Here is a 144179-nt window from a genome sequence, read left to right as displayed (position 1 = left end):
CTGCATCTGGGGACCAGGGGCTTGAACCTGGGACCCTGTGTATTATAACTAACATTTAGTTTTTTTAGTTGTCTGTTTTGAGGTTTTGTTTTGATATTTGTGTTAGAAGCATTTCTGAAATGTCTAGGGATTCTTACTACCCATTCATATGTAATGGTGAGGCCTGAGAAATTTTATCAGGGGGAGTTGGGTGGTAGCGCAGCAGGTTAAACGCACATGTGGTGCAAAGCACAAGGACCAGAGTAAGGATCCTGGTTTGAGCCCCCAGCTCCCCATCTGCAGGGGAGTCACTTCACAAGCGGTGAAGCGGGTCTGCAGGTGTCTATCTTTCTCTACCCCTCTGTCTTCCCCTCCTCTCTCCATCCTATCCAACAACGACATCAATAACAGAACAATAATAACTACAACAATAAAAAAACAAGGGTAACAAAAGGGAATAAATAAATAAAATTTTTTTTTTTAAAGAAATTTTATCAGGAACAGGTCCTGGAAAAGGATGACAGAGGACCTAGTGGGGGTTGTATTGTTATGTGGAAAACTGAGAGATGTTATGCATGTACAAAAATTATCAGGAGCTCTGTGTAGATAGAATGCTTGTAATTAGGACCCCGAAGTATTTTTCAAACCTACTAGTAAAATCTGTTAAATCAATATAATCAGTTGCAAACCTTCCCTCACACACACAGGCAAAAAAAAAAAAAAAAAGGCTATATCAAGATATATCAAATATGCAACAGTAGTTCCTGAAACTTTAGTTTCACAAATATACCCATAAAAATGTGGATTTCTTTTTTTAAAATATTTATTTATTTTTCCTTTTGTTGCCCTTGTTTTTTATTGTTATTGATGTCGTCGTTGTTAGATAGGACAGAGAGAGATGGAGAGAGGAGGGGAAGACGGGGAGAGAAAGGCAGACACCTACAGACCTGCTTCACCACTTGTGAAGCAACTCCTCTGCAAGTGGGGAGCCGGGGGCTCAAATCAGGATCCTTATGCCTATCCTGCACTTCACGCTTAACCTGCTGTGCTACCGCCCGACTCCCTAAATTGTGAATTTCTTATAGTGAACTTTTTCTTCTAAGGAAATTTGATCTAACACTTAAAGTGTTCAAGATCTCAAGCTGCCAAGAAAGGTAGGTCTTTCCTCTTTAATGGACAGATAAATTTCTCAGTAAAGTTCTTTAAATTCCAGATAAATTTCTCAATAAAGTTCTTTAAATTCCTGCCTGTTATTCTGATAGTGTTTATTCATGTAAGCATTTGTACTTACATACTAAGCATTTCTAATGTACTGAGTATATACCAGTATATAAAACAAAACTCTGCTGTCCAGGTACTAAGATTCTAGAGTGGTAGACAGACAATAAACAAAGTTTTACTTATCTAAGTAAGGAAAACTGTGCATAGAGATCTGTTAAGAGGGTAGAGGAAGTAGTGGCAAGTGTTCTGATTATTTTACAAATGAAATCAGGAGTGAGAACAGGGAGAAGCATTAGAGACTTCAGAAGACAATAGAAGGCATGCAATAACTTGAGAGACAGCTCAGCAAACTACAACCTGTGGCTAAAACCTGTTTTTGCACAGCCTTCAAGCAGATTTTTTTTTTTCCTATTAGGGTTATCCCTGTGGCTCTGTGCCTGCACAACAAATCTACTGCTCCTGGCAGCCATTTTTCTTCCTTTTTATTTTCTATTTATCTCTTGATAGGACAGACAGAAATTGAGGGGGGAGAGAGAGTGTGTGTGGGAATAGGGGCTTGAACCCAGATCTTCATGCATGGTAATGTGTGCACTTATTAACCAGGGATACCCCTCACATTCCCCTCTCCCCCCCCCCAAGCATTGCTCAGCCTTGGCTATTGGTGATGACAGGAACTGAACCTGAGACCCCACTATATCACAGCTATTTATCTAATTAGAGAAACAGCATCACTTGGAATATACAGTGCTGCTACCAAGGGTTATATTAACAACGAAGGTTTATTCATGAGGAAGAGAGGGAGAATCAGCATTAATCTGGCACACACAATCCTGGGGAATCATAACCAGGACTTTATGCTTGCAAGGCAGGCACTTTACCCACTGTGCTACCTCCTGTGTTACCAGGGATTATACTTCTAAAGGGTGGGGGGGTGAGCTTAAAGATGAACACTCTACCTGAACATGTAAAAATTATATATAAAATCCAAATTTCATTCATCTACATATTGCCAATGGCAAAGTGCAGTAGATTGAATGACCTGCTAAGATACTGTCTGATATTTTACAGAAAAAGGGTGCTGAGCCCTGACCTTAAAGAGTGGGAAGCTGACTCAAATCTGACTGTTAGAAGCATCAAGAACATGAATGTTATGAACATAAAGTTAAAGTGAGACCAGTCAGGTATAGGTACAGAAGAGTCAGAGTTAATTTAGTTAAAGCTGTGATTTCATAAAGGGAACATGACAAAAAGGATAAACTGAGTTAAAAATACATGCAAGAAAATGGCTGCAATGCTTGAGTTGATTGTGAAGGGAGGAAACTACCCAGGAATAATGCAAGGTGATAGTTACAGGAATGTTGGAACCAAGCTGCTGGAAGATAGAAGATGGTGATCAGACATGCATGTGCCTAAGGTTAGGTAAGGGCTACAGTTCTTGGCGATAAGATCTAAAGTATAATGGAGTGGTTGGTAAGGAATGGTAGAGAGCAAAATCAGTAGATTTATTCAAATCACCAGTATGTCAGGTTATTGAAAAGATTATCCATATTTGTAATTAAACTATCAATGATATAATCTGATAGTTTAAGACTCAAAGCTGGGAAGTTACAAGGGAAGGCAGAGTCATGATTGAAAGCAGTCATGAAGAGCAAGAAGTATATCATCTACAGGACCAGTAATATGAAAGTGGGGTTACAGAACTACCTTGAGAGGGCTACAATGAAAATAAAAGGTTATTACCAGGTTTATTATTGCCGGGTTGCAGGGTTCTAGAATTCAAATCAGGGAAAGAGATATCTGACTTCAGAAAACAGAACTCTAAATCCCCATTTGTAGCAGGATCTACCTCTTAGTCCTGGTCATTCTTGGTGACATTTCTTTAAGAGGTTAATAATTGAGTATAATAATGGGACTGGTGTGCCCTGACGATGGCACACCTGGTTAACAGCACATAGTACCATGAAGGTGGGGATGCTTCACCAGTGGTGAAGCAGGGGTCTTTCTCCCTATTTGCCCCTCTTCTCTCAATTTCTCTGTTATCAAAATAGGGGCAAAAAAGGGGGGGGATGGCCACCATGATCTGTGGATTTGCAGTGTAGCCACCGAGCCCCAGTGATAACCCTATAGGCAAATAAATAAATAAATGGACTAGGAAGAAAGAGTAAGACTTGACCTTATCATACTTTGGGCAATTAACTCCCTAAAAGTAGGTAAAGTTCCAGATGTTTCTCCATTCTAATCAGGCATCTGGAAACCCTAGTCTTCCACATTATACCACAAGCCTAGTACACAAAGGTTGTTGAGAAAAGTGTTATAACAGTGCCCATGAGCTTAACACCATCTGAAAAACAGCTGGATATTACTCTAAGTAAAACAGACAATATATAAGACAGGAGCGTATTACAGCTAAGGACACGCTGGTAATGGAAGGAAGAAGCATCAGTTGAAAGGAATCCAGTCTCAGACTGCTTTGTATCTGCTCTGATTTCTTGAAAATAGTAGCCTTTATAGAGAATGGGAAAGCTATCGGGGGAGGGGGTGGGATATGGAGATTGGGCGGTGGGAATTGTGTGGAGTTGTACCCCTCCTACCCTATGGTTTTGTTAATTAATCCTTTCTTTAATAAAAAAAAATTAAAAAAAAAAAAAAAAGAAAATAGTAGCCTTTAAGTCTTCAAAGTTGGGTCCAAATTAATGAACCTATGCTTGTAGTGACAGCCATGAATCAGCAGGAATCGATATATGATTCACAATAATATTTAATAAAGGTGTGCTAGAATCTTAGAATCAGAAATGACGTGAGGCGTTTCCTAGCTCCTACACCAATGGACAGGGGTGGGGTGGGGGAGGAGGAAGGAGCAACACATTACACCGTACCTTCATGAGGCTTCCCTCAGGTACATGGGACTTAAATGCAGTACCCACATATAGTAAAATATGCTCCTCTACTTGGTGAGTTATCTTTTGGTTCTAGAACCATAATTTTAGATTGTGATAATCACGTTCATAGTTAAAGAATGTTTCTTATTGACTATTTGACATTACTGTCTAAATACCAAAAACATGGGGTGGGGGAGATAGCATAATGATTATGCACTGACTCTCATGTCTAAGGCTCCAAGATCTCAGGTTCAATTCCCCACACCATCACAAGCCAGAGCTGAGAAGTGGTCTGGTAATAATAACAGTAATAATAATTTAAATATATCATTAACATGAAAAGTTTTATGTTAGGGCTATAGTGTTTAGTGGGTAAGGCCTGTGCCTTGTAGTATCTGTTGCTCAGGTTGGAACCCTGGCACCACATAGGAATATCACATCACCAGGGGAAGCTCCAGTCCTATGGTGTCTCTTCCTCTACCTCTATTTGAGTGAGTCAGTCAGTCCAGGAACTATGAAATCACACATACATGCAGCCCCAACTCCACCAAAAAACAAAGGTAAATTTTTATCATCTCTGAAATGTGGTGATTTGGAATGTTATTTAGACAGACTTTAACTGTATATTAAGTTCATTCAATTTTTCCCAAATCTTCCCCACTGTTTGAGCTAAATATTTCCTTTTATAAGATTATCCTTATATAGTAGTTAAGCTGCATGTTTTCATACATAAAGCTTATATGCTGTCATTTTATGTAGATTATCTCATTTGATACTATGAAGTACTATTATTACTAGATTATAAAACCAAGCTCAACAAGGTTCACTGATTTGACCAATGGCAAATAGTAAGAGAGAGCAAGAGGTTTAATAATAAAGAAGGAAATAAGGTCCAGAAAGACTTATGTTGAGAAGACCCTATGCAGTAATACAACTAGGTTCCCTCCCCCCACCACCACCACCGACCCCATCATCCACAGGATCTGACGCACAGATTCTATCAGACGAGCATACACAGGAAGATTTTACTTTATTGTTACATCAATCTCACAAACAGACCCTATACAATCAGAAACACTGAGCAGATAAAGTAAAATGCAGAGGTTTGGCAATAGAAGGAGGGGAAAATCCAGTTCTTCTCCTCCTTGTCCCCAGCATAGAAAGATAATTCTATTACACAAGAGTCATAATAGCTGACTTACCAAGAAATCCATTCTATAGATACTTTGAGCTAAGGGATAGAAAATCTTAACAGTCGTGTAAGGCAGGGAAATAGAAAAGTCAGAAAGCATTTGTTCCTCAAGCAAGTCAGGCACAGAAATACCAAATAACAAAAACGGTATTTTTTCATGTTCCTTGCATTTCAGATGGACATCTAATGAGTAAGAGAGTTATCAACTCTATAGTGCTATTCCTTGTTACAGCCTGTCTTCAGAACTGTGCCTATACCCTTCAGCAGGGAATCCAAATAAATATACACCAGGTCAAAGAACTCCCAGTGTGCCTTAATGGAGATCTCTCCATTTGGGGTGGGATTGGGTGGGAGGTGATATATTTCACTAAGCCGTAGGATAAAAAGTAGGCTAGTTGCAGGGGAACAGTTTTCACGAGAGGTGAAGCAGTGCTGTGGGTGTCTCTCCCTGGCTTACCTTCCCTCTTAAAATAAAAATAATAAAGGGGGCCAGGTGGTGGTGCACCTGGTTGAGTGAACATGTTACAGTGCACAAGGACCCAGGTTCAAGCCCCTAGTCCCCACCTGCAGGGGGAATGCTTTGCAAGTGGTGAAGCAGTGTTGCAGGTGTCTCTCTGTCTGTCCCTCTTTATTACCCCTTTCTTTCTCCATTTCTGGCTGTCTATGCAGTAAATAAAAATAAAGATAATACAAAAATTAAAATAATAATAATAATAAGACCAGAAGCCAGGGCATTAATTCAGCAGTACAGTACAGGACTTGCATTTATGAAGGTCTGGCTTCAATCCTCATCACCATTTATATAGGGGCAGTGCTCTGGCCTTACCATCTTTCATGAAAACTTAAAAAAAAAAAAATTCAGTGGTACCCTAAGTAGGTGAAGCAGATTGAACTCAGTGGAATGGCTCAGATTCCCCTAGGTAAGAAAAGGAGTTAAGAGAGAGAGGTGGGTACTGAAAGCTGGTTATCTTGGGATCAAATTGCTCAAATTTAGCTCTCCCTTCTGTAGCTATGCTGAGTTTCCACCTTGCTTCCTCTACAGTGGCTGACAAGAAAGGGACCTGGTGATAACTCAGGACAACTGCCTAACTATTAACATGAGTCACCAATGTACCTTAGTCTTGAGATTCTGTGAGGCTAAAATCATTAAACGTTTCTAAACACAGATGGGATCTAGCAAAATTCAAAGTGAGATTTACAAACTTTTTTTTTAATTAAATATTATGGGAACTATAGCTATGAACCAAGGGTAAACTTGGGAATCTCTAAAGGAATAATCACAGATTACATTAAAAAAAAAAAATTTCAACACTTTGACAAAAGGGGAGATTCCATTACAATCCATTACAATTATTAACTTAGATCCTAATAAAAAGATCCAGGAAACTCCTATGATCTAGCCCTCTCAGGTCAAGATATATTGAGAAGTGAGAAAATGCTGCCTTTACCAATGCCAGTTCCTGTCCTGATTCCTTCCTTGTCCAGGGAAAGAGCTGAAGTTTCCAAATTCTCAGGTTCCAGCCTGATAAGTTTAATCTCAACTTCTACCTTGGAATTTTTCCCCTAAGTAGGCCTTCCTATTGTTCCTATCCAGAATTCCCTTCTATTTGTAGTCTGGATCTGCTTGGGATTATAAATATCTTTTCCATGGTCCTGCTCCCAGATACTTATATCTGTAGTGGACAAAAAAAAACCAGCCTAGGCAGAAGTACTGATTGGATCTTAGGGTATCAGTGCCTAACAGTGATGCTCAGATAATTTACTAAAGCTTTTAATTCCATCTGAGAGAGTAAATAATATTCCTCTCTAAGTGGCCCCTTTATACACACCCTACCCCCCGAGAAGCTTAAGGTAGTCAAGAAAACATCTCATTTATCTTTGTACTGTCAAGTTTAAAGTAGCCAGGTAAGACCTAAATGTGCTAACTTAGGGTAGGGTTATTAGCACATAGTAGGGCAGCTACTCAAATCCTATCTGTTCTCAAAACATATTCTGAGTTCTATATATATATTTTTTTTATTTTAATGAGACAGAGACATCAGAACACTGATCAGCTCTGTCCTGTGGAGTTCATGGATTTAAGTTTGAAACTTTGGAGACTCAGACATGGAAGTCTTTTTGCACAACCATTATGCTATTTTGCTAAGCCTCAAAACTTATTCTTCCCCTACCCAGCCTTTAAAAAAATAGTTATTTACTATGAGAAAGACTTCGAGAATGAGAGAACCAGAGCTCTGAAGTGCTAGAGATTGAACCTGTGGCCCATGCTGCCTTTTTATAAATCCTCACTCTCTGTTCTCCTCTCAGGGTTCTAAGACAAATGAAACAGCATGGGAGAAAGAAAATATTATCTCTGAGTTCCAGGTCCCATCTACCACTGACTCAGCATATGAGAGAAACGAATGAATCAGAAGAAATTCTAACTCTAAGACATTGGTATCTGTACCTCTTTGAAAATGCTAAAAGGAGGTAAAGGTCAGGTTCCAGTTTATTATACATTTTAACTATAGGAAAAGAAGCAAGTGCATCTAGGGAGAAATAGAACCTGGCAGCCCCTTGACTAAATAAAAGCAAATTCTTGGAAGAAGCAGAGAAATAGGCCACACGTGAGACCTGGCAGTGTTAAAAAGGTCTATGAGTGATCAAATAAGTAAAAGAAAAAAATGGCTATAACCAGACAAGATTTCTAAGGACAGACTAAAGTCTAGAGAGGTCTGGATGGGAAGAAGCCCCTAGGTCATCTACTAGAGAAAGGACTTGGTCCACAGAAAGTTGCTACTACATTTGGTTCAAACTCAGTTTCTCAATCTGTCAATCTGGTGTGTGTGTGTGCATACGTGCAGACATGCTGCAGGCTGTAGTTATGCTTCTGAAGTGCTGAAATGAGAAAGAGATAGAAGTAATGATACCAGGTTCAAAGAAATGAGGCCAAAGACAATTACAGCTCTAGTTTCAAAATGATTAATTTCCCCCATCACTTTATATATATCAGTGCTGCTTATTCTGAAATATAAGCTGAAGAGCTTTGTAGGATGCTGAACTCTGGGGATAGGGGAGGGGGTACAATCTGAGGCCAAAGGCAGAATACAACCCTATATCCTGTGTGAGAAGCCTCTAGGTCACAACAAATGGATTTGACTAAACCCAATCTATATGGGTACTCACTTGTCTTCATTCAAGGAAACTGTCTCCACAAAAGGGATTTCTTCCTTCTCTGTCTTCCCCATAATCAGCCGGTGCTTGTCTAAGTTTATGATGCACTAAAAATAAAGGAGAATCACTGGTTCTGGTTAATAATGTCACCATGAAGTTCCTATATAAAAGGACTCCTACTTCAGAAAATATCAAAGGGATAGTAAAATAAATCCTACCTTCAGTGATCGGAGAGTCTGAAGACCAAGTGACAAACTTTTCTCATTGTCCTCTTATTTAAAAAAGGAGAAAAAGATGCAGTCATTTCCATGCTGGGCTAGAAAAAAGCTTTACTACCATTAGACTCCATCTAAATTCATCTATCCACCCAATAACATTTGTTGAGCATCTATTCAATTAAGCACTTTCTGTAATATATTATAATTAAACAGTTTAACAATGCCCACAGCCCTTGGACTATCTAACCTGTAACATTATACTTAAATGATAGATCTAAGTTTCAACTGATGGTCTTGTTAGTTCTAAGAGACAAAGGCCTGTAGACAAAAACCCAGAAACTTAAGAGTATTCCAGAGGAGAATATATGAGGGAAGGAAGATGGTGGGAAACTATCAAATATTTATGAAAAAGGTCTTGTTCTGTACCTCCAAGTGAGCTCATGAAAAATTCTCAGGAGTCATTTTTACCTTTACACACACAAAAAAAAAATGGGGGATTTTGCCCCACAAATTTTAAATCATGAGTTATATACTCCTTTTTCTGCTTGATTCTCAACACATCTTAAGTGTAGCTCAAGGGCACATCTTTCACTTTAGAGAGGATTTTTTTTTTTTTCCAGAGCACTGCTTTGTTCTGTCTTATGGTTCTAGGGATTGAACCTGGGATCTTCAATGCCTCAGGATTGAGAGTCAGTTTGCATTCGCAAAACCATTATGCTGTCTCCCCAGCCTAAGAGAAGAAAATTTGAGACAAGGTCTATACTACCGAAAAAAGTAGAAACCTGGAATTTTGAGGGAGTCAACTATAGGCATGAGATCCCATAAATGTTTGGTGGGAGTAGGGAGGTTTTAGACTAAGGGCCCAAAGTTCTAAGTCCTAATTTGACTCACCAACCACAGCTGCTGGACAGTCCAGCCGGAAGGAGCCCAGTGTGATTACTAGGTGTTCAATTTGGCCCACTACTTTCAGATGCCGGGGCAGAGACAGTTTCTCGCCTTCATGCTTGTGAGACTTGACTTGGTCCTTGAGTCTGCATCAGAGAAAAAGATACCAACATCTTCTTGGTAGAAGTTTCTTGGTGGAATCTACTTTCTGAGCACCCTTGGAATTTTCCAGGATTAATTAATACAAAGGTGCTAGTCAACCTATTATCTCTTATTTTTACTAATTAGAGAAGGTAGTCCTAAACATGTAAAAAAAAAAAAAAAAAAAACTCCAGTCACTGTTCTCAAGAAGCTGCACAATAGCCCACACTGGTATAAGACAGTTGACATCTACCCCTTCTTGTTAATAATTATTTTAATCTATTGGGGAAAAGGACGTTGGCACCCTTAAGAGAATCCTAAGTATTCTAGCACGCCCACCTACATGTGAGGTTGTTTAGCCTCTTGCCTATCTGTGGTTAACCACTCAGGGTAGGCTAATCCTAATTTTAGGAGATTCTCTGTCCAACTTTCTATTTGTTTTTTTCTTTTTAATATTATTTATTTACTTATTTATTAGGTAGAGACAGAGAAAAATTTAGAGGAGAGAGGGAGACAAAGAGGGAGAGAGACAGAGTGATACCTGCAGTCCTGCTTCACCACTCCTGAAGCTTCCCACCCTTCAGATGGGGACCAGGGGACTGAACCTGGATTCCTGTGCACTGTAATGTGTGTGCTTAACCAGGTGAACCACTGTCTGGCCCCTCTATTTTTTTCAATTCAGTCCATCTCCATCAATTTGTCTTAGGCTATAAGGTCAGTATAGGCAAGTACTTATTTGGTAAGTGCACTGATACTAGTTCAGCAAGAAATATCAGGGAGGAAGTCCTAATTAATTTAATTTGTCTGTGTAGGGAAGGTAGGAAAAGAGTGAGTTCACAAAGGTTTCACACAGTTATGTAAGCTGAATGGAACAGTTAGCACTTGAACTATTATGGATTGTTAGATAGATAATTATGCATTTTCTGTGCCAATACTTCTGTCCTTCTATATTTCCTCTTTTGGTATTATATCCCATCCAAAATAAAAATAATTGCACATTAAAGACAGTTATTAATTCCTCTGAGATCATGGCAGTTATGCACCAGAACATTAATCTTTTCGGAACCTTTATATTACCGTCTATCTTATTTCTTCACAACATTAAAAACAAATAATAAGATTCCAAGATTCCCACAAGAGCACTTACATCCAGGACTAATCTTAATTTTTTTTTTTTTCTACCTCCAGGGTTATCACTGGGGCTCAGTGCCAGCACTCCTCCTCCTGGAAGATATTTTTTTCTCTTCCATTTTATGTTGGACAGGACAGAGAGAAATTGATAGTAGGGGGAGATAGAGAGGGAGAGAGAAAGATACCTGCAGACCTGCTTCATTGCTTTTGAAGTGACTCTCCCCTAATCCCTACAAGGAGGAAGCTAGAACCAGGATCCTTATATGGGTCCTTGTGCTGCGTACTATTTGCGCTTAACCCGGTGTGCCATCGCCCAACCCCCACTCCCAACCACAATCCTAAATAGCAATATACAACATCCTTAGAGCCAGATTCTACTCATCTAGGATATACCAACTAGATAGATAGGTCCTTCTAATTTGTTGCCTAGGCTGAACACAGGACCAGGAGGGGGCACACAATGAGCTATGGGGTTCATACTTTCTTCATCTAGACTTCAATTGTTTGCTCAAAACTTACCAGGTGGGACTTAGGGGATAGGAGATAATTTGCCTGGGGGGGGCAGAGAAAGGGGGAGAGAGAGTGTGTGTGTGTGTGTGTGTGTGTGTGTCTCACTATGTGTGAGACCCTGGATTTAAGCCCTAACACCACATGGTAGCACTGGGAGTGGCACCAGGAAGAAATTCATGGATGATGTAGTACTGTGGTCTCTCCTGTTTCTCTCCCTCTCCTTTCTCCAGTAAGAAATTAAAGGGGGAGGAGCCAGGTGGTGATACACCTGGCTAAGCGCACACATTACAGTGTGCAAGGATGCAGGTTCAAGCTCCTACAGGGGGAAAGCTTCATGAGTGGTAAAGTAGTTCTGTGTTGGTATGCTTTTAAAAACCCCTTCTGTCTCATTTGGTTTAAATCCCCCCTGTTTAACACTATTCTATTTACATAACACTTCATTCTATTTACATAACCGCTGTTAACAAGCACCACCCTCCCTCCAGGGCATTGGTGGTTCAGTGATGGAATTCTCGCCTGCTCCGCCCCCTCTCCTTGTCATACCCTGATTTTCACCAGTCACTTTTCTCTCCACCCTCTCTGTGTCGCATCCTGTTCCCACCCTACTGGGCTAGTATATTTATAAGGACAAGATTGTTTGTAGTTTTAGTTGAGTTTAGCTTAGCTTGGTATAGATTGCGCTGCATCCTGCATGAATAAAGAGATATTGCCTACAGCTCAACCATGAGTCCCGGGTCGTCTGTTACCCGCCCGTGAAGCCAGCCCTGCGAAAACAACAGTTCTGCAGGTGTCTCTCTCTCTCCCTCTCTATTTATCCCTCTCCCTCTCTATTTCTCCCTCTCCTATTAATTTCTGTCTTTATCAAATAATAAACAAATAAAAAATAAAAGTCAAAAATAAAGAAATTAAAGAGGGGAGGCTGATTGGCAGTAAACTCAGTAGAGTGGATACATTATCACGTTCAACAACCCAGGTTAAAACCCCTGGTCCGTTACTTGGCTTTGTATGTTAACTCTCTCTCTTCAGCCACCAGGTTCCAGATGCCAGCATAATTCCAACCAGACTTCCCTGGACAGACAACACCACCAATGTGTCCTGGAGCTCCGCTTCCCCAGAGCCCCACCCCACTACGGAAAGAGAGAGGCAGGCTGGGAGTATGGATCGACCTGCTAATACCCATGTTCAGCGGGGAAGCAATTACAGAAGCCAGACCTTCCACCTTCTGCATCCCACAATGACCCTGGGTCCATACTCCCAGAGGGATAAAGAATAGGAAAGCTAACGGGAGGGGATGGGATACGGAGTCCTGGCGGTGGGAATTGTGTGGAGTTGTACCCCTCTTATCCTATGGTTTTGTCAGTCTCCTTTTTATAAAAAACAAACAAACAAACAAAAAACCTAGCCCCCACTTGCAGGGGATAGCTTCATGAGCTATAAAGCAGTGCTACAAATGTCTCTCCTTTCTGTCTCCCTCTCTATGAAAAGAAAATGAAAAAAAAAAAAAATGACCACTGGGAGTAGTGGAACAATGTTTAAGTCCCAGTGACAACTCTGGTGACTAAAAAAAAAACGAAAGAAAAGAAAAAAATAAGTCTGAGGTTGCTTGGTGGTGTCACACATGTGTAAGACTAAATTAATTACCACATTAAAAAAATTAGGTGGGAGTTAACAGAAAGCCCATAAAGTCCACTAAGATATATGATGATACTTGTGCACACTTCCCTTGGAGCCTGTGTGTAGATCCTCACAAAAGTATTTTCAGGCAAACGGTGCAAGAGTATCTGATTTCCACTCAGTACAAGTTGTTACTTACCCCAGCCTGTCCACACAAGCTGATGAGATGAGATTATGTTGACACCCTGTATCAATCAAGACCTTCACATCCTTTCCAGCACACTGTGGAGAGAAAACATACTGTTCAACAGGAGCCAAGGAAGCAGAACGGAAGGGAAAACTGGAGAGCAACCAGCAGATGCCATATAAAAGGCGGAGTTGGAGAGAATTCTCATAATTATGGGTTGATAGTGTCTCACTTTCACTGACTGCTAAATCTCCTTTGATGGACACTTTTTCCTACTACATCTAAAGTTGACAGAAGATTCCAAAGCACTTTCAGTGTTTGGCTTCATATGCCAAGTGCTCTTGATGTGTTTTTAAATCACGTACCCCTCCCCTTTCCAAATCTGATATGTTTTGGTTCTTTTGTTTATAAAGATACACAGGCATACAAAATATTGCGTATGTTTTAAGCATTGCATGGAATGCCTCCACTAAAATTCATTTATTAATTCTATAGTAAGAGTCACATTATGTAGTTTTGCAGAGAGGGCCACACTATATTGGGATAGGGCCTTGTTTCATAATCTCCAGAAAAGCTATTTTCAGAATATTACCTGGCAAGAAACCAAAATCATGTCATCATCCTCAGATTTCTTCAGCCCCTCTGTCTTAGACTGATTGAGTTTGTTGGTCTTGGAGGACCAAGGGACACGGCTGCTTCTGAGCTTAGACAGATTGGTTTCCATAAGACGTCTCTGAAGAATGTTATGAGGTTGCTTGAAGAATAAAAAATAGAGGTGTCTTAAACATGGATCATTTCCCTCTTCTTCCATTATCCCCTAAATACCATATAACTAAGGTCTATCTTTACGACTTCATTCTTCCTTCAAATAGGAATTTCATTAATATTTTCTGAGCAGGTACTAAAAACCAATTTGCAGCAGGCCATCTTGTATGAATGACAGAGCAAGGTGTGAAACTAGAAAATGTGGCTAGGTCCGGGGGTCGGGCGGTGGCGCAGTGGGTTAAGTGCATGTGGCACAAAGCGCCGGGACGGGCGTAAGGATCCCGGTTCGAGCCCCCGGCTCCCCACCTGCAGGGGAGTCGCTTCACAGGCGGTGAAGCAGGTCTGCAGGTGTCTGTCTTTCTCTCCCCCTCTCTGTCTTCCCCTCCTCTCTCCATTTCTCTCTGTCCTATCCAACAACGAATTGCATCAACAAGGGCAATAATAATAACCACAACGAAGCTACAACAAGGGCAACAAAAGGGGGGAAAAATGGCCTCCAGGAGCGGTGGATTCATGGTGCAGGCACCGAGCCCAGCAATAACCCTGGAGGAGGAAAAAAAAAAAATGTGGCTAGGTCCAATGGGTATTGCAGGCTAAAGAGAACTCAGGGATCTCTTTGGGACTATCTGGGTTTGCTACCTCCCCTCCTCTTAATAATACATTTCAGGGAGCCGGGCGGTAGCGCAGCGGGTTAAGCGCAGGTGGTGCTAAGCGCAAGGACCGGCATGAGGCTCCCGGTTTGAGCCCCCGGCTCCCCACCTGCAGGGGAGTCGCTTTACAGGCGGTGAAGCAGATCTGCAGGTGTCTGTCTTTCTCTCCTCCTCTCTGTCTTCCCCTCCTCTCTCCATTTCTCTCTGTCCTATCCAACAACGACGACATCAACTACAACAACAATAAAAAGACAACAAGGGCAACAAAAGGGAAGATAAATAAATAACAATTACCAAAAAAAAATAATAATACATTTCAGGAGGAAAAAAAAAAGGGGTCTTAGTCCGTGATATACATCTGTCTTCCCACATGATTTATAATAGAGCAGTTTAATCTCATAGGCTGAAGAAACCTACTTCATACTGACTACCAGAAGCTTTGTCAAACACTATTTCAAGTTTTGCTCTCTTACAGTAATATATTTTGAACCAAGTCTACTAAGGTGGTGACAGTCTGGACCTCCTCTGGACTGTTACCCATGGGATGGATGAGGTATAAAAAGACAGAAATTTAAACCTATTGAGCAACCCCTCCTGATACACTCTGAAACCTGGCAGAACCAATAGGAATCATTCTTGCCATTCATTTCTTCTCTCTTCAACGGGCTAAAAAGTGGGAGAGTAGATGGGCTGCCTGACCAAGAATCAGGGACTTATCTGTGCCAGTAAAACTAACACTAAGATGAAAATTGAGAAATGTGAATTCAAGTCTGGTCTTTGATAGAGTTTAAGGTACATAAATCAACAAATATTTGGTTTCTATTAAAATGACCTCCAAAAAAGTATAAGCTACTTTTGATTCAGAGACTAGAGCCCTCACAGAAATTGGGTAGAACTGAAGAAGGTCTTCATTAGCTATCATTTTACAGATTCCTGTGGAAGAACAGAATCAGAAACATGACTCACGTAACCCTGGTGAGGCAAAGAAATGGATTCCTAAAATATACTGACTCTTGGCAAAGCAGATTTTTAAATTAGTATCCTAGGGTAAGGGGAAGAGAAGCACTTACAAGAAAATGAGAGCCTCTTAACTTGATAAGGAGCTAGAGGAAGTGCTAATTCAGTCAGATTTCCTGATGTGACACTGAAAGAGTGCTTTGTTTCTCAAAAGAAACAGAAAATCACTCATCTTAATATCTCTCACTTATAATCCTGGACTCCTAGCCTGTTACACTAAAGCAAGATAACCAAATAGGTTGGGTTTGTAGAAATGAAGATTAGAAGGGGCTTCAATGGCTATAAAATCAAAGTCCTCCCAACCTAAATGTTGGGGTTTTCCATCTAGACCACATTTTTACCTACAGCACTGTTCTGCCACTCATGAACTGACCGGGGGGCTTGAACTCAGGTCCTTGTTCACTGTGGCATATGTGCTATACCAAGTGCAACACTACCCAGTCCCCTAATAATGTTTGAATTTTCAAATCCAATAGAAATGTTTCTTTCTTAGTTGAGTCTGATTTTTTTTCTGGGGCATCTGAAACTGTTGATTACTCTTTTATTTGTTATTTTCTTAAGTAACCAATAAAGGTTTAGACACAAGCAAGTTCAGTGCAAAATATTTAAATATCACTAAAGTAAATGGAAAACTTTTAAAAATATATATTATTTGATTTTATTTGAACTGATTTTATACAGATACAGAGAGAATGACACAAAGAGAAAGACCAGAACAACACTCAGATCTGGCTTATGGTGTTGCTGGGGATTGAATCTGAGACCTGGAGCCTTAGGCATGAAAGGCACAAATAAGTAAATGTGAGAGAAAAAATATGAAACAAACATTGCACGGCTGCAGTGAGTTTTGAAATAAAGTTTGGTGAAATATGAAAAAATAAAGACTGAATTTTTAAAAAATAAAATAAATTTTAAAAAAGAAAGTATTTTTGTAAAACAACAAGGGCAACAAAAGGGAATAAATAAATAAATAAATATTAAAAGAAAAAAGTCTTTTTGTATAACCATTATGCTGTCTCTCTAGCCCTTAAAAGGGAAAACTTCTACAATATTTCAATATCTTTACAGTCTCAATCCCTATTTCTTCTTCTAGCGTTTGCCCTTCTTCCGTAGCCCTATTAATAACAATCTTTAAATTTAGTCATTTGCCCTGGACTGAGGTTTAGCATATTATCACAGGACTTACATACCTGAGGACCCAGGTCAACACCCAGCACTGCTATCAGTCAGACCAAAGCAGTACTCTGGGTGTGTGTATGTGTGTGTACACGTGTTTGCGTGTATGTACATGTGTGTGTTAATTAACCTAGACTTGAGTGCTTCACACCATTCCATTCTGTCCAGTGCTGAAGTAGCACAGACTGCCAGTTCATCAAAGTCCCATGTTCAACTCTTTTTCCTGAACAGACACCAGATTAATTTCCTTTCCTTGCACTTAAGACTAGTTAATGACTGAGTTCTAGCAAATGGAATTTGAGTAGTAATGACATCCTTTTTCTAGGTCTAGTCCATAAAAATCTCTTCCATATTCTATTGCTTTTGTTTTTTTTTTTAACTTTTTTTTTTTTAGATTTTATTTATTTATTAATGAGAAAGACAGGAGGAGAGAAAAAGGACCAGACATCACTCTGGCACATGTGCTGCCGGGGGATGGAACTCAGGACCCCATGCTTGAAAGTCCAAAGCTTTATCACCACCTCCCAGACCACATTTTCTATTGCTTTTCTAACTTGCTGGAGTAGAAATAACCCATAGAGTAACCTTTTTTTTGCCTCCAGGGTTATTGCTGGGGCTTAGTGCCTACACCATGAGTCTGCTACTCCTGGAGGCCATTTTTCCCCCTTTTATTGTAGCCTTGTTGTGGTTATTATTATTATTATTATTGATGTCGTTTGTTGTTGGATAGGACAGAGAGAAATGGAGAGAGGAGGAGGGGAAGACAAAGGGGAAGAGAAAGGCAGACAGAAAGGGGAAGAGAAAGGCAGACACCTGTAGACCTGCTTTACTGCCTGTGAAGCAACTCCCTGCAGGTGGGGAGCCGGGGGCTTGAACCGGGATCCTTATGCCGGTCGTTGCACTTTGTGCCACGTGCGCTTAACCCGCTGCGCTACCGCCCAACCCCCCATAGAGTAACCTTTGATGCTGTATGTTGAATGACTATCATTAAATGACTACATGGAAAGATGTTGAGTTTTCCGTTAGTACTGCAACTTAATTAAAAAAAAAAAAAAAACACGCTTAAGCTATTATATATTTTAAAGCTGCAAGAGAAGTTTTCCTGCTCAAACTAAGCCCCTGCTCAAACTAAGCCCCTCAAACTAACAGCTGTGGAATTAGAGGTTTTAGAACCTCTATAGTGGAGGGTTGAAAAACATAGTTAAGCATCGGTTAACATCGGTTAAGGCCAGGTGAGCAAAGTACAAGGACCAGCGTAAGGATTCCAATTCAAGGCCCCGGCTCCCCACCTGCAGGGGAGTCGCTTCACTACCGGTGAAGCAGGTCTGCAGGTGTCTGTCTCTCTCTCCCCCTCTGTCTTCCCCTCCTCTCTCCATTTCTCTCTGTCCTATCCAACAATGACAGTATCAATAACAACAACAATAATAATTACAACAATAAAAACAAGGGCAACAAAAAGGGAAAATGAATAAATATTTTTTTTAAAAAGAAAACATAATTCAGGTTAAAATCACATTAGTGTAAAACCAGGGTAAGACTCCCAGTTGACTAAGACAACTGAGAAGAATGTCAGATATTTACTTTTTAAAAAATATTTTATTCATTCATCGACTAGAGATAGAGAAATCAAGAGGGAAGGGAGAAATAGGGAAGGAGAGAGGCATCTGTTATCACTACTATACAGTGCTGTCTCTTGAGACCTTGAGAGCAACTTGGAGGTACTTAGAGATTTAAATTTATATAGAAAATTAATTTTTAAAATGATTTGTTTATTTTGAGAAAAACAAATGTGTAGGAGAAAACATAATTATATTATTTGACTCATGCATAACTATAAAAATTATTATAATGCAAGTAGTAAATGCTACTTGATCTAAAAGTCATTTGACTAAATAATGTAAGTGTAGCAGAAAAGGGCTGTTAAAAGGGGAGATGCAAAATAATTAAACCCTTCTGTCACAGTAGGATATAAACAGAAAAATCACTATGTCAAGGAACGGTTTAATATTTTAAGTTGAAAATTACATACATGTAGAAATTGGGAGAGAGCTCATCTAGTAGAGCACACACTTTGCCATGCATGAGACCCTGGTATGACATGGAAACACTATGCACAGCATCAGGGGAAGTTCTGTGAGTGGAGGAGCAGTGCTGTGGTTTCCCATCTCCTCTCCCTATCTCTTTCTACCTAAAATTTTAAAAAATAAAGTAAAAAATGTCCACCAGGATAATGGAATCATGAAGGCATAAAACTCTAGCAGGCAATAAATACATATATATTTTAAATTAAAATATATACCCCACTTAAAAGGGAGTGTTTGGATACAAGAAAAGTCAACTTGTAGAGGTTAAAATGAAAACATTATTTTCCCCCTCAAATAACAAAAAGTCTAGACGTAGATGTCTGTTGGTATTAATTCAGCAGCTTGATAATTTCAGGGGTGAGGGCTGGGTAATGGCACAAATGTAAGGCACATAGTTGCCAAGTTCACAGACTTGGGTCCAAACTCCCGGTCCCCCACCTGCATGGGGGAAGCTTCCTGAGCAGTGCTGCAGCTGCCACTCTGTCTCTTCTTCCTTATCAGTAGCTCTCTCCCTATTTCCTTCTGTCTCTATCATAATTATAAGTAAATATATAAATTAAATTAAAAAACAATTTCAGGGCTACTTCTCTTGTAATTTTTTCATATATTGCTTCATGGTTATATGATAGGTATCCAGCTATAGGCATTACATCCATATTCAAGGAAGAAGGGACTACATGCCATATATATATATATATATATATATATATATATATATTATTACTATTATTATTTTAAACTGGAGCATTGCTCAGTACTGAGTACAGGGGATTGAACCTGGGACTTTGGGGCCTCAGACATGGAAGTCTCTTTGCATAACCATGGTGTTATTTCCCCTACCTACCTATCCTTTTTATTAGGGAAAGCAAAAGCTTTCCTAGCAGTTACCTCAATACCACTGAGTAGCCTCCCTAGATGATACTGTTTTCATTCCTATTTTATAGACAGAAAGGGAGAGTGGGCTGAGGGGAGAAGGAAGGGTAGAAGGAAACTGGAAAAGACAGCACTCTACAGCTCCACTATCAAAAGAGCTCTTCCTGGTGTTAGAGTGTTAGGGACTGAACCTAGGGCCTCATGCTTGGTAAGGTGGAGTGCTCTAATGGGTGAACTATGTCTCAACTGTATTTTAAAAAGCACACCCTCTGCAGACAGGCACAAACATATCTTAATTTAACTACTAATGGACATATAATTTCCAAATGTTTGCTGTTGAGACAATACAATAAATTCAGCATTCCGGGGAGTCGGGCAGTAGTGCAGCACGATAAGTGCACATGTTGCAAAGCTCAAAGACCGGCGTAAGGAATCCCGGTTCGAGCCCCCCATTTCTCTCTGTCCTATCCAACAACGAACAACAATAACCACAACAAGGCTACAACAAGGGCAACAAAAGGGGGAAAAATTCTGCATTCCAATTTTCTTCTCTGCGCATTCCTTAAATTTCATTCCTTAAATTTTAATATTCCTCATAATTCTATCTTTGGTCATTTCCTTATTCTGCATATCCTTTCAGGGAAACTTAATCTACTTTAGTTGCATAAATAACTATAATGATGTAAACCTTATATAAAATTTATGGCTCATGTCCAGGCCTCACTTTTGAATTTTTAAAAAATATTTATTCCCTTTTGTTGCCCTTGTTTTATTGTTGTAGTTATTATTGTTGTATTGATGTCGTTGTTGTTGAATAGGACAGAGAGAAATGGAGAGAGGAGGGGAAGACAGAGAGGCAGAGAGAAAGACACCTGCAGACCCGCTTCACCGCCTGTGAAGGGACTCCCCTGCAGGTGGAGCCGGGGGCTGGAACCAGGATCCTTATGCCGGCCACCTGCGCTTAACCCGCGGCGCTACGGCCCGACTCCCACTTTTGAATTTTATACCCACAGATTCAACTGTTTTTGAACTTCTCAACTTAGAAATTCTTTTCCCCCAATATTTATTTATTTTGGATAGAGACAGAAGCTGAGAGAGAAGGGGGAGGTACAGAAGAAAGAAAGATACCTTCACTGCTCCTGAAGATTCTCTCCAAGTGGACATCAGGGCTTGAACCCAGGTCCTCGGGAATTATAATGTTTGCGCTCAAACAGGTGCACCACGACCCAGCCCCCTCAACTTAGCAATTCTACACTTTCAAACCTGTCCCTCACACACAAAAAATTTGCACTTCCTCCCTTATTACTTATCCTAGTGAGTAAAATTCTGCTTCCTTAAAACCTTGTTATCCCCTTTTGTTCTCTTACTCCTTTAAGTCAAGAAAAGGACTCCTTCTCCTATAATAGTTCTCTTGCTAGCTATATCAAGACAAAACCCTCAATTCAGCATCTAAGTTCTTCTATTACCACCCATCCTCTTTCTCAATGTTATTTTATAAATTTTCTGCTCTCAATAAAATGACTACTTGTTACGTACTAGCTTGGGCAAACCATCAATCTAAGTATTATTTTATTTAGCCCCCCCTTTCTTTTTTCTTTTTATTTTGATAGGACAGAGAGAAATTGAGAGAGGAGGGGAAAATAGACAGCTGCAGGGCAGGGTTAGACAGCATAAAGGTTATGCAGAGACTCTCATGCCTGAGGCTACAAAGTTCCAAGTTCAGTCCCCCACACCACCATAAACCAGAGATGATCAGTGCTCTGGGGGCGGGGGAATTGTGTAGATGTTTCACTGCTTGTAAAGCAACCCCCCACACACAGGTGGGGAGTAGGGGCTTGAACCTGGGTGCTCATGCATGATAATGTGTGCATTCAACTAGGTGCACCACTGCCCAGACACCCCTTTCTTCATAAATGAAGTTTTGAGCTCTGAAGTCCTGTTCCATACTAACATTCTGGGTTACTTCCTTTCCACCAGCTTAATACCATGATAACATGGTACCACCAGATATCCTTTTGTTCTTTTCCTAACCTTACATTCCAAGTACTGACTCTGTTTCCTTCAAAATATATATAGAAACAACCTAGTACTTCTTATTTATTTATTTTTATTTATAAAAAGGAAACACTGACAAAACCATAGGATAAGAGGGGTATAACTCCACACAACTAGTACTTCTATCCTCTCTACTACCTATAATCAAGTCCAAGCCACCATCACTGATCTGTTCTGTAACAGCCTTTGTTTTCTGTCTTTTCTTTTCACTCTTCTCTAATTCATTACTTAAAGGGCAACAAAAAAGTGAGCTTTTACAAATGTCAGAAAATATATTCCCTTAATCTTAATAAGGTAACCATGAACCCAACCAAGCAGCTCCTGTTTCTCTGTTGTCTCTGAAATGTGACTGCTAAACCCTAACTCAAGTTTAGGCATCTAAGCCCATACCAGGTTAATTCAAATGTACAGCTTCCATCATCACCAGAAGTTTCAGAAGGAAATGGGTACTTTGGGCAGCACTGTATTGTGGAGGAAGTAGCTTAGGCTCTTCAATCTGGCACCCAGACTGCTTAAACATCTCTCCTAGCCAGACTGTAGAGTGGGCAGAAAAGTGAAGTGAGAGGACACAGACTATATACTGCAAAATGTCACAGAATTATGACTTGAGCAAGAATTTCTAGGGCTATTTCTCAATTCCTTTGCTCATGTGGCACTGAACTCCAACAGCATTCAACTAACAGATTTCTGTGGTCCAGGAGGGTCAGACTGGAAAATCAGGAATTATGATAGAATTCTAACTTTACTGCTCCAGGTCAGCTTTTTCAGATAGAAAAGCAGACATGGAGGATGAGAGGGAAAGAAACCACAGCACTAAAGTTTTCTTCAGTGTGGTGGGGGCCAGGCTTAAACCTAGGTGGCAAGCATGATAAAGAGGGTACGCTATTTGAATGAGCTCACTTGTTGACCCCAATATTATGTGCTTAGAACTGAAAATCATAACATTTTTTTCTTCTTCTTCTTCCCAAAAGGACACAGAATCATTCTACTCCATTTTAGTTTTTCATACAGTCTGTAGATAAACATCAATTCCAGATTACTCTTCAAATGAAATATGTATTTTCTATCTCAGGCCTGTGACTCCCGAAGGCATTAACATCTGAGCCGCCTTTGCTGAATATAAAAGACATGACCCAGTCTATCTCAGAGACAGGCCCTGGGTTTGCAGTTGCTCAGTAACATATGGAAATCTACCTAAGACAGATATTACCCCAGGGCTTCTGCTTCTGTTTCTCTCTCTCTCTCCCTTCCTCCCCCTCTCTCTCTCTGTGTTTACCAAAGCACTGCAAAGCTCTGGTTTATGTATTCTGTCCTACTGACACAGCAATGGTGGTGGTAGTGGGGGTGAAGCATGGTTCAAAGTCAGTTCTTGTGTGTCACATCCATGACAAGCTGTTACTCCTTACAGCCTGCTGCCCATACTTGGTGTTATTAGCTCCTTTGGGGCTCAGCTGAGACAGTCAGAATCAGAAAGCATGTAATTCTACCTATACAGAATGAAGTAGTGATGGGATGCTGGGCAGAATAGTCCTAGAGAGTACCTCAGAGCTATGCTACACCCAGATAGCAATCACATTCTAAATCTAGCACCATGGAAGAAAAACATCCCACATTTTACTTCTCCTATTATTTTCCTTTTTTAAAGCAGTTCTCAAGGCTCCCAGGAACTAGGATTATTTTGACTTGAACATAAGGAGACTTGGACCTGATTTGCTAAATGAATCTAGACTATTTCAAAGTGAAAACAAAGAAACATTTCTTTTTCCAGGAATACAACTCATTCACTACTCTGAACCAACTAGCATGAGTCAGACTATTTAATGACTTGTGCAAGAAAAATATCTTTTAAAAAATTTTATTAGTAATTTAATTATGATTAACAAGATTTATTTTTCATCTTTAACCAGACCACTGCTCAACTCTGACTTATGGTGGTGCCAGATATTGAAGCCGTGACCCTGGAAAAAAAATACCTTTTTTAAAAACAGGGCAGGAAACTGGGTAGACATCTCCTGCACATAAGTAACTAAAAATTATTAACTATTACAATGGGGGTAGGCAAACTAGATATTAGTGTCTATGTATTATTGATTTACCCCCCCCCCCTTGGAACAGAAGTCAGAAGCTCTAGCCTCAATAGTCAGAGTGGGAGTGGAAATGGCAATGACAACGGGCCTGGCTGACACTCCCCTCCTTGCCAAATGAAACATCCAAAAGCTCAAAAATCCTGGGGAAAGTCCTTAGGGCACCTACTTCACGTAAACAATTAATGCTTCATTCACTGGCCAGATGAATACACCGATGGTGAAATTTGAAGCAAAACAAGGGAACTGAAAAGAAAAAGCAAAACAAATAACAACAACAACCCTCCAGTTAAACCTGAAAAGCTAAGCAAATTTTGCTCGGCTCCAGTGACTGAAGAATGAGGGTCAGATTCAATTCATTAAACTAGTCGCCCCGATCCATTCGCCCCTCACCCCCATCCTGCCAACAGAGGGCAGCTTGGTCTCTGAGCTCGGACCTCCAGCCCCAGCGCTTCTCAACGTGAAGAACCACCCTCCTAGGAAGACCATAAATACATAAATAACGCAACTGCGCAAGACCCAGCGACCCCATTAGCTAGTCAGGGTCGGTGAGGCGCCGCAGCCAGCTTCCTCTCCCGCCCCATCACTCTGGTCAGGCGGGGGGGGGGGGGGGTACTAGTTTGGGGTCCAGGAAACCTCAGGTAGACTCTGCCCTCCCCCCACCCGAAGATGAAAGGCAGTTCAGACCAAAACCAAAGGCGACGCAGACTCTGACCTGAGGAGGGGAAGGACAAGTCACCCGACCCCACACCTCTCCCGCATCCCTTTTCACTTCTCCCTCCCCTCAGACTCTTTGGGAGTCACCTGTCGGGGTCGCTACGACGCTCACGCCCCAAACACGCGGATGGGGGGGAGGAGGCGACCTGAGGGCGGGAGGCCCCGACCGCATCCTGAGGGAAGCGGGGTGAGGAGAGGCGAGCTGAGGGCGGAGGCCCCGACAACGTCCTGAGGGAAGCGGGGTGAGGAGAGGCGAGCTGAGGGCGGAGGCCCCGACAACGTCCTGAGGGAAGCGGGGTGAGGAGAGGCGACCTCAGGGAAGCGGGGTGAAGAGAAGCGACCTGAGGGCGGGAGGCCCCGACCGCATCCTGAGGGAAGCGGGGTGAGGAGAGGCGACCCGAGGGCGGGAGGCCCAGACCGCATCCCTCTGAGGGAACCGGGGCTGCTGGAGGGTCCGAGGCGGAGCGCACGCCGGCCGGGCCTCTGACTCAGGAAAGCGGCCGTGCGGTGCGGAGGCGCCGGGTCCCCGGGAGGGCGCGGGCGCGGGCGCGGCTCACCGTGTCCTTGGACGACCCCAGCTTCTTGAGGCCGTCCAGCGGCAGCAGGTCGGCGGAGTCCTTGTGGATGAACTGCACGGCCTGCTTCATCCTGCGCTGCTGCCGCAGCGACGCCGCCTCCCGCAGGTCGGTCTCCTTGCGGCCGCTCTCGGTGAGGAGCCCTGAATAAAACATCGCTGTGGCGGCGACCGGCTGCTTCGCTCGGCTCCCCACTGCCGGGTCACCCTCAGCCTCGAGCGCCGCGAAAGCCGCGCGAAAGCCGCGCCTTTTATAGCCGCGCGTGACGTCACGGGGAGCAGCCAGTGCGCAAATGGGGCGGGGCCTGATTTGGGGCGGGGCCGGGACAGGGGGCGGGGCCAAATCGGGGGCGTGACCATCCCTGCGCTAGGGTGTGCCCAGGACGTGGCCTTCTCGGGGGCGGGGCTTTCCAGGGGCGGGGCTTTATCGGGGGCGGGCCCGGAGCGGGGGCGGGGCCTTACAGAGGCGGGGCTTTCCTGGGGCGGGGGCTTACAGGGACGGGGCCTTACAGGGGCGGGGCTTTCCGGGGCAGGGGCGGGGCCTTACAGGGGCGGGGCTTTCCCGGGGCAGGGGCGGGGCGGGGCCTTACAGGGGCGGGGCTTTCCAGGGCGGGGCGGGGCCTTAAAGGGGAGGGGCGGGGCCTTAAAGGGGAGGGGAGGGGCCTTCCCGGGGGCGGGGCCGGCGCCGGAGTCCCCGCGTCTCTGCGGCACCTCGGGGCGCCCGGGCGAGGCCGGGGTGCGGGCGGCGCCCTCCTGAGCGTCTAGGCTCCCCGCGGCCGCCCCTCCCAACGGCCCCCCGCCGTCACGGTGCCCCGCAGCCCGGGCGGGAAGGGGGTGGGTGACAGGCCGGCGCTCACCTGTGCGCTCCGCGGCGGACCCGGGGACCACCCACACCTGGGCCATGGCTCCGCAGACCCACCTCCGCCGAGGACCGCGGCGCTGCCCGAAGCGGGTCTCCACCTCCGGGCACGTGACGGGAGGGGGCCGCGCTGCCCGACCCTGGGCGCCCCGCGCCGTGCGGCCGAGTGGTTGGCGCTGCCCCCTCGGCTCCTCCCCGGGCGGGCGTGCGGGGTGCCGCACCGCACCAGGGGCCTCCGTGTGGCGGCTGCCTTGCAGGGCCAACAGCAAATGCGAAAGCGGCAGTAACGGCATCTGCGGAACCAGCACGAGGAGCCGGCGCCGGAACACGGACTTTCAATTCAGCATGTCCTTGAGGCCGCACGAGCCAGTGGCAGGAAGTGAAGACCTTAGCAGGTGATAAAGCTGGATCGTTTGCCCCCAGAACATGATGGGAATTCGCAGGCCCACATCTGTGTTTGACCTCACAAACTTACTTCTTCAACATTTGCCCCAGATTGAAAGTGCACAGACTACTTGTGAGGAAATAACTGCAGAGGCCAGAGGACTTCTCACTTGGCCTCAAGGAAGGCCCAGACAGGACGCCCACCCCCAAGCCCCTGGCCCACCCGCGCGAAGGGCAGCAGCGTCCCCTGGAGTAAAGGAAAGGACGGGGCTGCAGCTCCCCTTCCAGTCCCCGCACACTTCCAGCAATGAACCACAGTGGCCGCCCTGGCGCCCTGGCTCCTAGTCTCTCCTCCGGGTCCCAGTTGCCCAGGAAACGGTCAAAGACAGCCATGCCTTGTCTCTCTCTCTAGCACAGGTGCCTCTGAACTCAGCAAAGGATCGGAACAGGCCCCACAGTGAGGGCCCCTATGGACCATGCCAGCTGATTTCCTCTGGGAGGCAGGCAGATTCCAGTTGTCCGCCTTTTGGCTGATGATGGCTGGTTGGAAGAAAGGAGTTCCTTTCATGACTGGACCACCCCCACCCACTGGGAGGACTGGGAAGCTGATTCTTTCTGGTGAATGGAAATTTGTCCGTATCAAGTATTGCTGAAAAATAAATAGGCCCTAACCAGAGCTGGGGATCTTTGTGTCAGTGCAGAGCTCTGTGCTGTAGTAGGATTTGACTATGCAACTGAATCTGTGACCACAACACAATTAGTCTCCTTATAGCTTTATTTTTATTTCTTTATTGGGGAATTAATGTTTTACATTCAACAGTAAATACAATAGTTTGTGCATGCATAACATTCACCAGTTTCCCATATAACAATTCAACCCCCACTAGGTCCTCTGTCATCCTTCTTGGACCTGTATTCTCCCCACAACCCACCAGAGTCTTTTACTTTGGTGCAATACACCAACTCCAGTTCAGGTTCTGCTTGTGTTTTCTCTTCTGATCTTGTTTTTCAACTTCAGCCAGTTTGACACCATCACTATCCTTCAGCTTGGTTCCACGTGGTAAGGCCAACCTCCAGCTCTGCACACATGTCTTGAGTTTCTGGCTGCTCAATTTGAGAAGCATCATCTCGGGCATCTTACTTAGTTTGCCCAAGTCATTTGACAAATCATTGCCTAGCTTTGAACCTCAGCTTTCGTATCTTTAAAATGAACACAGTAAGACTGCATATAAAATACAGCTTGTTAAACTCTTGAGAGCTATGCCAATAGAAAATATCTTTATATCGGTCCAGGAGGCGGTACAGTGGATAAAGCATCAGACTCTCAAGCATAAGGTCCCGAGTTAAACCCTGGCAGCACATGTACCAGGGTGATATCTGTTTCTTTCTCTCTCCTCCTATGTTTCTCATTAATAAATAAATGAAATATTTTTAAAATATCCTTATAAATATACATAATATGGACTTTTATTAGGATATAAACAACTTTCTATGCTCCTCTCACCCAACTTGGGAAAGTTACAAGATCGTTGTTAAAAGCATGGACTTGAGATACCCACTATCCTAGATTTGAATCCCTGTCCTTCCACTCACTACATGAGGAATAATTCCTCTACCAGGAGATTTAGCTCTTCATACAGAAGAGATGCCAGCAACATAGCAGCTGCTCAGGACTGTTGGGGGCTCACGTGAAACAACCCACACAGCACATTGTGGCGCGTCCTGAGGGCTCAGCAGTAGGCAGCTACCGTCACTGCCCGGGTCAGCCTCAGGAAAATAAGTATGTGGCTTGAAAATGAAGATTCATGGGTTCTTGTTTATAAGTGACATAAGCCCGTTTGAGGGTGGGGGTAGATAACATGATGGTTATGCAAAAAGACTGTCATGCCTGAGGCTCCAAAGCTACATAGGTTGAATCCCTGCACCACAAGCCAGAGCTGAGCAGTGCTCTAGGAGAGGAGCAAAAAAACCAAAGAACAAAAAACAGCCATTTGAGAATTTCTTAAGCAAAAACATGGGCCTCTTTAATAAAAAAGTGCAGTGTTTCAGCCACAGACAGACCTAAGGTCCCAAATGACGTGATCACTGTGTTTTCGTTCTGAGCTGATGCTGCTGTAGGCTAGCTCCAACTTGCAGTCTCGTCTCCCAGCAGCCACTCTGGGTCTTCAGTGAACAGGCAAATCTTTGAAGATGGGATATGGGGTGGAGAACAGGGACTGAGGGCCAGAAGAGTAGGTGAGACGTGCGGGGCTAGCATGAGGGTGTTTCTTCCCGGGCACGTGCTCTCTGGGTTGGAGAGAACTTGACCAGAACCAACCTGGGCTGCTGCTTACTCAGAACGTGGGAGAGAGACCAGGAACTCGTGGTGGAGCGGAAACGCAATGCGTCTTTATTGATCAGAGACAACGCTTTGATATATTTAGAACCGGAAGTGGCAAGTCGGAAAAGGAAATGGCTAGGAAAGGGGGTGGAGAAAAGGAAAGAGCAGGAAGGTAGAAAGCTTCTGTAGCAACAGTTGCTAGGGTTTTAACTGGCGGGATTAATGTGCCCTGCAGGCAGGGCAGGTCTCGAGGTAGAAAGAAGATAGAGCAAGCAAAACAATGATCATGTAAATAGGCCATAGTGTCAGCAATGCAGCATGGAACAGGGGGGCTGCCCGACCGACAAGATGAGCAGAGGAGAAAGAGGTTGACTAAGAAATCTTCCCACATCCGCCTTTCTACCTGAGTGTGCGTGCTCTGGCTGTGCCCTTGTCTGTGCCCTGAGACTCTCCTTTGTTCACCACCCACATCTTTGCAGCTACAGAGTCCCCTTCCTCCTCGCCCCCCCATTCCAGTTCCCCCTGGCAGGGAAGTCTCGCTGTTGCTGCAGGTGCCGTGTGTGGCAGGATGTCTGGCTACACAGCACCCACAACTTGGCGCCTGTCCCTGAAGTTTGTGTCTGCTTCTGGCAGGTGACAGCAAAGACAAGATATTTCTGTCCTCTTCCTTCAGAGTGACTCCCAGCAGCAGTGTAGCTTCACAAAACAGTGCTGCTGGCAGCCCTGCTGGTGTTTTCCAAAGTAGGCTGGGATTTTGGATTAATTTCTGTCAGCAGTGATTTCATTTCATTTTCTGTGGTGAGGACTGACTGTACCCTCAGATTAGAGGGCAGAGATTGGTGGGGTGGATCTCTGAAACCAGGTGGAAAGAGAGGCGACTAACTTGGCTCTGACTTTCAGCTCTCACCCTAGTGTGACACGTGTGGTGCCAAGTTACTGCACATCACTGAGCCTCAGCTGAACCAGCTGCGGGACTTATGGTTTAAATCAGGTGCCACGCACAGCACAGGGCCGCACGAGGTAAGCACTTGATGTGATGCTTCTCCTCCAGAGTAAGAGAACCTGGAAGAAGGGTGACTCACCTGAGAGGATGGGAAGCTCTTCAGTCTAAAAACAGACCTCCACAGACAAGCTTCCCAGAATGGGGCACGGCCCTCCTGGATCGGCCTGCTCCTTCCCTCGAGTCAGGATAGACTGGAAAGCAGTTGGCATGGTTGCCTCTCTCTACCACAGGGGTGTGGGGGGCTCCCTGGCCTTCCCCCAGAGGAACCAAGCTTGCTGTTCGGGTGAGATGGGTGACTAGGACTAGGGGCAAGGTGCCACACTCTACGGAATGGGTGTGGATGCTTGCAGCAAACATTCACCATGCCCTAATTTCACACGGCTCTGCACTGCCCTGAGAAAAGCCATTTGTATTCATTTTTAAACTTTTGCAAACAATTTCAAATATGCAAAAATAAAAAACAATTCAAAAGAATCATATCCCCTAACCAGTTTTTTTTTTTTCTGTTGTTATCACTAGGGCTTCACTGGTCTGGGTTAACTTTTTCAAATATAAAGAGAGAGAAGGAGAAGGGAAAGACCATAGTACCAAAGTTTTCCCCAGTAAGATGAGGGCCAGAGTGAACCTGGGTTACACATGACAAAGCAGACACTTTGCCAATTAAGTTGTCTTGCCAGCCCTGGCCAAATTATTAAACTTTCACTCCACTTACTGTATTATTCACTGTCTTCCAACATAAGTATATATGTTCTTTTTTTTCCTGAGCTGTTTGAGAGTAGGTTATATACAGTATCACTTTTTTTCTTGCCAAAGCACTGCTTAGCTCAGGTGGTCCTAGGGATTGAACCTGGGACCTTTGTTGCCTCAGGCATGAAAGTCATTTTGCATAAGCATTATGCTACCTCCCCAACCCACATTATGACCTTTTATTATTTATACTTTATTTTGTATTTCCTAAGAATAGGAATTTTTCTCTTACATGCACACAGTACTTAATATAAACATTGCACATTTGCACTGATGCAATATTTTTATTTAAACTACTGTTCAAGTTTCAGTTTTTTGATTTTTTAAAATTATTTTTATTTATTGGATAGAGACAGCCAGAAATTGAGAAGGAAGTGGGTGGTAGAAAGGGAGAGAGAGAGATACCTGCAACCCTGCAACCACTTGCAAAGCTTTCCCTCTGCAGGTGGGGACCAGGGGCTCAAACCTGGTTCCTTGTGCACTGTAACGTGTGTTCAACCAGGTGCGCCACCACTCAGCCCCAAGTTTCAGTTTTTTTCAGTTGGCACGATATTTTTTAACACAGCACTGCAGAATAAACTGAGGGTCTTACACATGTGTCAAGCCACCAGCCAGCAGTATTCATGGACCTTTTTAAAAAAAATTAGAGGAGGGAGGAAGATGTGAGGGGAAGGAGAAAGAGAGCGACAGAGAGCGAGAGCGAGAGAGAGACCAAGACTAAAGCACTATTCCATACTCCACCACACACAGAATTCCCTTTGGTGCTAATCCCTTTGGAGCCCCAGATCCCTACCTGCAGAGAGAAAGCTTTGCAAGTGGTGAAGCAGGGCTACAGGTGTCTCTCTCTCTCCCTTTCTACCACCCCCTTCCTTCCTGATTTCTGGCTGTCTCTACCCAATAAAGATAATTCAAAAATTGGTGCTATCCATGATGCCCCTAGGTGTTGGAAGGATGGAACCCAAGCCCCATGCATGGTGAGGTATACTGTGTTCCTCTGGTCTGTCTCTGGTCCTGTGTCTTTATGGCATAGTCTTCAGGTCTGGGATCCTGCCAGGGCCAGGACTGTGTCTGGTTGTAATGCCTCCTGGGCTTCCTTTAATTTGGAACATTCCCACCATTTTCTTTGTCTTATATGACATTCACATGGGATCCTTACTCCGGTCCTTGCGCTTTGTGCCACGTGCGCTCAATCCGCTACGCTATTGCCCAACCCCGATTTAATTTTTCAAGTCTGAAGAAGTAGAAGACAATGATGATGATGGTTAACATCTATTGAATCCTTATTGCATTCTGTACAGTGTCCTGAGAGTTTACTGTGTGAACTCACTGCATTTTCACAACAGCCCTATCTAGTAAGTTATCTTTCTTTATATACACTGAGTATTTAGTGTTATCTTTCTTGACTCTATGAAGAAACAGAGACAGAGTGAAGTGACCTATGCAAGGCCACACAGCTAATAGTTAGCAGAACTGAGATACTCAGATAGTGCAGAGTACTGGGGAAAAGGAGCATTGTGAAACAAATCTTAGTGATATTTTAAGTGCCAAGGTCTTCAGATGACAGAAACACACGATTCCACTTTACAACCACGAGGTGGCGCCTGTTCTGAGAATTGCAAAATGCTTTGGCCAGTCTGACCCTTAGATGAGCCCGTGCTGGGTGGCAGGAGCCTGTCAGGACCAGGACTTCCAGGCTTGGTTTGAGAAGACAACGAGAGGGATTCTATTCCTGACTTCAGCGATGAGCTCACCCCGTCGGAAATAGCAGCTTCCCACCACCCCCTCACTCTTTATCCTTCACCCACTCCTTATTTCTGTATAGCTGTTATCACACTTGACTTTACAACGTGCTTACTTTCTGTCTCCCCGGGCTAGGACCTAAACTCCATAGGAACAAAGACATTACTACACACACACACACACACACACACACACACACACACACACACACACACACACACACACACTGTATCAAGATCTCCTATGACACCTAGAGCTTAGGAAGCCTTCAATAAACAGATCACACAAATGAATGAGCAAACACTAAAAATTTACCAGTCACTGAGTTCTGTAGTCACCTCCTGGTAAGGTGTTCTGAAAACAATCAATACTGATTTACTGGCATTGTTCAAAGTAAGCAGGTCTAATTTGCTTCCTAATCCTCAGTGAGGATTAGGAAGCAAATCCATTGTTAAGGGTGGTTTCATCAGGCTGGGAATATGGATCAACCCATCAACGCCCATGTTCAGCGGGGAAGCAATTACAGAAGCCAGACCTTCCACCTTCTGCATCCCACAGTGACCCTGGGTCCATACTCTCAGAGGGATAAAGAATAGGAAAGCTATCAGGGGAGGGGATGGGATACGGAGTTCTGGTGGTGGGAATTGTGTGGCGTTGTACCCTCTTATCCAATGGATTTGTCAATCGTTATTGAATCAGTTAAAGAAAAGATGGTTTCATTTTCTGAATCTGCAGAGACCCCCTAGTCTCCCTTCCCACAGTTCCTGTTTCTTGCAGTCAGTGCTGCTCGGAAGCATTGGCTACACAGTGATGTCTTTTAAGAGAACAGAAGATCCTATGGTTATAGGATTTTATACATATTGTCTGCTTTGTTATTTTGTTATTATTCTGTGCCTAATTATAATTTTTTAAGTTTATAGGTTGTGGCACTGTCGATGGCTCAGGCACCTACAGGTGGTCTTGAAATGTTTCTCCTGCTGATAAAGGAGGAAGGACTACTATATTTTAATCCTACTGTGTTCTTTGCAAAGGGATCCTGCTGACGTTCTGATTATAGGAACAAACTTGCTAGGTCGCCGGACCCCTGAGGATGGTCTCCTGCAGGCTAATCAAGGTGTCTGAAGGAAGAAGGAAACAGCACCACAAAACTTAGGACACCCCTGACCTGGGTTTATGAGCCTCGGGAATAGAAGATGTCACATACAGGAAGTCTTGCTGAAGCTTCTAATTCCCTGTGAACGGGGCCCTGCTGACCATACCCAGGACCTGGATTCCAAAGCAACTGATGTCTTTTGTGTTCCCCACTTTCATCGCCTTTGTAGCCTTGTTGTGATTATTATTATTGTTGTTGATGTCGTTCGTTGTTGGATAGGACAGAGAGAAATGGAGAGAGGAGGGGAAGACAGAGAGGGGGAGAGAAAGACAGACACCTATAGACCTGCTTCACCGCCTGTGAAGCGACTCCCCTGCAGGTGGGGAGCCGGGGACTCGAACCGGGATCCTTACGCCAGTCCTTGCACTTGGCACCATGTGCGCTTAACCTGCTGCGCTACCGCCCGACTCCAGCAATTGATGTCTTACCTAGCAAGATAACCATAGGTCACTTTTTTTTTTCTTGACTTAGAAACTGGTTTACTTCAAGACTCACCCAGTCCATATATCAGTCCATATATCAGTCCATACCAGCCCAGTGCTGGTTAAGAGTGATATAGAGCCGGGTATAGCTGTCAGCAGCCACCCTTGAGTTTCTGTGTAAAAGGAAGCAGATGCTGATAGTAAGATTATTTCTGGGTTGAGGAGATGGAGGCCAGGCCTGCTGTGGGCCCAGAGTTTCCCAGTGCCCAGGCCCGCTGGCTCTGTATGTATATGCTGGGGGCAGCTAGGTGGAGGGGTGTCCACAGCCCCAGCAATGCTGGAGTAGCAAGATCTGCCCAAGAGCAAGTGATTCCGTGCATGTGCAGTGCAGACACAGCCCTTCCCACATCTCCACAATCTGAATTCACCTGCCAACCTAAAACCAGTGAGAGGCTACTGACAACACAGCTCAGAAAATGATCTAGAGAAAGCAGTTTTCCAAAGTGAAACATCATTTGTTAGTGTGAAAAGAAGGGTAGACCCACTTTTGACACTGGAAACTCAAGGGAGCAGGCTAACTCTGTCAATGCAGCGCTTCAGAAAGTGGCTCGAGGACAACATCCACAGCTGGAAGGAAGGGCTTCTACTGATTTCATACTCACTCAAGTTTGCCCAGAACTAGTTTTCTTGGAGGGAAGCTAGAGGTCTGCTCTGCCTCTTCCTATTACTTCGTGAGTAGTCCCCAGTCTCTTAGCCACACGCGTTCCCCCCACATGACTGTAACTAGTCTTGTTTTTAGTTTATATTAATATATATTTTTAAATTTCCTTTTTGTTGCCCTTGCTGTTTTTATTGTTGTAGTTATTATTGATGTCATCGTTGTTGGATAGGACAGAGAGCAATGGAGAGAGGAGGGGAAGACAGAGAGGGGGAGAGAAAGACAGACACCTGCAGACCTGCTTCACCGCCTGTGAAGTGACTCCTCTGCAGGTGGGGAGCCGGAGGCTCGAACGGGGATACATATGCTGGTCCTTGCGCTTTGTGCCACCTGCACTTAACCTGCTGCGCTACCGCCTGACTCCCTATATTAATATTCTTATTCCAGTCCTGACCTTTCCTGAGGCCTCCCTGCCTGATGTGTATTTGGATATCTAGTAGGTCTCTCTCATACCTAGGACGACCAAAATCGAACTCTCTCATTCTTCTCTTCTTGGGATGAAGAGGGAGTTCATCTGGGAGAGCCCTATCATGCACAAGTCCCCAGGTTGGAGCCCCGAACCATGGGGGAGCAACACCATGTGTGGCAGCAGGGAAAACCCAAACTAACTTAGAACACAGCCGTCCCTGATTTTGCTCAGTCTGTACACTGGTTCTGGTTCTGCTCCGTGCTGGTTCTGCCACCTGAAACATCAGCTGGGAAATCCCAGCTTGGTCTGGAGATCCAGTCTCAAGATGGCTAGCCCACAGAACTGCCAGGGTTTGCCATCTGCCCCTGGGAGCTTAGCCAGACCACTGGTCGGGCTTTGGTTCCTCTCTGCAAACTGCCTCGGCTCCTTCAGGACATGAGAACCAAAGTGAGTTTCTCAAGAAGGGAAGTGGAAACCGCTGTGTTGAAGAGCTGGGCCCCAGTACTAGTGAAATGTCACTCAGCAACGCAAATATTCAGTAGCCGCAGGATCCAGATACAAGAAGGACAGTGCCAAGATTTACACAGAAAGAACGTCAGAGAATTTGCAGACGGGCTTTTTTTTTTTAACAACTCTTTTTAAAAAAAAATATTATTTACTTATTTATTTGACAGGACAGAGCGAAATTGATATGGGATGGGGAAGTAGAGAAGGAGAGATAAAGAGAGACACCTGCAGCCCTACCCCACGGCTTATGCAGGACCGCCCAGCCCCACCCTTGCAGGCACGTGCTGACATGAGCACACAACCAAGTGTGCCCGCCCCAACCCACAGGTCTTTACATTGCCAGATGTCTCGAACCCACTCCCTGGAGACTCCTCCAGTTGTGTGGCAATCAGATACTATCATCAGTTGCTGTCTTTTCCTTACACTGCTAGATCCTTACCAGCAAGCTTGCTTTATCCCCCACCCCCAAAATGGTCCTTTTTCTTTTCCTTTTATTTTTTTTTTTGCCTCCAGGGTTATTGCTGGGCTCAGTGCCTGCACCATGGATCCACTGCTCCTGGAGGCCACTTTTTCCCCTTTTTGTTGCCCTTATTGTTGTAGCCTCGTTGTGGTTATTATAGTTGTTGTTGATGTCATTCATTGTTGGATAGGACAGAGAGAAATGGAGAGAGGAGGGGAAGACAGAGAGGGGGAGAGAAAGACAGACACCTGCAGACCTGCTTCACCGCCTGTGAAGTGACTCCCCTGCAGGTGGGGAGCCGGGGGCTCGAACCAGGATCCTTATGCCGGTCCTTGTGCTTTGCGCCATGTGCACTTAACCCGCTGCGCTACCGCCCGACTCCCCCAAAATGGTCCTTTTATCTCCTCTGCCACTGCCTGAACCCAAACACCCTCACCTCTCCCTGAACACAGCCTGGTTGCAATGGTTTGCTGACAACTGTCTGTCTCCATGGCTGCTCCCTCCCTCCCTCCTTCCCTCTCTTCCCTGAACTCTGGTGGTGGGAACTGTATGGAATTATACCCCTATTATCTTACAAGTTTGTAAATCAATATTAAAATCACGGATAAAAATTAAAAAGAAGGGGCGGGTGGTGGCACACCTGGTTAAGCGCACGTGCTATAGTGTGCAAGCATCCGGGTTCAAGCCCCTGGTCCCCACCTGCAGGGGAGAAGCTTCACGAGTGGTGAAGCAGTGTTGCAGGTGTCTCTCTGTCTCTCTCCCTGTCTATCACCCCCTTCCCTCTCAATTTCTGGCTGTCTCTAATACATAAATAAAGATAAAAAAATATTTTTTTAATTAAAAAGAGACCAGGTGGTGGCGTACTTGGTTAAGCGGGCACATTACAGTGCACAAGGATCCAGGTTCAAGCCCCTGGTCCCTATCTGCAGGGGGAAAGCTTCACGAGTGGTGAAGCAGGACCGCAGGTGTCTCTCTGTCTCTCTCCTTCTATATATTCCCCTCTCAATTTTTCTGTCTTTATACAATAATAAGTAAATAAAACATTAAAAAATTAAAAAGGAAACCCAAGTTCCCACAGGAGAATATGATTATAAGGTTATTCTGTGCTGACAAGGAGTGAGACGGTGGGTCTCTGGCCCTCTGAGGCCAAAGTCAGTGTTGTCATTCTATGGTGGTATGATTGTTAGGAATGAGACCGCCCTTCACTGCAAGCTCACAGCCTTGCATCCAGGCCCGTCCCTGACCTTAAAGAGTGGGGAGAGAAGTGGGGAGAGCACCTCAGCGGCCTGTATCCCCCTCCCTCCTGAACCTCCTCTACCACCAAGCAGGAAGTTCACTGTGGAAACAGGGCCCTTGGCAGGACTCATTCAGGACCTGCAGAATCTCCTTTTCCTAATGGGAGATGACTCATCCCATGTGGTCATGCCTCACCTGGACTCTCAGGTCTCAGCACTTGCTGAAGGTGTACAGCTCAGCTCTGCTCACACTGCAGTGTGGAAGCCTCAGTGGCACCCGAGCGGCTGACTCAGCTAGCCCGGCCCTTGACGTGGTCAGGTGAAGAGCAGGTGTGACACAAGACCACGCTCAGTCCACATCTACAATGCTGGGAAAGAAAACCAAGTTCAGTTTACCAGACGTCTGTATTATCTGTAAGAACTAACCTCTCTTTCTGTCTCCCTTTTTATCTCCTTTTCCCTTCAATTTCTCTCTGTCCTATCAAAAATATCAAAATAGAGAAAGAAATAAAGGGAAAAAAAACAGTATTTGCTGCTGGCTTGTATTTATAATATTCAAGCTCCCTGTTGGTCCTCCACACATTTTCCTTTCTTCCTTTCTTCCTTCCTTCCTTCCTTTCTTTCTTCCTTCCTTTCTTTTTTTTTTATTTTTTTTCTTTTTAAATTTACCAGAGCACTGCTCAGCTGTGGTTTATGGTGGTGGTGGGGGTTGATTGAACCTGGGACTTTGGAGCCTCAGGCATGAGAGTCTCTTTGCATAACCATTATGCTATCTACCTATCTACCTTTCCCCTCCACACCTTTTCAAATTAAAAAAAAAAAGAGAAACAAGACTTGAGGCCACTGAAGATGGCTACCTGAAGTTTCCCCCCAGTGAAATCCGGTGCATACATCAAGCTGAGGTCTGGGCACGCCAACGGACCCCTGCAAGTGGCAGAAGGAAAGCTTCCCCAGCACTGCTTGGGGCTGTGTGCACTCACCTTAAGTGTTTCCCTGTGGTGCTCAGAGGCATAGAGCCTGCCGTCCCCCACTACATCCTCAATGAGCTCCTGGTAGTCCTCTGTTGGGATGAAGGACATATTTTGCTTTGGAGTGGGGTAGTTATTTCCAAACTCACTGCTTTCGTTTTCACTTAGAGTCTGAGAAGTGCCCCTTCTGCAGCCACATCAGACCATGCCCATGCCACTAGACGGTGAATTGGCAGAGAGCATCCAGCCTCCACCATGGCACCTCTCACCACTAGTGTCTGACCCGTCTCTCCTGTCCCCTCCTTCTGCAGACGGATCTTTTGTACACCCAGTCAAGGCCCACCCTCCACTTACTCCCCACATCCGGAGCAGGGCCTAGTAAATCTGTCTTTCCTACCCTACTGATAAAGTCCCCGCACCACGCACCACGATAAGCCAGAGTTGAGCAGTGAGTGCTCTGGTCAAAAAAAATCTCTCTCTACTCACCTTTGCCACCAACATCCACTGTTTACAATCCCACTCTTGATCACACTGCTCCCTGCAGCTCCAATTTCACATATTTATTCTTCTTTGTGGTAAAACCCCTTGAAAGAAAGACCTGGCGGCACTCACTGACTGGTGCTTCTTTCTTTCCTACTAAATCCAATCCAGCCAGCCCCCTCCCCCCCCACCCACACACACACACACACAACCCCTCCAAAACTGCTTGTCAAGGGTCACCGGTGACATTGATGTGTTAAGTCCCCAAGGGCAGCTTTCAGTTCCCATCTTTTCTGGTGCATCAACAGTTCTGGATGGTTGATGCAGGTGTGATTACAGGTCCTGTCCAAGGAGCATTCATCCACATCTATGGTTTTCAAAGGGAGAACAGGGCTGAGACCACTCGTGAGGAATGAGTGGCAAGAACACATTTATAATAACACCAGCTTCTGACCAACAAAAGCAACACAGAATGAAATCACTACAGTGGTCTGGAGGTGGTGCCATGGATAAGGCTTTGGACTCTCAAGCATGAGGTCCCGAGTTCAAATCCCCCGCAGCACATGTACCAGAGTGATGTCTGGTTCTTTCTCTCTCCTCCTACCTCTTTCATTAGTTAATAAATAAAATAAAATTCCACAATAACTATCCTCACCAGTAGAACTTTTATTTCTAAATTCTGTTGCAAATTTCATTTGTCTAAAAGCTCAGTTGTCCTCTCTCACCCATGCATTTGCAGGACTGAGTGATTTAAAATATTTAAGTAAAGTTAAATGAGATGACCAACCTAGAAAGGGTTTGTAAAGTGTAAAGCACTACATATGCATTGTTTCCATTATAGTATTATTGGTAAAATAGCAAGAGTAATTTTAAAACTACAGAAACTTAAAAAGAGAAAACACGGGGAACCGGGCGGTGGCGCAGCGGGTTAAGCGCATGTGGCGCAAAGCGCAAGGACCGGCATAAGGATCCCGGTTCGAGCCCCCGGCTCCCCACCTGCAGGGGGAGTCGCTTCACAGGTGGTGAAGCAGGTCTGCAGGTGTCTGTCTTTCTCTCCCCCTCTCTGTCTTCCCCTCCTCTCTCCATTTCTCTCTGTCCGATCCAACAATGACAACATCAATAATAACTACAACAATAAAACAAGGGCTACAAACTATTATATTTACTGTTGAATGTAAAACATTAATTCCTCAATAAAGAAATAGAATAAAAAATAAAAATAAATAAATAAAACAAGGGCAACAAAAGGGAATATATATATATATAGATATATATATATATGAGAAAAAAAAACACTTTAGTTGATAATTAACTTGGGACATATCTCTTTCTGACCTTCCCAAAGTTACAGGTCATTTGAAACTATATTTTAATGCTCACTGCACCAAAAGAAAGGACACTAACTGGTGGGGGTAGATAGCATAATGGTTATGCAAAGAGGCTCTCATGCCTGAGGCTCCGCAGTCCCAGGTTCAATCCCCCGCACCACCATAAGCCAGAGCTGAGCAGTGCTCTGGTGTTTCTCTGTGTCTTTCTCTCTCTGCATCTCTCTCAAAAATAAAATAAATAAAAGACTTTAAAAAAAAAAAAAAGAAAAGAAAAGAAAGGACACTAACATCCTCAAACTTTTTCTATTGTAGATACTGAAATGTGGTACTGAAGCTCCAAACAGAGCCTCCTGGCCAGTGCTTGGCTTTGTTCTTCCTCCATGGTTCAATTTCAAGGATCCTTTCCTTCCTGGTTCAATGTGGAGGTATCCTTGGCTTTAACTGAGATCCGGTTATCTTGTCCATCTCCAAAAATCTCTCCCTTTACACTGTCTGAACTGGAAGACGCTTTGAAGAGGGTTAAACCGGGAACAGCTGCTGGCTATAATAACATCACCCCAGAACTCATTCTTAACCTGGGTCCCGCGGCAAAAGAAGTGGCTCGCTTCATTCCTGTCCCACATCTTGGAATCTGAGTCTATGCCCAAAGTTTGGCATCGTGCAAAGATTATAGTGGTTTTGAAACCAAAGAAAGACCCAACACTGGCCACCAGCTATAGACCAATTTCTCTCCTCTCCGTGTGTTACAAACTCCTTGAGAGGCTGCTTCTGTCACGTATTTCTCATCTTACAGAGAAATTCCTATCACCCGCCCAAGCTGGTTTCCGCCCAGGAAGATCTACCTGCGAACAAGCCCTGGCCCTCTCAACTTACATTGAAAATGGATTCCAGAAGAATTTAAAGACGGGTGCTGTCTTTGTTGATCTCACAGCAGCCTATGACACGGTCTGGCACCGTGGTCTCCTGGTCAAGATCTCAAGATGCCTGCCTCCATGGGTGGCCAACACTATTTCGTTTCTTATCCAAAACAGAAGATTCCGGGTACATCTGGGTGACAAGTCTAGCAGATGGAGACTTGTCTCAAGTGGCCTCCCCCAGGGCTCTGTTCTGGCTCCTACGCTATTTAATATTTACATCAATGACCTCCCAGAAACTTCTTCAAGGAAGTTCATCTACGCAGATGACATCTGCTGTGCAACTCAGGCATCCAAGTTCGACATCCTCGAGGAAACACTCATGAAAGACATGTCTCTGATATCTGATTACTGTAAAAAATGGCGACTAAGATTCGACTTCCGGAGGCGGAGCTACGAGCAGCAGATCGCTTTCTCTCCTCTCCTCTCCTCTCCCGGATCAACTAGGAATACCAAAGGAGACCACCCGGACCGAAACAAGACAGGACTAGAATGACCACAGAAACCCAGTAAATCACCCGTGAGTACAAACACGCGTGGCTGGTGACAGAGAGGAGAGAGGGGCCTAAGGAGAGATTAAGTGACTGCTAACAGTTCGACAGTCTGTCAGTGGAGACACCACCTCCAGTCTGCTCCACCAACAAGGGGACAGCTGAAGGGAGGAAAGGACTCCCCAGAGACTCACCAAGTACAACTCTGAGTCTCCATTGCTACTACCCTCAGAATCTGGAGCAGCAACAGGGAGGGACACCAGGGCACAGAGATCTAACCGGGAAACTCAGGAGAAGACCTATACCTCGGTGGCATAGCTGAAGGGCTGTGAAAGTCTCTTTGCATAACCACTGGATTATCTCTGCCACACCCTGCTTTATCTCTTGGTCAGGAGTCATTGATTAAGCCAAGAAGCCTATTGATAGTTTAAAAGCCCTCAGGCTACCATAGCCTACAGGGGAAAAAAAAAAAAGGCTTTTACACCACTGAACTCCAACTCAGGGATTGAAAAAACTGTTAACTTATATAAAATGGTTAAAACAACAAGAAAAAATAATGGAGACTCGAACCAGGACAAGAGTCCAGCTAAAAGTCCTCCAGAGGGCGAAGCACAAAACAACGAGTTCAACATCCAAACATTAGCTAAGGAAATAATAACAGGAGTGAGTAAAGAATTTGAAAAAATTGTAATCAGAAATGCAGGAACAACAAATGAGAATATGGAAGAAAATTCTAATAATCTCATGGTTATTAGAGAGCTGAAAGCTGAAATTGCTGAGCTAAGAAGGCAACTAGCTGAACAAGCTAAAACAGTATCAGAGCAGGGCAACAAAATAGATGAACTCCAGAAAGCAGTAGAGGGCAGAGAGAATAGAATCAATGAGGCTGAAGACAGAATTAGCAAGATTGAGGATGAATTAGAGACAACTAAAGAAGAAGTAAGAGATCTCAAAAAGAGATTAAGAGATGCTGAAAACAACAACAGAGTCCTATGGGATGACTTCAAAAGAAACAATATACGCATTATTGGCTTACCAGAGGAAGAAAGAGAAGGGGAGGAAGAAAGCGTTCTCTAGGCCATAATAGCTGAAAATTTCTCTAGTCTAGACAACATCAAAGACATAAAGATTCAAGAAGCCCAGAGGGTCCCAAACAGAATTAACCCAGACCTAAAGACACCAAGACATGTCATACTTAGAATGGAAAGGAATAAGGATAAAGAAAGGATCCTCAAGGCTGCAAGAGAAAAACAAAGAGTCACCTACAAAGGAAAACCCATAAGATTAGCAGCAGACTTCTCCATACAAACACTACAGGCCAGAAGAGAATGGCAAGATATCTATCGAGTGCTCAATGAGAAAGGCTTTCAGCCAAGAATACTATATCCTGCTAGACTGTCATTCAGACTAGATGGAAGCATCAAAACCTTCTCAGACAAGCAACAGTTGAAGGAAGCAACCATCACCAAGCCTGCCTTGAAAGAAGTTCTGAAAGGTTTCCTATAAACAACCAGACCACCACAAATAGAACACATATCAAAACACTCTAAAACTCTACAAGAATGGTGTTAAAATATCTTCAATCTTTGATATCAATAAATGTCAATGGCCTGAATTCACCTATTAAAAGACACAGAGTAGGAAGATGGATCAGAAAACACAACCCAACAATATGTTGTCTACAGGAAACTCACCTAACGCAACAAGACAAACACAGACTTAAAGTGAAAGGATGGAAAACTATCATTCAAGCCAATGGCCCACAAAAAAGGGCAGGAACAGCTATTCTCATATCTGACATGATAGACTACCCTATGATCCTGCAATTCCTCTCCTGGGGATATATCCTAAGGAACACAACATATCTATCCAAAAAAAATCTGTGTACACATATGTTCTTGGCAGCACAATTTGTAATAGTCAAAACCTGGAAGCAACCCAGGTGTCCAACAACAGATGAGTGGCTGAGCAAGTTGTGGTATATATATACAATGGAATACTACTCAGCTGTAAAAAATGGTGACTTCACCGTTTTCAGCCAATCTTGGATGGACCTTGAAAAAATCATGTTGAGTGAAATAAGTCAGAAACAGAAGGATGAATATGGGATGTTCTCACTCTCAGGCCGAAGTTGAAAAACAAGATTAGAAAAGAAAACACAAGTCGAACCTGAAATGGAATTGGAGTATTACACCAAAGTAAAAGACTCTGGGGTGGGTGGGTGGGTGGGTGGGGAGAATACAGGTCCATGAAAAATGATGAATGAAATAGTAGGGGTTGTATTGTTGAATGGGAATCTGGGGAATGTTATGCATGTAAAAAAAAAAAAAAAGAAGTAGAAACGCAAAGCAGAAATTGACCGAGTTTGGAGTATGGCACCAAAGTAAGAAAGCAGAAGTACACTAGAGTTTGCAGTGAGTACCTCCCTAATACTTCCTCTCCACTTTTCCAAGCTTTGGGACCAGGATTGCTCAACAATTTGTTTGGCTTTGTATGTTAACTCTCTTTTCAGTCACCAGGTTCCAGGTGTCATCAGGATGCCGGCCAGACTTCCCTGGATTGAAGACACCACCAATGTGTCCTGGAGCTCAGCTTCCCCAGAGACCCATCCTACTAGGGAAAGAGAGAGGCAGACTCGGAGTATGGACCGACCAGTCAACACCCATGTTCAGCGAGGAAGCAATTACAGAAGCCAGACCTTCTACCTTCTGCAACCCTCAATGACCCTGGGTCCATGCTCCCAGAGGGATAGAGAATGGGAAAGCTATCGGGGGAGGGGGTGGGATATGGAGATTGGGCGGTGGGAATTGTGTGGAGTTGTACCCCTCCTACCCTATGGTTTTGTTAATTAATCCTTTCTTTAATAAAAAATTAAAAAAAAAATGAGAGAGAAAAAAAAAAAATCAGTCAAAAAAAAAAAAGAGTAATCTAAAAAAAAAAAAAAAAAAAAATGGCGACTAATCCCTAGCACTGCAAAAACGGTATCATCTGTTTTCCATCTACACCATGCCTCGGCCTCGCGTGAGCTTAATGTGCAGCTTGGCGATACGAGAATCCGGCATGAAGCCCAGCCAGTCTATCTTGGCGTTACTCTCAATCGCACCCTGTCATTTCACAAACATCTCATAAAAACTGCAGCAAAGGTGGGCGCGAGGAATAACATCATTGCAAGACTGGCCAGCTCCTCATGGGGCGCGAGCGCTTCCACACTACGATCATCATCTCTGGCATTATGCTATTCCACTGCAGAATACTGTGCCCCAGGATGGTTCCGTAGCCCCCATGTCCACTTGGTCAATTCCAAATTATATTCCTCCATGAGGATCATTTCTGGAACCATCCGTTCCACCCCGGTTCCATGGCTGCCAGTTCTTAGCAACATCGCCCCGCCAGATATTCGTCGGGATGCGGCATCATCTAAGTTCATTTCCCACGTCTACGCTCAACCGGACCTGCCAATATACGCGGATATCTTTGCCCACCCTGTCCAACGCTTGACGTCTCGTCACCCAATCTGGTCCCCTACGCCTACACTGAACTTCTCTGTTCCAGACTCTTGGAAACAGAGCTGGCAGTCAGCTGAGGTCAAGAACAAACACCTCACCACAGACCCCTGCAAGCGTCCACCCGGCTTTGACCTAGCACGTTATGATTGGGCCCTCCTCAATCGCTATCGAACAGGCCATGGCCGGTGCGCCGCTGTGTTCCATCGCTGGGGAGCCAGAGATGACCCGAACTGCCCCTGCGGCTCCAGACAGACTATGACCCACATAGTCAACGACTGCCACCTCTCCAGATTCAAAGGAGGTCTCGAAACTTTACATCAGGCTCAACCTGACGCTGTTGACTGGCTACGGAAGAAGGGCAAACGCTAGAAGAAGAAGAACTAAGATCACAGAAGGAGGCTAAATTTGTTTCTCTAATCATCATCTCCTCCCTGGTCTGCTTCTCACATTTTTTTTTTTCATCAGACCAGAATTTCAGTGCTTTCCTTCCTCATCTCTTGGAAGGTTTTAGCAATTATGATTTATATCTTCAAATGGATAGGCCGGGGATAGTACAAAACCAAGTACAGGCCAACTAGATCTCTTTTTCAACACAGAATGTGCCATGAGAAACTACACTAATAAAAAAACAAACATTTGGAATTAACTGAAGGGATAAGAAAAAAAAGGTTGAGGGAAAATTCTTATGAAATCTCTTCACTCCTAGCTTTTCCCAGAAGCCCTGGCAATTTCCTTAGCCTTTTTTTTTTTTTTTTTCCTGTGCAAATATTTGTTCTACTAAGAGTGATCAGTGAAAAATGAGAAAAGGTCTGTTTCTTCCACAGTAATTGATATCACTTTATGAATTCTGTTATTAATACTGACCAGTTGTTAAGAAAGTGAACTCATTCAGTAGCTGAATTTGGCTGCTCATGATGGGCCTTTCTTTTGCCAAAAATAATGAGCTCACTATTCTAACTCTTTTTTAATGTGTTTATACAGCTCAAATGGTATTTCATGCTCTATACATTATAAAACATTATGTGGAACAGAAAATTTGCTTTCCAAGTCATATGGAAGAAAACCACAAAATAATCATTGAGACCAAACCCACTGAATTTAAAGGAGTCTATAAATGAATTGTGTGGCAAACTATATATTAAAAAGATAAAGCCAAGAAAGAAATGTAATATATGCTGTAAGTTTTTTTTAAAAAAAGTAATGCTACATCTCTATTATCTAAAATGAAATCAGATATTTCCTGATTTTGATTTAATTCTGGTATTTCTAATAAAATATGTTAAGCTGTTCTTATTCTCATAAATGGAATGAAAATAAATGACAGCATATCTTTTCTGAAAGCTCCTTCTCATATACCAATAGGACATAAAATATGCTCATCTGAACTACAACAATGATAAAAACAAGGGCAACAACAAAAAAAGGAAAATAAATAAATAAAATATTTTTTTAAATGTTCATTTGAAAATTATGGTGTCTCCCACCTCAAAAAACTTAAAATAAGTATTAATTTTAATAACACTAATTTTAAAAACACAAAGTAAGTATTAAGACCCACAATGAATGCTATCCAAGAGGTCTCCTTGATTTTTTCCTTGTATAGGAAGTATGCATCTAAGAAGGGATCTGAAATCCAGAGCCTTCCAGCCTCTCCCGTGTTTGATTTCCTTCTTCCTTTTCCAACAGCCCTCTCCCCAGGTAGCAACCGAGGGTTCTTTTTTTTTCCCTCTTAATATATATATTTTTTTATTTAAGAAAGGAGACATTGACAAAACTGTAGGATAGGAGGGGTACAACTCCACACAATTCCCACCACCCAGTCTCCATATCCCATCCCCTCCCCTGATAGCCTTCCCATTCTCTATCCCTCTGGGAGTATGGACCCAGGGAGGGTTGTTGTGGGGTGCAGAAGGTGGAAGGTCTGGCTTCTGTAATTGCTTCCCTGCTGAACATGGGCATTGACTGGTCAATCCATACTCCCAGTCTGCCTCTCTCTTTCCCTAAGGAAAGACACTAACAGATACATAATCTTGATTATAGTTTGACCCCGACTTTTTCCTAGAAAGAGACATGTTACTATGTGCACTTAACCAGGTGTGCCACCGCCTGGCCCCCTGTAAAGAGGTATGTTAACTAACCCTACATATTTTTGCTACAAACTTTAGTTCTACAGTCTAAAACAGTAAGGGAGCTCTTAGAAAAGAAAAGAAGAATTGTGCATAATCTCAATCTCTTAATGTGACTGTTTGCATTCTGTGATCTATTTCCTTTCTAGCAACAAGCAATGCTGTAATGACACCAGATGGGCTCTGTGAGGTGTTCTCTAATCACTAACAGCTTAATTTCCAAAATATACCTGTGAGCTACATCAGTGTTTTTATTGTGCCTAACAGATGAAACAGATGACTGGAGGCTGAGTTAATGGCCCTGTCTGGACAACCAGCCAGCTTGTCTCTGCCAGCTGGGGGACACGCGTCTGCCCCAGCTGGGCACTGCACAGTACAGCTACATTTCAGCACATACCTTGGCAAGAATGCTCATCTGTTAGTAATTTAAATCCCTTTTTGCAGTTGCAGTCAAAGCTGCCCACGGAATGGGCACAGCCTCCATTGCGGGTCTGGCACTCATCAATATCTGTAACAGGCGAGCATCTGCAAGTCAGGCAGTGCCTCTGAAGTGATTCTGTGTGCGGCTCATCAGCCTCTGAAACAAAGACAGACCCATAAACACATGGAAGCATGCTTGCTGGTGCTCTTGATCTTACATGGTCTCTTCCTTGACTTAACCAAGTTTGAAAGATGAGTGTCTCATCTCCTTGAGAACTCTGACTTACATGGACTAGCAAGCATTAGGGGCAGACCTTGGGCTGACTGATGATGTTTGGTTAGAGCCTTGACCTTGCACTGCCCTCTCAAGGGAAGATGACTCCTTTGGCACGCTTTCATTTCCAGTTTAATGATTAAAGTTGTAAGGAGCTAGGACATTGGTTTTGGCATACTGCACAATGATCGAGTAGTCTCAATGCTTTAAAGTGATTTCTGATAATGCAAATTAATCTTCTCTTTTCTCAGTTTTATATGGTAACGAGTTATCTACTTCTTCTCATGTTAGAGAATTAAACCTTTGTACTCTTGCCCATGGAATACTAGCAAATCAATGGGGTCACTATTCATCAGTAAAAGTTAATGGTACAGTTATTCACTAAGTTCTCTGGATAATCATCTTGGCTGTTACTCATGTAATAATTTCTAGGCTGTTGTTTATGATATGATGATACTATCTCCTGTAAATGAATGTTTCCTTGAACTTCTGCCTTTTTCTAGTAAGGCCATTGCCTGGGATGGATTGTTTGATGTTTGTAGAAGCTGACCTTCTCAAAAGCTAGTGTAATTAAGTTGGTTCTAAATTAAATTTACTCAATTACAATGTTCAACTAGCCCACGGAAGAAAAGGTCCCATCAGTATGAATCATAAGTCAATCTGGAGACACACCGGAGATGCGGAGGGCAAGGACGCCATCCTGACACACTGGAGCAGCATGGAGGGGCACGGGCTACCTTTACAGGTCTTCCCATCCAGCTGAAGAGTGAATCCGACGGGACAGCTACAATGGACACCCGTGGAAGTATCCTTGCAGGTGTGATCACAGCCTCCGTTGTTGACAGCACATGTTTCTGGCAAGGAGGTTAGAAAAAGGCAATCAGGTCTCAGATACAGCTGAGAAAAAAATACTGCAGTGCGCTGTGTCAGTGCTTGACAAATGTGTGAAAACTAAGACGCACGGCGTGGAACTCATGGCTATACCCCAAGTCTCTGCCACCTGCAGCTGAACTAGAGGGCCAGTGCGCGCAGCTCCCACACCTCTAGGAAGTGACCCTCTGACAAGACAGCCCGAGGGGTAAAGATAAATTCCTGAACCTGCTGAGCCTTTTCCTCCACAGACAGGTCTGAAGTCACTAAAAAGTTCCTGTCGATTCACAGCTAGTGACCAGTGGTCACAGAGTTCTGACCACATCTGGCGGACTAGATGTGAGTGCAGAACAGGGCAAAGTGGGGGCGGGTATTCCTTCTTTAACCCTGCTTCTCTCCTTTCAATATGAGAACTAGGCAAAACAAAAGAGGGTAAGCATTGCCTAGCCCAACTAGTCACTTGTTGCAAACCAATGACTTCATCTTTGTAACTAACTGCCAATTAACTCAGATTAGAAGTTTACCTTTCCCTGAAAGAAAAAAGACCCGTCAGAACCACATAAAAATCACGCACAGTTGTTAAATCATAGTCATAGATACAAGGAATAAGAAGCAGATTCTAGTTCTACATACCATAGCTATCTCAAGCGATGGACAAACGCTTCTTAATACTGGATGAACTGCTGAATTCTAGGTACTCATAAACCTAATTTTACTTTTTTTTTTTTTTTTTTTGCCTCCAAGGTTATCACTGGGCATCGAATGATGCCTGAACTACAAACCCACTGTTCCTTGATGGCCATTTTTCTCATTTTTGTTGCCCTTGTTGTTATTATTGTTGGATAGGACAGAGAGAAATCGAGAGAAGAGGGGAAGACAAAGATGGGGAGAGAAAGACAGACACCTGCAGACCTGCTTCACTGCCTGTGAAGTGACTCCCCTGCAGGTGGGGAGCCAGGGGCTCAAACTGGGATCCTTACTCGGTCCTTGCGCTTCGAACCATGTGTGCTTAACCCGCTGTGCTACTGCCCAGCCGCCCTGATTTTACTTCTGTAAGAATTTCATGAGCAGTGAAGCAGGTCTATAGGTGTCTCTCTCTCTCCCCCTATCATTCACCCCTCAATTTCTCTCTGTTCTATAAAATAAAATAAAATAAAATAAAATAAGGGGAGGAAAAAATGGCCAGCAGGAGTGGTGGATTTGAAGTGCTGGCCCTGAGCCCCAGTGAAAACCCTGCTAGAAGAAAGAAAAAAAAAAAAGCCTACTAATTATTCAATATTATAGGTAAGAGAGAACATAGGAGAGAACATTACAGTGAAATCTCAGGTTAGCAGAGATAAGAAGATCCTGGGGGTTGGGGGGGAGCTTTCATATACAAAGGATCTTCACCAAAAAATCAAGAACATACTTAGTGGGATATTCTCTATTCTATAAACAGGGTCAAGATTTGATTGAGGGAGTCGGGTGGTAGCACAGCATGTTAAACACGCATGGTGCAAAGTGCAAGGACCAGCATAAGGATCCAGGTTGGAGCCTGGGGCTCCCCACCTGCAGGGAATTCGCTTCACAGACGGTGAAGCAGGTCTGCAGGTGTCTGTCTTTCTCTCCCCCTCTCTGTCTTCCCTCCTCTCTCCATTTCTCTCTGTCCTATCTAACGACGACATCAACAATAATAGCTACAAAAACAATGAAAAACAACAAGGGCAACAAAAGGGAAAATAAATAAATAAGTAAAAAAAAAAAGATTTGATAGAGCAGCTGGGGAAATAGTGTTAGGACTCAGGAATTACATACTGAGGATCCCAGTGTAGCCTCTGAGCCACGTGGAATGGGAGCAGTGCTCAACTTCTCTTCCTCTTTGCCTCATATGAAACTATCTCTAGCTCATAGAAACAAGTAAAAGAGGGAGTCGGGCTGTAGCGCAGCGTGTTAAGCGCAGGTGGCGCTAAGCTCAAGGACCAGCGTCAGGATCCCGGTTCGAACCCCCGGCTCCCCACCTGCAGGCATGTCCCTTCACAGGCGGTGAAGCAGGTCTGCGGGTGTCTGTCTTTCTCTCCCCCTCTGTCTTCCCCTCCTCTCTCCATTTCTCTGTCCTATCCAACAACAACGACATCAATAATAACTACAACAATAAAACAACAAGGGCAACAAAAGGGAATAAATAAATAAAAATTAAAAAAATTAAAAAAAAGAAACAAGTAAAAAAATCTCTTCTAAAAATTCTTTAAATTAAAAAAAAAGAATTAAAATGATGTGCGACTTCTAGAGATATTGCACTGAATCTTTGAAGGAATAGAGAAATAATCACAACTCCGATGGAAAATTCTTCCCAACTACAACTACCATACTGGGTCAAATTCTCAATAAAGAGCTCCCACACTGAATATGGGCCCCAGATCAAATCGATGGGGTTTACAGTTAATGGTATTTATATACTTTTCCCATATTTGGGAGCTACTCTCTTCCCTGATCCAGATTTCTAGTCCTATTCCCAACTCTGACACCATCTCCCCAGAAAATACCTTTAGTCCACCTGCATGTTAGCTGTCAGGCTCAGACAAAAACTAGTAAAGTCACGGGCCCCTGGAATATGCCTAAAATAGACCTACTAGCTTTTTCCAAAGTGGAGACCCCAAATCTTATCTGCTATATTCTTGCCTTTAGGTTCCAGATTATTAAACAATTTATTCTTCTTTATATCTTAATGCTTTTTCAGACACCAAGTTCCAGATGTTACCATGATGCCAACCTAACTTCCCTGGGCAGACGACCCCACCAATGTGTCCTGGAACCTCCCCTCCCCAGAGCTCTACCCCACTAGGGAAAGAGAGAGACAGGCTGGGAGTATGGATCGACCTGTCAATGCCGATGTTCAGTGGGGAAGCAGTTACAGAAGCCAGACCTTCCACCCTCTGCATCCCACAATGATGCTATATCCATGCTTCCAGAGGCATAAAGAATGCAGAGGTCACATAGGCTCCTAAGCTGAATATGGGCCCCAGACCAAATCAAATCAATGGGGTTTACAGTCAACAATTTTTTTAATAATATTTATTTTATTTATTTATTTATTCCCTTTTGTTGCCCTTGTTGTTTTATTGTTGTAGTTATTATTGTTGTTGTTGTTGTTGGGTAGGACAGAGAGAAATGGAGAGAGATGGGGAAGACAGAGAGGAGGAGAGAAAGATAGACACCTGCAGACCTGCTTCACCGCCTGTGAAGCGACTCCCCTGCAGGTGGGGAGCCGGGTTCGAACCGGGATCCTTATGCCAGTCCTTGTGCTTTGCGCCACCTGCGCTTAACCCGCTGCACTACAGCCCGACTCCCTACAGTCAACAATATTTATACCCCTTCCCCATATTAGGGAGCTACTCTCTTCCCTGATCCAGCTTTCTGTCCCTTTTCCAACTATGACATCACCTCCCCAGACAATAACTTGGATCCACCTGCACATCAGATTTCAGGCTCAGGGAAAAAAAAACAAAAAACAAAAACAAAACTAGTATAGCCACAGGCCCTTTGGAATATATCTAAAATATGCCTACCAGCTATCTACAAAATGGAGGACCCCCCCCCAACACTTCATCTGCACTATTCCAGCCTTTAAATCCATGATTGTTCAACAATTTGTTTGGCTTTGTATGTTAACTCTCTTTTCAGCCCCCAGGTTCCAGATGCCATCAGGATGCCGGCCAGGCTTCTCTGGACTTAAGACACCACCAATGTGTCCTGGAGCTCCGCCTCCCCAGACCCCTGCCCCACTAGGGAGAGAGAGAGGCAGGCTGGGAGTATGGATGGGCCAGTCAACACCCATGTTCAGTGGGGAAGCAATGACAGAAGCCAGACCTTCCACCTTCTGCATCCCACAATGACCCTGGGTCCATATTCCCAGAGGGATAGAGAATAGGAAAGCTATCAGGGGAGGGGGTGGGATACAGAGAACTGGTAGTGGGAACTGTGTGGAATTGTACCCCTCTTATCCTATGGTTTTGTTAATGTCTCCTTTTTATAAATAAATAAAAATAATAAATAAAAATAACAAGAACAACAAAACAGAATAAATAAATATAAAAAAAGAAAACTAAGTAAAGAAAATACCATCACAGGGGCGGGGGTAGATATCATAACGGTTATGCAAAGAGACTCTGATGCCTGAGGCACCATAGTCCCTGCTTCCATCCCCCACACCACCATAAACCAGAGCTGAACAGTGCCCTGGTAAAAAATACAAAATAAATAAAATAAAATACAATCACAGCACATTACATGACTCATGGGTGAACCACATTTAGATATTTATAGTCATAAATAAGTATAGTGATTTAATATGTGCTAAAACTATATTAAGAGTATGAAGAGAAAGGGATAGAACTAAACTTGGTTTTTGTAGTAGAAGCCAAAAGCTATTATCAAAAACTGACACGGCAAGAAATACTTGCAGGCATGTGGAGATAGCTCACCACATACTCAGTTGTGCCTGAGGACCTGGGTTTGAGGCCCCATTAGAAAACGTGGAGGCCCCCATACACGACAGGTGCTGTGGTATCCCTCCTCTGCCTCTCATAAATCTAAAAAGGAAAATGGGGGTAGGGAGGTTATATAATGATTATGCAAAAAGCCTTTCATGCCTGAGGTACCAATGGTCCCAAGTTCAACCCAGCAGCATCATAAGTCAGAGCTGAGCAATGTTCTGGGCAAAAAGAAAAAAGAAAAGAAAAGGCATTGGGAGTGGTAGAAGGCACAGGTATTAAGCGCTACTGTAAGAATGATGTTGTAATAATACAACAAAAGAAAAAGAGATCTCATGTCTCTCCTGTGTAGGTTTCTGTGTGCCCTTCCCGCCACCCGTTCAAGTCTTTCTCCATCATCACGCACTGGGGGCCCATCCCTCTGCCCTCTTCTTTCCCTTCCCTACAATTCTCACCTTGTTGCAATACACACTAATTTAATTTTCTTGGTGCTAGTGATTTTTTTTAATTTTTAAAATTTATTTTATTTTTTAAATTATTTTTATTTATTAGATAGAGACAACCAGAAATTGAGAGGAGGATGGGGAGAGAGGAAAAGGGACAGAAAGACACCTGCAGACCTGCTTCACCACTCGCAAAACTTTCCCCCTGCAAGTGGGGACTGGGGGCTCGAACCTGGGTCCCTGGGCACTCAACCAGGTGCGCCACCACCCAGCCCCAGTGCTAGTGATTAAACCTAGGGCCTCATGCTGTGGAGTTGCATGCCTGGTCCAGAGTAGTTTGATGTAAGGCAATTAAAGATAAGCATTATAATAGGGCAGAAAATAGTTCAGAAATGTCACCACCTGACAATCAGTATCTCACCTGACTGTCACATCTAAAAGCTACCAAGAGGGGATGGTGGAGGGCTCAGTGACATGCTACAGTGTGCAGGGACCCAGATTAAAGCCCTCAGTCCCCACCTCCGGGGGCAAAGTTTCACGGGTGGTGAAGCAGTGCTGCAGGCATCTCTCTCTCCTTTCCCCTCTCTGTCTCTAGCCAATAAATAAATACAACATTCTAAATAAATGAAAGCTAAGGTTAGTTTGGTTTAAGCTCAACCAGGTTTTCCCCAGAGTGAGAATGTGTCAAAGGATCTGTCTGACTCCCACCCCATGGCCTGTGCCTCTCCTCTGCTCCAGCTCCAGCTCCAGCTCCACGGCTGGACCACTGGCTGACTTCCCCACGGCCCTCGACCAAGCATCACTCGGCTGCACTCATCTCTTCTGCCACTGCTCTGATGGCTGGGCCACTGCTGTTCTCATAAAACCAGAGCTTTGGGCGGTGACTAAGCAACATTGTTAGCTGAAAGCAGACGCGGCCTGGCTTGAAAGGAGCTGTTCACCCAGGACCTGCAGGCCTGGCGCACAGGGGCCACGCGGTAGATTTGGAAGAAAAAGGAAGAATGGCAGTGGCCAGGGGAGGGCAGGCAGGGTGCTTACCCATGAGCAGCCACCGCTTCACCCGCTTGTCCCCATCTGCCACTGATGTGGTACTGGTGTCTGTCACCTCCAGTGCAATGTCCTCTCGCTCTACGAAAGATGCAAGAAAGCACAGTTGTCAGACTGAATGAGTCAGATAGTCATCCCCTCCATGATTACTTCTACTAAAACCCAAGGTATGAGAACAGTGTGAGATATGTGACTCTATCCACTCAGTAAAAGTGTGTTGTAGTGATACTGCAGGAGACACAAGATGCCTAGTGGTTACAGAGCCCTCGGAAACATAAAATATGGGAAAGATTTTTGAAGTATATTGCATTGGGCAAAGAGACACAGGGGCATGCAAGCTCTAGATTTGTCCCAGTACCTTTAGTACAGGACGATAAAGAGCCTTGAACCTGGCAGCCTCTAAGGTGGAGTCCACAATGGGCAGACCGAGAAGGACAGGACGTGCATCCTGGGAGAAAAACGCTGCCCTGATTCCTGCGATCATACAGGCCATGTTGCCATCACTAGAGCTGTATTTCATGTAGCCCTGGCTACTTGGGGTGCCTTGTTTCAGATTCCAGAAACCAGCTGCAAAAGCAGCATAGTTCAGGAGGAGAAAGGGCTTTCCAAGGTCACACAGAGAGGGACTTCTACTCTAGGTCTGAACCATTATCACTGCCATACGGGAGTGGCACCGGGTCTATCTGCAGTAACTGCAGAGGAAACGCCCTGTATCTGATGATGAACACCATTTAGAATCAGGATCGAGGTTAGGATTAGATTTAAGGCTGTGTAGACACAGGGAGGACAGGCTAGAGCGGAGGTCACCACTCACCAAGGCAACTCCTACCATCCGAGTGCATCTTGTACTGTGGGTGGCAGCTACACTCTGAGCCTTCAGTAGTGTCCTCACAGGAGTGCTGGCATCCACCATTTCCATGGCCGCAGGTCACCGAGAGGAAAATGAGTATCAATACACAAAGCACTGAGGTTTCACAACCAGGGTCTGCTTGCTCTGTAAGGTTTCTGAATTCCATTCAGCGAGATCTAAATATCTAGCATGTGCAAAGCACTGTGCATCAAAGGAGACAAGTTCAAGTCATGCCCTGTCCCTGTCTGCCAGCAGAAAGTCACAACATAAATTACAAAAATGCTGAAAGAAGGGCCAGGAGATAGCTCACCCAGTGGGGCTCACACTGCCCTAAGCAAGGATCCAAGTCCCAGCCTCCAATACCATATGGGGAACCATGCATGGCATGATGGGAGGCTCTGGGCAACAGTGCTGTGGTGGCTCTCCCTTCTTGCTATCTATTCTCTTTCCCTCTATCTCTCTCTGTCTGAAGTTAAGAGAAAAAGAGAAGTTAATCAGTTGCAGTGGAATTTCACAGACTCAAGGCCCTGGCAAGCAGAAAAAGAAAATGTTGAATGTCAGGAAAGTGGGGTTGAATTTTCACTATTTGAGCGGGGGCAGACAGCATAGTGGTTACACAAAGAGACGCTCATACCCGAGGCTCCAAAGTCCCAGGTCCAATGCCCGCACCACCATAAGCCAGAGCTGAGCAGTAAAAAGAAAAAGGAAAGAACCGTTCACTATTTAAGGGAGATTATACAAAAAAATTCTAGATTACTGTTCTGCTCTATCAGGAGAAGTTTGCATATTAATATAATTACACCAGGACTGTGGGAAATGCTATTGCATCTGGAGTAAGCAGGCAATATTAATGTGTGCATATATGTTAGAATTTCTCTCATCAGATTATATCTGGATTAGTTAGAAGAGAGGGCAATCAAAGGAAATAATGACTGCACACATCAATGCGAAGTTAACCAATATTTATAGATGTATGAACACACTGATGATAGGCCAGCTACAAAACTATCTGCTCATCAAACTGAGCAACAATTACCTCTGGCAGAGGATATGGGAGGGGGAGGTTACTTGTTTTCTTTACACACTTGGGACTTCTTAATTCTTTTTTTTTAATATTTATTTATTTATTCCCTTTTGTTGCCCTTATTATATTGTTGTGGTTATTGATGTCATCATTGTTGGATAGGACAGAGAAATGGAGAGAAGAGGGAAGACAGAGAGGGGGACAGAAAGATAGACATCTGCAGACCTGCTTTACCACCTGTGAAGTGACTCCCCTACAGGTGGGGAGCCGGGGGCTCGAACCGGGATCCTTATGAAGGTCCTTGTGCTTTGCACCACCTGCACTTAACCCACTGTGCTATCACCCAACTCCTGGGACTTCTTGAACTCTCACAGAAGCTCACCCCACTGGGAGTCTCTGAGGACAGTTCTGCTTCTAAGGCATCCTCAGGACCTGTCAGAACTACTGTCTAAGTACACCAGCCCCAGTTTGGCAGTCTTGGAGGTTACACGCTGCTTTGTGGTGAAGAGAGTGGAGAGATATCTCAAAGGGGAAAAGTGGTTCCTTACCTCTTAACTACTAAGTGCCACTCACTGAAAACAACCATTCTAGAAAACTGTGGGAGTCTTTGGGAAGGTCCTGGGCTTTGGGCTGAGTTCCTAAGTGGAAACTCCCAGTGCTTCCTCTGGGGTAAGTAGTGGTTAGGACACCATGAGTGACTGGCTGCTTCCTGCTATGTGCAGGAGAGTGTTGTATGCTTTACATTGGGTTCTAGTTCTCCCCCGCCAAGAGAATTGGATCAGTCCAGTTAGTTTTTGCGGGCCCGCTTGGCCCTCCCCCGGGGAACCCCGAGAGAGGGTTCCAAAGAGAGAGAGTGCCAGAGTTCCAGAGTGACAGAGTTCAGAGGGTTCCTGAGTTCCAGAGTTCCTGAGTTGCAGAGTAAGAGAGAGTGCTTGCGCCGGCGGCGGCAAAGAGACAGCAGAGTTCTGTTTGGTGATTAGTTTGCTTTAGTTTATGAATCGTTGTTCCTGAATAAAGAAATACAGCTTCCCTGCCCAGCCGTTGTCTCCGCGTCTCTGTTACCCGCCCGTGAAGCTAGCCCGGCCAGCTAGAGCTTCCGAATATTAACAACAGGAGAGTCCATACTGTGTTCCGTCACTGTGTGGCAGGTGTGTCTGGACTATATGCCATTCATGGCCCATTCACTGAACAGATGTGCATTGTGGTGGGCACCAGGGCAAGATCAAGGGACAGAAACAGGACAGCGTCCCTACTGTGGAGGTGCTCAGAGTCAGGAAGACAGACACATGACTACACAATTTAATCCAGAGTGCCATGTACTCTACTCAAGGAATAAGCATGACTTGGAGGCCAGATACAAGTGGATAGGTCCTGTCTGAGGTTGTGAGGGGAGGCTTCTGAGACAATACAGCCTGGTGACTGAAAGCTCTGGGCCAATCTGATTATTCCCTGTGTGACTTAGTGCTTTACCTTTCCCACAAGTGCCTTCTAAGAACATGTAGGGAGCCAGGCGGTAGCACAGTGGGTTAAGAGTACGTGGCACAAAGTGCAAAGACCAGCATAAGGACCTCGGTTCGAGCCCCCAGCTCCCCACCTGCAGGGGAGTCACTTCACAGACGGTGAAGCAGATCTGCAGGTGTCTGTCTTTCTCTCCCCCCTCTCTGTCTTCCCCTCCTCTCTCCATTTCTCTCTGTCCTATCCAACAACAACTTCAATAACCACAACAATAACAACTATAACAATAAAAAACAACAAGGGCAACAAAAGGGAATAAATAAATAAAATGACAATATGTGGCAGTCGTGAAAATAGACTGTGGTACATCTTTAGACAAGCCTTTCATATAATAAACACTCCTCCTCTCCCCAAAAAAAAGATAGTTATCATACTTATCATTAGTGTTTATACAAACAAATAGCAAAATTGTGCACCTGGACAGAGTGCTCATTTTGTCGTGAGCACAGCCCAGGTCTGAGCCTGACCCCGCTATACTGGAGGAGGCTTTGGTGCTGCAGCATCTTTCTTCCCCATTTCTCCCTCTCTCTCTCTCTCAATCTATCTATCTATCTTTTAAAACCTGGCAGAGAGTAGATAGCATAATGGTTATGCAAACAGACTCTCATGCCTGAGGCTCCAAAGTCCCAGGCTCAATCCCCCCGCACCACCATAAGCCAGAGCTGAACAGTGCTCTGGTTAAAAAAAAAAAAAGCCAGTCAGGAACAGTGAAGTTCCAGCGAAAATAACAGAACAAAACAAAAAAGCATGCAGGCAGGGCATTAAGAGCTGAGTGAGAACTTCACCAATAAAGGGGGGAGGGATTTGGAAAAGGATTGGAAGCATAAAAGAATATGAGCTGTTGACTGAAAGGCAATTAACCTGGCACCTGGAGAAAGGAGGCAGCTGGGACTTGTACTAGTAAAGGGCTATGACTCTGTGCCAGAAGCGGAAATTTTATTTTATTCTGCGGGAACAAGGAAATCTGACACCCAACATTCATACTCTTGATTCCTGAATTATATTTCCTTCTGATTGGTTCCTTTAAAAATTAAATAAATAAATAAGCAGCCCATTCCCTTCCCTGCAGCATACCCTTATACAGTAGACTCAGTACCCCCTCCTCACCTACTTCCTATTACAGTTCTCTCACTCACTCCAAAGCTAACCTCATCAAAGCAAGGACTGCAAAAGCTGAATAAGGGCAAGAGACTGGCATACTTTAATGATGACTGTTTAGTCACTATCAGAACACCCCATCAGCTGGGGCCCTAGTCGGGGAGTCCTGAGATTCCCACACAGACATGATGGGCCTAGACCTCAAATAATCTCTCTCTCCATTGTTACTGGTCATCTCTGTCAGGAACAACACAATAGACCCCTTTGTAGGCCCCCCATAGGACCTTGCCCTCAACCTGGATCAACAATGGTAGAGAATGTTCCATCCTCTGAAGGGAGGCTGGACAACATACTCTATGCTACACCTGAGGAAGATGGTCCTGATATTGGGGCAGCTTGGAATGTTCCTACTCATGGCCACAGAATGTGAGCTCAGATCTATAGGGATGCAGAGGGTCACATAGGCTCCTAAGCTGAATATGGGCCCCAGGTCACATCAAATCGAGTCAACAATATTTAGGGAGTCGGGCGGTAGCGCAGTGGGTTAAAAGCAGGTGGCACAAAGCGCAAGGACCAGCTTAAGGATCCTGGTTCGAGCCCCCGGCTCCCCACCTGCAGGGGAGTCGCTTCACAGGCGGTGAAGCAGGTCTGCAGGTGTCTGTCTTTCTCTCCCCCTCTGTCTTCCCCTCCTCTCTCCATTTCTCTTGTGGATTCATGGTCTAGACAACGAGCCCCAGCAACAACCCTGGAGGCAAAAAAATAAAAATTAAAAAAAGGAAAAGCCCTTCTAGAGAACTGGAAGTGAAGCCCCCCATCCCCCAGGAGTTCTCCAACAGACACAGGCCTACAACCTGCTGACCCCAGGGGTTAGAACTCCCTTTTTTTTTTTTTCCTTTCCTCCTCCAGGGTTACTGCTGGGCTCGGTTCCTGCACCATGAATCCACCGCTCCTGGAGGCCATTTTTTCCCCCCTTTTGTTGCCCTTGTTGTAGCTTCGTTGTGGTTATTATTACTGCCCTTGTTGACGCAATTCGTTGTTGGATAGGACAGAGAGAAATGGAGAGAGGAGGGGAAGACAGAGAGGAGAGAAAGATAGACACCTGCAGACCTGCTTCACCGCCTGTGAAGCGACTCCCCTGCAGGTGGGGAGCCGGGGGCTCGAACCGAGATCCTTAAGCCGGTCCCTGCGCTTTGCGCCACATGCGCTTAACCCACTGCGCCACCGCCCGACCCCCAGAACTCCCACTCTTATCTCTGTTGTGTTGTTAGCATGCTGATAAAGAATGCAAAGAGAAGATAATCGTCCCAAGAAAATTTACAGATGGACTGGTAAAGACACCCAACTTTTCCATGTAGCCATGGAAATAACTCCATGAAGATAACTGCCAGAAAGCTTTCCCCTTCCTCTCTACTCTACCCCTGCCCCACTCCAATATCTACACTCCAGAGATGACTGTGATGTCTGCATTTTGGCATCACCACAGGAACCTGCCCGGGGAATCTCTCTCATGTGACCACCCTCACTTAGTCCCCGAGCTGCTCCCCTGAAGGTCAAAGTCTCTGACAGTCACACAGCACAACAAAGTCAAGAGCAGAGAGCCCCTTAAAGGTGGTTTCCTTTAGCTGCTGTTTAATTCTTTTTTAGATATATACTGCTTCCAGAAGCCATAATCTTGTGGTAGCAATGGCAGGAAGGAAGACAGGTTATTTCCCTAGATAGTTTAACAAGCAGCTAAATGGTAGGGCAATGGCAAAGTATATGCCCGCATGGCTTGTCAGCTCCATGCCTCTTCTTAAAAACGAATTCTTTGAGACCTTACATCCTGCAGCACATCTGTTAGCACCCTCAAGAGTGTTCTCCAAACACCCGCTCGGTGGGTACTGAGTTATTAAGCACGGGTTCCTGGGATGCTGCTTGACTGTTATGCAAGCCAACTTTAAAGCGCCTTTGAGAGTAGGGATTTTGTTCTCTTGGTTCTCTATTAATAAGACACTTTGTGATACTAGCAGTGTCACTGTCTAGCCATGAATGCAGTGTTCAATTACTGCCTCTAGGATACAACACTGTTGTGTATTATGCCCTTACAGTCTGAGCCAAAGGGTGCTTATGCACTTAAAAGTCACTTATAATTTTTAAAGAATAAATACTAGAATGCTTCCTAATGATACCATGGATTTTTTTTTTAACCACCAGGGCTCGGTGTCATGAATCCACTGTTCCTGGCAGTCATTTTTTCCATTTTATTTGATAGGACAGAGAGCTATTGAGAAGGGAGGGGATAGAGAAGGGGAGGTAAAGACAGACACCTGCAGATCTATTGTTCACCACTTGTGAAGCAACTTCCCCTGCAGGTGGAAAGTGAGGGCTTGAACCAGGATCCTTCTGCAGGTCTTTGTGCTCTGTACTATGAGTGCTTAACATACTCTGCCACCACCTGGCCCCCTATTAAATCTTGGGGATTATTATTATTTTTTTTTGCCTCCAGGCTTATTGCTGGGGCTCAGTGCCTGCACCATGAACCCACTGCTCCTGGAGGCCATTTTCCCCCCTTTGTTGCCCTTGTTGTAGCCTTGTTGCGGTTATTATTGTTGTTGTTACTGATGTTGCTGTTGGATAGGACAGAGAGAAATGGAGAGAGGAGGGGAAGACAGAGGGGGAGAGAAAGACAGACACCTGCAGACCTGCTTCACCGCCCGTGAAGCGACTCCCCTGCAGGTGGGGAGCCGGGGGCTCGAACCGGGATCCTTTCGCCGGTCCCTGCGCTTTGCGCCACATGCGCTTAACCCACTGCGCCACCGCCCGAACCCAGAAGCTTCAGAAAAGAAAGGAGAGCAGAGCTGATGCCAAGAGGACTCTCATACTACTTTGCAAGAGAGTAGACTATGGCATGGATAAATGAACAAGGGCCCTGCTCTGACAGGAAAGGCCGACATTGTGCCCAGAGCATAAACATCCTCCCCATCTTTTCTCCTTCTTCTTCTTCCCCTTTTCTTCTTCCTCTTCCTTTTCTTCTTCCTCTTCTTCCTCCTCTTCTTCTTCTCCTCCTTCTCCTTCTTCTTTCTTTCAGAATTTTGCCATCTGAAAGTCTCCAATTTCGACACTTACTGATATCTCAGGGCTGCCTAAGTACCATGATGCCCTACACTGACCCTAATTTATAATAGAGTGTGTTCTTACAATTGTCTGTGGCATTCTAGCTTAATTCTATGATTCATGAGGGCAGGGACTTGTGTAATGTGTTCATTCTTATCTGTCCTTGATGCAATAGTGTCTGTGGTATGTCCAATAATAAAAATATATATATATTTCTTGTCACTAGGGCTTCACCTCTCTAAGCCAACTTTTTTTTTAAAAAAAAATAAAAAGACAGAGATACTTTACTGTCAACTGTAAACCATTAATTCCTCCAATAAAGATAAAAAATATCAGGCGGGAGTAGATAGCATAATGGTTATGAGACTCTCATGCCTGAGGTTCCAAGATCCCAGATTCAATTCCCCACACCACTATAAGTCAGAGCTGAGCAGTGCTCTCTTAAAAAAAAAAAGAAGAAATTGTCCTGGAAAAAAAAATAAAAGACAGAGACAGAGAGAGAGAAAGAGAGAGAAATGAGAAAGAGAAATGAGAGAGAGAAAAAAAAATGAGAGAGAGAGAGACCCCACAGCCCTAAAGCTTCCCTCAGTGCAATGAAGGTGAACTGAAACCCGGGCTGGGCTCATGACCAAGGAAGTGCACTGCCCAAGTAAGCCATCTTGCTGGTCCTAGATGAACTTTAAAAAAACAAAAAAAGTCACCTCTCTCCAATTCTTACCAGAGAACAGTTGATTTATGCTTAACCAGAAAACAGTTTTTAATATAAACAGATGTCATTTCTATTCTCACAAAATCAATACACCTCAGGAGTCAGGTTAAGCGCAGTGGGTTAAGCACACGTGGTGCAAAGAAGGACTGGCGTAAGAATCCCCGTTCGAGCCCCTGGCTCCCCACCTGCAAGGGGAATCGCTTCACAAGTGGTGAAGCAGGTCTGCAGGTGTCTCTCTGTCTCTCTTCCTCTCTTTCTCCCCCTTCTCTCTCAATTTCTCTCTGTCTTTATTCAATAACAAATAAAAATAATAATACAACATCATTTAGAGACTACTCTATTTGAAGAGTTAAAGCCTTAGGAAGGAGGGGTCTCTGTTACCGGCCGTTACCAATCTGTTTGCTCACACTGCCTTGAATTTGCTAAGCAATCAGACTGAAACACAGCAGAAAACCACTGAGAGGCCTCCAGACCACAATTCAAATTCTTGGATTTTGGTTTCAGCTCCAGACAAATTTGTTCATTTTAAATATTCTTTGGGGTATCCAAAAATGTCTGAATTGTAGAAAATTTAGAAAACATAGATTGAGGAAAGAAACTGCTTTTGTATTTACTCCAGTAATGAGGACCTTGTATCTATAATCTGTGGGAGTAAGTGGAGGGAGGGGGAGTTGACTCACGCTCTGGATGGTAAAGGCAAGAGATAATGTTACTCAGGATAGCTCACTGTGAGTTTGTAGGCTCCATACAGGGGAATTCAAGCAATGACTTGACCTATAGGCTCCCACCTCCCTCCCTGTCACCTGAATGCCAGAATGACTTCCCAGAAAGCAGCCTTAAACAACCAAAGGGGAGCCGCTCTAAGAGCCAGATCATTCTTGCATCTGTGCTCAAGAAGAGTCCAAAACACACAGGAAAGTCTGACCTAACTGTTGTTACATCAGTGAACACGTGGGCCCAGACCAAACTGCCCCTTTGGGTCCTGGCCAGTGCTGCAGCCACACAGAGAATAACTTTTCAGTGACTGTTTCCCTCCCTTTTGACCTTTTCATCCCCAGCAAAGACAGGCAGGTTGTATCCCTTTTTCTGTCTTCTGCCCCCCGCCCCCTTTTGTTTGGTACTGAGAAAGACACAGCTATTTCTAGTCATAAGAGTGGTTTTTACACATTCGTAAATCTTCACTGTTCTTGTGTCCTTAATAGCAGCCATAAATTACCGCCTTCTTTTCTCTCCCCTGGATCAGGCTTCATTGCTTTTGAAATGATCAAAGTCACTTCTTTTAAAATCCAGCTAGAAACAGCCCATTGTGTGGTACAGACTGCTTTAGCTCCAGTCAAGGCGTATAAATACATAAAGCTGCCCATTAAGCTCTGCAGGAGCCTCCTCCAGGCCCCTGAAGCCCGGCAGAGAAATCAACTTACGCCCCCCCCCCACCTGCTTTTCTTTCCCCATTACCCAGTTGACATTTCAGTAAGAAGGCAAATCAGTAATAGGGCCCAGTGGTGTTTGTTTGTGTCAGTTTCCATCATGCTTCCTGAAGTCCACCACTAGCATCAATCTGAAAGAATATGCGGAACCTGACTTTGTTTGGGTTCAGCTGGTGGGCTCGACTCCTGGGTAACCTTTCTGACTCTTCAGATTGAAGTCAATGTGATCACAGTGTTGATGTTTTCAGTATTTGGGGGGAGGGGGTGACAACGACGGATGACTGTTTGCCTTCTGTTGTCCAGGTGAGGTCCCCACACACTTCCAAACAGACACACACACACACACACACACACACACACACACACACACACACACACACACACAGCCTTTAAACTGTGGCTGAGTCCCCCACATCCTCTCCCGTGTCCTCTGGCTGGGCACCATGGATGAGGACCAGTGGGAAGTGCCCCTCAGTCAGGCCTCTCACGGGCGTGGTCTTCTCACAAGGTTGAAGAAGTTTAGAGGCTGAGGACCTTTGGTGCCCCTGCACTATTTATGACAAGGTCAAACTCTGCATTACCAGGGAAGCCTTCAGTGCTCATCTTTTTTTTATTTCTCAGTAGGTTTTGGAAACACACTTTTCCCTGAGTTTTCATCATAACAGACAAGTTCCTGGTTTCCCTCTTCTCTGGAAATGTCTGGTAGAGCTCCAGACCTGCAAGCACGAGGTCCTGAGTGGTGTTCTGGTTCTTTTTCTTGTTGCAAATAAATAAAAGGGACCAGGCAGTGGCATATCCAATTGAGCACATATGTTACTATGTGCAAGGATTCAGGTTCAAGCCCTCAGTCCCTGTCCACATCTAAGTACATACTCAAGAGAAATGAGGAGGGAGTCGGGCAGTAGTGCAGTGGGTTAAACGCACGTGGCGTTAAGCACGTGCCGGCAGCGTAAGGATCCCGGTTTGAGACCCGTCTCTCCACCTGCAGGGGAGTCACTTTACAGGCAGTGAAGCAGGTCTGCAGGTGTCTGTCTTTCTCTCTCCCTCTCTGTCTTCCCCTCCTCTCTCCATTTCTCTCTGTCCTATCCAACAACGATGACATCAATAACAATAGTAACTACAACAATTAAACAACAAAGGCAACAAAAGGGAATAAGTAAAAAAATATAAAAAAGAAAAAAAATTAAAAGAGAGATGAGGGAATATGTGTACCACAAGATATGTGCAGAGGGCTGGGTGGCATCACAGCAGGGTAAGCGCACATGGCACACAGCCTAAATATGCTGGTTGGAGCTCCCGGCTCCCCACCTGGGTGGGGGTCACTTCATAGGCGGTGAAGCAGGTCTGCCGGTGTCTATCTTTCTCTCCCCCTGTCTTCCCCTCCTCTCTGTTTCTCTTGATCCTATACAACAAAAATGACAAAAAAACAATAATAATAATAAGGGCAACTAAAATGGGAAAAATGGCCTCCAGGAGCAGTGAATTTGTAGTGCAGGCACTGAGCCCCAGTGATAACCCTGGAGGAAAAAAAAAAAAGAGAGAGAGAAGATGTGCAAAAACTGTTCACATATTATGTTGCTATGAACATAGATGTACACATACCTTTTTGGTTGGGTGTTACGGAATCCTTTGGGTATATCCCTAGGAGAAGAATTACTGGGTCATATGGAAGGTCCATGTCTAGCCTTGTGAGAGTTCTCTAGACTGCTTTCCACAGTGGTTGGACCAATTTACACTTCCCTCAGTCACTCCAAAGCTAACCTTATCAAAGTAAGGACTACAAAAGATGAATAAGGGCAAAAGACTGGCACACTTTAATGATGACTCTTTAATCACTATCAGGCTACCTGATCACCTGGAGCCTTAGTCACGGAGTCCTGGGATTCCCACACAGACATGATGAGCCTAGACCTTGAATAGATCCCTCTCTCAATTATCTCTGGTCATCTCCATCAGGAACAACATAATGGACTCCCTTGGGGGCCTCCATAGGACCTTGCCCTCAATGTGGATCAACGACGGTAGGGAATGTTCCATCCTCTGAAGGGGGGTTGGATCACACACTCTATCTGCCACCTGAAGAAGACGGGTCCTGAAATTAGTGCAGCTCAGAATGTTCCTGCTGATGACCACAGAATGCAAGTTTGCACCTACAGGGATGCAGAGGTCACACAGGCTCCTGTGCTGAATATGGGGCCCAGATCACATCGATGGGGTTTACAGTTAACAATCTTTATACACTTTTCCCGTATTTAGGAGCTGCTCTCTTCTCTGATCTAGCTTTCTAGCCCTTTTCCCAGCCATGACACCATTGCCCTGGACAATAACCTGGGTCCACCTCCACATCAGATGTCAGGCTCAGGCAAAAACTAATAAAGTCATGGGCCCTTTGGAATAAACCTAAAATAGACCTATTAGCTGTTTCCAAAACAAGAGACCTCAAAACTTCATCTGCAAGATTTCAGCCTTTAGGTTCATGATTAATCAACAATTTGTTTGGTTTTATATGTTAACTTTTTCAGCCACCAGGTTCCAGATGCTACCATGATGCCAACTGGACTTCCCTGGACAGACGACCCCACCAATGTGTCCTATAGCCCCACCTCCCCAGAGCCCTGCCCCACTAGGGAAAGAGAGAGGCAGACTGGGAGTATGGATCCACCTGTCAACACCCATGTTCAGTGGGGAAGCAATTACAGAAGCCAGACCTTCCACCTTCTGCATCCCACAATGACCCTGGGTCCATACTCCCAGAGGGATAGAGAATAGGAAAGCTATGAGGGGAGGGGATGGGATACAGAGTTCTGGTAGTGGGAATTGTACCCCTCTTATCCTATGGTCTTGTCAGTGTTTCCATTTTATAAATAATTTATTTTTAAAAATAATAAAAAAGAAGAGGGAACAACAGATAGCTCACCCAGGAGAATACATAAATAAAATGTAAGATGCTGGGGTAGATCGTATAATGGTTATGTAAAGAAACTCTCATGCCTGAGGCTCCAAAGTCCTAGGTTCAATCTCCTATACCACCATAAACCAGAGCTGAGCAGTGTGCTCTGGTAAAAAAAAAAAAAAAAAAAAAAAAAAAAAGCAAGGGATGGGGGTGCAGCCCAGGTGGTGACACACTGGGTTAAGCATACATAGTACAAGTGAAAGGAACTATGCAAGGATTCTGGTTCCAGGCCCCCCAACTCCGCCCTCATCCAGCTCCCCACCTGCAGGGGGGTTACTTCACAGGAGGTAAAGCAGGTCTGGAGGTGTCTATCTTTCTCTCTGTGTCTCTATCCTCCTTTCTCAATTTCTCTCTGTTCTGTTCAATAAAAAATGGAAAAAAACCTGGTCTGGGAGTGGTGCAGAAGATAAAGTGTTGGCTTCTCAAGCATGAGGTCCTGAGTTTAATCCCCAGCAGCACATGTACCAGAGTGATGCCTGGTTCTCTCCTCCTCTCTCTCTTTCCTCCTACTCCTATCATTAATAAATAATTTTTTTTATGGGCCCCACACCTATGGATATCTAATCTTTGACAAAGGGGCCCAGACTATTAAATAGGGAAAACAGAGTCTCTTCAACAAATGGTATTGGAAAAAATGGGTTGAAACATGCAGAAGAATGAAACTGAACCACTGTATTTCACCAAATACAAAAGTAAATTCCAAGTGGATCAAGGACTTGGATGTTAGACCACAAACTATCAGATACTTAGAGGAAAATATTGGCAGAACTTTTTTCCACATAAATTTTAAAGACATCTTCAATGAAATGAATCCAATTACAAAGAAGACTAAGATAAGCATAAACCTATGGGACTACATCAAATTAAAAAGCTTCTGCACAGCTAAAGAAAATACTACCCAAACCAAGAGACCCTTCACAGAAGGGGAGAAGATCTTTACATGCCATATATCAGACAAGAGGCTAATAGCCAGAATATATAAAGAACTTGCAAATCTCAACAAGATAACAAATAACCCCATCCAAAAATGGGGGGAGGACATGGACAGAATATTCACTACAGAAGAGATCCAAAAGGCTGAGAAACACATGAAAAAATGCTCCAAGTCTCTGTCAGAGAAGTGCAAATAAAGACAACAATGAGATACCACTTCACTCCTGTGAGAATGTCACACATCAGAAAAGGTAACAGCAGCTAACGCTGGAGAGGGTGTGGTGCCAAAGGAACCCTCCTACACTACTGGTGGGAATGTAAATGGGTCCAACCTCTGTGGAGAGCAGTCTGGAGACTCTCAGAAGGCTAGAAATGGACCTACCCTATGACCCTGCAATTCCCCTCCTGGGGATATATCCTAAGGAACCCAACACATTCATCCAAAAAGATCTGTGTACACATATGTTCTTGGCAGCATGATTTGTAATAGCCAAAACCTGGAAGCAACCCAGGTGTCCAACAACAGATGAGTGGCTGAGCAAGTTGTGGTATATATACACAATGGAATACTACCCAGCTGTAAAAAATGGTGACTTCACTGTTTTCAGCCGATCTTGGATGGACCTTGAAAAATTCATGTTAAGTGAAAGAAGTCAGAAACAGAAGGATGATTATGGGATGATCTCACTCTCAGGCAGAAGTTGAAAAACAAGATCAGAAAAGAAAACACAAGTAGAACCTGAAATGGAATTGGCGTATCGCACCAATGTAAAAGACTCTGGGGTGGGTGGGTGGGGAGAATACAGGTCCAAGAAGGATGACAGAGGACCTGGTGGGGGTTGTATTGTTATACGGGAAACTGGGAAATGTTATGCATGTACAAACTATTGTATTTACTGTTGAATGTAAAACATTAATTCCCCAATAAAGAAATTTAAAAAAATGTCCGCCAGGAACACTGAATTCATAGTGCTTAGCACCAATCCGCAGCGATAACCCTGGAGGCAGAAAGAAAAAAAGAAAAGAAAAAAATAAAGTGCAAGGCACTAAGTTTAAATCCCAGCAACACATGGATAGCAGCACTAGGAATGCCACATACTAAAGACAGGAACTCTGGCTTTTATGACTGCAACATATGTTCATAAGTCCACATGTACTGTGTACCAGCAATGCTTAAGGCCCTAAGATACCAGTCAATTTTTTCTTGCCTTCCACTTTAGAAATGAACAAAAGCAAAGATAAAGTCAAACTAAGGACTTCGATGCTAGGCATGTAATTGTAACCATAATCAATAAATTTATCTATTCTATATATACTAACTGGGTATATAGTATATGTCAGGTCCTACCTATTGAACAAAGTTCACCATATCCTTCACTTTAACTAGAAAAGTAGTGGTAGGTGTTAGGGAGAAAAATAAAGCAGAGTAGGGGGTAGGAAGTGACAACAGACTTGTTGGTATCTGAGTGGATAGAGTTATGTCTCTGAAGACATTTGAATCAGAGTGGTTCCGATAAGAAAACTATAAGATTGGTATGAAATTATTTTGTAGCCATAAACTATTCGTACTGAATATGTGACCTTGGGCAAGTGATTACACTGTCAACTATCTCACACATAAACAAGGGACAATCCATATTTGTCATGCAGTTATTAAGAAAAGGGAGAAAGGTGTGTGTGTGTGTGTGTGTGTGTGTGTGTGTGTGTATGTGTGTGTGTGTGTATGTATCAACAGCCAAATGCACACCCAGTTAAGCACACACAGTACTAAGCACAAAGACCCACACAAGGACCCAGGTTCGAGCCCTCAGCTCCCCTGGCTCCTTACCTGCAGGGTGAAGCAGGTCTGCAGGTGTCTATTTTTCTCTCTTCCTCTCTTTACCCACCTCCTCTCTTAATTTCACTTTGTCCAATAGAATGGGAAAAAATGGCTGCCAGGTACAGTGAATTGTAGTGCAGGCACCGAGCCCCAGCAATAATCCTAGAGGCAATAAATAAATATAAACAAATGGCCTAGGCCCACAGTGAATACATACAGATCACTTCCATATGTTCTTCCTGCCAAGGCAGGAATTCCGCTTCCTGTTCCATAGGTGACCTAAAAGGCGCTACTCTAGCCTTCAGCAGTTATGGCACAGCCCACTCACACCCCCTGCTGGCAGGGTGTTGCACTGCGCCTGCCCTCTAGGTCCAATTCCTTTCTTTTCAAAATGTGTTACTTCATTTCTTCAAAAAGTCTTACCTGGGCACAGGTCAAGGTATTCTCAGTGCAGCATACAGGTTACTAAGTGCACAAGGACCCAGGTTCAAGCCTCTAGTCCCCATCTGCAAGGGGGAAAGCCTCATGAGCAGTGAAGCAGTGCTGCAGGTCTCGATATCTCTCTCCCTCCCTCCCTCTTTCCCTTTTGTCTCTATTCAATAAATAATTTTTAATTCTTATATTAAAAAAATAGTCTTACCTGGGCAGACATCTTGGATGGAGATAAACAGGAGATATAATCTAGAGTTCCAAAGGCAAAATGACTTTTCCCTTTACCATAGACATCACTGCCAGGTAATCAGATGGTTCTCTCACCTTCAAGTATTTGCCTTTTTGCTCTTAAAAAATAAAAAAAAAAAAAAACTCCTACCCTGAACACTATTGAACACTGCAAATGACCGTCACTTGACACCACCATTTCTCCTGCATGGTTTCTGCAACGGATACTTAGCAACTCTCACTCATCTACCATATTCACTGGGGATTGCCTCACTTTCTCTAATAAAATATAAACAGAAGGAGAGAGAGAGAGAGAGAGACCTTGCTTCTAAGAGGTTCTCAGTCTAGGCTCAAAATGAAAGCATACAAAGACAATCATATAGGAGTACCTGCATCTAAGAAACTATCACAGTATAACAAAGAAATGATTCACTATGTCCAGTAAAGGTTTCACAGTAAAGCTTGGACAATAAACAGGGTGAGAGAGGACACACGGTAAAGATTCCAAGCAGCGGGAACAGTAAAAGAAAGTCAAAGAAGCTAAAAGCAGAAACTGACTTGAGCTACATTTCTAGAACTTCCTGCCAGAGCAGCTTGATTAAAGAATAAAGCCAAAAGAAACTAGTTCCTAGGACTCTCTCTTGAGAAGACCTACATTTGCCAACCTGAGAAATGCAAACCCTTCTCCAAGAAAAGACTTTATTCCTTGAAATCAGACAGAAGCTGGTGTATCAGATTTCTCTACACAGTCCTCCTTATCCTTCAAGAAACAAATGGCCTATCCTGATTCTATGCCTCTGTCTGCTCCTCTGTGGATGACAAGAATAGCCTTTTCTGCATCCCTCTGGAGTTAACTACTATGACAGTGGGAAACATGTAGATGGCAGGTCCTCTTGGCATCCTGAGCAGTACACAATCCTGGGCCAAAAGGGAAGAGAGGTGATGTTATCGTCCAGTTTTCTCACATAGATTAAACAGCACCATCTACCGCCACCTAATGCTTGCAAGCCCCCCCCCCCATTAAAAGTCAGGGACACATACAGTTTTGTTTCAGGTGTTTTATTAAGTGGGTCATTCTGTAGCTGGTTTCTAAGTTGCAAAACAACATAAGTTTAACAATAATAACATAGCCAGTTAAACTGTGACAAGCTTTCCTTTCTATAAAAAAAAAAGGAAAATAACATAAAACATAATAGAGGGTTAAATAAATATTTTTTAAAAAGGAAAACTTGTTAAAACATGCTTATGTTTACTTCTGTGCAACTTCATGCCAAGAGAAAGCATGGTTTTTCTGCATGATGACACATGCCAGCATGTCTGCTTCCCAAATAATACTGACAAAAAAAAGAAGAAGAAAAGAAAGAAAAAAAGAAAGAAAGAAAGAAAGAAAGAAAGAAAGAAAGAAAGAAAGAAAGGAAGAAAGAAAGAAATGGGACTGACTCATCAGTGCTTGTAGAGGCACGACTAAAACTCCTTTTGACTGGAGCTTGGGGCTGCTCGCTAAGCACACCTGTGTGTGGCCCATGAAAGCCAAATATCCGTAGTAATGTTAATGTAGAAAACATTAGTTTAAAAACAATGTGGAGTAGCCTCATTAACATGGCAGGGCAAAGACGTACAAGTGCCCCACACACGGTCTAAGGCTCAGTCCAGGGAGACCGCAGGCCCCCAGCAGGCGGCCACAGCGAGGGAGAACACCAGCTTCAAAATAAGCGGCACCAACCTCGTCTCCCTCTCTCTATCACTCTTTCACATGAAAGTGTGTAAAAAGCAAATCATCAAATAAACTCTAAAATAGATTATTTATTCCAAAAATCCTCTAGTTTTCTTTTTACAGTGAGTGTACATCTCTCCAGCTCCTGCACAGCGTCTTGGGTCAGTCCGAGTTGCAGGGTGAGCCAATCTCGATCCTGCTGCTAGCTGGTGCTGCAAGGTCAGATGTCGATGCCCTTTATGAGGGATGTTTCCAGTGTGATGTTGAACTCCTGCAACGTCTGCAGCACTCGGATCAAAGAATTAACAAGTGTGTGGTCTTTGATGAGCGCAACATCTTCATACATGTGTGCAGTGATGGGGCAGTCAGCCAGCAGGGCAATCCAGTGGTGTAGGAGGTGATCTCTGGCAAGGCAGGACCAGTCCAGATGAGTCAGAAGGGAAAAGACAATTAGTGCAAGGCCAAAGGGAAACTTACTGCCTTATTCCTTGGGCCAAGTCTGAAGCTGGAGAAACTGGCAGCTCTCCTCAGCTGCCATGGGCACAGGAGAAATCATAGCAGAAGTGTATGAGACTTGCATGCCACCTCAGTAGCCTCAGGAGCCCCAGGAGTCCCAGGTTCAGTCCTTGGCATAATAATATGCCAGAGCTGAACCATGTTCCAGCCTCTCTTTTATAAAAATAAACTAATATTTAAAATAAAAAGGCTCCCACTCAAGCCTGCTCAGCCCTACAGACACCAGTCCAATTGGGCCCAATCAGCCCTGTCACGTGCCAAAAGCTGCTCCTCCTTCCTGCCTTCTACTCCCTCCCTAGACAACCTGTCACCAACCAAATACTAGTGATCAGCATCACTTCCTCCATCTCAACAGCCAATCTCTCCCTAAACACCACTTTCCCATTGCTGCCACCACCAGGAGTAACCCTCAGAGTTAACACCCACAGGGCACTGAGCATGTGCCAGGCACATACCATAAGAGATGTGCCTTTGTGGCTGGAGAGACAGCTCAGTGGTAGAACACAAGACTTGCATGCATACGATCCAGACTTTAGCCTTTAGTATATGTCAGAGAGAGAATTCTGACTCACTCTCTCATTAATAAATCTTATGAGTGTATAACAAAGTTGTAATATATGCACATACACACACAATGGAATACTAGGAATACTACTCAATAGTAAGAAATGATAAAATTGTCTCATATGCTACCATCTTGGATGGAACATGAAGGAAAGTTAAGTGGGATAAGCCAGGAGAAGGAAGAGTACCACATGATCTCACTTCTGGTGGAACGTAAGAATCAAAGAAACGGGATGGGGAGGGGAGGTGAAAAAAAAAATTATATATATGTTTTTTTTCTTTTTCCCCCACCAGGATTATCACTGGGGCTCCACGCCTCAACAATGAATCCACCACTCCTGGTACTCCGGTGGTCATTTTTTGAATTGCTTTTATTTTTTAAAGGACAGAGAGAAATTGAGAGGGGTGAGGAAAACAGAGAGGGAGAAAGGAAGAGAGATGCCTGCAGCCCTGTTTTCATGACGCTTCCCTACTACAGTTGCGGACCAGGGACTTGCCCCCCAGTCCCTATGCATGATGATGTGTGCACTCAACCACTTGGCCCCAAAAATAAGTCTTAAAAAAGGTAGTATTATTATTGCTATTATTATCCTCACTCTATAAAGATAGTGAGGTATACAGAGGTGAAGAAGTTTGTGCAAGAACACAGTTATAAATGACTAAACTGGGGGTCGGGCGGTGGCGCAGTGGGTTAAGCTAATGTGGCGCAAAGCGCAGGGACCGGCTTAAGGATCCCGGTTCGAGCCCCCGGCTCCCCACCTGCAGGGGAGTCGCTTCACAGGCGGTGAAGCAGGTCTGCAGGTGTCTATCTTTCTCTCCCCTTCTCTGCCTTCCCCTCCTCTCTCCATTTCTCTCTGTCCTATCCAACAACGAATTGCGTCAACAAGGGCAAAAATAATAACCACAACGAAGCTACAACAAGGGCAACAAAAGGGGGGGAAAATGGCCTCCAGGAGCGGTGGATTCATGGTGCAGGCACCGAGCCCAGCAATAACCCTGGAGGGAAAAAAAAAAAAAAAAAGAAAAAAAAATGACTAAACTGACGCATCTGGTTTCAGAATATGTTTTTAATGATTACATCAATTCTTTCCTCTCCAGTGCCTGAATAACTTACTAGCTTAATCTGAGCTTTATGCTTTCACTTAATCTATTAGAATACTCCTGAACAATCTTGCCCATTCTGATATATACCATCCATACCAAACTAATATCATTTGAAACCACCTGACTAAACTAGGCAAGCAATCTTTGTCCTGCCTCCTCAAAGGTCCCTCGGTTTTCAGTTGGCCTCTACTATTACTCCTCCTACAAGCCACCTGTAACTTCCTAGCTTCATACCCTTGCCTTCTTTTAAGGTCTACTTTAAACTCTCCCCACTTCTACCATTCCAGTAAGGTTCACCTTAAATACCAGGCTTTAAAACTTTCTCTGACCTATCTCCTCTAGATTTTTAGCATACTTCATGAATGTGTACTTTTGCTTTGGATCCCCACAACCCTCTGCTTTTGTGTTGTACTTATTAGGAAAATTAAACTCAAAATAATAGAAAAAATGTTTTTACTATTCTCACCACCTGATACATTTGAATTCTTGTTGAAGGCATGATGCTTTGGTTCCACTAGGGTAATTTTATTCCTTCCCATCAAAATATGGCTCTTCCTCCCCATTTATATATTGTCATACACACACACACACACACACACACACACACACACACACACACACACCTCCACACATAAGCATGGTAGATGAAGGAAATTAGGAACCTCCAGGAAGCTTTCCAAGGATTAACCCAAGTATCTCTTCACCCCCAATACCATAGTCAGCCCCTACCACTATTTTCCAGGCTATCTGCTAGGCATTGTGGGCTATGAGGTTTGTAGTACCTGGCTCCCAAGCACACCAGCATCTGAAATTTGCCGTCCTTTCCAATGTTCCGGGGAGTATTGTTGATTGCAGTGACAAATCGGCAGAAGTTCCGGGCCCTTGTATGCCAATTTTCCTCAGGGACAACTTCATTCTGCTCCAACGTTTCATAATAGGTTTGTGCTTTTTCTGTGATAAAGATAGAAGTCTGCCAGTGACAAAGACTCTCAAAGCCAATGTATCACTGTCCTATAACAGGACACTTGCCATTAAGTCCTTACACATCATTAACAAAACTAACATGAGTGTTCTGATGTCATTACATTTCAAAACAATCCCTACCCTTATATTTTAAAGTCATTTACGTGGCTCTTGATATAAAGATGAACCATTCCCGCCTTTGAAGGTTTAAAAAAAAAAAGTATATAGTTCACATAAAAATTCACCAACTGTTTGGTTTATTGCACCAAAGTAAAAAAGAGACTGGGGTGGGGGCGAGGGTTCAGGTCCTTGAACATGATGGCAGAGGAGGACCTCGTGGGGGTTGAATGGAAATGTGAAAAACAGAGTTTTATACACATGTACAAACTACTGTATTTTACTATTGACTATAAACCATTAATCCTTCAATAAAGAATATTTTTTTTAATTCTCCAACTGAAAAGACAAGCTGGTAAAATGTGTGGTGTGAGGAAGTATGAAACTGTATGTGACAATAGCCTTTCCCTACAAAGTGATCTAAAAAAGTTCTCCAACTGGGTGCAAGACAGGATTGTATTCCAAAGCTAAGAACTAGTCTTTTGGATCTACGAGGAGAAAGTTTCAGGAATACACACACACATTCAGAGGAGATAACAAATAGTTACGCAAAAAGACTTTCATGGTTGAGGTTCCAAAGTCTCAGGTTTAATTCCTCATACCACCATAAGCCAGTGCTGAGCAGTGGAAGAAATAATTTAAAACAGCAGAAAAACAACTATATATTGTGTTTCAGAAAAATCATGACATGTTTTTGCATAGAAAAATACGTCATGGGGCTGGGTGGTGGTGTACCTGGTTGAGCACACGTTACAAAGACTCAGGTTCAAGCCCCAGGTCCCCACCTGCAGGATGAAAGCTTTTCGAGTAGTGAAGCAGTGTTGCAGGTGTCTCTCTGTTTCTCCCCCTGTCTCCCCCTACCCTCGTCGATTCTGGCTGTCTCTATCAAATAAATAAATGCATTTTAATATATATATATATATATATATATATATATATATATTAGAAAGGAAAGGAAAAGAAAAATGTCTTAACTTTTCTGACAACTCAATATGGATAAAGCAGATACACAAGAAAAACTCTCTTCTGTCCAGTTCTTACGTGATAGAGGTAAAAATGGAGGTGGGGGAGGCCCTAACATTCCCTTCATAAAAGGCAGGTAAGTAAAGTAGATCTAATTTGAATATCACCCAATTTGGATTCTGTACTGTAGACTCTAGTGGTCACAGCACATGGTGATGAATCTCCATTTCTCTGTATGTTTTTTCCCACCCTTACATCATAGGCCAACTTACCCAAGAAATCCCAAATGAAAACATTTTTGAAGAGCCGAGGTGATTTAAATCCATGTTGGAAAGCCTGCTCCAGTGCTGAAACCAGGCCACATTCTCCACAAAGCAACAAAGTCAGGCTGCCTCGCTATGTAAAAAAAGAGGGAGAATGCCAGGTTTGCCTCAATCAAGCTGCTTGCCCACTACTGTGTGCCCAAGTAAAAAGCCCTAGGCTACAAGGACAATAAATGACAGGTGGGGACTTTACACACACACACACACACACACGTTTAACACCTGGCATTGTGCCTAACTCAAAGTAGCTCATAGTTAGCAGTAGTTGAATAAACGGATCAATGAATAGATGGATTTGGGTCACATAAAGTTTCCCACCTGAGGAACAAAATCAGTATAGCCATTACTCAGGGAAATTTAGGTACACCTAAAAGAGGTCAGGAATACGTACTGCTAGGAGCCAGGTGACTTTACAGGGCCATCTGTGAGTAAGGACAAGGAAACGTAAGGCAGAGGCCCCTTGCAAGGACTTTGCTTGGTCTCAACACTCTAGGCTGATCATAATACACGATCTTGAAACAAAATTGTTCTTGTTTATTCAATACAGGGTCCTGGGTTTGAGGGCAGGAAAGCTCACCTCTTTCTCAGGCTTATGGAAGTGCTTCACAATGCCATTTACTGCCTCCCCAATGGACTCCTGGATCTGTCCAGTATTGAGTTCTGATAAAAATCAAATAGACATCCCTAATCAAACTCAGAAGTTAACACTGTTTAGGAAACTCATCAATAAGCTGAGAAAACTGAGAAAAGCAGGGCAGTGTGACCCTGCAAAGAGTAGTTCTGGTCCACCAACTTTGCTATGCTTGTGCTTCATTAAACTTGGGGGGAAGAAACAGCAAAGTCAGACCTTAGGATTCTATCTTTAGGATTGCATTCAAGCAGCAGAGGACCCAGGTCAAATCACATAAAGCTTTTCCTTCTCTTTTCAGACCTTGAAGGAGAATACCAAGTCCACGCACTGATTCAGCAGGGGAAGATCAATCAGGAGAGGTGGTTACTGAGACATCTGCACAAGCGAAATCTGCGCTTCTGTAGCAGGGTTTCCAGAGACTTGCCCATTCAGGCTAGGTGGCAGAAAGGTCCAGCCCCCCTCTTACTTACTAGGCTTATTGTTTGGCGAGATGGTTACGAGCCTCCTGATAACGCTGGGAGATTGTTGCAAAGGTGGGGTCCGACATGGTCTCTCGTCTGCCTCAGGCTGGGATGTGAGCAGCTCACCAACGAGGACCCGCTCCAAGCTTCCATCATCCATGCCTTTGCCCAACCACCGGCCACATGGGAACCTAAAGGTCAGTCCATGGCCTTTTAGAACAACCAGTTCAAGTCTGGAGAACTCTCAGAAGGCTAGAAACGGACCTACCCTATGACCCTACAATTCCTCTCCTGGGGATATATCCTAAGGAACCCAACACATTCATCCAAAAAGATCTGTGTACACATATGTTCTTGGCAGCATGATTTGTAATAGCCAAAACCTGGAAGCAACCCAGGTGTCCAACAACAGATGAGTGGCTGAGCAAGTTGTGGTATATATACACAATGGAATACTACCCAGCTGTAAAAAATGGTGACTTCACTGTTTTCAGCCAATCTTGGATGGACCTTGAAAAATTCATGTTAAGTGAAATAAGTCAGAAACAGAAGGATGAATATGGGATGATCTCACTCTCAGGCCGAAGCTGAAAAACAAGATCAGAAAAGAAAACACAAGTAGAACCTGAACTGGAACCACATGAGCGATGGATGGCCTGCACACGGCAATCCCATACTAAGGATGTATGTACTAGGAAAAACCATATGAGTGATGGATGGCCTGCACACAGCAATCCCATACTAAGGATGTATGTACTAGGAAAACCACATGAGAGATGGATGGCCTGCACAGAGCAATCCCATACTAAGGATGTGTGTACTAAGAAAACCATATGAGTGATGGATGGCCTGCACAGAGCAATCCCATACTAAGGTTGTATGTACTAGGAAAACCACATGAGAGATGGATGGCCTGCACAGAGCAATCCCATACTAAGGATGTGTGTACTAGGAAAACCACATGAGAGATGGATGGCCTGCACAGAGCAATCCCATACTAAGGATGTATGTACTAGGAAAACCATATGAGTGATGGATGGCCTGCACAGAGCAATCCCATACTAAGGATGTATGTACTAGGAAAACCACATGAGAGATGGATGGCCTGCACAGAGCAATCCCATACTAAGGTTGTATGTACTAGGAAAACCACATGAGAGATGGATGGCCTGCACAGAGCAATCCCATACTAAGGATGTATGTACTAGGAAAACCACATGAGAGATGGATGGCCTGCACAGAGCAATCCCATACTAAGGTTGTGTGTACTAAGAAAACCACATGAGAGATGGATGGCCTGCACATAGCAATCCCATACTAAGGATGTGTGTACTAGGAAAATCACACTTCTTTTCAAGTGTGTGAAACAGAGTCAACCTAGAAGTTGTCTCAGCCTATTATAACCAACTGATCCTCTTGGGGAATGCCATATACCCAAACATCAAAGATAGTCTCTGCTGACAAATGGTAAGGCTTCCCTGAGGGAACACTTACTTGTAAGTATGTCCTGTGATCTCATTCCTGACCATCACATACTCCACCAGCCATTTAGCATATAGTCCCGAGTTATCATGGCCTATCTGCACAGTAGTAAGCTTCCCCAAGTTCTGACACTGTGAAAGAACAGGCAAACAGAACATACAGGTCAAGAAAACAGAAGAGTGGCATTCTGACTGCTTATAACCTGGTCCCTTAGCATCTGCAAGGGCAGAGTTCATGGCTCCACCTACTTCCAGGGCTAGTGGAACACTATACACTTGTCGGACTCAGCAGTTAAAAAACTCTGGGGTGTCTGAACACACCATGAAAAGGGGGATATTCGTGTCCAGAAAATATGTGCTGGACCAGGAAACAGCACAGTGGTTTATGCAACAGACTTGCATATCTGAGGCACCAAAGATCCGAGGTTCAATCCCTTGCATCACTTTAAGTCAGAGCTAAGAGTATTCAGGTTAAAGAAGGACTCAAGGTGGGGGCTGAGGGAGGGGAGACAAAGAAAGGGAGAATGGGGAGGGGAGGAAAGAGGAGTGCAGGGCAGGGCAGGGCAGGGCAGGGTAGTCTTTCAGTCAGAGACCAATTAGACAAAGGGCCTTCTCCACTCTGGTTATTCATTATATGCTAGCTATACTGATCCATAACACTAGACATACCAAATCCTCCATAAAACTTTATAGAAGGGAGTCGGGTGGTAGCACAGCAGGTTAAGCACACATAATGTAAAGTGCAAGGACGGGCAGAAGGATCCCGGTTTGAGACCCTGGCTCCCCACCTGCAGGGGAATCGCTTCACAAGCAGTTAAGCAGGTCTGCAGGTGTCTATCTCTCTCTACCCCTCTCTGTCTTCCCCACCTCTCTCCATTTCTCTCTGTCCTATCTCACAACGACAACATCAATAACAACAGTGAAAAAAATAACAAGGGCAACAAAAGGGAAAATAAATAAATATTAAAAAAAAAAACACGTTATAGAAAACTCACCACCACCACCACCACCACCACCACCACCACCACCACCACCACCACCACCACCACACACACACATACACGCGCACACACACACACACACACACACTACCACCAAAAGAGTTGTTACAAACTCAGGTCTCCAGAGAGTTTGGAATTTTGGTCCTCAAATATCACATACCTCAAAGGTCATCTCTAACAGGTTCCTGGGAATTTGCAGGATCTGTGTCTCACCCAGTTCTCCTGAGATGCAGATCCATGGGTTAGCAGTGAACATGGAGCCCCCCAGCTTCTTGCTTGGTACAATCAAGATGTGGTATGGGATCACTATTCAGGGGGGAAATTATGGCATTGAGAGGGATCAGGAATTTTTGATAGGGCTCTATCTAGTCCAGTGATGCTGCGATAGCCTAGTCTCTGACTGGCTTAGCATAACCAATTTCCAACCCACTCCCCAACCTCACTCCTTCAAGGGTTATCACTCAAACAGCAGAGTCAGGCCATCTTCAGACTGAGAGCTAAGTGAGCCTGTTGCTTAAACCAGCTCCTAACATACTGAATTATTTTTCTTTTTCTTTTCTTGCCTTTATTTTTTGCCCCCAGGGTTATTGCTGGGGCTCGGTGCCTGCACTACGAATCCAATCTGCTCCTGGATAATCCACTCCTGGAGACTATTTTTCCCCCCTTTTGTTGCCCTTGTTGTTTTATCATTGTTGTGGTTATTATTATTGTTGTTACTGATGTTGTTGTATAGGAAAGAGAGAAACCAAGAAAGGAGGAAAAGACAGAGAGGGGGAGAGAAAGATAGACACCTGCAGATCTGCTTCACCGCTTGTGAAGTGACCCCCCTGAAGGTGGGGAGCCAGAGCTCAAACCGGGATCCTTACGCCAGTCCTTGCATTTGGCACCACGTGTGCTTAATCCATTGCACTACTGCCCAGCGCCCCTGAATTATTTTTCAAAGCATTTTTCAAATCTAGCATCTTACGAACCCTTATAACAATGGGAGAGATCATATAACAACCCCTTCTGAGACACTAAGAGAGAAACAATTTCTCTCAAATCTCCTAAATTCCAACCTAGTGCTGCTTCTGCTGAGGTCTACAGTCTTTATCTCTGAGAGAGAAGATAAATACCATATCAAAAGGAAAGTTTATACTGCTGAGGTTGCTAGCCATAAGACATATTAAGAGATCACCCGGGAGTCGGGTGGTAGAGCAGCGGGTTAAGCGCACGTGGCGCCAAGGTAAGGATCCTGGTTCAAGCCCCCGGCTCCCCACCTGCAGGGGAGTCGCTACACAGGCGGTAGGTAAAGCAGGTCTGCAGGTGTCTGTCTTTCTCTCCCCCTCTCTGTCTTCCCCTCTTCTCTCCATTTCTCTCTGTCCTATCTAACAACAACAACATCAATAACTACAACAATAAAATAAGGACAACAAAAGGGAATAAATAAATATAAAAAAATTTTTAAAAAAAGAGATTACCCCTGGGGCCAGGCAGTGTCACATCCAGTAAAGCATACATGTTACTAGGTACAAGGACCCAGGTTCAAGACCCCAGTTCCCACCTGCAGGGGGGTAACTTCACAAGTAGTAAAGCAGTGCTGCAGGTGTCTCCCTTTCTCTCCCCTCTCTGTCTCTTCCCTCTCAGTTCCTATCTCTATAAAAAATAAAATCATAAAAAAATTAAAATAAAGTCACTTATGAGAGGTAGGTGATAAAGAGGGAGGGGGAGAGAGAGAGAAATACTACTCCTTACAAAACAGAAATATCCTGGCATCAAAGAAAGATGAGGCTCTAAGGACTACCTCAGACCATATTAGACCAGACTGGACTATGTTACTCACTCTGTAAATAAGGGCACTGAGAGCTACATTATGGGTAGACTATGTTGGCAGACATAGAAAGAGTAAAAGCAGACAGGACCTGAATCCAATCCTTCCATTACCACCTAGAGTTCTAGAGCTCTTTTTTTTTTTTTGCCTCTAGGGTTATCACTGGGTCTAGATGCCTGCACTATGAATTCACTGCTCCTGGTGGCCATTTTTTCCCATTTTATTAGATAGGACAAAGAGAAATTATGAGAGATGGGGAAGATAGAGAAAGGAAGAGAAAGAAAGACATCTACAGATCTGCTTTACCCCTTATGAAGAAGCCCCCCTGAGGTGGGGAACTAGGGGCTTGAACTGGGATCCTTACAGGGGACCTTTTGCTTCATACTATGTACCCTTAACCTGGTGTGCCACTGCCCCTCCCCCACTTAGAGTTCTTTCTGCTACTTCAGGAAGAACTATTCCTGAGAGCTAGTCTGAAACCTAGTTAAGTAATGCTAAGTGGTCATCAAAGTCCAAACTAAAATGGAGGTTCTTTATAATTAGTAAGAAAGAGTGAACATCACAAGTCCACCGCACCCTACTCCACCTTCATTGCCTTATTCTCCCAGAGCAGTGCCGAGGACAACACTGACAACAGTGTTTGCAAGGGCTAAGTTTTCCAGTTCAGAACAAGAACAGAGAGTTTCAGGCACTGGGTGGTGGTGCACCAGTATTACCAGGAGCAAGGACCTGGGTTCAAGTCCCCATTCCCCACCTGCTGGGAGGAAGCTTCACAAGTGGTGAAACAGTGCTGCAGGTGTCTCTCACCCTCTCTGCCTCTCCCTTACCCTCTCAATTTCTGTCTCTATTTAAAAAAAAAAATGGTGGGGAGTTGGGCAGTAGCACAGCAGGTAAAGCACACGTGGCGCAAAGCACAAGAACTAACAGACTCCCCACCTGCATGGGAGTCGCTTCACAAGCTGTGAAGTCGTTGAGCAGGTGTCTTTCTCTCCCCTCTCTGTCTTCCCCTCCTCTCTCCATTTCTCTCTGTCCTATCTAACAATGACATCAACAACAACAACAACAATAATAATTACAACAAGGGCAACAAAAGAGAAAATAAATAAATGTAAAAAAAAATGGTGGTGGAAAATGGGAGGAGGGAGATACAGCCACTAGAGCAGTAAGTTCTGTGTGCAGTCACTGAGCTCCAGCAATGACCCTAGTGGTGAGAAGAGAAAGAGAAAGAGAAAGAGAAAGAGAAAGAGAAAGAGAAAGAGAAAGAGGAAGAGGAAGAGGAAGAGGAAGAGGAAGAGGAAGAGGAAGAGGAAGAGGAAGAAGAGGAAGAGGAGAAAAATGGCATAAAGTTCATAGAAAAACAACTTCCTGGGAGAGCAAGTGCACTCTCTGCCCACATAAGCAAGAGGCAAACAGAACTCAGGAGACAAGACTTTTTTGTTAAAAGGGGGTAAGCAGAATGGCCTCAGGCGGCTCTCATGGAGACTGGCATCTGCAAGGCTGGTGGGAAGCAGGGGTACTCACAGATAGTGGTGAAGACACTGGTGAAGCAGAAGTAATCCACGGCATTGAAGGAGAGGAGGTGGTAGAGGAACTGCTCCTTCTCATCGTCACAGAGCAGGAAGGCATAGTGCTTATACAGCTTTCTGTAGAAGAGGAGGCAAAAGGAGGGCAAACTTACTCAGCTATGGAAGGAAACAGCTACAGAAAAGAACAGGTGTCAAGACTAAGTTCTTTAGGGGACTCAAAAGAAGTCAAGTCAGCTATTTTACCTCAGGCCTAGAGGGAAAGCTAGAGCAAAAGAGGCATCAAACTCTGTGCCCAAGCACTGGCGTTCCTATAATGTCAAGTGTCAGAGGCCAAAGGACCCTTTTCCTAAATTGAGAGCTGAAATGAAATTCCATCAGGGACAACACATCTCTCAAATTTCTAACTAGGCTTCCAATCCAGTATGTGGTGGGGAAGCAGCAATGATAGGAGGTCTTTGGTTACTATCCATGGCTTTAGCTAGTTTCAGACCCTCAGCAGACCTGGGGCCTTTATATCAGAACACTGCTCTGAATGTGAATGTAGGTCCAAGACAGTTTCAGAGGCAATGTAAGAAATGATCCAAATTACAAGCAAGAAATAGCTGTGTAGATTATGTCTTTTATCTGCTTTTCAAAATGTTCGCTCCACCAATTATCTCCACTACTTACAACAAAGGTAAACTTCTTCGCCTAATACTGGAGAGTTCTGCGCTTATACAACGATACCTTCCTTAAGTAGAAACACAGAGCACAAATATAAAGGCTCTCTACACACAAAAAAAAAATACACAGAAAACTAAAGAAGGCAATTGTCTTCATTGTCAAGACTGTAATTATTATGGCCAGAAATGTATGTGATTTAGTGGACCCATTTTCAACAGACAGCTCACAAACCAAGGCTTTCTATGCACAGGTCCTAAAGTGGGGTGCGCCTGTCCTAAAATACAGTCTACAAAAATCACATTCAAGCAAATACAGAAGGGTGGGAGTGGGAGGTGGGAGTTGGAGAGGCAGAGGAGGATAGTGTCCCCTGGCCTCCTCGGTAGTTGGGGAACAGAAAAAAGGGATATAAAATAAAGAAGGAAAAATAAAACAATTTAATAAGGAAACTAGGTTTAGTGGTTTAAAATTCTTGAACTCTCTCCTATCCCTCTTTCTGGGTAGAAAGAGTGAAGAAGAGAGATTAGGAGGGTCATGTGAAAGCCCTTTTCAAGCAGAGGGGTCCAGAGAGAAAAAGCAAAGACTTGATTACTTTAGGCTAGCCCTGAGCTCAGGAGAGACGAAAGGAAATAAAAGGGTATCTTAGTATTTCCTTTTAATTCTCTAATACTTTCCTCCCTGAGACAAAAAATGTCAATACCCACATGACCTAGTGTGGAAAGAAGCAGAATCTCAAAATTCTGAGGTACCCACTGAGAACTTCAACCTCCTTACTAACTCTCAAATAAAGCTATTTGGGGCATCATATAGATGTAGAAAGGAGAAAGTAAATATTGTAAAAATGCTTTTCTAGATATAAAGAAGGATAAGAAAGAATACTATAAAAATCCTCATATACAACTTAAGGTTAGCCATATCATTATTGATAATCTACTGAATATGACACACACACACCCCTTTCCACAAAGGCACCCTTTCCACTATTCCCTGAAATCTGGTACTACACCAGGTGTGGCGGCCTTACTTGGTGAGTTCATGGTCTGAGAGAAGTTGCTTCAGGTGTCGAGAGAGTAATTTTTTTTCCATTGACAGCCGCACCCATGCTCTGGCCTTTCCTACGTCAGTCTTGATTTCCCCGATGTTTTGGATGTGTCTGATGAGAACATGAGAAAAGGGAACTGAAACGTGGATTAGAAAATGAACTTCCTACCAATATACTTCTCCTATAAATCATCAGGCTTGCTGAGGCAGCCCTACCCCATGCTAGGACAAACCATTTCTCTTGTTCTCTAAATTCTGGGCTTCCATGTAACCTCATCACAACTTGGGATGGGGGTTGGGGTAGGGGGGGAGGACTAGGAAAGCCAGGCTAATCCTGGAACTCTTAACCTTAAAATTTTTGTATAATTCTAAAACAAACAAACATAAAATTAAACTGGCCAGTCAAAATGCTATAGAAGCCAAGTCACTCTCCACACCTATGGACATCTCATCTTTGACACAGGGGCCCAGACTATTAAATTGGGAAAGCAGAGTCTCTTCAACAAATGGTGTTAGAAACAATGGGTTGAAACATGCAGAAGAATGAAACTGAACCACTGTATTTCACCAAACACAAAAGTAAATTCCAAGTGGATGTTAGACCAGAAACTATCAGATACTTAGAGGAAGATATTAGCAGAACTCTTTTCCGCATAAATTTTAAAGACATCTTCAATGAAACGAACCCAATTACAAAGAAAACTAAGGCAAGCATAAACCTATGGGACTGCTTCTTCACAGCAAAAGAAACCACTACCCAAACCAAGAGACCCCTCACAGAATGGGAGAAGATCTTTACTTGCCATACATCAGATAAGAGTTTAATAACCAACATATATAAAGAGCTTGCCAAACTCAACAACAAGACAACAAATAATCCCATCCAAAAAGTGGGGAGAGGACATGGACAGAATATTCACCACAGAAGAGATCCAAAAGGCTGAGAAACACATGAAAAAATTATCCAAGTCAGTGAAATGCAAATAAAGACAACAATGAGATACCACTTCACTCCTGTGAGAATGTCACACATCAGAAAAGGTTAACAGCAGCAAATGCTGGAGAGGGTGTGGGGTCAAAGGAACCCTCCTGCACTGCTGGTGGGAATGTAAATGGGTCAAAGCTCTGTGGAGAACAGTCTGGGGAACTCTCAGAAGGCTAGAAATGGACCTACCCTATGATCCTGCAATTCCTCTCCTGGAGATAGATCCTAAGGAACCCAATACATCCATCCAAAAAGATCTGTGTACACATATGTTCTTGGCAGCACAATTTGTAATAACCAAAACCTGGAAGCAACCCAGGTGTCCAACAACAGATGAGTGGCTGAGCAAGTTGTGGTATATATACACAACGGAATACTAGTCAGCTATTAAAAATGGTGACTTCAACGTTTTCAGCAGATCTTGGATGGACCTTGAAAAATTCATGTTGAGTGAATTAAGTCAGAAACAGAAGGATGAATATGGGATGATCTCACTCTCAGGCAGAAGTTGAAAAATAAGATCAGAAACGAAAACACAAGTAGAACCTGAACTGGAACTGGCGTATTGCACGAAAGTAAAAGACTCTGGGGGGTGGGTGGTGGGGAGAATACAGGTCCAAGAAGGATTCAGAGGACCTAGTGGGGGTTAAATTGTTATATGGGAAACTGGTGAATGTTATGCATGCACAAACTACTGTACTTACTGTTGAATGTAAAACATTAATTCCGCAATAAAGAAATTTGAAAAAAAAAAAAAAAGCCAAGTCACTGACACAGTGTTATTTAAAAATATACCTGAAAAGCAACTGAAAACAGGAGTTTAATGGCTTATTAAATACTAGCCCAGGCTGACCTCATATCCTGAATGAGGGAGACCCTCAGGGGAGACATGACAGAGCTGGCATCAGATTTCCTCCGTTCTGAATCAAGAAGTATTCCTAGAAGAAAATGTCAGTCATGTCCAAAGAGATGCAACTACCCAAATAGTTGAATATCCTATAATTAAAATCACAAATTTCTATAGGACCAGTTAGTTACTCTAGTAACATTATAATCAATAACTTCCTGAATATTAAATAACTACCAGTATCATATTTTGTACTTTAACCAATATTATCTAGCTTAATCATTTAAGAAATTCTAAGATTGCCGAGGAAGAGATCACAATCTCACCACTTACCAGAAGATGAAACTGAAGTACAGAAAGATCAGCTACTTGGCCCTTGTCACCATCAAGTGGCAAAGTGAAAGCTGGAAAACAGATTTCCTGACCCCTAAACCAGGATGTGCTCAGCATAACCCACAGCAACAGAGCTTCTGACTGGAGTACTCATGTTCTGCTTGGGACTTAAAATGTGCTATCAAAAGTTGAGTGAGGGGGCAGGGGTATAAATGTGCTATCAAAAGTTGAGTGAGGGGGCAGGGGTATATAGAATAATGGTTATGCAGAGACTCCATGCCTGAAGTTCCAAAATCCTAGGTTCAACCCCCTACCTCACAATAAACCAGAGCTGAGATCAGCTGGTGGCGCACTGCTTGAGTGCACATGTTACAATGCTCAAGGACCCAGGTTCAAGCCCCTGGTCCCCACCTACTAGGGAGAAGCTTTGCAATGCTGAAGCAATGCTTCAGGTATCTCTCTATCTATCTCCCCACTCCCCTCTTTATTTCTTTTTTTTCCCCACTCTCCTCCCTCTTTCTTTTATTTATTTACCCTTTTGTTGCCCTTGTTGTTTTTTATTGTTGTTGTAGTTATTTTTGTTGTTATTATTGATGTCGTTGTTGTTAGAGAGGACAGAGAGAAATGGAGAGAGGAGGAGAAGACAGAGAGGGGGAGAGAAAGACAGACACCTGCAGACCTGCTTCACCGCCTGTTAAGTGACTCCCCTGCAGGTGGGGAGCCGGGGGCTCGAACCGGGATCCTTACGCAAATCCTTGCACTTCATGCCATGTGCACTTAACTGACTGTGCCCGCCCAACTCCCCTCCCCTCTTTATTTCTGTCTCTGTCCAATAAATAAATATTTTTAAAGAAGCCAAATGAATATGTAAAATACACCTAGAACACTTAGGACCTCAAAATATAGTATTTTTATAGCCTCATGTCTGGTACTATGCTTAAAACTAAGTATCTTTACCACCTGGGAATTTTTGGCTTAATAACAACTTCTATAGCCTTCCTGAGAAAACTCTTCTCACATCCAGAAAGTGGTCCCCAAAGCTCCTTAAAAGGTTACTAGGAAATTCTCATATCTAGTTTCAACCAATTACTCTTCCTATATTCAGCACCATTTTGAATGAAGTCAAGTAGTTCAATGGCAAAGACAACATTGAGCTCAGGCCCTTTTTTTTTTAACCCCCATTTAAAAGTATCCACTAGGATAAAAGCATCCTAAAAAGGTAAACCAGTTCCCTATAAAGGTATGAAAGGGAGACATTGCAAAGAAGTAAAGGGAAGGGAAAGGTTATCCAGAAAGTAACACTGTAGAGTGGTATAAAGAACAATGGACCAGAAGACAAGAGGTCTGGACCTTAACCTGGCAGATTCCATGAACTCACTGTGTCGTCTTAAAAATCAATTCCTTTTTGGACCCCAGTTTTCATCTCTCTAGGGGAACTGGATGAGTTGATTTCTGGACTTCCTGGCAACTTCTAACATTTTTAGCTGACAAACAGGTTCTAACCTCAATACAAATCTCAAATAAATAAAACAAAAAACTCTATAAATATTCCACTAGGAAAAGCTAGAAACAGGCTGGGGGTATGGATTGACCTGCAACATTGACATCCATCAGAGAAGCAACTACAGAAGCCAAAACTCCCACCTTCTGCACCCATGTTCCCAGAGGGGGAGAACTGTTACAAGATGATATATATATATGACATATATAGAGATAGACAGTTATAGAAATAATAGTCAACCCATATCTGTGACCTTAGGAGAACTACTGTAATTTCCAGTAGAGGAAATGGAGACACAGAACTTTGGTGGTGGGAATGGTATACAATTATACCCGTTAGGGGGTCGGGCGGTGGCACAGCGGGTTAAGCACACGTGGCGCAAAACTTACCAACCAGCATAAGGATCCTGGTTCAAGCCCCCAGATCCCCACCTGCAGGGGAGTTACTTCACAAGTGGTGAAGCAGGTCTGCAGGTGCCCATCTTTCTCCCCCTCTGCCCTCCCCTCCTCTCTCTATTTCTCTCTGTCCTTTCCAAAGATGATGACATCAATAACAACAACAATAATAACTACAAGGGCAACAAAAGGGAATAAATAAATATTTTTTTAAAAAAGAATTATACCTGTTATAATTTTGTAAATCACTAATAAAAAAAGTTGACTTCAAACACAAGATACTAATAACACCCAAATTCATTTAAAAACTAAATTTATTCAAAGATTTGTGCTGATGTAAATCCTTTACCTTGCTAATCAAAACTATATAAACCACAGAATAAAAGAAAATGCCGAGGGGACTAGGTGGTGGCACACCGGGTTAAGCACACACATAACAAAGCACAAGGACCCAGGTTTAAGCCCCTGGTCTCCATCTGCAGGGGGAAAGTTTCATGAGTGGTGAAGCAGGGCTGAAGGTGTCTCTCTGTCCCTCTCCCTCTCTACTTCCTCCTCCCCTCTCAATTTCTCTGTGTTTCTATCCATTAATAAAATTAAATTAAAAAAAAAAGAAAGGGGGTCGGGCGGTGGCGCAGTGGGTTAGGCACAAAGCGCAAGGACCAGCATAAGGATCCCGGTTCGAGCCCCCAGATCCCCACCTGCAGGGGAGTCGCTTCATAGACGGTGAAGCAGGTCTGCAGGTGTCTATATTTCTCTTCCCCTCTCTGTCTTCCCTTCCTCTCTCCATTTGTCTCTATCCTATCCAACAACAAACAATATCAACAATGGCAATAATAATAACCACAACGAGGCTACAACAACAAGGGCAACAAAAAGGGGGAAAAATGGCCTCCAGGAGTGGTGGATTCATGGTGCAGGCACCGAGCCCAGCAATAACTCTGGAGGGAAAAAAAAGAAAAGAAAATGCTACAACCTAGGTACCCAACAACAGATAAGTTGAAGCATATATATATATATATATACACACACAATGGAATACTACTCAGCTACTAAAAAGGGCTAATTCACATTCTTTACTTCATGCTGAATGAAGCTTAAATAAATAATGTGAAGTGAGATCAGTCAGAAAGAGAAGGATGAATATAGGATGATCTCACTCACAGAAGTTGAAAAACAAGAACAGAAGAGAAAACATGAAGCACAAGTCGGACTGGAGCTGGTGTACTGCAACTAAGTAAAAGGCTCTGGTGTGTATGTGTGTGGGGGTGCTCCAGGTCCTGGAACTTGATGGCAGGGGATGTCTAGTGGAGGTTGAAACCTGGGAAACTGGGAGGCGGACGGTGGCGCAGCGGGTTAAGTGCACGTGAAGCAAAGCACAAGGACCGGAGTAAGCATCCTGGCTTGAGCCCCCTGCTCCCCACCTGCAGGGGAGTCGCTTCACAGGCTGAGAAGTAGGTCCGCAGGTGTCTGTCGTTCTTTCCCCCTCTCTGTCTTCCCCTCCTCTCTCCATTTCTCTCTGTTCTATCTAACAACAATGATATCAATAACAACAACAACAAAAAATAACTACAACAACAATAAAAAACAAGGCAATGAAAGAGAAAATAAATATAAAATAATTTTTAAAAAAAGCAGAAAACATTGCAGTGCAAAGTCTGTTGAACAGTCTATAGCAGATGATCATTCCAGTGTGTGTCTGTGTTTGTGTTTGTGTTTGTGTTTGGGGGGTGGGGGTGGGGGTGGGAGGAGGAGCAGTAGAGTAATTCTCCCCAGTACTGTAGCTTACCTGAGGTACTAAGGCTCCCTGACGTGAGTTTTCTCTGACGGTTATCCTGATAGTGTAACAAGTGGGACCACAAAGCTGATTTCCCCTGGAATGGAGGCAAAGAATAAATAGCAGTTTAGATTTCGGGGCCCCAGATAGCCATTGAACAATCAGGGATGGTCTGAGTAATTACATACAGGCTTTTGCTAAGGTGTTGGCACTACTTCTGTCTTGAGATACACCATATATAAAATGTATGTTCCCTTGTTGCAATCCAGGAGAAATACAAAAGAGAATGGCAGGGACAGAAAAGGACCTGATCTCCACTAAGAGAAAGGACACGGCAAAGAGAACCTGGTAAAGAAACAGTGGTTGGGAATGAGGCTGGGGTGGGGGTGTAGACACAGAACACAGACAACCAGATTCCTCAAAAAAGTCAGCAGTGAAAAGCACTCCTTTCACTTACCAGCCCTGAAACGAAACGGCAGCAGTACAAAACCAGTACAAAGGGAGCCAGGCGGTGGCGAGCGGGCTAAGCGCACGTGGCGCCAAGCAAGGACCATCATAAGGATCCCAGTTCAAAGCCCCGGCTCCCCACCTGCAGGGGAGTCACTTCACAGGCAGTGAAGCAGGTCTGCAGGTGTCTGTCTTTCTCTCCACCCTCTGTCTTCCCCTCCTCTATCCATTTCTCTCTGTCCCATCCAGCAACAATGACAACATCAATAACAACAACAATAATAATTATAACAATAAAACAAGGGAAGCAAAAGGGAATAAATAAAAAAAATTTTAAAGCCAATATAAAAAGAAAAAAAACAAATTTCACTTCCAGAAAAAACAAAGATTCTTCAGAAAGAAGCCCACCGGAAAATGTCACTGAGAGCTCCTCCTCCCCCAACATATACATGCAAGCACGCAGGAATGCAAGGACAATAGGGTTTTCTTCCTTCCTTTCTTTCTCTTTTTTTTTTGCCTCCAGGGTTATTTCTGGGGCTTAGTCCACTGCTCCTGGAAGCTATTTTCCCCCTTTTGTTGCCCTTGTTGCTTTATCATTGTTGTGGTTAGTATTATTGTTGTTACTGTTGTTGGATAGGACAGAGAGAAATGGAGAGAGGAGGGAAGACAGAGAGGGGGAGAGAAAGACAGACACCTGCAGACCTGCTTCACCGCCTGTGAAGCGACTCCCCTGCAGGTGGGGAGCCGGGGGCTCGAACCAGGATCCTTACGCCGGTCCTGCACTTTGCGCTACCACCTGCTGCCCTACGCCAGACTCCCAACAATAGGGTTTTCATGAGTACTTGATACACACCACAAACTTTAGAAGACTAATAATTTTTTTTAGTTTTGATGTCTCCTTTTTTAAAATATTTATTTATTTATTCCCTTTGGTTGCCCTTGTTGTTTTATTGTTGTAGTTATTATTGTTGTCATTGTTGTTGGATAAGACAGAGAGAAATGGAGAGAGGAGGGGGAAGACAGGGGGAGAGAAAGATAGACACCTGCAGACCTGCTTCACCGCTTGTGAAGCAACTTCCCTGCAGGTGGGGAGCCGGGGGCTCGAACCGGGATCCTTACGCTGGTCCTTGTGCTTTGCGCCACCTGCGCTTAACCCGCTGCACTACCGCCCGACTCCACATTAAAAAGTTTTGAGGGCAGTAGAGCTAGGATTCAAATATAATAAGTCTTCCTGACTCTAAAGTTTTTTGTTTCAGAGCCAGGCGGTGGCACACCTGGTTAAGAGCTCATATTATAGTGCACAAGGACCCAGGTTCAAGCCCCTGGTCCCCACCTGCATGGGGAAAGCTTCATGAGTGAAGTACAACTGCAGGTGTCTCTCTTGTCTCTCTCCCTTTCTATCTCCCCAACTCCTCTCAATTTTTCTCTGTATCTAATAAAAAATAAAATATTTTTAAAAGTTAAAAGAAAATTTTTTGTTTCCACACAGGACAGAGAGAAGTTGGGACAGATGGGGAAACAGAGAGAGAGAGACACCTAAACCATGTCTTCACTGACAGTGAAACTTCCCCCCTTTGCTGGTGAGCACCTGAGACTTGAACCTGGGTATACGCACATGTTAACATTAAGTGCTCAACCAGGTGTACCAGTGCATGGTCCCTCCCACAGATTATTTTCTCTTTTAATTTCAGACAGTGAAAGAGAGGGACAGGGAGACAGAATGAAAAGTCTGTTACTGAAGATTTCCTCAGGGCCATGTATGGTGTGCCCATGCAGTGCCGGCTTGAAGTTGAGTACTCTCACATGTGCTCTACTAGGTAAATTATCTAAAATCTCTGAATCTTATGTTTTAAAGAAAATAGTTTGGCTCAGGTTAGGGGAGAAATCATAGTGACTGCACACCAGATTTTCATGCCTGAGGCTCAGAGATCCCATATTTAATCCTTGGTGCCATCATAAGCCAGAGCTGAGCAGTGCTCTGGTTTTCTCTGTCTCATAAATAAATAAATAAATAAATAAAGGCCTAGGAGGGATGCAATGGGCAAAACACTGGATTCCCAGCATTGCATGTGTCAGACTGATGTTCTGATTATCTCTCATTGGTTGATAAATAAATCCAAAAAGGAAAGAAAAGAAAGAAAAAGGGGAAGAGGAGAGCTTATATCACATTTATTTATTTGCTAATTTAGCTATTTTAGGTCTTACTCTGTAACACTTTGCATATTCTTCAAGTCATAAATTGGAAGAGTACAGAATGCCTACTAAGGGTTAAAAAAAAAACAAGGAAGACATGCTCAGTAGGTAGAGAGCAAATTCACTCATTACCTGTTTCACCTGTAATCCATGACTCCAAATCCTTTCCAAGAGGTCACACAGGCTGGCAATCAAGGTGTTCTCTTCCACCCCTGTGATGTTCACTTCCCCATGTCCGAGCTCCACAGCTTCTCGGCCCATCTTCTCCACCAGCATCCTCTTGGTCTACAAGAAATCAATCAGTAGAATTATATAACCCTGTGAGCAGGATGACATGCAACTGGAAAAGGCTGTGGTCACCTGCAGAGCACATCTACTGGGCTGAGAAAGTCACTCCTAATCGTATATGTCTATGTCTATGTCTATGTCTAGTCTATGTCAATGTCTATGTCTTGTCAATGTCTATGTCTATGTCTTGTCTATGTCTAGTCTATGTCTTGTCTATGTCTATGTCTAGTCTATGTCTATGTCTTGTCTATGTCTATGTCTTGTCTATGTCTATGTCTTATCTATGTCTAGTCTATGTCTAGTCTATGTCTATGTCTTGTCTATGTCTTGTCTATGTCTTGTCTATGTCTATGTCTATGTCTATGTCTATGTCTAGTCTGTGTCTGTGTCTGTGTCTGTGTCTATGTCTTGTCTATGTCTATGTCAATATCAATGTTTTGTCTATGTCTATGTCTAGTCTGAGTCTGTGTCTGTGTCTATGTCTTGTCTATGTCAATGTCTAGTCTATGTCAATGTCAATGTCAATGTCTTGTCTATGTCTATGTCTAGTCTGTGTCTGTATCAGTGTCTGTGTCTTGTCTATGTCTATGTCTTGTCTATGTCTATGTCTTGTCTATGTCTTGTCTATGTCTATGTCAATGTCAATATCTATGTCTATGTCTAGTCTATGTCTTGTCTATGTCTAGTCTATGTCTATGTCTTGTCTATGTCTATGTCTATGTCAATGTCAATGTCTAGTCTATGTCAATGTCTTGTCTATGTCTATGTCTAGTCTGTGTCTGTGTCTTGTCTATGTCTATGTCTTGTCTATGTCTTGTCTATGTCTATGTCTATGTCTTGTCTATGTCTATGTCTTATCTATGTCTATGTCTTGTCTATGTCTATGTCAATGTCAATATCTATGTCTATATCTAGTCTATGTCTTGTCTATGTCTATGTCTAGTCTATGTCTATGTCTATGTCTATGTCTATGTCTATGTCAATGTCTATGTCTATGCCCCCTCCTTATCTTGTATTTCAAAAGCAATAACTCTTATTTATTTATTTTTATTTATTAGTTCTGGGGCTTTGTGCCTCCATAATTCTACCACTCCTGGCAGACTCTTCTTTTTCCTTTTAATTTCAGACAGGGAAGGAGAGGTAATCATGGCATATTTCATTATAAATAAATATACGTACTTCAAAGTTAACAGGACCTTAAAATTAGTATTATCCCATTATATTATCAGTACAGCCAAGGAGGTGGTTTAGTGGATGTTAGACTCTCAAATATGGGGTCCTGAACTTGATCATTGGCAGCACACATGCCAGTGATTCTCTGGTTCTCTGTCCCTCTCTCTCATTAATAATTTGAAGGGGAAAAAAGTTACCACACACAGACTTGGCGTCGCCTTGGCTACCAAAGTAAATATCACATAGAACAAGGCATAGAACAAGGCTCACCTTGTTGCGGCATTCCTTTAGTAGGCCCTCTACAAACTTCCAGTTGGTTTGGGCAATCACTGATGGTGAGAGGTTGGATAGTTTGGGCTGGCGGATGGTGCTACCCATGCTCCTGGCTTCCTGGATATACTTCTACAGCAAAACAGAAAAATCAAATACTGTCCATGCACAAAAACCACAGATGACTACTGCTGATGGGTGGCCAAACAGGGCACAATCACTCTGTAGTTTTGTTTTGTTTAGATTTTTAGATTTTTTTTTCGCTTTTGTAGCTCTTGTTGTTCTATTGTTGTAGTTATTTTTGTTGTTGTTATTGATGTCATTGTTGTTGGATAGGACAGAGAGAAATGTAGAGAGGAGGGGAAGACATAGAGGGGGAGACAAAGACAGACAGCTGCAGATCTGCTTCACCACTGTGAAGCGACTCCCCTACAGGTGGGGAGCCAGAGGCTCAAACCAGGGTCCTTAGAACAGTCCTTGTGATTTATGCCACGTGCACTTAACCCGCTGCGCTACCACCAGACCCCCACTCTATACTTTCTCCAAAAATGTTGGAGGCAAAGTTTAAAATGCAACTCATATGTCAAAGGAAATCTGATAGTAAAGTTTTTTTTAATGATACAAAGCATTCCATACATAAAGTCCCATAATTAGCTATATTTTAATGCAAAAAGTACAAAAACAAAAAAAAATAATACATGGTGTGCAAACCCACTCATTTAAGGGTAATACTGAGGAAGTAATTTTCTCTGCAAGCTGAGAGAACTATAACTTCCCTTCTCACATCAAACACATCTATCTATCCTAACTAGAATAAACAGCCTTGCTACATTAGAGTCTAGAAAGAAGACTGCACACTCAAAATAATACCTATGTTTTCCGCTTTTCTACAAAGTACTGGTGATGCTACATAAGCTATTTAACAGATAACCCACACCAAAGCAGTAAGCTGCACAATAAAAGCTACTCAGAATCCCATGTTCACAACTAACAGTTTTATTCCCGCCTTCCACTTCTGTGTGTTTACCACTACTACCATTTTGTCCATTCTATCTTCTGGCCCCTCAAACTGTCCCTACTATCAATCCTCAAAGTAAGGAAGGCTTCAGTTACTATCACCTGGACTACCACTATCTGCCTCCTAACTTGCTAGTTATCTCAATACCTCCTTGCTCAAAAGAACTCTAACAGTCACCAAGCTTTTCATCTTGTCATTTTCTCTGTCAGAAATGCTCTTCTTTGTCTCAAACAATTCTATTTTCTCAACAGTTATGTTTGATGATTACCACAGGTAGAGTTAACCTTTGTTTCTCTAGTTAGTGGCTTGCCTTTCATAAGCCCCTTTCAAAAAATTGTTCTGCTAAACTTATTTATGTAACATAATGGTAGTCTCCAAGAACAAGATTACCTCCTTATCACCTTTATATTTCTTTTTTAAAATTTTTTAACTTTATTTTATTTGATAGAACAGAAAGAAACTGATTGGGGGGAGTAAGGCGGTAGCGCAGCAGATTAAGCACACGTGGCGCAAAGCACAAGGACCGGCGTAAGGATCCCGGTTCGAGCCCCCAGCTCCTCACCTGCAGGGGAGTCACTTCACAGGCGGTGAAGGAGGTCTGCAGGTGTCTGTCTTTCTCTCCCCCTCTCTGTCTTCCCCTCCTCTCTCCATTTCTCTCTGTCCTACCTAACTACAATGACATCAATAACAACAACAATAACTACAACAACAATGAAAAATAACAAGGGCAACAAAAGGGAGAATAAGTAAAATTAAAAAAGGAAAGAAAGAAACTGATTGGGAGGGGTGGGAGGGAAGGAGAGAGAAAGACAGACACCTACAGCATTGTTTCAACACTCTTCAACCTTTTCCCCTGTAGGTAGGGACCAGGGGCTTGAATCTGGATTCTTGTGCATGGTAATACATGCACTTACCAGGTGTACCACCACCCAGCCCCTCACTTTCATATTTCTTTTTTTATTATTATTTATTTATTGGAGAGAGACAGCCAGAAATTGAGAGGGGAGGGAGATAGAAAGGAAGAAAGACACCTGCAGCCCTGCTTCACCACTCGTGAAGCTTTCCCCCAGCAGGTGGGGAGCGGGGACTCGAACCCCAGTCCTGACGCACTGTAACGTGAGCGCTCAGGCAGGTGCGCCACCACCTGGCCCCCACTTTCATATTTCAAAGTAATTAATTGCTATAGCGATTTTTGATCAAGGAAGCATGTTCTTTTTTTAAATTGTATTTTTATTTATTTGTTATTAGATAGAGACAGAGAAACTGAGAGGGGAGGAAGAGATAGAGAGGTAAAGAGAAAAAAAAGACACCTGCAGCCCTGCTTCACCATTTAGGAAGCTTTCCCCTGAAACTGAGGAGGAGGTGCTTGAACCTAGGTCCATACACACTGTCATGTGTGTGCTTAACTAGCGGCACCGCCACGGGGCCACTGGAAGCATGTTCAATAAACACTGCAGAGAGAAATATTATGGCAATAAGGTGGAAGACATAGGGGAGACTTCTAAAAATAACACTAATACCCTTTGTACCACTCTCACAAAAACTCTTAAGAATAACTGAATTCCATAAATCATCAGTTAAAAACTCATGCCCAGGGGCTGGGCAGTGAAACAGGTCTGTAGGTATCTTTCTCTCTCTATCTCCCCCTCCTCCTTCATTTTCTCTCTGTCCTAATAAAAAGATGGAAGGAAGGAGGGAGGGGGGTGGAAAGAAAGAAAAAGAAAAAAAGACAGATATAGTATAGTGGTTATACAATGAGACTCTCATGCCTAAGGCTCCAAAGTCCCAGGTTCACACTCTTGCACGACCATAAACCAGAGGTCAGTAATGCTCTGGTTTAAGCAATAAAATAAAACAAGAAAGGAAGAAGCCAGCACTGAGGCCCAAAAATAACCCTGGTGAAAGGGGAAGGAAAAAAAGAAAAAAAAGAAAAAACACATCATACTCTGGCACCAAAACAAAAAATACCCATACCTTGCAATTGAAATTTAATTATTTTTTTAAAAGATTTTATTTATTTTTTTAATGTGAAACATAGGAGGAGAGAGAAAGAACCAGGCATCACCCTGCTACATGTGTTGCCAGGGATTGAACTCAGGACCTCATGCTTGAGAGTCCAATGCTTTACCCACTACGCCACCTTCCGGACCTAGAAATTTTTTTTTTAATTCTTTATAGAGGGATTAATGATTTATAGTTGACAGTAAAATACAATAATTTGTACATGCATAACATTTCTCAGTTTTCCACATATCAATAGAACCCCCACTAGCCGGACCTAGAAATTTAATTAATTCTTAACAAATAACAAAGGCAGTGTGATCTGGGAGGTGCGGTGGTGGATAAAAGCATTGAACTTTCAAGCATGAGGTCCTGAGTTAAATCCCCAGCAGCACATGTGCCAGAGTGATGTCTAGTTCTTTCTCTCTCCTCTTTAATAAATAAAATCTTTAAAAAAAAAAAAAAAAGTCAAAATACATTTATTTGTTTTCCCATTCACTACTGCGCTAGACACATGAAAACAGCATGCTTTACTGGGGTTTTTTTTGTTGTTGTATATTTATTTATTTTCCCTTTTGTTGCCCTTTTTTTTTTTAATTGTTATTGTAGTTATTATTGTTGTAGCTATTGATGCTGTCATTGTTAGATAGGACAGAGAGAAATGGAGAGAGGAGGAGAAGACAGAGGGGGGGAGAGAAAGGCACCTGCAGGACTGCTTCACCGCCTGTGAAGTGACTCCCCTGAAGGTGGGGAGCTGGGGGCTCGAACCAGGATCCTTAAGCCGGTCCTTGTGCTTTGCACCAAGTGCGCTTAACCCACTGCACCACTGCCCAACTTCCTTACTGGGCTATATATACATGAAATGCAATCTTATAAAGAAGAGTATAGCAGGGGCCAGGCGGTGGCACGCCTGATTAAAAGCACACTTTTCAGTGCACAAGGTTCCGGGTTCAAGCCCCCGGTCCCGACGTGGAGGGGGAAAGCTTCACAAATGAGAAAATAGTACTGCAGGTATCTCTCTCCCTATCTCCCCCTACCCTCTTGATTTCTGACAGTCTCTACACAATAAACAAAGATAATAAAATTTAAAAGAAAAAAAAGAGTATAGCAAAACCTTTCCTAAAGAAAAGTTCCTAAAATGATTTCTACAGATGAGGCTCCATTTCACATCTTTTCTGCAACTATGTAAGATGGAGATGTCCATGTTAGTGTTTATAACTAAAATTTTTACTTGGGACAAGCTATAGTAGAGCTGAGAAACTTAAACTTGTAAGCATTAAAAGCTCAGGAGGTAAATTCAAGAATCCTCAATCACTCGCCACCTGATAACATTCCTTTCTCTTGTTCATCTGACGCAGGGAATAGGGGATGGAAGTTATTTTAAATTAAGAAACTAAGGGAAAAAATATGTGTGTGTGTGGGGGGAGTCCTTCATCCCCAGATTCAGAGATCCATAACATTAACTCAAATTCAGCTTTCCTCCTACTTGCTCTAATAAATTTAACTTCTTTTTTTTATATTTATTTATTCCCTTTTGTTGCCCTTGTTTTATTCTGTAGTTGTTGATGTTGAAAGGACAGAGAGAAATGGAGAGAGGAGGGGAAGACAGAGAGGGGGAAAGAAAGATAGACACCTGCAGACCTGCTTCTTATGAAGCGACTCCCCTTGCAGGTGGGGAGCCAGGGGCTCAAACCAGGATCCTTATGCCAGTCCTTGCACTTCACGCCACATGCGCTTAACCTGCTGCACTACCGCCCGACTCCCATAAATTTAACTTTTATATTACCATCCCAAAGAGATATCCCTCACAGATTTTGAAAAGATTCCTCCCAAATTTTAGTCTTATCTTTTGAAATTCCTAGCACATTCCAGGGAGTATCATGAATGACTACTGAAGGGACAGTGAACAGATTCTCTTTTATAAACACTAACATCACTCCTGAATAAGGCTGCAAATATGGCTGACTCAGGAAGAGGACAGACATAGTTAACAGTATATACATAACATTAAACACCCCAGGTTTACCACAACAAAGACCAAGTTCGCAGGTATGAGGAGTTAGCCTAATTATTACTCCATCATCTATGTAAGATAGTTGTGTCATACCAAAAACAATTTTTTTTTAAAAATAAAGAGTCGGGCGGTAGCGCAGCGGGTTAAGCACATGTAGCGCAAAGCACACTGACCAGCATAAGAATCCCGGATTGAGCCCCGGGATCCCCACCTGCAGGAGAGTTGTTTCACAGGTGGTGAAGTAGGTCTGCAGGTGTCTGTTTTTCTCTCCCTCTCTCTGTCTTCCCTTCCTCTCTCCATTTCTCTCTGTCCTATTCAATAATGACGACATCAATAACTACAACAATAAAACAAGGGCAACAAATGAGTAAATATTTAAAAAAGCAAAGAAAGAAAGAAAGAAAGAAAGAAAGAAAGAAAGAAAGAAAGAAAGAAAGAAAGAAAGGTGAAGAAGAAGAATATAGCATGATAATAAGGCCATTCTTTATTATTAAGGTATCTTACCTCTCTCTGGTCATTGTCTAGACGTAGGTGTTCTGTGTGTTGCTTCTGCCTATCTTTTCGTCTCCACTGGGCAGGAGCATTCCTTTTTGTCCACCTAGCAGAATTCAAGCAAGTAATTAAGAATGTCTCACTAAGAGCTGGGGAGATGGTTACACAAACAATTTTCAGGAGGCCAAGCAGTGGCGCACCTAGTTAAATGTACATATCACCAAGTGGAAGGACCCAGGTTTGTGTCCTGGCTCCCCACCTGCAGGGGCAGGGGTCTGCTTCATAAGCAATGATGCAGGTCTACAGATGTCTCTATCTCCCCATGCTCTTTCAATTTCTCTCTGTCCTATCTAATAAAACTTAGAAGAAAAAAAATTTTAAAGACCAGTCTTCCTTATACAAACAACTTTGATGCCTAAGGCTCCACAGTCTCAGATTCAACTCCCAGTACCAGCATAATCCAGAGCTAAGTAGTGCTCTAGGAAATAAGTAAATAAATAAGCAAGCAAGCAATCCAGGCAGTGGCACACCTGGTTAAGTACACAAGTTACTGTGCACAAGGACTCATGTTCTAGCCCCTGGTCCCCACCTACAGTGGGAAAGCTTCACAAGTGGTGAAGCCAGTCTACAGATCTCTCTCGCGCTCGCTCTCTCTCTGTTTCCCCTTCCCCTCTAAATTTCTCCATGTCTCTATATAATAAATAAAATATCTAAAATAATAAACAAGAATATCTCATAAATAGAGTTAAAATGACAGGAGAAAACCTAAATTTTGAGGGACCACTGCTACCCATGTCAAATAACCAAAAAGTCACCAGAGAGAGAGCTCAGAGAATTCATGGAAGAGTACCTTAAAGATCACTGACAGGACAAGAAAGAGGTAATATCTCCCCAAGGAATACAAACACAGCTTTCTAGAAGCATAAGTAAAAAATCATATACAGATACAAAACTGTGCTCATTTTCAAGTTCTGTTATACAGTTCTCCAACTGTAACTAAAGAAGAGCAAGCCTGCTAAATTACCTACTTTCAGTTCAGACTCTAATTACTTCAAAAATGACTTATTAAAGATAATAATAATCATTGTACGGAGTTCAGTAGAGAAATTTGAACATATCTGTAGTATGGTCTTTTGTAGACCCTGTGCATGTGACTATACCAATGTGCACAGTAGAAAGAGGAGCTAATGATATTCTATCACTTTTCTTTTTCAAAAAAGTGAAGCACGTGAATAATTTCAGTTTCGTCCATATTTGCTTTACAAAATTCAGGATTCAAGCCCTAGAGGGCCCTCACTACTATGGATACGGTTAGGTCAGGGATCTCTGGCATTGACTCACTTATTGCTGGCTGGCCCAGTAGAAAGCACATCAAATTGAAGCTTAGGGAAGAAGCCTGGCTCATACTTCCCTTGGCCAATCTTCATGTCAAGTAAATGGGGGTGAACTGCAGTATGGTCGATTTTTGCCAGACGTAGCTCAATTGCTTTCTCTAAATGAGCATAACAAAAACAAATGTAAATATATACATCCATGCATTTATAAGTCATAAAGTAAGTCTCAAGAATGTAAAACCATTTAAATCATACAAAAGAAATAATTTGATAAAACTATCATAAAATTAATACACAGACTAAAAAAAGAAATCAAAAGAGAAATAAGAAAGGCAGGTTATCAGGGATCTCAGGTCTGATATGTTTCCAGAGGCAAAGATGACTTATAGTACTCAACTTTCACAGTCAGCATGCCCTCAAGACTTAACCAGAGAATATTCAAGTTAGTAAAAGACTTAGAGAGCCAGCAAAATAGCTTTAATAGTGTGCTGCTTTACCTCATGTGTGACCCGATTCAAGTCTGGCCCCCACCACACTAAAGGAAGCTTTGGTGCTATGGCTTCTCCCCCAACTCCATGCCTCTCTGTGTCTCACTGAAAAAGTCATCCCCAGAACAGTGAAGTCCCAGAGGTAACAAAACAAAATAATAATAATGAAGCTTTCCAATACAAGACAGAAAATACAATACAACTCGCATTGACCCTTCCTTCGTCTTGTGCTAGAGAGTTCAGTGTGTAAGGTATGTACCTCATCCTGTGTATAGCCTAGACTCAAACCTGGCACTGGGAGAAACTCTGAGGCTGTGGCATCTCACTCTGTGTGTGTGTGTCTCTATCTAAATTGTAACCCTCTTATCCTATGGTTTTGTCAGTGTTTCCCTTTTTTATATTTATTGATTCCCTTTTGTTGCCCTTGTTTTCTTTTTATTGTTGTTGTTATTGATGTTGTTGTTGACTAGGACAGAGAGAAATGGAGAGAGGAGGGGAAGACAGAGAAGGGGAGAGAAAGACAGACACCTGCAGACCTGCTTCACCGCCTATGAAGCAACTCCCCTGCAGGTGGGGAGCCGGGGGCTCGAACCGGGATCCTTACTCTGGTCCTTGCGCTTTGCGCCACGTGCTCTTAACCCACTGCGCTACTGCCCGACTCCCAGTGTTTCCTTTTTATAAATGCAACATATGAGCCAGAGTGGTGTCTGGTTCTTTCTCTCCTCCTATCTCTTTCACCAATAAATAAATAAATTTTTTTTTTAAAAAAGTCATCCTGAGAGTGGTGAAATTGCACATGTACAAGGTAATGATTTACACACACACACACACACACACACACACACACACACACACACACACTACCCTTTGCACTCTTCTTTCCCTGAACATAAAACTAAAACATTTCTTGTAGTCCGAAGCAAGCCAGAATATAAAACTCAACATTCTGGGGGGAAAAAATGTCCAGATGGCTTAATAGAGGACTCCTATGTTTATCTCCTCCTATGAACATCACCAAACTACAACACAGTGTAGAGCTTGATATGCACAGAAACCATACTAAAACCAAACAGCCAGTGTTCCCACAGAAAAGGATAAAGGAATAGTTTTCAGGTGGAAAGAAGACAGAGAAGCCCACCACTAAAAAGAACTCTACAACTCTGCAGCATGTTGCAATCAGATAGAGCTTACTAAGGTGTTAAGGCTTTATACTGGAGAACAGGTGGATTGTACCAACTCCGAGTCACCTCAAATCCAATGTTTCTAAACTTGTAACACTGGAATAGGAAGCAAGAAATTTCAGGGTGAGAGTTGATGGCAGCCTCCCCCTCTCCACCCACAACCCCACTCCATACATACATCCCCACTGGAAACAGCTGATGAACACAACTGGATCTTACTTTAGGTAGTAGAAGGTCCTCCAAGTAGCTCCCTGAACTCTTCGCCGGACACACACCCCGCCCCCCCGCCCCCCCCCCACATTTTAAATCTGAGCTAGATGGGGATGGAAGGACATTTATCTAGAACACTTACTCCTGATAAACAGCCCCAGCCCCCTGCAGCCCACACCTGACAGCTACAAGCAAGTCACAGCCTTATTTATTAGTCAGCAAGCAGCCCACAGATCTCCCAAATCACGTAAGGTAACAGGGGCCCCACTGCCTGCTCTGCACCTTTGCTGTCCCATGGCTGCCACTCTGCTCTATGCCAGCCATGGAGTATACATTCTATTAAGACTAGCTTGGATGAAGGCCCCAGCCTCCAGTCAAATCTACCCCAACACATGTTCCACACAGCCTTCTATCCAGGTATGAACAACCACTACTAATCTGAATGCTGTCAGTCCCTCATAACCACCAGACTCTGGTGCTAAACACTCAAACCCCAAGTTGGGACTCAGACCTGCTCCACCCAGGTGACAAAGCTAATATGGAGCACTCACACTGAAGACATAAAGGACACAATACTCTTGCCTAGATCTGCTTAAGCTTGACACAGTGGTGCTGGCCAGCAAGTCACAGGGTGAAATCCAGTCACTCACTCAGGCCCATCTGACTTCGGTGCCGCAGCCACTGTTAGGGCACTGACAACGGCAGATACTTGGTCTCATCTGTGCCCACTCAAACTCAAAACAGAAGGAGGGGAGAGGGGGAGGAGGAAGAGGACATATAATCAATGAAATACTATTCTGCAACTTAAAATAATACTGGGAGTCGGGCAGCAGCACAGCAGGCTAAGCGCACATGGTGCAAAGTGTAAGGACCAGCGTAAGGATCCGTTCGAGCCCCCGACTCCCCACCTGCAGGGGAGTCGCCTGTTTCACAGGCGGTGAAGCAGGTCTGCAGGTGTCTGTCTTTCTCTCCCCCTCTCTGTCTTCCCCTCCTCTCTCCATTTCTCTCTGTCCTATCCAACAATGACAACAACAACAATAATAACTACAACAATAAAATAAGGGCAACAAAAGGGAATAAACAAATAAATATTTTAAAAAATGATAATATTGTCCTTTGTGACAAAATGGATGGAACTGGAAGTGATTATGCTTAGTGAAGAAAGCAAGTACAAGACAATTACCAGATGGTTTCATTTATATGTGAAATATATAGAACTAAAACTCATGAACTTCAAAAAAAAATTGAGCTGTCTCTTAGAATGTGTAATAACTATGGTGATTATTGTTGGTACTGGGAGCAGAGTCACAGAACTTTAGTGATGGGAGTAGTGTGGGACAACTATACACTTGCAATCTTTTTTTTTATATTTTATTTGTTTATTAATGAGAGGGATAGGAGGAGAAAGAACCAGCCATCACTCTGGCACATGTGCTGCCAGGGATAGAACTTGGGACCTCATGCTTGAGAGTCCGACGCTTTATCCACTGCACCACCTCCCAGACAACTACTCTTGCAATCTTCTGATCTTGTTTTTATTTTATTTATTTATTTATTGGATAGAGACAGCCAGAAATCAAGAGGAAAGGAGGTGATAAAGAAGGAGAGAGATGGTGGTCCAGGAGGTGGCACAGTGGCTAAGGCACTAGACTCTCAAGCATGAGGTCCTGAGTTCAATTCCCGGCAGCACATGTACCAGAATGATGTCTGGTTCTTTCTCTCTCTCTCCTTTCTCAATCAATAAATAAAATCTAAAAAAAAAAAAAAAAAAAAAGGAGAGAGATGGGGCGGGTGGTAGCACAACGGGTTAAGTGCACATGGCACAAAGCACAAGGACCGGCATTAGGATCCCAGTTCAAGTCCCGGGCTCCCCACGTGCAGGGGCATCGTTTCACAAGTGAAGCAGGTCTACAGGTGTCTATCTTCCCCCCCCACCCCCGTCTTCTCCTCCTTTCTCCATTTCTCTCTCTCCTATCCAACAATGACAGCAATAACAACAATAACAACAACAATAAACAACAAGGGCAACAAAAGGGAGAAAATAGCTTCCAGGAGCAGTGGATTTGTAGTACAGGCACTGGGCCCCAACAATAACCCTGGAGGCAAAAGGGAGGGGGGGAGAGACTGGCAGCCCTGCTTCACCACTTGCAAAACTTTCCCTCTACAGGTGGAGACTGGGGACTTGAACCTGGGTCCTTGAACATTGTAACATGTGTGCTCAACCAGGTGCACCACCACCCAACCCCAATCTTTTGATCTTGTAAACTATTATTAAATTACTAATAAAAGAAGAAAAGAAATGCAAGCCCTGAATCTTCAATGGACTATAATCTATAGCAGCAGACACAAGGGGAGAAGAAGAGATGGGGGTGGGGAGAAGCAGCAGCTGAGGGAGAGGAGGAGGCTGTGAAATAAGAAAGTCTGGTCAAGGAGGAGACGCACTGATACCTATCTTGGGAAACTGTGGGGAAAGTTACCTATATGACAAGCACAATCCTGAAAATCAACATTTCCTCAATCAAATGATAGTGAAGTTGGGGGGGGGGGGGAACAAATAGTCTTGCAAATTAATGCCTCAATGAAAAATGTTTAAAAGTTCACATATCGAGGATTAAGTAAAACAACAGAATCTCAATTCTTGGTGACATAATTGAGAAGCTGGTGGTCCAGGAGGTGGCTCAGAGGATTAAGCACTGGACTCTCAAGCATGAGGTCCTGAGTTCGATCTCCCAACAGCACAAGTACCAGAGTGATGTCTGGTTTGTTTTTGCTCTCCTCCTACCCCTCGAATTAATAAATAAATAAAATATTTAAAGATATTTTTTAAAAGATTATTGAGAAGTTGAGGCAACACCAGCACAAAATTCTTGCCAATTTGAGAAAAATAATCCCCATTTTCTAATCTATCATTAAGTAGATTCCCATTGCTTATCGCAGGGCACATTCCTGAAAGAAGGTAGTATTAAAAGATGAGAAGCGGGGCCTGGGCGGTGCTGCTCCAGCTTAAGTACACATGCCACAAAGCACAAGGACTGGTGCTGGGAGTCCCCGGCTCCCCACCTGCAGGGGGGTCGCTTCACAAGCGGTGAAGCAGGTCTGCAGGTATCTTTCTTCTCTCCCTCTATCTTCCCTTCCTCTCTCAATTTCTCTGTCCTACCTAAATAAATAAATAAATAGCCACAGGAGCAGTGGATTTGTAGTGCAGGCACAAAGCCCCAATAATAACCCTGGGGAAAAAAAAAAAAAGAGAGAGAAGTTTGTCAGGCAGGAGGGAAAAAAAGGAAAACAGGGACAAGCATTTCAGACAATGAGAACAACTTATGCACCAGCAGAAACATGGACACATGGTTAAGAACAGGGGCATATTGGTGGCCTGATTCAGTACGCACAACAAGGAGATCTCACCTGCTTCATCTACAGTGGTACACTTCTGATACATGGATGTGCGGAGAGTAGGTGTCCGGACATTCAATAGCCTGATCTTGTCTACTCGGGAATCAAATACTCTAAGCACAGGCTCTTTATCATCATCATCGTGACACATGATTTTGTTGTCAATGAAAGAAGCAAACATCTGAGTCTCCAGGAATCTTGAGAGGAAGGGTAGGTAAGGCTCAGGCTGATCTGACAGAAAAGATGCCTAGAGGGAAAAGCAAACAGGTAGTCACCAACAAAGAGGGCAAGAAGGTATGTCAGCCCAGACCAGCAAAAGCAGCATGCCTAAGAGATCGTATAGGTCATTTTTTTCTTTGTAATTTCCAAGGTATTCAAATCTCTGCAAATTGAAAATCTCTGTATCATTCTGTTTCCCCACAAATCCTCATATAATTTCAGATACTTTAAGAACTTGACATACTTGCCCAAACTTACCCAGGTATTGCCTATTGTGACAACCAAGTTTCCCAGGGCCCTAATGTTCACCTTCTGTGTGCATCCTTCTTAAAGACCTAATGGGGTGCTATGGAGACAGTATAATGGTTCTACAAAAGACTTTCATGTCTGTGGCTCAGAGGTCCCAGGTCCAATCACCAGCAGCACCACCATAAGAACTGAGCAGTGTTCTGGTCAATATATTTCAATGAAGTAAATAAAATATTTAAGGAAAAAAAAAACCTAATTGGGGGAGAGGAAGTGGCACACTTGGTTAAGCACACACATTACCGTGCTCAAGGACCCAAGTTTGAGCCCTGCCATCTGCAAGGAAGCTTCAAACACAGTGAAATAAGGATGCAGGTGTTTCTCTGTCTCTCTGCCTCTCCATATTCCCTCCCCCTCTCAATTTCTCTGCCCTACCAAATAAAATTAAAAAAATAAGGAAAGAAATGGCCTCTAGAAGCAGTGGATTCGTCATGCAGGCACCAAGCTCCAGAAATAACCTTGGTGGCAATAAATAAAAAAATAAACCTAACAGGCCAATAGTAAATCACCTGATATCAATAACCAGTACTCTGTTCTAAAGCAACAAGACTTTGTACTTAACCAAGTCAGAAGGAACATTAATTTATTTCCAGGACATCACAAAAGAAAAGCTCATCTTTAGTTACACCTTTAAGAGGGCCTGGATGTTCTCATTCCTCACCACCCCACCCCACCCCACCCCACCCCAGCAAAATGACACTCACTTTATCAAAGTTTTGCATCTGTTCCCTATTGGTAAACCAGGATTCTTTATCCTGGCTAGGCTGAATAACAAACACCTCATAATCTGCAAACATCTGAGTGAACCGATTTGCAAAAACCTCCCGAATCTGAATGTTTAGTTGGTAAATCCTGAGTTCTTCTTCATCACACTGAACTTTGAGATCCTTATTAGTGCTAGGGTCTTCACGCATTTCCAGCTACCAAAAAAGAAAAAAAAAAGAAAGAAAAAAAATGGAAGAAAAGATACAACAGTTGAGAATGCAAAAGCTTTCCGTTAGCCATCCCCCCAAAAGCTACATTTGTCCATGTCATTTACTTTGCAAATAGTAAATAAACAAATGGGAAGAAAAGTGAAGGAAATGAGAAGTCCAACACTGGAGAAGAGATAAACAGGGATATTCCACTAGCAAATATCCAGCAACTCAAAGATTATAATAGACAGAAAATTCAGCAAGGGGGGGCGAGAAGCTACTTATTTCAAAGGTCAAGGAAAGGAAGGAGTCTGGAAGTGAACAGAAAATAATGGAGCAGCAAGAGAGCTCATCAGAGAGGTCATCTGCTTTGCCATACAGGTGACATAGGTTCAAGCCCCTGATAAGCTACATGAGAGAACTACAGCACCGGGGGAAGGTGTGCTCTAGTAATGATCTGTCTGTCTCTCTTTGTATTTGTTGGGTTTTTTTTTTTTAATATTTAATTAATTTATTTTGGATAGAGACAGAAAATTTGAGAGAGGGGAACAATAGAGAGAGAGAGAGAGACTTGCAGCACTGCTTCATCACTTGTGAAGCTTCCGGCCTGCAGATAGGGACAGGGGCTTGAACCTGAGTCTTTGTGCACTGTAATGTGTACAGTCTATAAGATGCACCACCACCCAGCCCCCACCCCTGAAAAAGTAGTCAGCTCAGAGCAGTGAAGTTCAGGAGATGAGGGGGAAAAAACAATGTAAACCACAAGGGAAAGGGCAGGATGAAGCACAGTATTTATACAAAGAGATTCTTACGCCTGAGGCTCCAAAGTCCAGATTCAATCTCCCAAACCAGCATAAGCCAGTGTTGACTAGTTCTCTAGTTAAATAAATAACACATATGGCAGAATAATGGTGGTTTTCCCTCAAATTCAATTCAATCTTTTAAAAGGGGAAAGTGAAAATAAAATATTACATATTTCACTAAAAACTAGCCCCACAGGACCAAGAAGTAGCTCAGTGGTAAAACACCTATTTTGCATATTTGAGGTTCAATGCCCTACACCAAAAAGTATAAAATAAGTCAAACAAAATGATTACATTGGTCCATATTGTTTATATGTAATTACAAAAGTAATGTAAGAGGCTGGGCAGTGGTGTACCTGGTTGAGCACACCTGCTACAATGCAAAAGGCCTGGGGTTCAAGCCCCTGGGCCCCAAGGGGAAAGAAAGCTTCCCAGTGAAACAGTGCTGCAAGTGTATTTCTTTGTCTCTTCCTCTCCCCAGTCAGTTTCACTGTTTCTATCCAATAATAAATAAAATAAAGAAATGGGTAAACAACGACAAAAAGCTGATAGTCCAACAAAAATGAGGCAACAGAAAGTTAAATGTCCCTGAGATTCTTAGCCTCAGCTCAATCACTTACTAAGCATTTAATCTTCAACAAAACATTCAGGCTCTGTAAGACTTAGTTAATACCTGTTCTTCATGTTTTGTTTTGTTTTTGCCAATAATATTTTTAATTTAAATTTTTTTGAGTTGCTATGAAATTCACAGGATAGAAGTGAAAGACGTCTGTACATAAAGATTACCAACACCACCACTCCAAGTCATTCTGTCATTGTATTAGTATGAATGACAGTGGGGGCGGGAGCATAATGGTTACATAAAAAGACTTTATTCTTGAGGTTCTGAAATCCTAAATTCAGTCCCCTGTACCACCATAAGCAGTGTTTTGGTTTTAAAAAATAGTCATGTAGTAGTATTAATAGTAGTGAATGACAGCAGGCTTTCCTTGATACAAAAGTGAGAAGATACTCAGATTTATACTCTGTATAGTCTGCCAGAACTAAATCCAGAATTTTTCATACAGAGCACTCTCCTTCTGCTCATAAATACTCCTTGTCCCAACTAGGTACCTCATTTCACCAAGATAGTATTCTAGCAAACCAAACATGTCACAAACACATACAAGGCCTCTTACCTTTTCTAGACTCACTCCAGTCCTCTTGACCAAAGCCTGGAGCCGAGCGATCGTTTCATTCTCCTTGAGGAGCTCATAGGAGTGCAAAGGGGAGCCAGCAATATTCCCATTCCTCTTGTCAGAGACCAGTTCAGAGGCCCGGAGCCTCTTCAGCTTGGATGCACTCTCACTGCAGTGAAGGTTCCCTTCTGGAGGAATACCAAATGCCATGAGGATCTCAGAAACTTCCTGGACAAATTCCAATTTGTTAGGAAACTGAGGCAAATCTTCCGGTAGCTCAATGAAGTGGTTGTCAATGTCCACAAAGCAAAGGTTGGCCTAGGGAGGGGGGCGGGGACCAGAATGAGGAGTATGAACAACTGCAGAGCATTAAGACATTTTAGGATAATGAATAAGAGAGGAAAGAATACCATCTGAAATAGCATATAGGACATACTACATAAAGAAGATGGGGCTCAAGAATGAGACACACTTGAGACTCAATCTTCACTTGCCAATTTCTAAATGTATGGTCTTGGAAAAGTTATTGTACCTGGTTCTACCTCCTCAACTGTTAAATGGAGATAAAGTAATAAATTTTTTTATGTTAGAGTGAAAAAGTTTATTAACATTGATACTTAGCATCTAATATATTTCACACATAGTAATTGCATGCTAAATGTCAAATTCATGAATTTTAATAATAGTAAAAAAAAGGGCTCGAAGAGTAAGTCAGAGTATAGGTTCCAGGCCTGCTTCCATCATTATGTGACTATAAGCACACAATTATCACTTTGAGTCTCAGTCTTGATTTAAATAATTTGGTGGCTAAGGCAGGGTAAATAGCATAATGGTTATGCAAAGAGACTCTCATGCGTGAGGCTCCAAAGTCCCAGCTTCAATCCCCCTGCACCACCATAAACCAGAGCTGAGCAGTGCTCTGGTTAAAAATAAACAAATACAACAAGGGCAACAAAAATGGAAAATAAATAAATAAATAAATAAATTGGTGGTTACTCTTGATTTCCATGCTTTCTTCTGACATTAAGACAGTTTCTGGGTGAGAGAGATAGCATAATGGTTATGCAAAGACTCTCAAGCCTGAGGCTCCCAGGTCCCAGGTTTAATCCCTCAAACCACCATAAACCAGATCAGAGCTGAGCAGTGCTCAGGCAAAAAAAAAAAAAGACAGTTTCTGGGAAGGGCTGAGCTGTGGCACACATGGTAAAGCACACCTATTACAACGTGCAGGTTCAAGCCCCTGACCCCACCTGCAGGGGGAAGAGGGGGGAAGGAAAAGGTAGCCGCTAGGAGCTGCAGGTTTGCTATGCAGGCACCAAGTCCCAGCGGTAACCTAGTAGCAATTAAAAAAAAAAAAATTAACAACTAAAAAATAAATAACTAAATAATTACTTCTAAGAGGATGCAGAGAGAAAGCACTATTCTACATTGTTAGTGAGGTAACAATCTAGCAATATCTATCAAAATAAACAAGGAATAGTGTCATAAGTGGGCAATTTCACTTTAATGATAAAATTAAAATCATCAAAGCGCAAGGACTGGTGTAAGGATCCCGGTTCGAGCCCCCAGCTCCCCACCTGCAGGGGGGTCGCTTCATAGGCGGTGAAGCAAGTCTGCAGGTGTCTGTCTTTCTCTCCCCCTCTCTGTCTTCCCCTCCTCTCTCCATTTCTCTCTGTCCTATCCAACAACAATGACATTAATAACTAACAATAATAACTACGACAATAAAACAACAAGGGCAACAAAAGGGAATAAGTAAATTAATATTTAAAAAAGAGTTTAAAAAGAAAAGTTTGCTAGCTTAAAAAAATTTTTTTTAAAATAGGGAAATTTTCGGGAGTCGGGCTTTAGCGCAGCGGGTTAAGCGCAGGTGGCGCAAAGCACAAGGACCGGCATAAGGATCCCGGTTCGAACCCCGGCTCCCCACCTGCAGGGGAGTCGCTTCACAGGCGGTGAAGCAGGTCTGCAGGTGTCTGTCTTTCTCTCCCCCTCTCTGTCTTCCCCTCCTCTCTCCATTTCTCTCTGTCCTATCCAACAACGACAACAACAATAATAACTACAATAATAAAACAACAAGGGCAACAAAAGGGAATAAATAAAATAAATAAATTTTTAAAAATAGGGAAATTTTCAATGGAGGGGACAAGATATGGAACCATGTGGTGGGAATTGTATGGAACTGTACCCCTGTTATCTTACAATCTTGTCAATCATTATTAAATCACTAATAAAATAAATAAATAGAATGAATAAATTTTTTTAAAAGCGAAAGAGATAGGGAAAAGGAAGGATCATGTAAATAAGAAGTAGTACAGCCTCCTTTAATATCCTCCGCTTGCTCCCCCTGACAGCTATGTACAAACTGCCTACTTCCTGGACTCCAATACTGAAACCCAAAAGAGAAGCACAGGACAAAGGATGACTTACAAAGGCAGCTCAGCACTCTCACTTGCTCAGGGCCAGCTGAGCTCACTGTAAAAAGGAACAAAGAGCTTTTCACAGATTTCTGGTACCCCAAGACCAAGCAATAACAGACACATTCTTACTTAGGGGGTAGGAAATGTACATTCTCCCACCACTGAAGAAAGTTTCTTTTATAAATCAAGTTTGTTCCACCCTAATACATTGATGTGCTCCCTTGCACAGACCCAGGTGAATTTCTCCGCCCCCCCCAGATAATTTATTTATTATTGAGAGAAACTGAGAGGAGGGGGGAGATAGAGAGGGAAAGAGACAGAGAAACACACAAAGCCCTGCTTCAGCATTCATGAAGCTTTCCCCCCCTGCAGGTGGGGACCAGGAGCTTGAACCCAGGTTCTTGTGCATTGTAATGTGTGTGCTAAACCAGGTGTAACACTGCCTGATGCCTCCAGGTGAATTTCTCCAGTCAGTTCTGCTTCAAATTTTCCTTCTAGTAAAATAAAGATAACACAGAATATTCACCAAAATACTAAAGTGGTTATCTCTAAGTGGTAAGATTTGAGATAATTTTTGCTTTTATTCTTTGCATTATTGTATATTACAAAACTTTTTTTACTATACAGATACATCATTTCTTTTGAAAATATTTTTAAAAGCTTTATTTATTTATGAGAAGGAGGAGAGAGAACCAAAACACATGTGATGTCAGAGACAGGACATGAGATGTCAGAGACAGGACATGAGACTTCACTCTTAAAAGTCAAATGTTTTACCTACTGTGCCACCTCAGCTAAGCTTGCTTCCTCCACCCCTTTGGTAAGATTTTAGCTTATTAACAAGAGAGAGAACCGGAGCATCTTTCAGATGTAATCACTACTAAGGACAGAACTTAGGACTTCTTGCTTGCAAATTCTGCTTCTCTATCACTGTGGTACCTCTTGGGTCACCAAACTTGTATAACTGAGACATTCTGAAGTTCTCTCTCAGAGATACTATGAGTCTCCATACTTTTCAAGGTGCTTCATTCCAGTGAAAAAAGGATTCTTTTCTCTCCAGGCTATAACCTCTTGTAGGGACTATATAAACTCAAATGTCCCAGAGGTTATCTGCTACAACAAAGGTTGCAAATATCCAGCTGTTATTCTACAATCCCATTACCACCACCCTTTCCAAAGTAGAGGCAAAAGCTGTGGGTAAAAAGCATACAGCAAAAATGGGAATACAGCAAAATGGAGGCTCCCATCCACCAGGATAGAGAGAACAAGGCGTGGTCTGGGAGGTGGCGCAATGGATAAAGCATTGGATTCTCAAGTATGAGGTCCCGAGTTCAATCCCCAGTAGCACATGTACCAGAGTGCTATCTGGTTCTTTCTCTCTCTCCTCCTATCTTTCTCATTAGTAAATAAATAAAATATTTAAAAAAAAAAAAGAGAGAGAGAACAAGGCATGGTTTCTCTATCAGTCCAAGAACACTGCTGTAGTCTCAGTAATCTCTTCATACACTCACATACATGAAGCATACAAAAAGTAATGCTGATAATTGCTACATGGAACAGAACTTGTCCCAAGTACATGGCAAGCTGATGCCAAAAAATGAAAATAAAACTGAGAAATCTGGTTTCTTGCCTATATGAGCTGATTATGCAGGTAGAGACCTTGCAGCAGGTTTTCCACTGTGTCATTTTTCACTATCATGCTTACTCGGTCTCTGCAATCCATTTATGCTTATCAGGAAGAGGAACAACATTATGCATGATTTGAAGCAAACAGAAAGCTGTCCAATCTTTGTTATGTATTCTTCATGAGTAGTTACTGATAATATTACCACAACTCAACTCTCCATCACTTTAGGGCTTTTCTTCCTTAATCTTGTCCCATCCTAAATAGCCAAACCTCTAGAAAATCAACAGAGAAAAGTGAATGGATGTAGATGAAATTACAAGGAAGTTACTTTTATTCATTTATTATTGGATATAGACAGAAATTAAGAGGGATGGGGGAGATAGAGAGGGAGAGAGACAGAGAAACACCTACAGTCTTGCTTCACCACTCATGAAGCTTTCCCCCTGCAAGTGGACACCAGGGGATTGAATCTGAGTCCTCGAGCACTATATCAAGATATGCCAAGAACATGATACCACTGTTAAACTTCCATGAGAATGTGGGGTTTTGGGGGTTTTTTTTTTTTACATTTTTATTAGTGATTACATAATAGTTTACAAGAAGTTCTACTCCACTCCCCAGTCACAAAAAAATAACCAGCATAGTTCTCACAAAATCTTAGGGATCATTTGTTACTTGTTCCCCCCCCACCCCCAAAGTTCATGTGTTTTAACTCTCAATATTCCATATATCAGTGAAGCAATCTGGGGGGAGGCCAAGTGGTGGCACACCAGGTTAAGTGCACGTTACAGTGCATAAAGAGCTAGGTTCAAGCCCCAGGTCCCCACGTGCAGGGGGAAAGTTTTATAGACTGTAAAGCAGTATTGCAGGTGTCCTGTCTCTCTCCCTCTCTATCTTCCCCTTCCCTCTTGATTTCTGTCTCTAATTAATTAATTAATGTTAAAAAAAAAAAGAATAATGACCTTGGAGACAGTTCTATTTTAAAAAAAAAACTGGTAGTTGGGAGTCAGGTGGTAGTGCAGTGGGTTAAGCGCAGGTGGTGCAAAGCACAAAGACCGGTGTAAGAATTCCACTTCAAGCCCCCAGCTCCCCATCTGCAGGGAAGTTCCTTCACAAGCGGTAAAGCAGGTCTGCAGGTGTCTGTCTTTCTCTCCCCCTCTCTGTCTTCCCCTCCTCTCTCGATTTCTCTCTGTCCTATCCAACAACGAGCATCAACAACAACAACTACAACAATAAAAAAAAACAAGGGCAACAAAAAAGGGAAATATTTTTTTAACAAATCTACAGACAGTAATGGATTTACACAAATGTGATGATGCCAAAATAAAAATAATGTACAATGAAAAAGGCAATAAACAATAGCATAAACAAAGATTATTGTATGTGTATCATGTGATAAAAATGAGTTTACCTGTAATAATATAAATTAAGCTATATTATCATTTTTTTTCTATAAAGTTATTTATAAACTAAAAAACAAAATCTAGTGATACAACCAAGGCTCATCTGAAGTCCTGCTCTCCTCAGCCTGGATTACAGCCAGGAGTACCAGCACCCAACTCCACATCTCTCACCTCTTGAGGCAGCTCCAGCTTTGAACGATCATCCAGGCCATTAGAATGCAAGCCCATCAAGTATGGAACAGGAGCATCTAAGAAATGTAGAAGAGAAGCCGGGAGAATAGGGACATATACATGCTGCCACTGGAAAGGAAACATGAGAGCTGTAATCGTCTCCGCCACAGTCATCAGTCTCTGGTAATCTATGTAAAAAAAAATAATAATAAAGTAAAATAAACCAGTCAAAAACAAGGGATTTTTTTTCTCAAATAGTTAAAACCTTCAATAAACACATTTAGAAAGGGTCAAGATAAGAATTCAGGAGGAATGTTATTTCCTCTGTGGAGTCAGAGAGATAATCCAGAGACCTCAGGAGACCACATGTTGAAATATATGCGTACCCCACCCCTCCAAAACAAACATACAGGATTTAGATCACTACCAGTAGTAAAATTTCATATGGAAATACTATAGCAACCAAAAATAATGTACTTTGCTCTAAATAGTAAGCCAGAATGTAAGCAGATTCTCAAGTAGGAAGGGAACAGGAGCTTCTGGGAGAAGAAAAGGAAGTATGGTTCAGAGAACCATGTGGTACAGAGATCAAAACAGATTCATTTACCACTCAGATAAGTCTGTATTCCTACAGGAGTTTTTAAAACATCTGCTTTCAAGATCAAGTGCAAAGAATTAGAAAGCGTTTCTTAGCTGGTTTTTCCATACCAGTCTAATATGCCTCTCATCTTTCTGAGAGAAATAATAAAAAAGTGTTATTTTTAACACTGAATAAAAAGCTTCCTTAATACAGGTCCATGAAGGATGATAAATGACATAGTGGGGGTTGTATTGTTAAATGGGAAACTGGGGAATGTTATGCATGTACAAACTATTGTATTTACTGTTGAATGTAAAACATTAATTCCCCAATAAAGAAATAAATAAAAAAGTTTTTAAAAAAAGACTTATGCCGGAGGTTCTGAGTTCCCAGGTTCAGTCCCCAGCAAACCCTAAGCCAGAGATGGGCAGTGCTCTAGACTCTTTCTCTCTGTATCTCTCTCATTAAAATAAATAAAACAGGGCCAAGTGGTGGCACACCTGGTTAAGCACACACATTACACAAGGACCCAAGTTCAAGCCTCTGGTACCCACCTGCAGGGGGAAAACTTCACAAGTGGTGAAGCAGGGTTGCAGGTGTCTCTTTGTCTCTTTCCCTATCTCCCCACCTGTCTCGATTTCTGTCTCTATCCAATTAAAAATAAAAATTTTATATTAAAAAATAAAACATATAATAAAGTTTAGTGGTCCGTGAGGTGGTGCTGTGATAAGGCTTTGGACTCTCAAACATGAGGTCCTGAGTTCCATCCCTGGCAGTACATGTGCCAGAGCGATGTCTGGTTCTTTCTCTCTCCTCCTATCTTTCTCATTAATAAATAAATAAAAATCTTTGGAAAAAAATTTTAAATTAAGTTTAACAGAACTAAGTTCAAACTTACTTGGTCACTAATAAAGCTTTGTGGGACCAGGTGGTGGTGCACTTGCTTAAGTGCACACACTATAGTGCAAAAGGACCTAGGTTCAAGCCCCTGGTCTCCAGCTGCAGTGGGAAAGCTTCACAAATAGTGAAGTAGGGCTGCAGGTGTGTCTCTCTCTCTCTCTTTCCCTCTCTATCTCTCTCTTCCCTCTAAATTTCTCTCTGTCTCTATCCAATAATAAATAAATAAATATATTTTTAAAAAATTAATAAGGCTTTGAAAGTTGCCTATCACCTTCCTCCAGGATAAGCAGAATGATTAACAAATAGTTGAACTAGTAATGCAATAAACATAAATTAATATCTAAAATGCCATCATCTCAAAAAAAAATTTTTTCCCTTTGCCAGGGCTTGGTGCCTGCATCATGAATCCACTGCTCCTGAAGGCTACTTTTCCCCTTTTATTGCCCTTGTTGTTTATCATTGTTGTTGTTGTTGTTGTTATTGCTGTCATTGTTGTTGGATAGGACAGATAAATGGAGAGAGATGAGGAAGACAGAGAGGGGGAGAAAAAGACAGACACCTGCAGACCTGCTTCACCACTTGTGAAACAAGCCCTCTGCAGGTGGGGAGCTGGGGGCTTGAACCGGGATCCAGACACCAGTCCTTGGGCTTTGCACCATGTAGGCTTAACCTACTGCATTACCACCTGGCCCCCCATCATCTCAAATTTTTAATGCCTTGTAACCTTCTTTGGTAAAACTATGTCACTTGACAAATAAATTATGTAAACAATCAGCAATTAAAATAACTCACTGATTTGATCATTAATAATTTTAAAGACACAACTGAAGGACTTTCATATTTATGAAAGGAAGACAGACAGACACCATTTTGCAACTATCACAGTAATAACTAATTTAGACTAATATCACTAATGAATGTTTTTGTTTTGTTTACCAGAGCACTGCTCAGCTTGGTACCTCAGAGCCTCAGATTTTTAGCATAACCATTAAGCTGCCTCCTCAGCCCCTCAACAGTGGATGTTAAAGCTATAAGGCAAGACTTGGAAGATAAACAGTAAACAGTGGTTTACAGAGTGTCTCCCCATAAATTACTTATTAATTACAAAAGGAAAAATAATAACTTTTCAGTTGTGGAAAATGATAATGAGGCCAGGGACATGGCTCACGTGCAGAGTACCCACCTTGCATGTATGAGCCTCTAGGTTCAATCATCTGTAATGTATATAAGAGCAGCAAGAAAAACTCCACAGATCATGGATTGGTTCTTGGTTCGAATACTCCCACTTCCCTGCCTCACTCTAAAATTTAAAACTGGGGGGGAGGGGTTGGGCAGTAGTGCAGCAGGTTAAGCACACATGGCGCGAAGCCCAAGGACCAGCATAAGGATCCCGGTTCGATCCCCCAGCTCCCCACCTGCAGGGGAGTCACTTCACAAGCAGTGAAGCAGGTCTGCAGGTGTCATTCTTTCTCTCCCTCTGTCTTCCCCTCCTCTCTCCATTTCTCTTTGTCCTATCCAACAACGAACGATATCAAAACAACAATAATAACCACAACAAGGCTACAACAAGGACAAAAAAAGGGGGAAAATGGCCTCCAGGAGCAGTGGATTCATGGTGCAGGCACTGATCCCCAGCAATAGCCCTGGAGGAAAATAAATAAATAAATAAATAAAGTTTAAAACTGGGCCAGGGCAGAGGAGATAACATAATGGTTATGCAAAAATACTCTCAAACCTGAGGCTCCAAAATCCCAGGTTCAATCCCCTGCACCACCATAAGGTTGAAATGAGCAGTGCTCTGGTAAATAACAACAATGGGCTTGAGAGGTGCTTCAGCAGTAAAGCACATACATGAGACACTGTTTGATCTCTGGTACTGCACTGGAAAGAAACCTGGCAGGCAACAGTTTTAACCAAGTGATCAAGGTAAAATGACCAAAACAGGGGCAAAAGATCTAGGTTTAGCTCAAACTACAACAGCCCTTGATGTTTTCAGCCAGCCCCATTATATCTGATAAGGAAAGAAGAAAGGTCCTATGCAGGGAAGGAGTTCTAGTAAATATTGACTTACGTTGTGAGTAGAGCAGGATTTGAAACTCCAAAAGAGCACAAGTAAAAAGCTGAAACACATTCTCCACCCCAAGCAACTCAAAGACCTCTTTGACAGGAAAGTCGAATAGAGGAAGCTCGTTGGTACTTGGCCTCTGGCAAATTACTGGCCCATATACCCCAGAAAACTTCAAGGACCGGCCAGGAGGTGGGAGTGGCACCTCATACAGTACATTGTATATATAGCTCTCAAGGGGCAGTGGAGGAGGCTGAGGTGAAGTGACTGCCTGGTGAAGTTGTTCCAGCACACTTCGACATGCTTTCATGAAGGACATGGGTGTGATGAGGCAGATACACTTAGAGACATAAAGTGTGTCCCGGCTAATGTCATACGAGTTGAAGCGCTGCAGTTTGGTCCCTGGCGTGCCTTCACCATCCTCCATGCTACAATGGTCTTGGCCATCAGCAGTGGGAGCATGTAGGACATCATATTCAGCATTATGCATGTGGTAGAGGGTCTGCATTGCACTGCAGATCTGCTTGCTAGTCACTTCCTCAAAAAATGTGAGTGCAAACCCAAATGTCCGAGAACCATCCTCCCTTGTGATAATAAAGGCATGGAACTGGGGTTCCCTGGTATCAGCCTGGGTCTTGAATGCCAGCCCTTTGGGCATGCACAGCTGCAAAAGACAATAAGGAAACAAGTGCTGAAAACACAACTAATCCTCTTAGAAGAACCGTGCCACTATTCATTTGGCATCTACTGAGCTGAATGTTTGGGATATCAGAAGCAAAACAGCAAGATGGCTGCCCTAAAAATCTTTTCTTTTTTTTTTTTTACCAGAGCACTGTTCAGCTCTAGCTTATGGTGGTTAGGGGGATTGATAGGACTTTAGAGCCTCAGATTTGAGGGCGATCTGGCTGCAACATCTGTCACCCCACTGATCACCAGGGTTGATTCGGCTGATCTGGCTGACTAGGCAGGTGTCCCCTTCCTCCCTCACTGCTCCATGTTCGTCCCTCCCGAAGCTGCGCGCTTGGTGGAAGAGGACGGCCTTCATCGAAGAGATGGACCGGTCTTCGTTCGAGGGTATGGGAATAACTGCGCTCCCCTGCTAAAACCTCCAAACAAGCTCTCAAGAACTTTAGAGCCTCAGGCATGAGAGTCTGTTTGCATAACCATTATGCTATCTACCCTCTGTCCCAAAATCTTGTTTTTTATTTCATTTCATTTATTTATTTATTAATGGATAGAGACATAAAGAAATTAAGAGGATGGGAAGATAAGGAGGAAGAGAGACAGAGAGATACCTGCAGCCCTGCTTTACTACTCTTGAAGCTTTCCCCCTGCAGGTAGGTCCCAGGTTCAATCACCAGCATCACCATAAGCCAGAGTTGAGCAGTGTTCTGGTCATTCTCTCTGTATTTTCCTCTCATTAAAATAAAAATAACAATATTTTTAAAAAATTAGTTGTACTTTAAGATAAAAAATGAACTCAGCCTGGGAACATCAGAAAGAATTCACTGACATGATTATGCTAGAATTCATCAAGTAGACATGGAAAAGAAGTGTTAGGGGGCCAGGCAGTGGCACACCTAGTTAAGCACACACATTACAGTTTACAAGACCAGGGTTCAAGCCCCCGGCCCACACATGCAGAGGGAAAGCTTCACGAGTGGTGAAGCAGTGCTGCAGGTATCTCTCTATCTCTCCCTACCCTATCAATTTTTCTCTATCTAATAATAAATAAATAAAAGATTTTTAAAAAGAAAGAAAAATATCTTGAGAATAGAAGTGTGTTTAAGAAAAAGGAATAAGAAGAAAAAAAAAAAAGAAAAAGGAATAAGGGCGGGGGTAGATAGCATAGTGGTTATGCAAAGAGAAATGTCATGCCTGAGGCTCAGGTTCAATCCCCGGCACAACCATAAGCCAGAGCTGAGCAGTGCTCTGGTATTTCTCTGTGTCTTTCTCTCTGCATCTCTTTCAAAAATAAAATAAATATTGCACCAAAGTAAAAGACTCTGGGGTGGGTGGGTGGGGAGAATACAGGTCCATGAAAGATGATGAATGACAAAGTGGGGGTTGTATTGTTAAATGGGAATCTGGGGAATGCTATGCATGTACAAACTATTGTATTTACTGTTGAATATAAAGCATTAATTCCCCAATAAAGAAATAAATTATTTTTAAAAAAATTTTTAAAAATTAAAAAAAAAAAGAACCCAGGTTCAAGCCCCTAGTACCCACCTGTGGGGAAAGCTTCACAATCAGTAAAGCAATCTCTCTCTCTCTCTCCTTCCATGTCAACTTCTCTAAATAAATAAGTTTTCAAAAAAGATCCTTGGGGGCCGGGTGATAGCGCACCAGGTTAAGCACAAATAGTATGAAGTGCAAGGCCCCATGCAAATATCCCGGTTCAAGCACCCAGCTTCCCAACTGCAGGGGGGTCGCTTGACAAGCAGTGAAGCAGGTCTGCAGGGGTCTTTCTCTCCCACTGTCAACCTTCCCTGCCTCTCTCAATTTCTCTCTGTCCTATCCACAACAAAAAAATAAAAATGAAATAAAATAAAATAAAATAAAATAAAATGAAAAAAATGAAAAAAAAAAAAAAAAAAAGGGAGTTGGGTGGTAGCGCAGCAGGTTAAGCGCAAGTGGCACGAAGCCCAAGGACCTGCATAAGAATCCCGGTTCGAACCCCAGCTCCCCACCTGCAGGGGGGTCACTTCACAGGTGGTGAAGCAGGTTTGCAGGTGTCTTACTCTCCCCATGTCTGTCTTCTCCTCTCCATTTCTCTGTCTTATCCAACAACAACGACATCAATAACAACAATTAGAACTACAACAATAAAACAACTAGTGCAAGAAAAGGGAATAAATAAATAAATAAATAAATAAATAAATAGAAAAAGGAATTAGAGGGTCGGGTAGTAGTGCAGTAGGTTAAGTGTAGGTAGAACAAAAGATCAAGGACCAATGTAAGGATCGAGCCCCCAGCTCCCTACCTGCAGGGGAGTCGCTTCACAAGCAGTGAAGCAGGTCTATAGGTGTCTATCTTTCTCTCCCCCTCTCTGTCTTCCCCTCCTCTCTCCATTTCTCACTGTCCTATCCAACAACGACAACAACAATAATAACTACAACAACAAAAAAAAAAAACAAGGGCAACAAAAGGGAATGAATAAATAAATAAATATAAAAAAGAAAAAATATTTTAAAAAATACATTAAAAACAAACAATAAAAGAAACCTGGTGGTCTGGAAGGTGGTGCAGTGGATAAAGCATTGACTGGACTCTCAAGCATGAGGTCCTGAGTTCAATCCTTGGCAGCACATGTACCAGAGTGATACCTAGTTCTCTCTCTTCCTATTTTCCTCATCAAGAAAGAAAAAGAAAGAAAGAAAGAAAGAAAGAAAGAAAGAAAGAAAGAAAGAAAGAGAGAGGAAGAAAACCTGGTGACTCAAACTGACCTGAATCAATTTCCACTGTCCAATTTTACACAAACCTGACTTCACAATAAACTACTAGCAGCTTGGGTTAATAAATACAAGTACCTATATTATATCATATTCATTAACCTTAAATTTGAATTCCCACAGACTACGTATTTCTAGAATATCACATGTTAAAATGCTACATTCTATGAACACTGAACTAGGAGTCACCAAACAACCTGAGCCTTGCCAAGTCTATCTTCTTCATCTGTAAAATGAAGATACACAGTTTACTCTGTCCACTGCACAGAACTGTTGTGCCCTTCAAACAAGATCATCTTTTGAAAACTGTTAAAAACTTTTGAAAACTTTATGCTGGAGGGATAGCACAAAGGTTATGCAAAAAAAAAAAAAATACTTTTTTATTTAATATTTTTTACTTACTTAAATGGGGGTGGGGGGAAGAGATGCCAGAACACTATTCAGCTCTGGCTTATGGTGATGCTGGGGATTGAACCTGGGGCCTCAGAGCCTCAGCATGAAAGACTTTTTTACATAATTATTATGCTGTCTCCCCAGACCACAAAAGGACTTTCAAGCCAGAGGCTCCAAGACCCTCCCCAGCACCAGAAGACAGAGCTGAGCACTTCTCTCTGGTTTAAAAATTAATTAGGCAGTAGCAGCGGGTTAAGCACGTGGCGCAAAAAGCGCAAGGATCGGCGTGAGGATCCTGGTTCGAGCCCCGGCTCCCCTGGCAGGAGAGTCGCTTCACAAGCGGTGAAGCAGGTCTGCAGGTATCTATCTTTCTCTCCCCCTCTCTGTCTTCCCCTCCTCTCTCCATTTCTCTCTGTCCTATCCAACAATGACATAAATAACAACAATAATAACTACAACAATAAAACAATAAGGACAACAAAAGGAAATAAATAAATATTAAAATAAATACTTCTTCAAATTAATTAATTAATTCACTGGTCCAACTTATATATCTGTTCTATTTTGTGACACAATAGAAACACTGATTTATTTTAATAAGGGAGAGACAGATCACTAGTTTATGATGGTGCTGGGGATTTAACCTAGGACTTAAACAACCTAAGGCATGAAAGTCTTTTTTGCATAACCACTACACTGTCTCCCTAGCCCATACTATGACTTTTAGTATTTCAGTTTTTGTTTTGTTTTGTCATCACTGGGGTTTCACCATTCCAGGCTGACTCAGACAAAGAGAAGGAAACAGAGGCAGAGAAAAAAGGGAAATAAAACTACAGCACTAATGCTACTCCTTTTCTGCTGTGGGAACTGGATTTGAACCTAGGCTATGAGCATGGCAAAGCAGTGTGCTATCTAACTAAATTATTTTGTTGACCCAACTTTCAGTAAGTTTGATAGGGGTCAAAATACTGAGGAACGGGGCCAGGCGGAGGCACACCTAGTAGAGCGCACATAATACAGTCCTCAAGGACCCGGGTTCAAGCCCCTGATCCCCACCTACAGGGGGAAAGCTTCATGAGTGGTGAAGCAGTGCTGCAGGTATCTCTCTGTCTCTCCCACTACCCTCTCAATTTCTGGCTGTCTCTATCCAATAAATAAATAAAGATAAAATTTAAAAAAAAAAAATACTCAGGGGAGTCGGGCAGTAACGCAGAGGGTTAAGCGCATGTAGCGCAAAGCTTAAGGACCTGCGTTCGAGCCCCGGCTCCCCACCTGCAGGGGAGTCGCTTCACAGGTGGTGAAGCAGGTCTGCAGGTGTCTGTCTTTCCTCCTCTCTGTCTTCCCTTCCTCTCTCCATTTCTCGCTGTCCTATCCAACAATGACGACATCAATAACAATAATAATAACTACAATAAAACGAGGGCAACAAAAGGAAATAAATAAATATTAAAAAATATTCAGGAACAATTATGTAAACAACTCCTCCTTCAAAAGTTCTTTCATGGAACCACTGCTACCACAGCTAGAACTCACAACCCTGCTACAAATTATTCTATAAACAACAAAAACAAAAGATTTTTTTCTCCTATTTGTAGCTAAAAATACAAACCATTCCCACTGCATCTTGGTCAAAAGGATTCCACTCTACATTTTCTGGATATCGTGCAAGGACCTTAGATTTGAATGTTCGTCTCAATGGTGTCTGTTCAAAATTTTCTCCTGTAAGAGAAAGAATAAAGCAGATTGTCTCCATAAAGTCTCTTTATATCAACAGAGGAGTCTGCTTGGTAGTCCAGCAGGTGCAGAAATGAAGGCCAAGGGGTTAGTATGCCAACCATCTAAGAACAGGAAAAGTATTAAAGTTATTAGGTCAGTAAGGTAGCTGAAAAAGTTTAGCATGATTAATACTAAACACCACTATCTAGTTTTGCTTTTTCTTCAAAATTAAGTTAAATTCAATGGATAAATTTTCTGAGAGAGAAAGGGAAAAGTATAATAAATTATGAAGAATTATATTCATCTTTTTTTTTCCCCTGAAAGCTACAATTTAGCTTGTTTAAAGTCAACTGGTAACTTTATACAAGCATAAACTACTTAAAATGAAGAATAAAGAATGCATTTCTTTTTTTTCTGTTAAAAATAAAGCAACACTGTAGATCTACATTGTTTTTAAATACTCTTTCAATTCCATCTTTTCAATAATAAAACAGCCACTCAAAGAAAATTTATTTAGAAATTACAGAAAAAGCCACAAATAGGGGAAAATGCATAACCATGTCTTTTAAAAAATAGTCAACTCACTGAGTCAACACTAAAAAAGGCTTATGATATACCCAGACCACACAGGGGCTGAGGCTGGGCAGTCTGGTGAGGTGCCCTCAGTGGGCTGCCCACATCTCCTCTAAGCACTGCCACCTCCCACTTCACCAGGCACTTAGCCCAGCTAAGAATGCATTCCTATGATTTCTGAAAAATACAAAGAAACTAAAAAGTTTCAAGAATATTAAGAAAGTAAATTTCAGAATAAATCTAATAAGCTTTTTTTATGAGTCAGAATCTTTTGAAATTCTCCTTTTCTCTCTCTTCCTCCTCTTCAAAACACTAGGGTTCTTATAGAAATAAGAACATTAACATGGGAAAAGAGCCAGAGAGCCCACCACCTAGAGGAATACAAATGTGAAAAAACTACTGTTCAATAAAGAAACAAGAAAATTAGGAGGTCAAACAGTACAAAATGCCACTGGAGAGAGATATGTGTAAGAACCATCAGAAAGCTTTAGATGGTCTCAATTTTGTTTTTTGTTTTTACCTTCAGTCGTACTTGAAATGAAAGGGCTGGCACCATCCCTGGCTTTAGAAGCCTGTATGTACTGGCATAATGCTATATGATAAATGAAATAACAGAGTATTACAATAAAGCAATGTTATTTAAACTTTTTTGACCATGACTCCAGTATGAGAGAAATTTTATATCATGAATAAACATACCATATATATGTATGTATCCTAAAATAAAATACACATAATAAGTTCAAATACTTACCCAGATATATGTGAAAGCCTCCTATAATTTCTGATCTATATCATTAAAAAAAATTGCTAACTACAGACTCATGGTCACAATTTACATTTCAAAAAACATTCACAACACAGTATAGCAATATGAAAAGGTTGCTTGCTAGTGCTTTATCCAAAAGTAAACTGTCTCAAATACTGTTTTTCCTAAGGGCTTAGGGAACAGGGGATAAAATGAATCACAATCTCATTGTTAAATGAATGGACCTAAATATTTATTTTTATTCTTCATCTCAGCTTTTTTTTTTTTTTTTTTTTGCCCCCAGTTCCTTACTTTGCCTCCCTTCCCTCATCCTCTCTGGTAACTTTTATTCTATTGTCAGTGATAACTAGTTTTTATTTTGTTTAATCTTTTCATCATAAAGATATCAAACAAATTTTGGTAGGTACTGTGGGAAACATGATCAAAGAATTCATTAGACAACTATTACCTTGACATTAATAAAAGTAGATTTATCTACAAATTAAAAATGGGTGGGGGTAAATAGCATAATATTTATGCAAACAGACTGTCATGCCTGAGGCTCCACAGTCCCATGTTCAATCCCCCAACCACCATAAGCCAAAGCTGAGCAGTGCTCTGGTAGAAAAACAATAATAATAATAATAATAATAATAATAATAATAATCGGGCGGTAGCGCAATGGGTTAAGCGCACATGGCGCAAAGCGCAAAGACCAGCCTAAGGACCCCAGTTCCAGCCTCCAGCTCCCCACCTGCAGAGGAGTCCCTTCACAGGTGGTGAAGCAGGTCTGCAGGTGTGTCTATCTTCCTCTGTCTTCCCCTCCTCTCTCCATTTCTCTCTGTCCTATCCAACAATCACGACAATAACAACAACAACAAGACAACTAAGGCAACAAAAGGGAATAAATAAATATTTTTTAAATAAAATAAAATAATAAATAATAATAAAATTAAGTAATAATAATAAAAGGCAATTCAACCAAGGTTGACATGTAACTTTTTTTTTATTCCCGTTTGTTGCCCTTGCTTTATTTTTGTAGTTATTATTGTTGTCGTTGTTGGATAGGACAGAGAGAAATGGAGAGAGATGGGGAAGACAGAAAGGAAGAGAGAAAAATAGACACCTGCAGACCTGCTTCATCAATTGTGAAGAGACCCCCCCTGCAGGTGGGGAGCCGGGGACTCGAACTGGGATCCTTATGCTGGTCCTTGAGCTTTGTGCCACCTATGCTTAACCCGCTGAGCTACCACACAACTCCAACTTTTTTTTTATGGTGGTGTGGGGGACTGAACCTGGGACTTTGAAGCCTCAGACATAAGAGTCTCTTTGCATAACCATTATACTATCTCCCCCACCCAACATGTAACTTATTAGTAGAATTCAATCCCCACCACCACACACTTAAACACACAAAAAAGGTAGTTCATACAAGGGCCTGAGGTAGTGTGAGAAGAGACAGATGAAACAATGATCTTCATGCATCTTATTGTCAAATGTAAAAAGAACATAACAAATAAGCAATTCACAGGAAATTTATTCTTCATGGACTTCCAAATCTTCAGCTATAGCTTATATAGTCTAACCATGCAGACCATACTTGCATTAGATTCTGTTTACACACTTGAATTAATAGAATAAGCTGTAGATTTTTCTAAATTGTTTTGTAACCCAAAGGGCCTAGTAATTATTAAGGAAAATGACTTTTTCACTAGCACAGGATTGGGATGAGCCTAAATCATTCCAGAGGCATCTCAAAAGCATCTTTTTTAAAAATTATTCCATTTATTTTATTTTAATAGAAGAGAGACACTGAAAGATACAGATAAATACCAGAGCACTGCTCAACTCTGGCTCATGGTGGTGCTAGGGATTGAACCTGGGGATTTGGAACCTTAGGTATGAGAGTCTTTTGCATGACCTTTATGCAGTCTCCTCAGCCCTAAAAAGCATCTTTAAAAGATGAGTTTATCAGCCAGGAAGGTGTCTCAGTGGGCAAAGTACAGACTTGCATGAAAGAAGTCCCGGATTCGATCCCATCATCACAAACCAGAGCAGTGCTCTGATCTCAGAGCACCCAATAAATCCTGGGGGTGGGGGTGGGGGAGAGGGAATATTGTAGTAATTCTAAGGCATTTGTTCCAGAAATTAACAATGATTCTAGTCAGAAAATTATTACTTTTTTTTTTTGCCTCCAGGGTTATTGCTGGTACTCGGTGCCTGCACTACAAATCCACTGCTCCTGGAGGCCATTCTTCACATTTTGTTGCCCTTGTTGTTATTGTTATAGCTGTTGTTGTTGTTGTTGGACAGGACAGAGAGAAATGGACAGAGGAGGGGAAGACAGACATTGTAGATCTGCCTCACTGCTTGTGAAGTGACTCCCCTCCTCCCGCATGTGGGGAGCCAAGGGCTCCTTGCACTTTGCACCATGTGCACTTAACCCACTGCACTACCGCTCAGCCCCCAGAAAATTATTACTTTTATAACTTCCTTCAACTTCCACTTTCAGATTTTGGCCACCAAAAGATGGTTATGACTCAATCTTCAGTTTCTGATAAAACCCCATCTTCTTTTAGTAAAGCAAGTACCACAATTTCAATTCCTTTCATCTCCTAATCACTTCTTTCAAATGACTTTCCTGAAATTTTATCAGATTTTATCTCAAGACACATTCGGTAATTTCCGCAAAAGACTGGCACAATCGGCAGTCAGCTGGTAATAGCAGTCATAACAAAGCCCTGCAGCTATACAGAGCTCCTCTCCACTTTCCCTCACACCTGCAAAGAGCGCACACTTACTGTACAAAAGTGACTAAACAGCAAGCAAATGACATAATGATCTTACCTACAGCCTCAGATTCTCAGAATATATATATATATATATATACATATAGATATATACATATAGATATATATATGTATGTATATACATACATTTTTTTTTGCCTCCAGGGTTATTGCCAGGGCTCGGTGCCTGCACCACAAATCTACTACTCCTGGAAACCATTTTTTCCCTTTTTGTTGCCCTTGCTGTTTTATCATTGTTGTGGTTATTATTATTGTTGTTGTTGCCATCATTGGATAGGACAGAAAGAAACTGAGAGAGGAGGGGAGACTGAGAGGGGGAGAGAAAGACAGACACCTGCAGACCTGCTTCACTGCAGGTGAGGAGCTGGGGATCGAACCAGGATCCTTACTACGGTCCTTGCACTTGCACTCCAGTCCAGGCACTTGCACACCACGTGAGCTTAACCCTCTGCGCTACTGCCCAACTCCCTCAGAATATATTTTTAAACTACAATCAGTTATGTCAGAGAAAACTAGCTCTTCATTCCAAGTGTCTTCACTTTTAGCTGCCAATGTACTAACTTCTTTCCTGGGCTTGCTAGAAAACCCCTCAGTAAAAAAACTACAAAGTATTTTTTTTAACATAATACAGGAATTAGAGAAGTTATCACTGTTGTATTTGAAAGCTTTTAAAGAAAGATGTTTTCGTGGGAGGTTGGAGGGGTAGATAGCATAAAAGTTATTTAAAGAGACTCTCAGGCCTGAGGCTTCAAAGTCCCAGGTTCTTTTTCTTTCTTTTTTTTTTTTTTTTATATTTTATTTATTAATGAGAAAGATAGGAGGAGAGAAAGAACCAGACATCACTCTGGTACATGTGCTGTTGGGGACTGAACTTTGGGCCTCATGCTTGAGAGCCCAATGCTTTATCCACTGCACCACCTCCCAGACCACCAAAGTCCCAGGTTTAGTACCCAACACCACCATCAGCCAGAGCAGAGCAGTGCTCTGGTAAACAAAATAAAATAAACAAATAAAAAATATATATTTAAAAATAAAGAAATAAATGAAAAGAAAGATGTTTTTCTAACATGACTATGAGGAAGCCCCTAAGATAAATGTTCAAAGGATAGTAGAATAAAGCCAAAGATGAATAAGATGAACTGAGCAAGAGTATAGGCAAAAAGAGGCAGCTAGGAATCCCAGACTCTTCAGAATGTGTCCCAGACTGCCTAACTCCTGCTCCTTCTTCAGAATAAAGGAGTCTTAGTAAGAGTCAGGTGCAGGCTGGGGTAGACAGCATAATGGTTATGCAGAGACTCTCATACCTGAGGATCCAAAGTCCCACCACCATAAGCCAGAGCTGAGCAGTGCTCTGGTGAATAAAAATAAATAAATAAATAAATAAATAAATAAATAAATAAATAAATAAATAATCAGGTGGTCTGGGAGGTGGCGTAGTGGCTAAAGCATTAGATTCTCAAGCATGAGGTCCTGAGTTTGATCCCTGGCAGCACATATGCCAGAGTGATGTCTGGCTCTTTCTCTTCCTCCTCCTATCTTTCTCATAAATAAATAAAATCTTTAAAAAAAAAAAGTAAGGCACTAAGTAATGGTACCAAAGAGAGTGCCAATCTTAGACAAAAATTCTTCTGTGTATTAGATTGGGCCGGTAAAATCAGGGCATTTGTAAAGAAGAGGTATGGGAACCCCGAGAAAAAAAACATGTTCATTTCAGCTCTCCTATAAAAAAGTATCAGAGAGGCAGGAAACAGTTCATTGGGCACACTTTACCATGTGAGAAGACTCTAGTTTGAGGCCCCCAGCACCACAAAGATGCTTCAGACATGGCACCAAGGGAAACTTCAAATACAGCAGAGGAGTGCTGTGGTGTTCCTTTCGCCATTTTTTTTTTCCTTTTATTTTGTTCGACGGGGTAAAATAGGAGAAATTGAGTTGGGGAGAGGGAGACAGAAAGTGAGCGAGAAAGACATCTGCAGACTTGTTTCACCACTCGTGAAGTGTCTGCTGGGGAGTGCTCCCTGTGTGGATACTTGTGCTACATATTATGCACACTTAACCGGGTGCACCACTGCCTGGCCTCTTCTCCTTTACTGTCTCTCTCCCCCTCTCCCTCTCTGTCTGAAACTAAAAGGAAGAGTCCCCCAGAAGCAGTGAAATAACACAGGTGGGGTGAAATAACACAGGCGTGAACCCTGGAAAGCCAAAATAAAGTATCAGAAAACTAAGGTCTTTTATTAAAGCAGTCCAATCTCTCATTTACTAAGGGCTGAACTTTGAAAATAAGCACTAGACACATGGCCTTAAGAACACCTATATTTTTGTATGTGTCACAGGCCCCTTAAATTCTAGATTACTTAGACCTCTGAAAATACATACAATATCATAACTATGACATCATGATCACAACTGTCCTATTGTCACAGAAATAACTAATTCTTAGCTCAACATATTCTAAGTACATTAAAAATTAGCAAGTCCATATATCAAAACTAAGGTCCATTTCTAACAACTTCAAATCAGCCATGGTGTATTCCTTACCTGATAATTTTTAAATATTCAATAATATATAAAGATATATTCAACTAGGTTTAGTTCTATCTTTGTGAACCTGCCCCGGGAAGTATGGTTCAGATAAATCATATTTGTTTTAAAGTAAGCATGCCTTACAAGGGCTTCTAATAGGTTCTTAGTTTACTAGTTCAGCTCTGACTAAGCCAGAAACAAACTGACATTTGTATTGCTAGTAGCCTCTTGGTACTAATTTGATTTGAATAACCCTAATTGAAGAATGCTTATACTAAGTTCAATGGAATGCCTAAACTCTCTTAAATGATTTACTAAATTTTGTATAAAATCATATGCATTTTGTGGCGCAGCAGATAAAGCACTATGAGGTCCAAAATTCAATCCCCAGCAGCACATGTACCAGAGCAATAGCTGGTTCTCTTTCTCCTCCTATCTTTCTCATGAATAAATAAATAAAATCTAGGGCCAGGACGGTGGTGCTTCTCATTGAGCACACATGTTACAATGCTCAAGAACCCAGGCTCAAGTCTCAGGTCCCCACCTGCAAAGGGAAAGCTTCACTAGTGATGAAGCAATGTTGCAGGTGTCTATCTCTCTCCCTCTTTATTTCTGGCTGTCTCTATCCAATAAATAAAGATAATAAATTGAAGTCATAAAAATGAATATGGGATGATATCACTCTCAGGCAGAAGTTGAAAAACAAGACCAGAAAAGAAAACACAAGTAGAACCTGAAATGGAATTGGTGTATTGCACCAAAGTAAAAGACTCTGGGGTGGGTGGGTGGGGAGAATACAGGTCCATGAAGGATGATAAATGACATAGTGGGGGTTGTATTATTAAATGGGAAACTGGGGAATGTTATGCATGTACAAACTATTGTATTTACTGTTGAATGTAAAACATTAATTCCCCAATAAAGAAATAAATTTTTAAAAATCTTTAAAAATAAAATATAGGGAGTTGGGCGGTAGCACAGCGGGTTAAGCACAGGTGGCGCAAAGCACAAGGACCGGCATAAGGATCCCGGTTTGAACCCGGGCTCCCCACCTGCAGGGGAGTCGCTTCACAGGCGGTGAAGCAGGTCTGCAGGTGTCTATCTTTCTCTCTTCTTCTCTGTCTTCCCCTCCTCTCTCCATTTCTCTCTGTCCTATCCAACAATGACGACAACAACAATAATAACTACAACAATAAAACACCAATGGCAACAAAAGGGAATAAATAAAATAAATATTTAAAATATATATATATATATATATATAAAAGAAAAGAGGTTGGATGAAATTCATAATCTATTACTATCTTATTGTAAAAAAAATAATAAAAACTTTTACAATAGTCATATACCTCAGGATTAAAAATTTACCAAGTGTCTGGATTTAGATCCCAACTTGAGTCAGCAATGGGTCTCCTTCCCAAATTACCACATGTGAGTAAACCAAGATTCCCTCACAAATAAAATCTCAAGATTACAATTATCGGTGTGGTGGTGGTGCAGCTGGTTGAACACACGTTAGAATAAGCAAGAACCTGCATTCGAGCCCTCGGCTCCCCACATGTAGGGGGCTAGCTTTACAAGCAGAGAAACAGGTCTGCAGGTGTCTATCTTTCACTCCCCCTCTCTGTCATCTCTTCTCTTTCAATTTCTCTCTGTCCTATTCAACAACAGCAATAACAATAATAACAAGAGCAACAAAAATGAGAAAAACTGGCCTCCAAGAGCAGTGAATTTGTAGTACAGGCACCGAGCCCCAACAATAACCTTGAAAGCTAATAACAATAATAATAATAATAATAATAATAATAATAATAATAATAAATAACCATCCGTTCCACCCCGGTTCCATGGCTGCCAGTTCTTAGCAACATCGCCCCGCCAGATATTCGTCGGGATGCGGCATCATCTAAGTTCATTTCCCACGTCTACGCTCGACCCGACCTGCCAATATACGCGGATATCTTCGCCCACCCTGTCCAACGCTTGACGTCTCGTCACCCAATCTGGTCCCCTACGCCTACACTGAACTTCTCTGTTCCAGACTCTTGGAAACAGAGCTGGCAGTCAGCTGAGGTCAAGAACAAACACCTCATCACAGACCCCTGCGAGCGTCAACCCGGCTTTGACCTGGCACGTTATGACTGGGCCCTCCTCAATCGCTATCGAACAGGCCATGGCCGGTGTGCCGCTATGTTCCACCGCTGGGGAGCCAGAGACGACCCGAACTGCCCCTGCGGCTCCAGACAGACTATGACCCACATAGTCAACGACTGCCACCTCTCCAGATTCAAAGGAGGTCTCGAAACTTGACATCAGGCTCAACCTGACGCTGTTGACTGGCTACGGAAGAAGGGCAAACGCTAGAAGAAGAAGAATAAATAAAATAAAGACCGGGAGGTGAGAATTCTACCACTGAACCATCAATGCCTCGCTAAAATAACAAGGGTGATAAAAATAGTAAATTACCCAAAGAGTGTGATACAAAGATAAAAAAATCCCTCCTGAGGGTTACAACGGCAGCATAATAGGCAAACAGCTTAATGCCTGAGGCTCCAACATCCCACATTCAATCCAGCACCACCATAAACCAGAATTGAGCAATGTTCAGGTTTAAAAAAAAAAAATGATGGTGAGTACATTCACCTTCCTTACCTCATCTTGGATGGAGACTGAAGGAATTATGTCAAGTGAGATAAACCAGAAAGAGAATGATAAATATGGATGATCTCATTCATGGACAAATGTTAAGAAATAAGAACAGAAAAAGAAACAGAAAGGAGGGAGTCAGGCGCAGTGGGTTAAGCACAGGTGGCACAAAGCGCAAGGACCGGCTTAAGGATCCTGGTTCAAGCCCCAGATCCCCACCTGCAGAGGAGTGAAGCAGGTCTGCAAGTGACTTTCTCTCCCCCTATGTCTTCCCCACCTCTCTCCATTTCTCTCAGTCTTAACCAACAACAACGACATCAATAACAACAATAATAACTACAACAAAGGAATAAATATGTTTAAAAAGAAATAAAAATATTTAAAGTAAATAAATAATAAAATGAAACAAAATTCAGACTAACGCAATCTCTAAAAACATCAAGTGCTATGCTGTTATATTTTTGTGCTTTTTTTACTTTATTTTTGAGAGAGATTTTTGAGAGATTCAGAGATAAACACCAGAACACTGCTCAGCTCTGGCTTATGGTGGGGTGTTATTTGAACCTGGGACTTAAGAGCCTCAGGCATGAGAATCTGTTTGCATAACCATTATGCTATCTCCCCAACCCTGTTTTGTTTTTTCTGACAGGAAAAAAAAAAATCACATACAATTAAAACTGAACAGGTAAAACTTAGAAGCAACCCAGGTAGATGGATGGATATAGAATATACAGACAATGGAATACTTACTATTAAAAATTAGTGGGAGTCTGGCAGTGGCGCAGCGGGTTAAGCGCACGTGGCACAAAGCGCAAGGAACCGCAGAAAGATCCCGATTTAAGCGCCCAGTTGCCCACCTGCAGGGGAATCGCTTCACAAGCGGTGAAGCAGGACTGCAGGTGTCTATCTTTCTCTCCCCCTCTCTGTCTTCCCCTCCTCTCTTCATTTCTCTCTGTCCTGTCCAATGACAATGACATCAGTAACCACAACAATGTTAAACAACAAGAGCAGCAAAAGGGAAAATAAGTTAGTTACTGAGAGTCCGATGGTATCACAGAGGGGTTAAGCGCACGTGCTGCACAAGCGCAAGGACCCGCTTAAGGATCCCGGTTCAGCCCCTGGCTCCCCACCTGAAGGGGGTCGCTTCACAAGTGATGAAGCAAGTCTGAAGGTGTCTTTCTCTCCCCCTCTCTGCCTTTCCCTCCTCTCTCCATTTCTCTCTGTACTATCCAACAACATCAATAACAATAATAACTACAACAATAAAACAAGGGCAAAAAATAAAATAAAAATAAATAAAACAACAAGAGCAACAAAAGGGAATAAATATTAATAAAAAAATAAAAAATAAATTAATAAAACATCAAGGGCAAGAAAACGGGAAAAAAAAAAAAGAAAAGAAATCCAGGAGTCAGGCGAAATCGCAGCGGGTTATGCACGTGGCGTAAAACGCAAGGACAAGGACCGGTGTAAGGATCCCGGTTCGAGCCCCCAGCTCACCCCACCTGCAGGGGAGTCGCTTCACAGGCGGTGAAGCAAGTCTGCAGGTGTCTGTCTTTCCCTCCCCCTCTCTGTCTTCCCCTCCTCTCTCCATTTCTCTCTGTCCTATCCAACAACCACGACATCGATAACAACAACAATAAAAACAACAATAATAAAAAAAAGGGCAACGAAAGGGGAAATAAATATAAAAAAATTTTAAATGGTTAATTTGGGGGGTCAGGCAGTAGCGCAGCAGGTTAAGCGCACGTGGAGCATAACCCACGTGGCGCAAAGCAAAATGACCAGCTCAAGGATCCTGGTTCAAGCCCCCGGCTCCCCACTTGAAGGGGAGTCGCTTCACAGGTGGTGAAGCAGGTCTGCAGGTGTCTGTCTTTCTCTCCCCTTCTTTATCTTCCCCTTCCCTCTCCATTTCTCTCTGTCCTATCCAACAATGACGACATCAATAACAATAACTTCAACAACAATAAAACAAGGGCAAGAAAAGGGGGGGGAAGTAAAGAAAAAAATTTTTTTTAATTTATAAAAAGGGAGTCAGACAGTAGTGCAGTGGGTTAAGTGCACATGGCGCAAAGTGCAAGGCCGGGCTTAAGGATCCGGTTCCAGCCCCCGGCTCCCCACCTACAGAGGAGTCTCTTCACAGGCTGTGAAGCAGGTCTACAAGTGTCTTAAAAAGAAAATTTGGGCAGAGGTAGATAGCATAATGGTTATGCAAAGAGACTCTCATGCCTGAAGCTCTAAAGTCCCAGGATTAATCCCCTACAAAACTATAATCCAGATCTGAGCAGTGCTCTGGGAAATAAAGAGAGAGAGAGAGGGAGGGAGGGAGGGAGGGAGGGAGGAAGGAAGGAAGGAAGGAAGGAAGAAAGAAAGAAAGAAAGAAAGAGAGAGAAAGAAAGAGAAAGAGAGAGAAAGAAAGAAAGAAAGAAAGGAGAGAAAGAAAGAAAGAAAGAAAGAAAGAGAAAGACACCAAAAATGATGTAACTAAAAATTGAACCACGTGGAGTCTAGGAGGCAGCACACCCAGTTAAGCACACATAGTACTATGATCAAGGACCGCCTGCTCCCCACATGCACCAGAGGGGAAGCTTCACAACCAATGAAGCAGCTCTACAGGTATCTCTCTCCCTCTCTGTCTCCACTATCCTCAGTTTCTAGCTGTCCTATCAAAAAATAAAATTTAAAAAATAGAGAAAAGGCAACAAAAGGGAAAATAAATAAATAAATAAATAATTTTTTAAAAAAAGAGACAACCAAGTTTATTGTCATGACTGGAAAGTAACCCTAATGTTATTATACAAAAATGTCTGGGGTGGGGATAGATAGCATAATGGTTATGTAAAGAGACTCTCATGCCTGAGGCTCCAAAGTCCCAGGTTCAATCCCCCACACCACCATAAACCAGAGCTGAGCAGTGCTCTGGTGAAAAAAAAAAAAAAAAAGTAAAAGGGGACCAGGCAGTAGCGCAGCGGGTTAAGCACACATAATAGAAAAAGCAAGGACTGCTGTAAGGATCCGGGCTCCAGCCCCCAGCTCCCCACCTACAGGGGATTCACTTCACAGGCGGTGAAGCAGGCACAGGTTTCTATCTTTCTCTCCCCCTCTCGGTCTTCCTCTCCTTTCTCCATTTCTCCGTCCTACCTAATAAAAAATGGAAAAAATGGCCTCCAGGAGTAGTGGAATACAGTGCAGGCACCGAGCCCCAATGATAACACTGATGGCAAATATATATATATATATGTAAATTGTTACAAACTGGGTTTTTGCATTTATCTTTTAGATCATAGTTTATGATTACTAATTCTAAATAATTTCCTGGGTCTAAGAGGCTTATCATCAATGACGCCACAGCTGCTTGAGCTCTGGTACTATGGTACACGGAATGCCATGTCATCAGGGGAAGCTCCATGGTTGATGGAGCAATGCTAAGGTGTCTTTCTCTCTCAACCTCAACTCCTTATCTACATATTCCTCCCAAGCCCCACCTTCCCCAACACACATACATCTAAAATTAAAATAATGAAAAAGGCAGCTCAAGAACAGTGAAACTGTACATGCAAGAAGATTCAGTGCCACAAAAAAATAATTTCTTCCTGTTTTTCTGTCCTTAAAAGTCCTGGAGGGGGAGGTGGGCGATAGCAAACTGGGTTAAGCACACGTGGCGCAAAGCGCAAGGACTGGCTGAAGGATCCCGGTTCGAGTCCTCAACTCCCCACCTGCAGGGGAGTCGCTTCACAAGCGGTGAAGCAGGTCTGCAGGTGTCTGTCTTTCTCTCCCCTTCTCTGTCTTCCCCTCCTCTCTCCATTTCTCTCTGTCCTATCCAACAATGACATCAACAACAACAACTACATTAAATAATAATAATGATGACAACAAAAGGAATAAATAAATATTTTTTTTTAAAAAGTCCTGGAGGGACCAGGTGGTAGTGCAGCGGGTTAAACCCACATAGCACAAAGCACAAGGACCAGCATGAGATCCCAGTTTGAGCCCCTGGGCTCCCCACCCGCAGGGGGGTTGCTTCACAAGTGGTGAAGCAGGTATGCAGGTCTTTCTCTCCCCCTCTCTGTCTTCCCCTCCTCTCTTCATTACTCTCTGTCCTATCCAACAATAGTAGCAACAACAGCAGGGGGGAAAAAAATGGCCTTCAGAAGCAGTGAATTCTTAGTGCTTGGCACTGAGCCCTAGGGATAAGCCTAGAGGCCAATAGTAATAACAACTTTAAAATCTCATTTATAGACACAAGTTGAAAAGAAAAATAACAACAGAAGGGAAAACACAAAGCAGAAAGAAGTTGGACTGGAGCTAGTATATTGCACCAAAGTAAAAGACTCTGGTGTGGGAGGGAAGGGCTCAGTTCCTGGCAGACAAGAAGACCAAGTGGGGTTTGAATTGTTATGTGGAAAACTGAAAAATGTTACACATGTAGAAAATGTTGTATTTTAAAATGTTGACTGTAAACCATTAATTCCCCAATAAAGAAATTAAAAATAAAAAGCACTGGAAAGTTTTTTTGTTTGTTTGTTTTGTCTGGGGGTTGGTTTTTTGTTGCTGTTGTATTTTGCTTCCTATATAAACTTTTCATCAGAAAGACTATTGTAAACCAAAGTCAATAAATAGCTCACTTGGATAGTGTGCTTTGTCATATACACAATGCAGGTTCAAGCACAGCCACCACTACGTTGAAGGAAGTTTTAGTGCTGGCCTCTTTGTCTATCTCTGCCTCTCTGCTCCTCAGCATCTATTTAAGGAGGAGGAGAAGCACAGGGAGGAAGGGGAGGAGGGGTGGTGGAGGGGGAAGGAAGGAGGGAGGAGGAAGATATGTAAACCAGAAGTCACAGTCCCCAATCTATAACCACAGATATGCAAACTACAGGTTACAGTGAGGGACTATAGAGGTTAGTAGAAGCATACCACATTTTTTTTAACAGAAAACAGACTTCTGGAAAAAAGCATAAAATATTCTGAACAGTCACACAAAAAAGGAGCTTCTTAGAAGCAAAGCTCTATTTAACTACGTAGTCTAAGAAAAATATTTCCAGAATTGATAAAAGTGAAGAGACAGGAGAAAAACATAACAATTAGCCTTATTTATGATTCAGCAAATGAGTGACATGAATCTTCTCCTGAAAGAGCTCCTCTGTTGTAATGCAGGTTGGGAAATTAAAGAGCTGACACCACAGTTCTGCTATTCAATGATTAAGGCATTACTTCAGTGTCTTCAAATCTATTATTTACTTATTTATTTTAACTTTTTTAAATATTTATTTATTTATTCCCTTTTGTTGCCCTTGTTTTATTGTAGTTATTATTGCTGGATAGGGCAGAAAGAAATGAAGAGAGGAGGGGAAGACAGAGGGGGAAGATAAAGACAGACACCTGCAGACCTGCTTTACCGCCTGTGAAGGGACACCCTTGCAGGTGGGGAGCCGGGGGCTCGAACCAGGATCTTTATGCTGGTCCTTACACTTTATGCCACGTGTGTTTAACCCTCTGCGCCACCATCCGGCTCCCTGGTGTCTATCTTTCCCTCGCCCTTTCTGCCCTCCCCTCCTCTCTATAGATTTCTCTCTGTCCTATCCAACAACAACAGCAATGACAACAACAACAACAACAAGGATATCAACAAGGGCAACAAAATGGGAAAAATGGCCTCCAGGAGCAGTAAATTCGTAGTGCTAGCACCCAACCCCAGTGATAACAATGGAGGCAAATAAATAAATAAAATAAAGTGCACAAGAAACCAGGGTCAAGCCCTTGGTCCCCACCTGCAGGGGGAAAAAATCTAAAGAGTGGTGAAGCAAGGCTGTAGATGTCTCTGTGTCTCTCTCCCTCTCAATCTACCCTTCCCCTCTCAAGTTCTCTCTGTCTCTTATTTATTTGTTATCTTTACTTATTTATTGAATAGAGACAGCTAGAAACTGAGAGAAAGGGGGAGACAGAGAGGGAGAGAGAGACAAAGAGACACCTACAGCATTGCTTCACCACTTGCAAAGCTTTCCCCCGGCAGTTGGGAACCTGAGGCTCAAACCCAGGTCATTGTGCATTGTAGCATGTATGTTCAACCAGGTACACCACTACTTTTATGCTACCTACCCCCACCCCCAAAGAAATTTTTTAATCAGAAAGGAAAATGGCAGCCGAGAAGTGGTAAAATAGATAAAGCATTGGACTATGCAGTATGATGTCCTGAGTTCAATCTTTAGCATTGCATGTGCCAGTGATGTTCTTCTCTCTCTCCCTCCCTCTCCCTTTAATAAATAAATATCTTTAAAAAGAAAACAGGAGGGGAGTCGGGCAGTGGCGCCGCAGGTTAAGCACACATAGCGTAGCACAAAGTACAAGGACCCGCACAAGGATCCCGGTTCCGGCCCCCAGGTCCCCACCTGCAGGGGAGTCGCTTCACAGGAGGTGAAGCAGGTCTGCAGGTGTCTGTCTTTCTCTCCCCGTCTCTGTCTTCCCCTCCTCTCTCCATTTCTCTCTGCCCTGTCCAATAAAAAAAAATAAAAATAAAAAAATGGCCTCCAGGAGCAGTGAATTCGTAGTGCAAGCACCGAGCATCAGCAATAACCCTGGAGGCAAAAACCAAATAATTGATAAGTACAAAGCACAGATTTCAAAGAATCTACACCTGTATTATTAAGTTTTCAAGGACTAAAAAAGTGAACCTGCGGACTGGAGTAGACAGCACAATGGTTCTGCAAAGAGGCTCGTGCCTGAAGCTACGAAGTCCCAGGTTCAATCCCGCGCCAGCACACGCCAGAGCTGATCTGGGCTCTGGGAAATGAACAACCCAAAGCAGTAGGACTACTCGTATCATTGCTTCATTTTGTGTGTGTGCATCTGCGACTGCTGGAGAAGAACGTGTCTCGGTGACTTTACTAACGGTGGTTAATTCCCGCACTAGTAGGTCCGGCCACGCACCGCCCTAAGCACGAACTCCGCGCACGCAGCCGCGGCCTGCAACGCACTTCGGGAGGCAGCTTCGCCGCGAGCCGCACGCCGACGGCGACCTGTGTGGTGGAGCCGCCGGCACCTCGGCGCACAGGGCAGCGCTTCAGAGGACCGGTCCTGACAAAAGGCGCCGAGGCCGGGTCCCGCTGCTCCTGTGGGCCGCGCGCGGATCTGAGGAGCGGATGCCGGGAGGGAGGGGCCGTCGGCTAGCCAAGTTTTTCTTTCTTTCTCTTTCTCTTTCTTCTTTCTTTCTCTCTTTCTTTCTGTCTTTCCTTCTAACTTCGAGTAGGGCGCTGAGAGCGGAGGGCGGGCTAGCCCTGTCTGCCGCCAGGCCCTCGACTGTCCCCGGACGCGACCCCCTCCCCCATCCCGCGCCCGCCGCGGCTCCCAGCCCTGACAAAGCGCTCGAACTCCCGGGAGATCAATTCCCCTCAGGCCCCGCCGAGCTCCGGGTGACCGGCCCCTCAGGCCCCGCCGAGCTCCGGGTGAACGGCCCCTCAGGCCCCGCCGAGCTCCGGGTGACCGGCCCCTCAGGCCCCGCCGAGCTCCGGGTGACCGGCCCCTCAGGCCCCGCCGAGCTCCGGGAGATCGGTCTCCTCAGGCCCCGCCGAGCTCCGGGTGACCGGCGCCTCAGGCCCCGCCGAGCTCCGCGACAACGGCCCCCTCAGGCCCCGCCGAGCTCCGGGAGATCGGTCTCCTCAGGCCCCGCCGAGCTCCGGGTGACCGGCGCCTCAGGCCCCGCCGAGCTCCGCGACAACGGCCCCCTCAGACCCGCCGAGCTCCGGGAAATCACCCCCCGCCTCAGACCCGCCGAGCTCCGCACTCACCCGAAAGCTCGTCCGGCTCCAGCCCGGTGTCGGTGTCCAGCCCGCAGATGACGAAGTAGTCCGCGAAGCGACTGGCCGAGCCCCCGCCGCCGCCGCCGCCGCCGCCGCCGCCGCTCATGGCGCCGGGGCCGAGCCGGGCCGTGCGGAGCGAGGAGCCCCGCGCCCGGGAGCCCGCCCGCCCGCCCTCAGGCCGCCCCTGCCGCCGCCGCCGCTACCGCGGCTCGGGCCGCCCGCCCCCGCCGGGTCCCCGCTGCCGCCGCGGCTGCCGTGACAGGACAGGGGGGCGCCGGGCCGCCCCGCGCCGCATCCTCGACCCCCCCCCGCGGGTCGCCGCCGCCGGGCCAGAGCGCCGCAGCCCGGGAGCCCGGAGCGGGCGGAAAGCGCAGAGCCCGGCCCCGCCGCGCCCCCGCCGCGCCCCTCTCCGCCCGCCCCGCCCCCTCCCGGCGCGTCTGCGCAGGCGCGAGCCAGGGGGCGGGGCCTCGGGGCGATGACGTGATGCGTCGGGGCCGCCGGGTGTCGCTGGCGCTGCGCTCGCGCCCTGGGGGGAGGCGGGGCTGCGCGGGGCTGCGCGGGGCTGCGGGGGGCTGCGGGGGGCTGCGGGGGGCTGCGCGGGGCTGCGGGGCTGCGGGGCATCCGAGCCTGCGGGGCATCCGAGCCTGCGGGGCGCGCCCTGCCGGTGCCCCGGGCCGTTCCGAGAGCGCGCCGCCCGCACCCCTGCATCAGTGCGTCCTGGTCCTGGTCAGGGTGCGAGTCCGCCCCGGGACTGAGGCGGGAGCTACGCAGAGCCTGGTGGCGAGGCCTGGTCCCCATTGTGCTTCACCCACCAGCAAAATAAAGCTCGGCGGGGAGGGGGGTGGCGGTGATGGTGGTGGGTGGTGGTGGTGATGGGTGGTGGTGGTGGGTGGTGGTAGTGGGTGGTGGTGGGTGGTGGTGGGGGTGGTGGTGGTGGTGGTGGTGGGTGGTGGTGGGTGGGGGTGGTGGTGGGTGGTGGTGGGTGGGGGTGGTGGTGGTGGTGGTGGGTGGTGGTGGTGGTGGGTGGTGGTGGGTGGTGGTGGTGGGTGGTGGTGATGGTGGTGGTGGTGGGTGGTGGTAGTGGGTGGTGGGTGGTAGTGATGGGTGGGGGTGGTGGTGGTGGGTGGTGGTGGGTGGTGGTGGGTGGTGATGGTGGGTGGTGGTGGTGGTGGGTGGTGGTGGTGGTGGGTGGTGGTGGTGGTGGTGATGGGTGGTGGTGGTGGTGGGTGGTGGTGGTGGGTGGTGGTG

At 43.4% G+C, this 144179-nt stretch overlaps 3 protein-coding genes across 4 annotated transcripts; all 3 read right to left on the bottom strand.

Annotated features, from left to right (window-relative positions):
- Positions 1–5092: 5092 nt before the first annotated feature.
- On the bottom strand, positions 5093–25336 carry NRIP3 (nuclear receptor interacting protein 3). Its single transcript, XM_007531204.3, has 7 exons — positions 25089–25336; positions 13703–13864; positions 13123–13205; positions 9534–9673; positions 8643–8695; positions 8437–8531; positions 5093–8148 (listed from the first exon to the last, which is right to left on the bottom strand). The coding sequence occupies exons 1-7, from the start codon at positions 25260–25262 to the stop codon at positions 8133–8135; spliced, it is 723 nt and encodes a 240-aa protein (XP_007531266.1). The 5' UTR covers positions 25263–25336; the 3' UTR covers positions 5093–8132.
- A 21187-nt stretch (positions 25337–46523) lies between these two features.
- Positions 46524–55483, bottom strand: SCUBE2 (signal peptide, CUB domain and EGF like domain containing 2). Its single transcript, XM_016191755.2, has 4 exons — positions 55213–55483; positions 54390–54479; positions 48307–48423; positions 46524–47383 (listed from the first exon to the last, which is right to left on the bottom strand). Exons 1-4 carry the CDS (start codon positions 55412–55414, stop codon positions 47262–47264), a joined length of 531 nt encoding a protein of 176 aa, XP_016047241.2. The 5' UTR covers positions 55415–55483; the 3' UTR covers positions 46524–47261.
- A 16039-nt stretch (positions 55484–71522) lies between these two features.
- DENND5A (DENN domain containing 5A) lies at positions 71523–143300 on the bottom strand. Of its 2 annotated transcripts, none has more exons than XM_060177212.1 (23): positions 142920–143300; positions 126932–127003; positions 125732–125841; positions 120281–120938; positions 116730–116917; positions 111112–111429; positions 108921–109136; positions 107704–107938; positions 102427–102577; positions 101098–101191; positions 95561–95692; positions 93962–94114; positions 91202–91286; positions 87193–87277; positions 85338–85466; positions 83649–83770; positions 80478–80623; positions 79330–79448; positions 77845–78026; positions 77321–77403; positions 76693–76816; positions 75160–75328; positions 71523–72529 (listed from the first exon to the last, which is right to left on the bottom strand). In XM_060177212.1, exons 1-23 carry the CDS (start codon positions 143035–143037, stop codon positions 72496–72498), a joined length of 3723 nt encoding a protein of 1240 aa, XP_060033195.1. In that variant the 5' UTR covers positions 143038–143300; the 3' UTR covers positions 71523–72495. The 2 variants fall into 2 exon arrangements, with proteins under 2 accessions (XP_060033195.1, XP_060033194.1); XM_060177211.1 differs by having other exon boundaries at positions 71523–72597; positions 142920–143299.
- Positions 143301–144179: the final 879 nt, after the last annotated feature.

The sequence above is a fragment of the Erinaceus europaeus genome, chromosome 17 (genome assembly GCF_950295315.1).
Source record: "Erinaceus europaeus chromosome 17, mEriEur2.1, whole genome shotgun sequence".
NCBI lineage: Eukaryota > Metazoa > Chordata > Mammalia > Eulipotyphla > Erinaceidae > Erinaceus > Erinaceus europaeus.
The sequence above is the reverse complement of the archived record's forward strand: the minus strand, read 5'-3'. Positions and strand labels throughout refer to the sequence as shown.

Coding starts and splice junctions, on each gene's coding strand:
- NRIP3 (XM_007531204.3), bottom strand. CDS start 25,262: ATGTTTTATTCAGGGCTCCTCACCGAGAGCGGCCGCAAGGAGACCGAC. Junction 13,865..25,088: donor TGGGGTCGTCCAAGGACACG/GTGAGCCGCGCC, acceptor TTATTCTTCAAG/CAACCTCATAACATTCTTCA. Junction 8,696..9,533: donor CTGTCCAGCAGCTGTGGTTG/GTGAGTCAAATT, acceptor TTTTTAAATAAG/AGGACAATGAGAAAAGTTTG.
- SCUBE2 (XM_016191755.2), bottom strand. CDS start 55,414: ATGGAATTCAGAAACCTTACAGAGCAAGCAGACCCTGGTTGTGAAACC. Junction 48,424..54,389: donor GAAGCGGTGGCTGCTCATGG/GTAAGCACCCTG, acceptor CCTCCTTGCCAG/AAACATGTGCTGTCAACAAC. Junction 47,384..48,306: donor GGATGGGAAGACCTGTAAAG/GTAGCCCGTGCC, acceptor CGCCTGTTACAG/ATATTGATGAGTGCCAGACC.
- DENND5A (XM_060177211.1), bottom strand. CDS start 143,037: ATGAGCGGCGGCGGCGGCGGCGGCGGCGGCGGCGGGGGCTCGGCCAGT. Junction 109,137..111,111: donor CTGGAGTGAGTCTAGAAAAG/GTAAGAGGCCTT, acceptor CTTTTTTGGTAG/CTGGAAATGCGTGAAGACCC. Junction 83,771..85,337: donor TCAGACCATGAACTCACCAA/GTAAGGCCGCCA, acceptor CCTCTTCTACAG/AAAGCTGTATAAGCACTATG.